At 43.3% G+C, this 116753-nt stretch overlaps 3 protein-coding genes across 3 annotated transcripts; 1 reads left to right on the top strand and 2 right to left on the bottom strand.

Annotated features, from left to right (window-relative positions):
• Positions 1-33039: 33039 nt before the first annotated feature.
• Positions 33040-55865, bottom strand: dipk2ab (divergent protein kinase domain 2Ab). The gene is made up of 4 exons (XM_068582290.1): positions 55420-55865; positions 48473-49353; positions 37312-37615; positions 33040-33859 (listed from the first exon to the last, which is right to left on the bottom strand). The coding sequence occupies exons 2-4, from the start codon at positions 49124-49126 to the stop codon at positions 33513-33515; spliced, it is 1305 nt and encodes a 434-aa protein (XP_068438391.1). The 5' UTR covers positions 49127-49353; positions 55420-55865; the 3' UTR covers positions 33040-33512.
• A 1497-nt stretch (positions 55866-57362) lies between these two features.
• On the top strand, positions 57363-109409 carry LOC137788812 (sodium/hydrogen exchanger 9-like). The gene is made up of 16 exons (XM_068581920.1): positions 57363-57510; positions 58138-58310; positions 62693-62770; positions 62960-63036; positions 67016-67131; positions 73360-73465; positions 75824-75962; positions 76956-77061; positions 80136-80224; positions 81447-81560; positions 84021-84132; positions 84757-84910; positions 102606-102651; positions 104180-104235; positions 109021-109126; positions 109209-109409. Exons 1-16 carry the CDS (start codon positions 57363-57365, stop codon positions 109407-109409), a joined length of 1821 nt encoding a protein of 606 aa, XP_068438021.1.
• A 2104-nt stretch (positions 109410-111513) lies between these two features.
• chst2b (carbohydrate (N-acetylglucosamine-6-O) sulfotransferase 2b) lies at positions 111514-114216 on the bottom strand. The gene has a single exon (XM_068581852.1). It carries the CDS (start codon positions 113684-113686, stop codon positions 112289-112291), a length of 1398 nt encoding a protein of 465 aa, XP_068437953.1. The 5' UTR covers positions 113687-114216; the 3' UTR covers positions 111514-112288.
• Between the last annotated feature and the right edge of the window lie 2537 nt (positions 114217-116753).

The raw sequence follows: 116753 nt of genomic DNA on the forward strand, positions 1-116753 counted from the left end.
AACATCTCCTCCAAACAACTGGATTTATTTATTTCATACCCAAACATTTTTTTTAAAGATGACAGGTGAACACACATAACGTTATAATGTACCTTTGTCAATACACATTTTCACTGAACAGAGCCTGAACGCATCATAATGTAAGTGAACAATGGTCTCCTCGTGTCAGTTTGATCATGTTTTATTAATTTACAATGTCACATTATCAGAAATCGGCGACTAGAAAAGCATACAGGCCGATGACCCGATCGCATATTTTATTAAACATTGGGGAATATCTGTTGACAACAGTAAAAATAGTGAATATGAATTGACTAGACTCAACCTTCAAAGCCCCAGTATGAACGTGTTGTATGCATCCACAGTCTCTACACCAAGGAGGGTACAGACTAATAAATAGCACTTTAACCAATAATGTCTTTGGGCTTTAATTCCCACTAAATGGTGACCAAAGTACCAGCAATAGATTTGTTTCTTGTGGTATTGGCAGCTGCACCCCGTTATAAATATCTCAGCAGAATTGTAGGTCGAGTGCAACAGAGGAATTAGTTACCTCTATTTAAGATGTGCTGCCTATGCTGCCCTGTTAAGCTTACACCCACAGATTTATAGGGGAAGGAAGGATGTACGGCTGTTGTGGTGCAATCTAGATTCTGCAACACTGAAACTGGAGCAGTGGCCTGTGAACTCAGCAGGAGTGCAGCATTTTATTGAACCTCATCAGTCATACAGTACCTGGCTGCACACACACACACACACACACACACACACAGACACACACACACCAACCGCTTCTCACCTACTGAGCATCATCTCACTGGGATAATAATCTGTTCCTATAAACTCACTGGAATGAAGATCTCTTTGTAGAACGGACCCATTAGCCAGTGCGTCTGCAGCAGCTGGGGACTAATCTCTCCAGATGAAACTAAAGATGCTGCGATAACCTTATGGACCGACACGTTTGTACAACAGGTTCAGTTTCTGTACATTCTGTATCGACCGGTCAAGCATTGTTACGATTGTTTTCCACACAGAAATGCTGGAGAGTCCGTCCTTGTTCTAGTAGAAAAAGATGTGAGTTATTTTTCCTCCCTCCACACATCATAAGATTTCGTGCTCAGCTGAATATTAAACATTACTGGGAAGTAGCGATGGGGATTGTTAGGATTTTATTGATACCATTATCAAAACTGGTTATTGAGTCAGTCCCTTATTGATACTCTGTGAGTCAATTAAATAAAAAAGAATCATTGCTTTATTATTTATATGTAAAGAAAACAGCTGAAATGTTTTAATAACTCACTAGTGTTGACTTTACTATTTCAATGCCAACAATAAATGTAAATGAGAACATTCCTACAGAGAGGAGTATATTTGGACATCGCCCGACAGTAAATAAACAATTCTTGTGAAAGTGCATTGGCTGAAGTGGCCGTGGGACCGGCAGCTTGAACATAACTTGGAACACAAACTTATAACAACACAGCTGCTCCCCTTATTAATAACAATGTATCAAAACAACTAAATTAAGCCAGACGGATTTATGAATCCCTTTGACTTCGCTGTTGAGAAGGGGTGCAGGCCTTCAACAATAAACTGTGTGACAGTGTGCAGTGCTGCAGCCCCGCTATCCACAACACGTCCACAAATCCTTATACTACATCTGCAGCTAAACAATTAGCTGAGCAATTAGCTTCCTTTTGTTGTTATCAAACTCTGCGTGGCATCGCTCACGTTACCCGCAGTAGACAAGGATGGATTAAAGCTCCGAGTAAAGCGCGACTTCTAAAGACCTCGGAAGTAATTATAGCAGAATTGTCGATACCCCGGGTATCGGGTATGACAAACTGATTGATTGAATCTCTTTGCATATTGTGTCTATTTCGCCGGAGTTCTGACTCATTTTTATTTCGAAATGTGCACCGTTTTTGGTCACCTGTGGTTCAATGCAGCGAACTATTGATTACAAATAATTTGGGGAGGTCAAAGGTCAAACTATGTTTATGCTTCTGAAGAATTTTACTTGGTAAATCTTTCACCAGAGAAATAGTACTGTATGCTACAGAAGAAACATTCAAAATGAGTGAGCCAAACTAGCACCCACACGAATATATTGACATTGATTGAGATTTGAAATGAGACACTTTACTATTCGTGCTTGTTCATCCAGATGCTAATGTGACGAGGCTTTTCCTCAGCTCGAAACCACATGGATAAACATTATGATTGTATTTTTTTTTGTATTGTCACTTGTGGTTTGAGTTTCTCTCTGGAGAGATGAAAAATAAGGCTATTCTGCTTTTACTGGACGTCACCTAAAGCTGCACTTTAAAAGGGCTTTTAGTCTAATTCGTTTTCCCACCTCCACAACAATTTCATCTTAAATTAATGGGCCCCTAAACGTCTATCAGCTGAACACATTTAGCTGTGCTTTACTGGGCCTCCATCACTGCCAAGGCTTTCAAGCATAATAATTTTGCTGCTTTGCATCAGTTAGAAACATTCGTTCTGTGCATTAACTACATTACAATTTCAGCCCGAGCCCAGAAGACTCGCAGGAAAAAAGGAGAATTGGCTCAGAACAGAGGCACTTACACAATCTTTATGATTATGTCTTTATCCAATTCCACGCTCTAACATAGGACGCTTAGAATAGCAATGAGAAATTGATGTCAATCATTACAAAAACCTTGTGCACCATCACTGTTACTGTAAATGTGCTCTGGAAAAGAGTTCTCAGCTACTGAATAATACTGTTTAATAAAAGTCTGTCTGAGGTTCTTCAGAATGGCAGTCAAAGGAGAGCCGCTCGAGCCACAGGCTCAGGCTCATTAACAACAAATTACAGCGCATCACAGCATATAATAACTTGTGTTTTTTAACAAGTTTTTAGAAGATCAGCTGGCGTCAAAGTCGAACTCTTTTCGTACGTGGGATTTTTGCTCATTTGTCTCGACTGTGCCACCGTCTCGAGCTCGCCGCTTTCCAACCTCAGCAATTACCTGGTAAACAGCTGGCTGAGAACAAAGACTCGCACTGAACAAAAGTGTTTTTTTTTTTGAGTCCAGCTGGCTCATCAAACATTATGCGACGCAACCACTGCTTTCACCTTCCAGATACACGCAGACTCGACTTGGGTCGGACCGAACTCCTTTTTGAAATAATTAAAGCAGTCATGGAGCTATAGAGGCTTGTCTCGCTGCCTCACGGGCAAATGCAATACAGCCAGCACGGCGGGGAGGGTGTGCGACTGGCTGTCGTCGAGGCCCACATGTGCTTTGTCTCGCCTTTTGTTTTGCTGTCATGTGAGGATGTTGCAGATCAGCGCCTGCTTGTTTATGCCAGCATCAAGCAATGAGAGCCCGGATGATCACTGTGGGGATACAGCTGGTCTGGGATCGCTGACACAAACGCACACGCGTACATAAATACAGCTGCTTTCCTGGGCTTGTTCCTCTTAAACACACGCACACCCATAACTCACACGGTGAGATAGCACACCTGCAGTGTCATATTGCAAACTTGGCCAACAACGTGGAGAGGGACCCGGAGACCAAAAGAGACCAGAAACACACACACACACACACACACAGGCGAACATACTAAATGTGTATGAAAGTCACGGAAAAAGGCCCCAGGGTCTCAGTATCCCAGAGACCGAGCGAGGCCAGAACCATTCTCTCTCCATCTCTGCCCTTTGTCTGTCCATCTCTGGCTGGTAAGGTGGCTTTTGACTCCGAGCACAGAGAGCAGGAAGCCTCTGCCAGGCTGGAAAAGGACACAAAGCAGCCGCCTTGACAACCACACAGACCTTCATTCCCTTTCAAACCCACTCCCATTCAGCCACCAGCCTGCCAAGAGCCAGGACAGGAGCAGAGGGGAAAAGTAATTGACCCCCCCCCTCCCGCCGCCCCAATTAGATTGATTAGACCATATTGAATATGATTAATTGAAAATACTAGAATAAGACAGACAAGAGAGAATCATCCATTCGCAATGCCCTGGAGTCACGCTACCTCTTAATCGTTCCCTGGGTGGAGTTAGAAATGTATCAAATAGATGAAGAAGTCAATGTTCATCTGGATAAGGGCCAATAAAACCGTCCTCCTGGCTGAACTCATATTTAGCATTCATTGCAGTTGACTTTTCACGAGCACTTTGATATCTGCTCAAGGCTGCATCAAAAGACGAGGTCAAATATGAACCGAGTGTAAATCCCACATTTGCTGCAAGACTGAACAGGTTTGTATTGATCTCCTCCCCCCCCAAAAAAACATGCAAACATTCAGATGATGAGTCTCGCATTCTGAATAGGAGTGGGAATCTCCAGGCAGCTCACGATTTTATTCGGATTCAGAGGGCTGCGATGCAATTATAAAACGATTATCAATTCATCTTAATACATCAACATTTGTATGTATACAAGTTAGTCTGTATCACTATGTTTATCTACTATTCCTACACATTTTAAATGATTCACGATTAAAAAATAGATGGATTCCATTGTCGCTTGTTTATTTAATATTCGTAACAAATAGAAGAGATGCATCAACTGCCTGTTGGCAAAGAGAACCAACAGGAAAATAAAATAAATTCACAGTTGACTGCTGTACTTGTTGACCAGCCCTCACTTCTATCTCTCGCTTCCATCCAGTTATCCGCCTTTTGTTTTTTTGTACATAGTGTTATTTAATTTACCGATGGTGTTGTTTTTAGCCATTATTTATTTTTGTATGTGTTTGTCTGTGCTGTTTGTGTCACTTGTGGACTGTGCTGCTGCCTCTTGTTCAGGTCATCATCGCAAGAATTGGTTCTCAATTGATTTTACCTGAAAAAAAAAAAAGGCAAAATACAATTTTTCTGTATGTTCTGAATCATTTGACGTGACATGTTGGCCTTGTTTACAAATAAACAATATAGACTAATGGTAAAACAAATCCCTTTTTATAGGCAATGACCGTTCAGCTCTCGTACTGAAATAACACTTTCTGGAACGTGTGGTAAAGACATGCAGTGAGACAAGGTTCTGAGGGAGCGGATTGCACATAAAACATTTGACTTCTATCCTCTCCGCTGTCCTCAGTCACTCCATGACTTGAGCTAGTTTTGTTGGAGAAAAAAAGTATATTAAATGAATATTAAAAAAAAAGATTAATGTTGTATTTTGGTTGTGCGAAAGTTCTGATTCTCAATGACTGAGTAGGGGTGTCCTTGGGAGAAAAAAACAAACGCAAAATGCGTCCACACATTAGCTTTTTAGCCAGTGGGTGCTGCGTTCAGGGACAACGGTTAAGAATTGACAGGCCGGTGTCACTGAATTGTTACAGGCGATCATAACCTTGAGAATGGAGTGGAAGAAAGTCTGGTTATTGAGTCTTCTGCATGGAGTCAGAAAGGTTGAACAGAATCTAAAAATCTTTTTTTTCCACCATCCCTCATTCTGAACTCTTCCAGGATCGTTAAGTCCGCTTCAAAATCAAAGTTTAAGGATCTGTGTTAGAGCCCTTATAGCTCAGCTCAAGCTACAGCCAAGTATAATTGTCTGCTTTTGTTTTGCAGTGTTGGCCATTTTATATGTAATTAGCTGTCAGGGATAGTGTAAAGGGGCTAATTCCCTTTCTATTTCTGCCTCCCTGAGTGGAGGCCATCCTCAAGTCTGACACTGACAATAATTAAAACTCTGCCTCAATGACTCTCGTGTGCAGTGATACATTTGTTTTCACCCGTGTAATGTGTAATATGGCTGGGCATCACCCTCCACATTTCGCTGAGGAATTTGTTCCCCCCTGAAGGGTTTGACCGCCTGACAACGCCGGGCCACGATACTTAACCGTGCTATCGCTCACAAGTCTAGTTAAGAAGTGTCTGAACCGGAGGCCTTTCAAAGTCAGCACAATGTGCGCCGCGTTCAGGGAGTTGGTGTCAGACCAACTTCATTATTCACGGTGACACAATTTTAAACTTGGGCAGCTTGGGAAGGTCATAGCATACGTTGTTTTCACCTAAACACTGAATGCCTAATTATTGTTTTAAAGTGAATTAAAGCTATATAGTTATGTTTGGACTGGCTGCTTGTAGAGTGCTTACTGGTGCTGAATTGTACATTCTACATTGCATCTTGAATTATCTAAGAACTTTAGCAATACCTCTCTATGTCAATTGGAATTTGTGATAAGCCTTTAACTAGAGGGATCTAAAAAAAAAAGACAAGGAACAAACACAACAATCAAATCTGAAATGAATTTCTTCTTTCCAGCCGTGGCACAAATGTGATTATAGTACACAGAATTGTGCATCTGGGAACTGACTGCTGTTATTAATAATTATCTTTCCCACAGTTATCAACACATTGTTGTCATCATCATCATCATCATCATCATCATCATCATCATATGTCCAGCAAGGAAGATATTCAATGCCAACATACCTGAGGAAACCACCCGGTGTGACAGTGACGTGATGGTATTCAGACGGCCAATGGCAATCACCTAATCCTATTAGGACCGTATCGTTGGCATGGTAACCGTTACAATGGAGCACCTATTTGATCAAGATGTCCTTCTTTTGCAATGGAAGTGCCCAGATGTTGAGTTAAATACAGCAGGCATATTGATTTTTGTACTCCATCTCAAAGCCACAGCACATTATGTAAATTCCAGCGCTGCTGTTTGCATATCTGAGTGCATTTGTGGTGAACATCATCCGGACTAGTTTACAGCTAACAGTGAGGTAAAAAGAGTCAAACAGTCTAAGTAAATGGAAAACACAACATAATTACTGTATTTACTGTTCCAGACTTTTAAGTGAAAAGTTTGCTATAGTTTTGTCCTTCGATAAAAAAGAACAATGCACACAAATCCCACTCATGACTAATAAGAGACACACCCGCTGCGTTTAGAGAAAATTAAGGTCTGAGACTAACAATCAAGCATGTCACACACACTATTTTTTATTTTTTCTAAGCCGTATTGTTTGGTAGCAATTCTCCAGGCAGGTGCAGCAGGCAGCTCTTTTTAATTTGCTACATTCTCAGTATTCAGCCGCATGGATCAAAGGGACACTTAATTTTCCTCCCCTCTCCCCATTATGTGCAGTGAGGAATGAGGCAGACCCTCGCGGGAGCAGATTTGATTACGGTTTATCATTACTGTCACTCTCCGTGGTGACAGGAGGGCTGATCCCAGGCCACCAAGACGCAGTCAAACAGATTAGTAAGAGGACCCTTATTTTCTGCTGTAATTTTATGCATCACTTGTACACCGAAGACTAGTTAGATTTTAATTGTTAAGTGATTGTAAGGCCCATTTCCCAGCAGCCACGACTACATTTTACAACTTTGTATGTATGCTTAATCAGCGGGCAATTATTCAGAAACCACTTTAAACATTAGCCTTAAATCTTTTTTTTTAAAAAACAACAACGCAATAATGTATTTAAACTGCTGTAAATCCGACCTGCGTGGTCGCCAACCGCATTGTGGCCGACTGAGTATGTTGATGTATGCGGATACATCTGCTGCTCGATACAGGGGCGAACCTTGGGGCTAATTATCTCCCATCCAAGTTTGCTGTTGTCTGTTTTTCATCTCCCTCCCTCTCGTCCTCTCCTCTCACTTTAAACCCGAACTCCGGCACAATTGTGAATAGTTCCTATCCATCTACACACTACAACAGTATTTCTTTACCAATTAGATTCACTATACACTACACATTACATCTCCCATGTGAAACTGGTAATTTCTCATCCGATTTGCTTCCCTCTCTACATTTTTTTTTCCCTCCTCGTCCTCTCCTTGTGTGATATTTCCCTGTGTCTACATTAGCATAAGTGCAGCGGTGATCTGCTTCAGGTTGACGGTTTTTAATGGGGCGGCATTTCCATTTCACAGAGGACACATGTGGAGGTGGGGTGGCGAGGAGGGCCGGGGGAAGGGGTGGGGTTGTGGGGAGGGTGGCGGGCGGAGGGGGAAGCAGTACAAAGAGAATGGTAGAGACACTCTGCAACGAGTCCTGTCACCCTTAATAATGCAGCAAGGATGGGGAAGGAGCAGTCATCTTCATCCCTAAACGGCAGACGCAGGTTGCATGCCCCTGTATGCCACAGAGCCTAATTATAAGACAGAGCCTCATCTCCCTGTGCACGGGCATGCGAGTGCCGAATCTGAACCACAGGAAAGTCGGTGCGGTCCCTCGGGTCCGCTCAAAAGGCCTCCGAGGAGCGCAGGTGACACATAGGTAAGTCACTGAGCCTGAGGGGACAGTGGCACAGCCCTCGTGGCAGGGACTTGTCACGGATGTCAGGAGGACTTGACCTAGTTGCTGGATTGAGTGCTGGCAGCCGCCGAGTCAACGGGGCATCTGTCAGTCTTGGCCGCAATAAAAAAAGGCACAGGAAAAAAAAAAAGGTTTAAAATTCCAGGACAAAATTCTGACTAACCTGAATTTCTCCGATAGTGTGAAGCGTGTGGGCTGTGTGTGTGTGTGTGTGTGTGTGTGTGTGTGTGTGTGTGTGCCCATGCTGTGAAAGTTTAGAATCATCGAGCGAGCATAAGCCGAAGGAATAAATAACACTCCAAAACGGTTTCATAAATGTGGAGTAATATTTTGTAAATCGCCAAGTGGACTGTGCTTTTTAAATCTCTGCCTTCAATGGAAGTTATCTGTGAAGAAACAATCTCCATATCGCAGACACAACACTCCTTTGCTTTTTTTATTTTTTTACTAAAATCCTCTTATAGTCAAAGCTTTTCACACTTTTATGTTTGAAAACAGTTCAGAGACAAATCAATTACACTCCCACCATCACCAAGAGATAAAAAAAAAAAGGGTCAGCTTGTCAAGAGGAGACGGTTCGGATGGATGATGTTAAACGGCACATGAGCTGGTCTGTTCTATATAAGACTATGCAATTAATAAAAGTAGCAAAGGTCCTATTATCACAGCAAACATATTTTAACGTATGAATCTTCACATCTAATCTTATTTTAGCTGCAGTGTTCACATTAATTCCATAATCCTCAGGGCTTTCCCTAAAGAATGAAAAAAAGAGGCTGCATAATTATACTCTATAGCGATAAGTGTGTCAATGTTTATTTTATTTTTACAATTGAAACACAATACTTTTTTGGATTGCGCAATCACAGGAGTTCTAGGAGGAGCCCCAACTATAATTTTTGTATCTCATATTCTTTTACGATATTAAAAAACACTCAGCACTACCTTGGTTTCCCCTCTTTTATTTAGCATTGAGCTATGTTAGTGATATGGCAAATATAAAGTGCATAGAGGAAAGATATTATACATTAATAGGCACGTTTGTGATGTGATGTGTCTTACACGAACTAGAAAACCAACCTCACTGCGCTCTAAAGAGATGCCGTCACAACGAAATAATCTGCAAGGAAACCATTTCCTCCATTTCCTGATAAAACAATACTGTCACAATATCCAATCACAACGGTCTCATGTGTTGCGTTCAGGTGCACACTGTTGGTGTTGAACTGTGAAAAGGTGTTTTGTGATGTTTTGTCATCTATGATTTTCCACTAAAGTTTAGAAGTTAGGGGGGTTTTTTTGTCCAGAAACAAATGAAAATCAAACTGATTCACTGATTAAATAGTAGGAGAGTTTAGGATCCTGCTCCTCCTTTTCCAACAACACTAAATATACCAAACAAAAACATGTTGTTTTCTTAAGTTCATCCCTTAAACTGCATATTGCTTCTGGTTATAAAAGTGCATTCCCAAACATTACAGTTTTAGTTCATTTTACTGCTGTTTGAACAATATTCAGACTAGAAAAAGGAACAAAACTGCAGGGCATTATGCCACCTTTATGGATGTTCAATTAACCATTTTCTTCAAGTAAAGGGCTTTGGTTAATGGACCTACCTCTCCCTAATGTCCTAACTAATCTACCAAATCCAAGGACTGATCATGATTTCCCCTTAGCTTTTTGATTTTCTTTGTACTAATGCCTTGTTATTTTGCTTTAAATTTCCCATTTAGTAAAGTAAAAAAAAGTGTTATTATATGATGCTGCATATTCTGAACCTGTACCGTTAACTCTTGTGCGTCCCTTTTACCCCTTTCTCTGTATTTCAGCCTGACATATTTGGTGTCTTTGGAAATGTTTTGTGTCGTGACCAGAATCGAAAAAAAAAACAAAAAAACTTCTGTGGGTTTGAGATGTGCTGGTCCCCGCTCCGTGCATTTTAATGATGACCCAAGGAAACCAAGCGGTGAAAGTCCACGAGCAACAAATATATTCAAATGTAAGTTACAACCTCTATTTATTTTCGACAAGGACACGTGAGGTGAGCGTTGTACATTTGCAAGTAAAGCGGCGAGAGGGACACGTTGAAAGGAGAGCTCAAGTTGTCGATGCAAATTTAAGCAGTCTGAAAGAACCGTCGACTAATGAACTGCCAGGTGTCTTTTTGATTGACATCTGATAAAACATCCCAGTCCCATATCCACCTGCTTCGACCACAGTCTGCCGATTCAAAAGAAACATCCCAGAAGACTAAATTAATCTTGCCCCCGTCAGTTTCCAGTTTCCAATAATTACAATACAAAGAAAGAAGGGAAGCCCCATGGCTTACTTCAGCCACCCCTGCACCAAGCCACGTATGGAGATAAAAGGCCATTATTAGTATATATATATATACATATATTAGTTTAGTGCAGGGGTTCAAAAACTTGTGTAACGAAGAGCCCAATTTGATTGTAAAAAATGGGAACTAAAAACAGAAGATCACCTTTCCAAATAAACAAGAAAAAACAACATGGAGATTAATGTGATTATGAATCTGGATTTAAGGGTCTTATTTTCTCAACACACGCTTTGGAGCTTCTAGTGCAGGGTTTGATTTACTAGGTTTGTATTTATGTGAATTCTTGAGCACATTTAGACATTAGGAAGCGAGGAAAAAATAGTACCCAAAGGTTGAGAACAGCTGGTTTGGACTCTCACTGGTTCTTCCTCAGGGCTTTACATTGCATGTCTTTAAGCATGTGAGTGTTGCTCAAGGTTGGAGAGGATGTCACAGTACTATGTTCCAAATTAAATTTAGAAATTAAATTAGACATGCATTCTTCACGTGCCACTGGAACATCAAATGTTGGGAGCGTCGCAAGTGGAACGGAGACTCGGCTCGTGCTGACCATATGGTCCGAGTTGCAGACTTGACTTAGGTACACTTTGGCAATCTGACACCTCTGAGTGCATGTGTGTGTGTCTGGAAACCCCAGTGGTGGTGTTATCATAAAAATTCTGCTTTTTGCACCTCTTCAACAAGACAGAATAATAATCCCTTTGGAATCAGCAAACACTTCTCATTTCTGTTTGTTTGGCCAAGCCTGGATATTTTGGCACCGTGGACATTGTTTCCAAATATCAGGTGGCTCTCATGCTTCTGCAGGATTCTAGTCCAGCGCAACCCCCCCCCACCCCCCCCCCAAAAAAAACACACACAATTGTGCATTTACGAGAGCAATATAAATGGGAAATGTGCGCTGTAAACTAAAAGATGCTGCAGGTGTATATGTGGAAATCACAAAAGGAGTTTTATATTGATGCACGATACAAAGACACCTCTGGCAGTGACGAGCCACTCCATCTTTCCTGTTGTTTGGTCTTTTACATTAACGGCCACAAGTAACTGCTCAAAATGAGGGCTAGACAACACACAGCTAAAGTGAGATGAGGTTAAGACAGCAGCTGGTAGGCACTGGCTGTTATAGATTTTAAAAAAAAAGCCTGATTTACACATAATAAACCTTGATTATTAATAATAGAGACTGTTGGAAGAGAATTGTGCATGTTCACATCCAACATTAAACTCTGTAAACCAAGGAGCATGCTGCTCAATACAAGGACTCCTGTCAAAAAACTTAACAGCATTGTGTTCAACTAAATTAATTATATTACTCTGTCCGACTACACAATACAGCAATGTGAATGTGAAATATCCCAGGTTTAGTGACAACGGGATTTGCAGTTTACAGCTCCACAGACAAAAGAGATCACAGCGTAGGTCTGGCTATGGCACGGCATCCAAAACAAAACAAACAGAGCCACATGACAGAGACGTAATACAGACAGTGACTCCCTCACTGTTTGGGGCTTCATGCCAACTGATGTGGAATTATGCAACACATATGGTTTTCGGTGCAACATGCCAAAACACAAATACATTTCGCCGAGGCCAAGGCAAAAGCATTCAAGCCTTGAAATGGCAGGGACATACATCCAAAGCCACAAGCAAGATCATAACATGAGCACAGTGGCCAATGCAACACAAACAGCACAACATAACAGACGCATAATGCCGAGTAACCTGCAATGAATGCACAACAATGGAACACAATGAATTGAACGTACCGTTTGGAGGTCTAATTGAGAGCTGAATCTATTATGCACCAATCAATTTTTGAGAGAAAAGTCCATTATGGTATTGTAGATGTTTTCATCTGTTTAAGAGCCACTAAGATCCTCTCCCGTCCGAAATGTCCCCCTGAACATTACTTTTATACGGCCCTATTGCTCTATGTTGGTGCTCAGAATATCTTTATTCTTCTGAAATTACTTTACACTCTACAATTTACTTCAAAGAAAAGCACCCGACGATCCATCCAAGGCGGCACATTAAGTGACCCTCTAACACTAAATGCACACAAGCCAACACAAGGGAATTGACTAGTATAGAACATATTATACAACCAACTTGCATTTGCAATTCCCCAAACAATATGCTTTGGTGTGTTGAACATGGTTTAATAAATTCTGAAGTCACAAGCATTTATAGGCTTAGTGGTGGCAACCACAACTATATATATATATTAAAAAAAAGGAACGCCTCATATATTGTGACACGGCGGCATATAGTCCAAAATTTATGCTAACATAAGCGTTAGCATGAATAGGTAATATTTTAAGGTCTCCTCTACTTGCTTTTGAATGACGTCCTTTTCATGCTCGATGTTTTCATCAGTTTTGAAGCTGAAAAGGTCGCCTGTTGTAAAATGAGTTTTACTGTAGAAAACATTGCTTCATGGCATTCGTTAATATCTGTCCCGGAGAGCTAGCTAGCTTAGTCATGAAGCAGCTGTTTCAGGCGTCCTCTGCTATAGCAAAGGTATTCATCAGATACCTATTCAAAATAGGAGTCTGTGAAAGGACAGTTGTGCGTCTGAGCAACAATTCCGCAAATTACACGTCGACGTCGGAGGTCAGTTCGGTAACAAAAAGGAGATTTACGTCATGACAGTGCAGGAAAACCCAAATTCAATCCCAAATTGAATTAAAAAATGGCGCAGCTGTGTTCTTCTTCTACAGACTGCCACTGCATTGTGCTTTGGATGGTCTGCATGATCAAGCAGAAGCAGAGCCTGTTTGGAAACATGACAACAATCAAACAGCATATTATACATAGCATATCATTAAAAATGTATTTTTATTTCATTTATGATATTAACTTCAAAGGAGGTTGTGTGTAGTTGAAGCACATTAATAGTAACATTACAATATAGTCTAATACAAGTGGTTACAAAAATGGCCACATACATTATAACCTGAGAGCTAAATGACAGGAAGCTGATTCTCTGAACTGAACTGTTGCTTTTTCTTCAGTACTTTCACATGTGCATGATGCTTCAACCCTGTTGCGGCTCCTTCTCAAGCTTTATTATTTACGAGAGAAACGATTATCAAAAACAAAGGGACTTTTATTGTGTACTTACAATACTTTCCCCTACTTTAATAAACAAGTTAACATTGGCGGATACTGTCGTTGTAAAAGTATTAATGCAGAAAGTATCCACGAGATGCAACACACATTTATTTCCGCTTTCTGGAGGCTGCAACTTCCCAGGTTGAGTTGACATAAATCACTGTAATTTGCAATAGCCTATAAATTCATACTGTAGGATGATAACTCAGATCTAAGTAGGTAGTTGGCAAAATTTTTGCTCCATCTCAGCTGCCACTGGTAGCCTAGCAGTATCGAGCAGATGGCGCTTTATGTATTTATAATTGTCCAAACATTGTAAGAACCTCTCAGTATTTGGATCCTGTGCACACTAATTAGCTTGATGGATATAAATAAAGTGCTTAAAATTTAGCACGTCGCAAAAACTGTGTCAGTGTCTGTGTGTGTGTGTGTGTGTGTGCAAGTGTTCCCGAGACATAATGTATGGACTCTGCTTGCAGATGAGCATTTTGCATCTGTGTGAGTGAGCCCGTATCACCATACAACATGGTACCATGAGGTGCACCCAGCGGTGGCAGAACATCGTCACAATATTTTCGATCTTTCCGAGCAATTCAATTCAATTCAGTTTATTTTGTATAGCCCAAAATCACAAATACAAGATTGGCCTCGGCGGGCTTTACAATCTGTACACATGACATCCCTGTGCCAGGACCTCACATCGGATCAGGAAACACTCCCCAAAATAAGAAAAAAAAAGGGAAGAACCCTGTGGGAGCGCAACAGAGGAGGATGGAGAGAAGCAATAGACGTCATGTGACCAAAATGAACAGAGTTACAGCACATTACGTGAATATGACAAAAGTGGTTCACATGATGAGTAGTAGGCATGGACCACCATCCAAATAAGCACAGTCCATGTCAGCGGAAGAGGTAGAGAGGAGCAGATGTTTAAAACTGCGTAAGACAACAACGCTGTACAAATTCGCTGCTTTTTCAATGCTTTGACATTACCGATGCAGCAGGTGTAAGCGGACCACCCTGAGAAGGATGTACATTTTAGAAATGTTATGATACATCGAACCAACAAATATGTCACAGAATACACACCATCATTTCATGTCCAGCATTTACACATTCGATGTGGCTGATTCAAATACAATAACATGTTCAAATGGATTAGTAAACCACCCTGATGGAAATTAATACTGCAAATTATGAATCAGATATTGTATCTGTCTACCTGCAGGTAATGATGCATGCCAACATTTTTCCCTCATGCTTTTTCTGCATTGCTTGTACTTTGGCTGATTTTCATAAAATTACCTCTCCTCCTGTCCCCTGAAAAAGCCTGAGGATTTACATCGCTAGCTTAAACGAAACACTGCATACATTAGTAATTTTAAGAATGACAGTAACATAATACCAGCTGTCGTTAGGTGAGAAGGAAATATCAGAAATAAAACAGATCAATGCCTGTAGCCTGACACCTCTGAAGTGGAATATCTTCTTGTGGAAAGATAAACGAAAGCAGCATAATGCTCATCTGCAGCACAGTAATTTCCAGAGACATAAACCGAACCTGCAAATGATTTCACCTTGGTGGTTATTACTTTAATAAGAAGTGCTCGACTGTGACTGACTGCTGATGTCACTGCACAAGATCTTCCAAAACCAGTATATGCCTTTGAGCATGACTTCCTCTCAAAAAGCTCCAGCTGTGCTCTGACATTGACACTGTGCTGCAACAAACTCCTTAAACTCGGATAAAAGGCTCAGAAACAGGCCCAGACGACAGATGTTGCAGACAGGAATTTTGAAAATACGAGATGACATATTGCACTATGTGACATAACCCAAGTTTGTCGTGGAATAAAAGAAAGCAAAGTGTCATAGGAGTGTTTAAAAAAAAACAAAAAAAACAATGTTCCCATACTCTACCGTAATCTTACAACGTCAAACTGTGGCTTCTCTAGTATACAGTGAGTTTAATGGGACAACGGTCCCATGTGTGTGATTGTCATAAGCCCACAACAAGCATATTGTCATCAGAGAGACTTGTACAACACCCTCTAAAATCCACCATAAAGGATAACTTTATACTTTCAAACTAAAGTAGTGAAGGATCCGAACTCATCAGCACATCCAGTTGTTTATGGAACACGGGTCCACAGTAATTATGCGCGAACAGCATTGTAATTTATGGGAAACGTGTCCTATTTTGATGTAGAAGGATTAAGAAGCCTCCAAGGCTTTTTGACACCAATTCACGCAAGAATGAATGCAAAACATTCTCTGCATGTCACCAACAGGCAGATCTGCATCAACAACATTGTGCTGGGGAAAAGATTACGCTCACGATGTGTGCGTTCAGTGAATGCAGCCATCCAAACAGTTAGTTACTTCTTTTTTATATATATATTGATGTAAAGCAGTGAGATGTCTGGCCTCATTTCTGATGTTCCCATTCCATCTGTCTGATTACAAGATTGTAAAAAAAATATGTATTTGTGTTTTCGAAAAATATGCGAGGGAAACACTTCAGGTGAGACATCCCATGAAGCTTATTAAACCCTCTATTTCCTTCCATTACCTGTCGTATAAAGCGTAGAGCCCGTCCATCCACCTGTCACGCTCTCCTCGTAGATGTAATTTGTATATTTTTTGGCGTAATAAGACGTGAGATCCAAGACAAGAGCTCACTGTACTTGACGACACTGAAATGAAACAGTTCAAAAGAAAGTCTTCATATCAAATAATTGCATAATAAATGGGAATATCCAACACAAGAGTGATATTAAATATTCAGCTATTTCATTTAAAACAGTTTATATATTTAAAAAAAACCACCACTTCAAATTAATATAGAAAGATGCCGGAGGGTGGGTGCGATTTATCTGGAATAAACAGACACACTGCTCTTTGGGCAATGAGTCTCTACTGTCATCCTTACGCAGGGACTAAAAATCCTTCTGCTGCCACTTGAAACATCAACAGCGTCATCCACGTGGGCAGGGTAAATAAAACGCTTTGTCAGAACGATACAGCTTTTCTCGCCTGACCCTCAACCCCAGCACGCTTGTTTTCCTTTCCTGCAAACTCGTGCGTAGGTTTGGGTTGCCGGCTTCCTGTTGCATGTGTGAGTTGTTGTTGTTTTTTTTTTCCAGAATTAGCATCAAACCGAAGCAAACAAATTAGTTTTTATGATATCCAGTTAAGCGGTGCACACAGACTCCCTTTTGAGAGACACCCCGAAAGAAAAAAGAAAAAAAACTGCTCGTATTTGGAATGACAATAATTGCATCAGAACTGTGGTGCCATTCACGTTCCTTTTTGAACCCTCTGGTGCTCATTCGGCCTCATGCTGACCGAGGCAGTGAGGTACTGAGGTGCTCAGGTGCGTCATGCTCCGCCCTGCGAGTGTCCCTCAGCAAAAAACTCCGTCCTCTTCTGAGAATTTCTCTGTGCCATATCACCGTGTAGAGACCTGTGGAGGCGTCTGCCCCGTCTATTTTTGGTCTGCCCTCCCAGGACAAAACCCTACCTTTAAATTAGTGACCTAAAGTAAAGCTCATAATAAGTCATTTCAAAAACACACACAGAGTGGGGTGTATTTGGTGACGTGCCACGCTGTAGAGTTATAGTAATGTTTCTTTCCGGATATAGGCTTATTTGCTTTTCTTGCTGAACAAAATCGATAACACTCAAATGTCTGTCGAATAAATACAGCTGCAGCCGGCTGCCGGTTAGCTTAGCTTAGCCTAAAGACTCTAACCGTCTAACGCGTGGGGGAAACAGCTGGCGTGGCTCCTTCAAGCACCTCTGAAGGTAGCAATTAAAGTTGTGGTTTGACAGTGGTTATGTGCAGAGCAGTTTATTGCCCATGCGCAGAGACTTCTTGGAGTCACGTCAGGTTGCCATGCAAGCGGAAAATACTAATTCAATGACAGTCAACCTCTGCGAGGTGGCACGTTAGCATGCTCCAGGCTAAACTCAGAGGGTACAGAGCACAAAGGTGCTCGCTTGACTGAAGATTCATGGTTTTGATTATCATTTGCTAAGCTAAGCCAAGCTAACCATCTGCTGATCACGATTGCTAGTTTTGCCTCACAATATTGAGTATATTATTGCTGCATTTATATTGCCTGTTTAGAGTAAAACACTCTTTATTACCTTAAAATGTACACTTTATTAATATTGTTTTGAAGCCAGGATTGTAAAGATTTCTTTACCAATCTATGGCGTCGACCCATAATTTATAGACTCCCTCTGCAATTGATTTGATGGCGACATAACGTGTCCTTTTAAAGTTTGTGGTATAGACTAGAGATGGACTGGAAGTGTGTCACGCGGTCTAATCCCAGTGATTGTGCTCTCTACCCAGGATGGTGGCATTGTTTCATGGATCTGTTGATGGCTGGTTTCCAGCACAATCTCCTTTGTCACATCTGCAGCTCATCATCCATCGCTGTCTTTTTTTCTTCCCTGGAAGTAGTCCTCTTAACTGGCTTTGCCTCTCCCCTTTCTTCCATTGCTCAAATGCATCTTGTCAGAATGAGTGTCTGCGAGTCACAGCTCTCTCATTTTTGGATTATAGAGCCCTCGAGGGTTTGTTGTTGTCTTTTCCCCCCTTTACGCAACCCCGCCTCCGCTCTTTTTCCTCTTCAACTTTCCTCTTCTTTATCCTCCCCTCATTCTCTCTCCCTCTTAAATAGTATTTCCAATAAGCCTCTTACTCCAAACTCTCACCTCCATCTTTCGATGTGTCCTCATGAAGCAGGAAGTTCATGATATCCAGGAGAAGCAGTCCGTCATGCCTCGGCCACAAGAGTTTCCTGTAACTGCCATGTCCAGTTATCAGCCGGCATTCAGTATTCAGCTGTTCCAAATGGATGCACATCTGTATTACAATATCTTCCTCTGCTGCATCAACAGCTTCACCAGTACATGTGAGGCCGGAGCAGTGAAATAAAGCAACAACTCAGCAGGAGTGGCCTACTTAAGCCGGCAGTTTGACGTGCTTCTGTTTGACTGACTTCACAACAGCAAGTTCCAGAAAGACTTGGCTTTTAAACCCCACTGAATGGTCTTAAGGGCCCGGACCTCACAAAAAGATCAACTTGATGTCTTTTTCCTCCTAAATATCTTTGGTTTCACTGTAACAAAGCATTTGAAATATTCATGAAGGGACTGAGAGCTACAGAGGACGTCCATGGTTCCGCATCAGTAGACACAAGGAATTTCCTCTTCATTTTCATCTCGAATAATGGATTTGTATCCTAATGTAACCGCACGATTCAAACTGCGATCACCATCAGGTTTTGTCTTTGTTTGTAATGACGTCGCGAATGAAATCACACACATAAGTCAGATGATTTTGCGGCGTTTCATCTTCGCGTTTGGTTGCTGATCTTCTCAGCGAGTTCAATGAACCGCCGTCATGTATTAGGGTTTTTTACTTCAACCTTTTTTTTTTTTTTTGCTTCCCATCAATGAACCGCCGTCATCTATTAGGGTTTTTTACTTCAACCTTCTTTTTTTTCTCTTCCCATCTCCGCAGGCGGTCGTGTTTGTTAATTTCTCACATCTCTGCACAGGATGGAGAGCGTTGCCGAAGATTAAAAAGAAAGCCATCTCCTTGTCTTGTCCCCCCGTTCTCCTCCTCACATACAGCTCAGCACCCCACGGCGCGGCAGAGCCAAGCAGACGGCTGTCCAGACTCCCCCGATCATTACACGGGAATCACACTGGGCGAGGTGTGTGGGAAGCGGCTGTGATTCAATGTGTACACCCGTTTCTACTGACATCCATCTCCATATGTCACGACCCCAGCTCCGGCTTTGGTTTTACGAGAGGAAGTGAACACATGCAGGTGCATGTGATAGCTGTATGTTAGACATGTATTTGCACGGGAGATAATATTGTATCTCCAAAAGACGGGGTGCATTTACATTCCCTATCAGATAAGTTTACATTTTGCCGGTTTTGCCCCATGCACAATGATAATACGAGCAGGGTAAAACATACTGTTTAGGCGATACAATTCACTCGGAAGAAAATCCCAAACCGAACCCCCTCAAATCTCAAATGAAAAACGACCAGCTCTTGTACCGAGTCCAATTACATTTTGGCATATCAGTATGAGAATACATACTCCAGAGCAAATTAAACCCCTTGCTTAACCAACCTCCCCCCAGCAATTCAATTCAATGCAGTGCTGAAATCGCTTCCCTGACTGCACTGCCAATCTCTCCATATGAGGGGAGAGATTCACTCCAGTCTATTTCTGAAAGTCTAATAAGATGAACCCTCACACTTGCCATGCTTAGATAAGGAGTCGCTTGAGTGTGTTGAAGTGTTTACCGTGGCTCAGGCTTGCCTTCCATACACAATTGGCAATAGATGTCTTAACCCTTTAATTTCCCTTTAGTGACGCTCGAACAAATTTTCAACAAAAGGGCATTAGAAATTCATGGCTTCAGTGCTTTTCACTAAATGAAAACTTTCCTTTAGTAACAGCTCTCATCTTTTATATAATAGATCGTGTTTAATTCCAGTCAGGGCCAGTATTAAGGTTGGTCATTCATGGGAACGGAGGGTTGCCGCAGTAACACTTGCGGGATGACCTAAGGGGAGATCGGCTGATGATGAAGAGGGAGAAGATAAAGAGGTTGTTGAATTGGTGTTCTTCGGCCTTGCGTCTTCTGATTAACCTTGTTAGCAGCCTCAAGGCATACAGTTCCACTGTGTTTATGCATCTCTACTATTATCAAGTGCCCATAGGCCATGCTGCCGTTTCAACACAGCCGGTTAAATTGCACAGTTGAAGGATTGCCCACCCCATCAGTGGGGCCGCTTGCGAATCGCTTTCGTGCATGATGCAAAGCAGGAAATGTCATCCGCGCTGCGATTTCCGTGTCCACCGAGAGGTCAGATCCACCTCCGATTTCAGATGGATCAACTGCTCCTGCTCTCAGACGCCCACGCCTGCACATAACTCTCCGTGAAATAGACGGCATTTAGTTGGTTTTGAGGTGGCCTTGAAAATTGAGCCTGTTAGTTATTCATTAATGAAATTACTTTGTGCAGGGTTTGCAAAGATGCCTGCACTTGGACATTTTTTCACACACTCCCACTCGTATCAGCTGAAAAGTTTAACAATATATCCTCTCTATATAACTCTCTGAGTGTGAGTGATTAGAGAAATAATAGAAAACGCATAAATAATATATTTTAAAACTATTTTCAACGTCTCATGTTTGCTACACGTACCATACTCATCTGCTCTTCTTGTCATGACTTTACCTCCCGAAAAATGTTCCATCAGTCCCATCTTTTGATGTATTGTGCATATTTTTAGAAATACATTCCAGCAATGACCAAAGTCTATTTATAACCATTGATTGCGTGATCGCGAGGCCACAATCGGGCCCTTTTTGACGTAGCAGAATTGCGTTGGGTGATTGTTCTCTTTGAGCTACTAGTTCTCTTTGATTACTGCTGGTGATTGCTACAGGGTGAGTGCAGTCTCACACACACACTCTCTCACACACACACACACACAGTCATCATACTCTTTCAAAGTGTGACCTTTGGTATCCAGTGTTTAGTTACCACTGTGCGTGTGGAGGAGACTGTGGTTGAAGGAATGAGTTTGAGCAGAGAACAGTAGAGCCAGTCGCTGTTTAATCTACTTGGCTCTTCGGTTGTAATCCTCTTTCTTATGCGCTGACCTCCAGGGCTTAGTACACAAGACTGAACACACCAATTTTATTCAGATGATACAATAATAATAATCATCGCTCCTCCTTCTGTCCCGTCCCCGTGCCTGCAACACATGCCTCCATGGATCTTTGTAATTATCCCTGCGCCGCAGATGGCAACATTTGATTAAAATCCTCTCCAAAAAACACGCTTCGTGCCCACTTCTCCGGACGGCCGCATGTTACACATCGCCTGAACATTCAAAGTTACAGTAGCTGCGAGGGTGCAGGCGTGGAAGTGGTTTATCAAAGTAATTGGTTCTTTTCACTTTGGCCCAGGGAGTGGAATGGAAGGTAACAGATGTCCGTCTGAAGGAGATGTAGGTCACCGAGTTTCCGGCGCTCCCACTGATCCCATCAGATAACGAGGAGGTTGTTTTTAAGGCCGCTTCCCGGCACGACGCCCTATCAGATCTGTAGCCCCATCTTGCTTCCTGTGTTTGAGGAAAATCCATGTCTTTTGAGACTGCTGGAGAGGCCATGTCAGAGTAATTACTGCACCACGATATCATCTACCCCAACTCATCCTCTAATGGGAATAAAAGCTAAATCCCAGTATGCTGGCCTCCTTTTATTTGCTTTATCTGAATGCGAGAGGATTTTATTTCTAGAATTTGGTACGATCGTTATGAATAATTCAGAAATAAACAAGTGATGAGAAGCACTGCTCACACCGCCTGTAATATAATCATTCTTCAGAAAGTACCAGGGAATTCGTAACATTAATCCCGCTAAGCATCTTCCATGACACTTAGGTCTGTTTCGTGCCATGGGGTTAACAAGGAGCTTAATGGTGTAATCCTCACCGGATGGCAGTCTGGTAGACTGTGCTCTTCAGCATTTATCCCCTTCCTAAAGGCACGGGTCAAAGGGCACGACCTGGGTAATGCTCCACCTTCCAGAAAACTCCATGACAATCTGAGGCGCAATAAGTGGCCATTTCTTAAAAAGTGCCATTCGCAAGTGTATGACAACCAATGATTCTTTGGTTTTGGTTTCTACTGCCCTGTGTTTCCCTGTATAACCCAACCAACCCTGACCCAAAACGGGACTCCACCGCTCACCCTCCCCTTTCCTTTCGCTCTTGCCGGCACGCGGCCCGCACAACCCTCACCCTCCGTGATGGATTATGGGAAGGCCTCGGGGCATTCTGACTGGCTGGTTTCACTATCGGCCGGGTGTGACCCACATCCCTCTCCCCGGCTAATCCTTTTGTTCTTGTGATCTCTGAATACCTCGGCACATCTAATCCTTTGTGCTGATTTATTTCAGCATTAGATTTCATCTCATCCGTGCATCTTCCTGACGCTACCTTTCATTCCCCTCATCAATTGGCTTTGGATGTGCATTGAATCTCTATTTGCCGTCGGTTCAAATGAAGGGAAAGGAGTTCTGGTCATATGAAGTGTTATAGGGCGATCGCTTCGGACCTCATCATCCAAAGCACATCAGATAAGTGAACAAGGAATTATTACCCTGCATGTAACACTAGAATGACTCACTCCATAGGGACTGTTCTTCCCCAGAAGACCAGTCTCAGACAGTGACTTCATATATCTTCCCCGTAATTCAACACATCATTACTTCACATATTCATGAGTTTCACAACGTGTTTTTTAAAGTTTGATTCCTACAAAACTCCAGACAGTGTGTCAGAATGAATCTGCGCCGCTACAATAACCGCCAACAATTGACTGATCAGTTCAATACAACCGTTAATACACTGTGAAACATCAATGTTGACATTTTTGTTTCCCCTTGTGAAAGGGCAAGCTGGGGGATGAAATATGGAAAAGACTTCTGGCTTCGTGTTTTGGCTCCGGTGACCTGACTGCCTTCCACGTCTCTGATGGTGTTTCAAATCATGGTGGTTTCCAGGTTTAATGTGTTTTTTTATTATAATGATACTACAAAGAGAATACGACATATTTATTCTCATCTCATTCTCATAAGATAACACAAACACACATGTTTACATGCGCCCACAAACACACTCCCAGCCACACACACACACACACACACACACACACACACACACACACACACAAGTTTAACTGGCCGGAGCCCCTTGAGCCATCTGGAGCCCCTCAACAGCTAACCCAGTATCTGCCTTAATATTAATAAAGCATCCAGCATCTATTATACATATAAATATACTATGTGGACATATGGAGGGGTATCAAGTATTAAACCAAGGCTCTACTGAAGGGTGAATTTCAGTGAAGAATCAGTTGCAGACTTTGTAGTTGAGTATAAAAACAATGATGCAACAGCAAAAGCAGAAAATAAATGTTTAAAGATCAGTAATTATGTGCACTATGCTGCACAGATCCATCCTTCTTCTTGACCAGAAATAGTTGTATATGTGTTAACTTCAAACTAAAGTACACCCTATGCCAACCGTATATTCCATAACCGTCTGAAATGATTAGCCTAAGGTATATCTTTCTCCTCTAGTTGTCTCTCGTATATCTGTCAGTAAAAATAGTCCTTCACTTTCTTTATCAGCTCATTTTTTTCAGTCTTTTATGAGCTTTTCATGGCCAGTGGAAGTGAAGGTACTTCCACTGACTTGATTAACATGTACCGTTTAAAGCTCAGAAGCCCCTTCAACTGTTAATGGTCTCGCAATTTAATGTGTCACCGTCACAGCATGTGAGAACAGCAGCAAGACTTTTCATGTAAGACACAAGGCCACTTGAGCCGTGTTGAATAAAGATTATAAAGACTTTAGAGCTTACTGAACCTCCGGCTAATGGATTCTGGTTCTGCATACACATATAAATGTACATGTGCAGTACAGAATAAACTTAGATTTAACACTCGCTATCGATGGATAATTAATTAAGACAGCGTTATCACCATGCGTCGGTTGAAAACACTGTCTCTGGCCAACTGCCGCATTTTAAAATGGGAGCCTTATCAAAAATATCTTGAGTGAACACTCGATGGGGTCGGACTGAAAGACTTAAAGCTGGAGTTGTATTTTGCAGGCAAAACATCAACATCAAAGTTTCTTGTTATTCTGTATTTTTTTGCATTTCCAAATCATTTTTCTTTCACATTTTATGACAAGAGAACAGGCTTTTATGATGAAGATAAACCATGGTGTGTGTTAGTAGTTCTTATGGTAGTATTATCTGGGGCCAAATATATTATAGGGAAGGAGACATTACGATTTAGTAAAATGTTAAATATCCTGTAATAATAATTGATATATAACTAATTAGCAAATGCTTCTTGGCTCAACGTTATAGGCTGAGTAAGGGTTAAATCAGACAGGCAGTGCAGTTGGCGCTTGTATTTCTGGTTTTGGAAAGGATAGAGGGAAAAAAAGACGTCCAAGTTCTCCAAAGCTTGATTGCTCTGCCAGGCGAGCTACAGAAGCTACGAGCTACGTTATGATTGGACAACTGTTGTTTGGGGGCGGGGTTACGCTGACAGTCAATTGCTAAACGAGTTTTGCGTGCTGGTTTCCACATCTTCCAACTCTCATGTTGAAACATTTGTCTCTGAGAAGAAAAGGTAAGATACACAGTATTTCATTGAAGGAAGCCATGGTGTGAATACTGACAATTACAATTTAACCTGGGTAACAGAACACAGTGTTCTCACAAGGTCAAAGGAGTCAAAACATTCCAAATAAAACAAAGTAAAGGCTGAACAGATGTAATAGCACATCCTGTATCATCCTGCGTGGCCCTACAGTCACCTCGGCAACGTCTGCAGTCACTCTCCACACTTTTGTCTTCTCCTCTTCCTCGCCGCAAACTCTCCGATTGGCCAGTCGAGATCCGATTCATGCACTCTCTCACTTTCAAGGTCAGACTTGTGCACGTCGCTGCACACGCTCAAATCTCCTTTCCTCTCGACTCACACCGTCTCGTTGCGTTTGACACCGAATTGCAAAAGATGGAAAATTAAACACCAATCCCATCATCTCCAGAACTCATATTTCACCAGCGATAACCAACAAATGTGAGTAGTGATGAGGATGCAGGCACATCAGAAGGTGTCCATTATCAAGTTGAAGAAGAAATAGTTTTTCATACTGAAGAGGATTTTTTTTTAAAGCCAAAAAGGCCCCTTAGATGACGAGGACGGTAAAAGTTTCGTCTCAACAAGTGGATACACTCCCATAACCGGTCTCTCTCGCTCACACACACTCTCTCTCTCTCTCTCACACATACACACACACCCCTTACGCGAAAGAGAAAACTTGGCAGTCAGACACCATAACTACTCAACAAATTGCTGTTCGGCCTGCTGTTGGCCTATGTGCATCATGTCTCAGCGTTGGAACGACAGCTTTGAATTGCTTATTATGCACTTTCTCTGGAGTGCTCCGCTTGCACATGCAAGCCGCAATCTCTGTGCAGCAGCAGCTGACTAGGGAAACTGTGGAAATAATTGTCTGTCGTTCCTTGTTGGCTGCTTTGACGTCTGGCGAATCCCTTTGTGGTGCACTAAGAGAGTTGTTTGAAGTCTCTGTCAGTGTGGTGGGAAGTCGCATGGCGAGCGCGCGCGACATGCAAGTTCACATCTGTGGTTCCTTCCGAGATCCACACAGCGGCGGAGCGGTTGGAGGGAAGAGCATGGCTGAGCATAAGAGCTGCAGGTTTGACCCCGGCAGATGGACAAGACAGCTTCTGAATAGAGATTTTTTTTTTCTTCTTCTTCTTCTTCTCCAAATATCATTTTGTCTCCTTTCCAAGACAGGCCAAACACCCGTACGACGGCAAGCTGTTGTGTCCACCCGAGCATTTGTTACCATTTAGAGTGTGAAACCTGCTGCTTGATGTTGGACATGGTGAGCATTGTGATGAATTGCTCCGTTTTGATTAATTGCGTATGTGCAAAAGGCTCCAATTGTGAGGATGTAATGACGATTTTGACACTTGTAGTCTGTTTTTTTTGGGAGTAAACATACCTGAAGCATGGATGAAAAAATAAAGGAAATGACTCAAATCGACCCCGACGATGGACGCGAGTGTGTAGAGTTCATTCAAGCCGTGTTTGTGAAATGTTGTACTTCATTAAATCAAAGAAGTAGCGAGCTAGGATTCTTTGAATAGCTGCAATGAACTTTTCATGTCAGCGGGGAACTACTGTTCCTGACACAAATGCACATTAGTAGAGAAACAAGGGAGCATATGCATGTTTTCTCATTGCGCCTGCTCCTCTTTCTCGGGTGGAAACAAATGCATTTGACAGCCAGTAACTTCCCTCATGGTGCTCGCAGAGCGGATGCGCGGTGAAAGAGCGCGTGGCGAAACGTGTGTCCGGGCCTTCCTCTTTCCCTGTGCGACGTCCGTTCCCTTTTTTTTTTTTTTTTAACAAGCCCACGTGGAAAATTGAGCAAAGAGGGCGGGACGGACTTCCGTGCAGAGCTCGCCACCGTGTTAACAGCTTTGGCCGCGTGTCACTCAACGAGGGCGACAGTCATCAGAGAAAATGTTCCGTGTTGTCCACTCGCGTGTCACTAAGTGACGGATGCCTCCGGAGAGAGCCGGGGCTGCGGCGTTGCAGCTGCCTGCCGAGCAAATGTGAAAAGCGCAGAGGATTTTAGCACCGCTTTTCACAGGCATAGTGGAGATGCCGCGCGAGGTCACGGAGGAGTAAATATAGCGATGAGAGTGTTAAAGACCTCAGTCGTGGTCCAGGCTCATGTCAAATGTGATGTCCTTTCCAGGCTCTGAGTGGCAGGAATACGAAGCGTAGCATGTGGGCGCTTTACCGAGGACAGGACAAGAGGACGAGCATCTGATGCTGCAGTGAGATATAGGATTTTCCGTCCATGTTTAGTTGTGTAAGTGCAGACGTATATGATTTGTCTCGTCTCCAGAGGAGTGACGTGGTGGTGGTGGTGGTGGTGGTGGCGTCCCGGCCTTCCAGCATTCTGTAGCCTCCCTCTGAAGTGGAAGCGTGAATACTTACCGCAATCAGTGCAAATGTCACCTAGTATCATCTCCAACTTGCTAAATGCTTATTACATCTCGTCTCAGACCATATGGCGAGTGCTAAGATTTAAGAAGAAAAAAACAAAACATATTGCGGCTTCGCTCTGCAAAAAAAAAAAAAAAAAAAACACGTCGAAAATAAAGCCTTGATTTTGAACAGATGTGCCCATCCGAATTTGATTCATGGAGCGAGGACGTGCGATTGGCATTCTCTGCTGTCTAGGCGGCTGGTGCTCGCGCTGATCTGCGTGCACGGTGGATAATATGTTGTCTTTAGCGGGGATGAATACAAGCCCGGATAAGTGAGTCTGCTCCAAAAAAAAAAAAAAAAAAAATGATGTTTATAATCATAGCCCTGGGTGCCAGCTAATGTGCCTGGGGAAACGAGGAGGTGGGTGGAGTGGGAGGGGGAGGAGGGCGGAAGGGTGGAGTTGCAATCATCTGTCCAAGCAAGCCCCTCCAAGGCAGATGATGATGTGGGTCTAAACTGCTGCGCGGGTGGGTAATGGGATTGTGTGCACGCCGGTCTCCTGCTGGATAAGCTCCCGCGATAGCGCCATTGACCTCTTCCCCCGATAGACGGGACAGGAAGTCACCGCACAGCTCCATTTGGTGCATGCATGCATGTATGTGTGTGTGTGTTGAGGTTGCACGTGTCATATATGAGATAAAAGGACAACGGTAGGTGTGTGGGTGTGGAGGTGAAGAGGTACACTGTGTGCACATTTCCATAGCGAGACAGAACAAATAATAATAAAAGGGGAGGACAGTTGGGGAATGGAGTCCCAGGAGGGAGACATGTTTGTTGTGCTTAAACTTGTGTGACAACCGTTCGGGCCTCACCGAGTCATCAAAGTTCAAAGAGGATTCTTGTCCTGGTGACTGCAGGAAGTAGATTTAATTAGAAGGATTCGAATTTTTGAGCGACTAAAAAAAAAAAAAAAGAGAGAGAGAATCACCATGTTAGGCTGCACGCCCTCCGGAGTAAGTGTGCGTCATTTCTCCGTCGGTTAGTTTTAACTTGTGACCGTCGTTCCTCTTTGTAAAAGCAGTTTGTCTCAGATGAACAATTTCGCAATGATTTTACAGACACACTGAGCAATCTTGCAGTTTTTTTTTCTGATTCGGACACAGATGATTTGTCCTGTTTGGAGCTGTTTGCTGCCTCGTGTTCCTTTGAGGAACCTGCGTATCAAACTGCTGATAGCCAGACTCCTTTAATGGCTGACATATGCAATTAATAGGCATTCCCACCAATATGGCGCACCTCGGCAAATGTGATTAATTCGGAGTTCGTCATTTTTTTCTTGAACTTTAAAAGGTCATAAAGTGAAGCGAATACTGCCGATGCGGCGCACATTGTATGCATATGAAGTTTTATTCATATCAGTGTCATCAAATTCAGCAGAAAGCTTTGATGATACCTGGCTGACTCGGTTCAGTGGAGATAATAAAGACGTTCCCGAGCTGCACTTTGAAGGGGAGGTGTTAAAGTGGTGTGGCCCGTCCTGAATGCCCTTGGCCTTCAGCGGCAAGCCGGTTTCCACACTCGGCTGTTTTTCAATTAATTATGTCTTCGACTACCTTTCAGCGCATGGACTCGGAGAAAAAAATAAAATAAAACCAGATTAACTCAAAAATTCAAAAAGATAAGTCAAGCGTACCGCCGCTGTATTTTCAAACAACGGATAACTTCCACCAAGGATTTCTATGTCGGGCTGAAGTGTGCGACAGCTTTTAAAAAAGGGAAGAAAGCTTCAGAAACAGAGCGCTATCTAAATGAGGCATAATAGATGTGAGAGTGACATAACCATGTTGAAGGGATGTAAGCAGCCTGACAGGAACATTGCTTCCAGCAACTCCTGTGTTGCATTAGTGATGATTTTCCAGGAGGCGCTCACAAAGAGTCTTCAGAGCGCTCTCCTGAGCTCCAGCCAAACCCGGAAAAGCCTCCAAACAACGGGCCATGTGCACGCAGGCGAGCTCTCCCTAACACAGCTTCACACGTTGTTATTCATAACCCCTCCCTCAACACTGGCCAAATCTATATCCCCCCCCCCCCTCCCCTCCCCACACACACTTCTAAAAAATATATAGGTCATTCCGGTTCTAAAAATGGCTGTCTCTCCCTGGGGCTTGCCAGAGCATGAAATAGACTTTACATCACGTTAGCCAAGCAACGGCAAACCAAGAAACTTTCCTTTTTTTTTTATTTTGGGAGGGGGAGGCGGGGGGGGGTCATTGTTCATTTTTCATCCCCTTTTTGTTGCTGTAATCTAACATATGGCGCTTCTCTATCTCCCCCTCCTCTCTTTCCCTTTATGACCTGAATAAGATATCAGCAGTTTGCCAGGTTTGGAATATGACAGGCGAGGCTAAAGTCATGTTGAGATTTAGATAATATGGTTGCGGAACATTTTACTATGCTTTTCCACCTCTGCCTTTCAGACTTCCTTTCCATGCTGATAAGCGGGAATTCAGGGGCGGATTTCAAAAAAACGCTTTGGATTTGCAAAGTGCCCGATATGCAAAGGCAGACGCATGACAGACAGCACAATTATCCCCTACCTGTTTATAAAGCTCCCCCCCCCCCCACCCCTCTCTCTACCAGTTGCAGATAAATTACTACAATATCCCCTCTTCCTTTTGGGTAGTGGCTGCAAAGCTGCACACAATACCCAGAAATAAGCTGCTCTCGCCACCATTGTAGCTTTGACAACTTCCACTGCAATTTATGGAGGCATGCTCACATGCAGCAAATTGGATAATGCAGGGGGAAAATTTCTGGGGTCCTATTCGCCGTAGTTCGGAGTTTACACACTTCCAGATGCTCTTCCTCCACCAGCATATTGTCTCATTTTAGTATTTAATTTTCCACCTCCTACATCTCCATTTCCCGTGCATAAACTCCCTGGTGGTTGTCCCTTGAAATGGCCTCATGTTTATTTAAACTTGGAGGGCGGCAGTGGAGCGCCTGGTGCCCCATTCGTTTTTTTCTGCGGTGTTTTCGTACAGCCAGCCAACCCCAGAGCCATTCATCAGCTGGGCTAAGTGTAGCTACAGCACAGAGGGCTAAACAGCACTTCACCACAATGAGTGTGACATCAACTATCCACACAAACCAGCGGGTGTGTCAAAGGGAAGCACAATTACAGAGGAGAAAGAGAAGAGGTGGATAAATGACCAGGGAGAGGAACAGAGGAAGAATAAAAAGAAGAACTAGAGAAAGAGAGGCAGTGAGTGTCAGTCATGTAGCTTCTAATTTTGGTTCTGGCTCGAGTACTACTTTGTTCCATCACAGGCTTTTATTCCACGAGCATGAGCTGGCTCAAGACAGAGAGAGGAACATAAGAGCTATTGAATTAGCAAACACCACACTCCACACACACACACCAAAACACAGCATGCACACGCACCAAATAATGAGTAGGAAAAGAGTTTAGAGCGGAGTAAAATAAAAAAATTCCATGTGGCTATGAGTATTTGTGTGTGCGTACAAATTCTGTTTGTCGGATTTTTTTCTTTAATTAAGGCTCCTCTGAATGTTGAGCCTTTAAAATGTAATCTAATTTCCTCGTGAAAATTTCACACGAAATTCACCACGGCCACAAGTAGACCGATGCAAAAAACGATCTCCCCAAATATGGATAAAAGATAAGGACTCGCATCCTTGTCGAGTGGAGAGCACAACAAAGGGAACTCGGGCTAGGATCCAAATTAGAGAAAAGATGAAGATATGAAAAGATCAAAACCGAGGAGAAGGAATGAGAAAAAGGGAATAGGAATTGGCAAAGCTTGACATCCAGCTGTGCCACACTGAATCAAATTTTAAAAGGCAACATGAACTGGAGCCAAATGGCCTGTAACTTAAATTGGAAATAATAAAAAGAGAGAAACAGAATCAAGAAGAGTCCACACAGCGTGTATGTGTATATATCTATATATATCTTCATTTATTTTAATATTTAAACCCACTAAAAGTTGTAAATACAACTTTTGAATGAAAGGCACAGGAAAAAAATCAGACAATGCTGATATACTCAAAAGAAAATTACAGTACAAAAGTGAACAGTTAGTTACGCACGTACAAATCCCTCCAGGTCCGACGCCCTCCATACAAGCGGGGAAACAGAAATATATTTGACACAACAAAGGAGAGGGGGTTGAAAACCAGAAATCCATAAGCCAAACTTCTCTTTATTGCTTTTCCTAAAACTTACAGGGATCTCGTCAGCGCCCCGGGTCTCGCAGAAGGCCAAAAAGCATCTGCTGTGCTTTCTAGATTGCCTGTACATGGAGTCGCTCACGTTTACCTTCCTATTGACCGTGCTACACAACACTCCACTGGGCATTTAGCGTCTGATTCACGACATCAAGACAGATGAAATACAAAACATATGGAGCCCGAGAGGGGATATTTTTTGTATGGTATTTCGAGTTAAGATCTCTTATAATCCATCCTCAAAAGAGGCTGCATTTGTGATTATGCTTTAATTCGTTGGTCCACCGAGTGTAGAAACCAACCCAACCCCCAAGTAGTGCCAAGTGATTAAATATTCAACAGAAATTTTCTGGGCTGCACAATTTTAAAGTCCAGGTCAAAAGCCGTTACTAGAGCAAGGAAGTAATTTAGAATATCTTCATTCCCCTTTTTAACATTTACTTGATCGAGCTTACTGCGCTCAGCACCAGTGGGAGAAGTTTGAGAAAAGGATTCATTTATCAATTAAGGACATTTAAAGAGAATTTGGCACTGGAGGCCACTACCACGCCGTTTTATTGTGTTTTCACGTCCTTTAAAGAATCACCTCTTTTTGCCCCCTTTCCTTTTAGTGACGCTGTCGTAAGAAAAGCATGTCGAGGTCAATCTGAACATCATTTATCAATCATATGGGAGGTTAACAAAGCAGAGGGGATTGTGTGACATCCTATGTCCAACCTTAGACTCATATACCTCTAGATTAGGGGCTTATTGAAAAAGATAAATCAGAATGCAGGCCTGCTCATATAGGATTGTGTGCACATTACGGCTCCTTTGGACAGCTCTATTGGGGAACAACTGGAGGGAAAGGTGCCGTCACTCTGTACTGCTCATGGTACTTAATATTACATATAGCCTCTTTGGTATAGGCACATCTGCATCAAGGGACCGCCACTGTCCAATTATTCCCTTCCTCTTCCTATGTGCAGCTGTCTCACTCCAATTGGAAAAAAAACACACACACACACACACACACACACACACACACACACACACACACAAAAAAAGATGATTGCCACAATCCTGGAACCTGGAAATCAAGTGATTGATTGGAGTAGCAGGAAATTAGACTTGTATAGCCGTCAAGGGTTTTCTTTGCCTCCTGCATGAAAACCAACCCCTCTCACCTCCACCTCGCCTTTCCTCTCTACCTGCTGTAGCTTGGCCTTCCCTGCCGCCTGACAGTAGGAGATTCATGCTACCTCCGCCTCCCCTGCAGCCATGCTACAGAGAGGGAAAAAAAAAAGCCATGGCACAGCAAAAATGTAAACGCACCAATGTACTTAAATTCAGCCCTGAATAAAATTAAACCAAAAAAAAAAAAGTACTCCTGGGGGCAAAATGAAACGGGGTGTTAAGGTTTAATGTTACAAAACACAACAGTTCTGATGGATTGAGGAGGCGGGATGGGGTAGGGGCTGTGCTGCTTGTTGCTTGGATGCTCTGGTTTGCGGTAGCCTGAGGCCAGTGCGGGGGGCGTTTACCAGAGCCCTTTCTCAGCCTCACCCCCAAGGACGGCAGCCCACCCGGGGGGGGAGGAGGAGAGGTTCCCTCTATCCCCTCTTCATCCTGGTCCTAACCAGAATCTCTTGGTGCCCCACCCCTCTTTCTCACATGAGCAAAGACAGGTTAAAAGCTAGAGCTGTAACAAATCTGCTTTCAAGTTTTGATTCTTACACTTCCTGATGCAAGACCTCAAACACCTTCCTGCTCCGGTGGGCAAAGAGGAACGAATGACATCATGTATAAGAACCAGGGTCTCAAGAGTTCAGGATCCAGTCTCTCAGTGCGTCCGGCTGACGCCGACTCCATTCATTACCTGGCCGTGACGGAGGAGGAAGCGGCAGCTAGCTGTGTGAGGTATTCACGCAGTTCCTTGGCCGCCTGGAAGCGGCCGTAGCGCTTTTGGGGTCTGGTGCACTCGTCCAACAGGGTCAAGAGTTGTCCATCTTTGGCTATATGAGCAGGGGGGTCATGGAGGAGGCCTCCAGTGGTGCCCCGCCATGTAGCGTACCGTGATAGCAGGTTCTGGCACACGGCATAGTAGTTGTGGTCCACTGTGACCCTGTTGCACAGCGAGTCTTTGGAGAAAGACAGGCAGGCCTCCCTGTCGCACTCCTCAAAGCGGCTCTCGTACCACACGTCGAAGCTCTCCGGCTTGTCTGCAGGGAGACAGAGAAGCAGTTAAATGACACGCACTGCAATAAAAACACAGTGGTCATAAAACAGTCAATAATATTAACGTGGTCCTTAGATGCCTAGCATTCATTTCAAATATATAAAAAGCCATTGATTGGATCATAAGCTTTTGTTCTTACAGCCTCCATCAGGTGAATATGTAATGAAGTTTGTCTGTGATTAAATATTTAGGCAATTTGATTTTCAGCAAAGCAATACGGACTTATCTATATATCTATCTATCTATCTATCTATCTATCTATCTATATATATATATATATATATATATATATATATATATATATATATATATACATATATATATATATACATAGAGCTTAGAAGTTCCAACCAGCCTGTAGTTTACATATCTGGCGTCTTAGATTGAACCGTTTGTATTAAACTTTGACTCTATAAGAAAATATATTGTGGAAATTATTTGTCACGAAATCACCAGAATCCCGACAGGGCTGAGTTACGATATTTGACAACCCACGGGCACAAACACGAAATTCGTTCTCAAAGCACACAGCCAAACAACTACAATCTAAAGTTTCATTTGACAGAAATGAAACACTTTCCAGATTTATTGAGCAAATAAAACCCTTTCTCCAGCTCATTTCACATTGCTTTTTTCTCCTTGGAGAATTGTGCTGGGAACAGAGGGAGCCCAGGAAATAACCTGGAATGATGAGAGAGCTATTGGTTTGCGCATTAAAAAGCAGATCAATAACGTTGTTGGGGAGGCAGTGGACCCAGAGGATGCAAACACGTAATCAGTGCATCAGCGTTGTAATGCACTTCTCCTCCGGCTCATCAGAACAACTCAATCAAACATCCAGCGCTGCCCTGTTAGCAAGGGGCCCCAGTGGCCCCGCGAAGATGAGGGGCACATCAACCTCAATCAGTGAGGGTGATGGAGATGGATCGCCACACGCACACACACTCGCACGCACACAAATATAAAGATGTACAAGCAGCAAGGTGCGCTGAAAGCAATTAATGTTTCTGAGCGAGCCATGCATCACACCTCAGCGCTGATTGACAGGTGGCATCGAGAGAGTGTCCCGTATTTGTACTGACGGACACGCTCACACACAGAAAGAACGGCTAAAGAGAACAAGCGGGGAGGAGAAAGTTCATACTCAAGGACAACGAGGTGCATGGCAAAAAAAACAAACACAATCATGGACTCTGCTAAAGGCTAAAAGAAGTCTACGGCCTTGTTATTTGCACCCCGATCCCTTCTGTTCTCCTCTTACAGCGGGCCGCAGCGCAACAAAGCTCAAACATTTCCAAAGCAAACGACATCATTTCCAATTCAAATAAGTGGGAGAGCGGCGGATGAGGCAGGCCGCCGAGCCTCTCCCATCTCCTGCACCGACCATGTTAAGGAGCTCCGGTCGGACTTGCATTCACCTCACTCCTCCGCCTTCCCAGGGCGACACAGAGATGGGACATCGGGTCTGAAATGCTTGTTAGCGTGGCCTTACTAGTGGCATTCAAGAGTTCGAGCCGGTTTTAACAATGCATGCCTGTGTTAAAGTGCATTATTGAATGTGAGGGCAAAATAATGTATGCGTGTATGTGTGTGTGCACGTGTGTGTGTGTGTGTGTGTGTGTGTGTGTCAGGAAGCGATTCTGTCGGAGAGAGAATAGACCGAGAGTGAGTGAAGTGGGTGTTACATTATACAGCATGAGTTTCCAAAAACCCACTAGGGGTGAAACTATCCTCAAACACTATAAACTCAATGATGGGGAATGGCTCCTTTCGCACCACCGGATTGTGCAAACACACACAACTTGAACACGGCACGCGCTTTATCTCGCGGAAAAAATCCACCGCATCAATATGGACGCCCCTAACGAGCGGGCGGGACGGCGTGCGTCTTTCTGCGTGTTCGACTCGTGAATCAATTGTCCCCCGTTTGGACCGATGAGAAGCGAAACGCACTCTTTCACTTGCTTTCAATCTCAGAATCTAATTGGAGGGATCGGATTCTCGGTTTGTGGCGCCTTTGGGGCAGGTTACCGCGCCTATTTCCGGCTGCTGTCCGACACACGGCTCCAACCTCGTAATGCTCATTACCGCCGTCATCCCTCTTCTTCATGCTTAGCGCTTGGCGCTCGCACACACACACACAGAAAGATCAGACACACAAACACGCGAGAAGCAAGTAAACACTCTTGAGGCTTACACTCTGAATGGCCTGGGTAAGCAGCTTGAGTCGTCAGGCTCTAAATGTGTCGGCCAGACAAAGGGAGTCTCAACCTGGATTGTGCTCCGGGGCTTGCAGAGGGCTACTGGGACAGGGTGGGAAATTGCAGCTATTGGCAATAAAAAGGTGAATATACACGCACGCAGCACAATAATTGGACAGGATATCGACTTCAAACTCAAGGGGGAAAAAAACTACAGGGCACGTTGGAGTACCTCGATGTGTTACACATCTATATGCGGTTTTCTGGTGTCAGAGCTTGCAATTTGGCAAAGCGGAACTTAATCTCAGGATAGATTCATCACAATACATGCCCTCCAACTAAAGAAAAAAGAAAATTACTACACACACACAGACACGCACACAATAGTTCATATCTGTCATAGAGTATAATGGTGGAATCTCAACACCTTGCGACACAACAGTTTATCACTTTAATAGGATTTCTGCGGGAAGGGATAAATCTAAGAGCCTGACTGGGTGGTCGTCTCTCTCTTTGAAGTAGCCCCAGGAAGGAGGACTGAGGGGTAGAAAACAGCCACACTGAGTGTGTGATGTATAGCGCTCTCTGTCCTTGTTATGAGTTTTATTCTGAGAGGCAAAAAAAAACAAAAAACTAGGGCAGCGGAGATGGCTTGTTATTTGAACTATCTTCGCTTTGATGGGGACGAGTGTGTCGGAGGAACAAGGGGTGCTAAAGAAGTGTAATGTAAGAAGAGAGGAAGCTCCGAGCGATTGCAAAGTTGCCCACAGCCAACTGTCCCTGGAGACCTTTTCCTCCAACCTTTGTCACTGCCTCGTGAACTCCATTTGGTTGTGTTGACACAGAGTGCAGCACTTTCTTCAGGCTGTGAGCAGTGTTTGAATCACACGTTGGCTTTTGAGGAGCTCTGTGACAAACGGTTGAATGGGAACCGCTGCTGCATGACTAGACATGTCACAAATACAATTAATAGCTAATTATCACTTCGAGTTTCAGAGAAGCACCGATCTTTACAAGTAAACAAACATCAATTACTGCACCACAATTTAAGGGCGACGTAGTCTTAAGTGTAACGATGAATACTGTTAAATTAGGTGCATTCATCTTATTATATAGCTCCAGGGGTAGTAATGGTTAAAGGTATGGGATAGTCATAGCAACAGGTGGAATTTGCCGTAGTGGGACATACACACTCACGTACAGAGAGCCCATGTGTTCGGGTAATGACACTTACTCTGCTTGATCAGCCTTTTGTCTGCCACAAGAACGTTCTCGGCATCAACGACGATGACCTTCCCGTCGCGTGGGCCAACTGCAAAGTTATCAAAGCTGACATCGAGCAGGTAGAGGGCAAACTCAAAGTCGTTGTTGGTGAGCTGCTCGGCAATGTCCATGAGCTGGCGGGCCAAGTCTACCCTCTTCTCCCAGGGCGCGTTGTAGAAGCTCCACAGCTCCTCGCCCACGTAGTTGACAGCTACCATGCGCCCACACGCTCCCAGGTACTTGGCGAACGGCCACCCTTCATCCGACGGAAAGCTCTGGAAGGGTGGGGGGGGGGGAAAACAAATGATTTTGTTTTTTTTTAAATAGATAAAAGACATCAGGCTGTGTAATGTAAGGTTAGCTGAAAGAAAAACAGAAATACCCCATTGGCTTTTTAAAAGCAGAGGCTAACACATAAATTTGCGAGAACCTTCCCGCTGTCAAAAAATATTTGTTTGACTTGCACAGAAACCAGTCTCTGAATAAAGAGAGACAAAAGAAAAAAAAATACCAGACATCAGAATACAAAGTTGCCATGTGCTGCACCTAAGTCATTTTTGATCCACAATTCTAAGCACAATAGTTGAAAATCTGCCAAAGGATCACGTGAAACGGAGCTCGCACTGGGTATAATGGATTAAATTTAATAAAAGAAAAGAGCCAGTTTGTGTTAGAGCCCTACAGCTATGAGCTAATGTACGCCGCAGTGCTTCCAGAGAAGTGATAGGAGGTGATTTGTGGTAGCAGCAGTTAGCAGGAAAGCCTCGTGTGTTGTGATGCAGCAGCGGGGCGATTTTAACTGCTGCATGATGTTGGCTAACCGCGATGATGCAGTTTGGGCATGCCGACAAGAAATGAAATGTATTGCAAGGTTAAAACTGATTAATAATAATAAAGGTAATACCGCAAGCACAAAGTTGTATCACTGCTGCGGCACATAACCCTAATCCCGCTTAGATTTACTTGCCTTTATCGAGGTCAAACAAAAAACAGGTATACACGCACCATCATCTGCAATCACTCAAAGTCAAGCGGCAACGTCTGCACGGGCAAACGCACACATATACCAGCAACTTAAATGAGTTGGGTGTGAAGCAGCTGCATTCGAGAAGCGTGCCCGGCTGCTGAGGGACTCGATTCTGTATGTTTACCACTTCCATCTCTCTTTATGAGCTCAGGTGTCTCACACTTTCCATACATCACTTTCTTCTCTCCTGGTCCATTTTATTGCTAGATGGGGAAAACGGGGAAGAGATAAAATCCCCCTTTTTTGCAGCGACACTGATTTCACTGTGAGAAGCTCCCATCTTTTACAATAAACCCCCTCTGCCATAGGCCTCTATCTTTTACAATAAACCCCCAGCCATATGTTAGCTTAATGATAGCCCACAATTCCTATGTAACAAATCTCTCCTAGGCTGCCGTTTCTGGCAGGCAGCAGCAACACAGACAGAATCACGAGTGCTCACATTTCACAGGAGCCTCAGTAACCCTCCCTCTCTGAAACCCGATTGCATGGGAGATATGGCAGGCAACGCACCGTGTCACTATAGGTGAGGTGTGAACGACTACGACCGCTGCGTCTCACTTTACACGGGTGGTAATTCAATACTTCACAAGCTTACGATCTATGTCCAGAGGAAGGAGGGGTTATATATGCATGGCTGCCCTAACTCCCTTTAAATTTTAATGAAATACAAATTATTTAAAAACATACATTTAATCTCCCCCCCTCCTCCACCGGCCATGCAGCTGCTGTATCTCATAGACAACAGCTGGACCTGTACCACATAGAACATGTGGCACAGAGGGGGTGACACAGAAACTGTGGCTCATTGAGCGATGCAGATATGTAGCAAATTGAAGGTTCACTTGTGCAGCATTGGCTAGGTTTGAGGTTCCTCAAACTGCGCTGTTCTTCACCTCCTTTATCACATCCCTCGGCTACGCTGTAATTTGCCAAGCGCATCGAAGGCCAAAGCTACGGATCCATTCCGCGCTACCGAACAAGTTGCAACAAGCTGAACGCATTGAAGGCCGAGGATGCCTTGTGAGGGGGTCCTTGACCAGATAAACAACTTTAAATAAAACTTGAAAGGGTGAAAGTGTAAGCTCTTGATGCAACTATGACTCGCAGCCTTTTTACACAGAGAGAGAAAGACCTTTACAGTGCGTGGTGTAAATCTATAGCATAGGCGTATCTCCTGTTCCCATCAGTCTTAAGAAAGATCCACCACCAAGAGGGGAGGACAATGATAAGTTGCAAACAATGCAGTCTTGGTCGGTGCCCGTTTCCCAGAGGTGACCCAATCAATTGTGGGCCAGACAAAAAGTCTGTCGAGGAAGCACTACTGGCTTCCAGCAGCCTGTCCGTCTGTCTGTGCCCATCATCCTTAGACTTGGCAATGACTCATCCCAACTTCCCCTCAAAAAAACTCTTCACTTAGTAGCATACTTCATTTTCTGATATAGCAAAACTGACAGGAAGGGGAATCTGAGGAAGACATGGTGAAGAAAATCCTGCAGATACGAAGAAACAAAAAGTAAAATAGCGAGTGCACTCTCAAACATGGCTGGAAGGGGAACAATCCCAGACTACTGGCATGTTGCAAGCCACTGGGCATTCCTACACGAGAGATTTTAGGATTAGAGAATTAACAGGCTAAATATCTAAAATGGCTTTCTAATTTCTGAAGTTGGTATATAAAAAGATTAGGTTGAAGCTGGATCAGTTGGTTGCACATCCCTATTAGTCCCGCATCCCTTTGACCCAGATTCAAACCTCAGATCGCTTTATACTGCTGCAAATCTAAGCGGCTCTGGGTCTTGTTGACAAAACTTAGCCTGTCCAATGTTACGGCTAAACCTGCTTTGTAAAACACCATCCTCCCTCTCACCCCTGCAGGGCGGATGGATAAATGTGGGGAAGAGGAGGAGGTGGTGGGGATAGACAGACAGAAAGAGGCGGAGAAAGGAGAGAATACGACGGAGACAGCAAACAGAAGAGACAAACAGAGTGTCTTTCACTGCTCCGCTCCAGTGGACAGGAGGAATAAACCAGCAAAGACCTGCCTGCTAAACACATCTCTCTCTTTGTTGTCAGGTTGCAGCCTGACTGGGAGCAAAAGTAGAGCGACGGCAGATGGGGGGAGGCGGGGGGGGCTGATGGGAGGGAGGAAAAGGATGAATGCCCTAAGGCTACTTTCAGCTACTGTCAACGGCTGTTATGAGAACGCCTTCATGTCTGTCCAGCCCTCGTCCGCGGGTCTTAACATAGATGTCGCTCATTCACTGCGATGACGGGCTCATTGCGCTCCGTCAATTACCGGGAACCCTGACAACTCATACCCATTTATATGAGCTTCCAAAGTTTCATATGCAATAAGTCTAAAGATGGAACGCACTGAGCAGTGTAGGCAGGCACATGGAAGTGGGCACCTGAGCTTCAGATTTAAACTCCTATTGCAAAGCTTGATAAATACTCTACGTGTCCAACCAATCATTCTCCCTTAGCGCTCTTTAAACGGTTACTCTGCAGAAGTCATTAACGTCTGCAATGAGGCGTTGAAGGGGGGGCGAAATAAATTGGAAAGCCCAGCCTAATGCTACACCCACTGCACTCTCCGAGCAGAATTTTGGGAGGTACTGTATGTGCATGTGCGCTTGTATGTGCGAGGACTGCACAGGTAGTGAATTTCGCCAGTCGCCTCTGATGATATTGGGCTATTGAAAAATGCTGAGGTTGCAGAACTGCCAATGTCACATCTCAGCAGCTTTTACTGCTTTAAAAAGGTCTTATCACTTCTTGTTCCTGTCGTTGGATAAAAAACCTTTTATCTCCTGCTTAGTAAAACCTTTAACTCTAAAACCTAGAGCCAAATGCTCTTTCTTATTTTTCCGTACACTAGAATCTCTCTGTGTTACAGAAATAATGAGCCTGACCCTGGAGACAATGAAAGCCGGGGTGGAAAACAGACCAAAACAGAATTGACTCATTACAGGCGACCTCCCAGTGACTTCTGAGCCTTCGTCTGGCTAATCTAATCTTAAAGGTTGTACCGGTGCACTCCAGTAGCATGGACTAGGAGGCGGGGAGGAAGAGTGTGGGGTGGGGGGGGTTATGCTTTCACCCCCCTCACTGTATTACAACAGACTCACTGGCATCCTCTTGGGGGGGGATTGGAGTGGGCTGGAATGAAACAGGGCCACAGACAAATGGGCAGCCTCTGGAGGAGAGGATGAAACGAATGGAGCGAGAGGCACAGGAACACACACCTGCGTCCTGACATCTGCTGACAAAGGCATGCCCTTCTACTGGGCCACTCGGGGGAGGGCGTGGGCGTGTGTGTGTGAGCGAGAGAGTTCGAAAGAGGCTCTTTGTGCGTGTATGCGTGTGCCTATGTGAAACTGTATCGAAGTGCATGTGAATGAGAACATGCAACGTGACCAGGGCTGATAACAACCTCTATTCAGGGCCCGAGTAAACACAAACGGCTCCCAAGATATTGCCTTGGCCGGTCTGCAAAGAACACTGGTCCGTCACATACACACATACACACACGATGGACGTAGAGTGGTGTTTAGAAATGCAAGATTTAAAGGAAACCAGTTGCCTTCATCTTGCCACCACAACTACTCACAGCAAAAAGGAAATGAGTAGTTTGCCACGGAGGTGTTTCATGTGTGCAGCTTGTTAAAGCCCTGAGCAGGGTGTGGTGTAAATTCTCAACATTTTCTGTCTCCAAAATTGCACTGCTTCATTGTAAACAAGTTTGGACAAGTTGGGAGAGACTGGGGATCAAACGCTAAAGCTGAGGAAGCATTGCGTACGGACGCATTAAGTGAGACACAACAGCCAAAAAAAAAAAAAAAACAACATCACGCCGCACACTTTCAACCCTGATGCTGCAAAATTTACATTATACAGCCCGTTTATCAAGAGGGGCTCAGCATTAAGAAGGGGTCACATCTGCTATGCAAGGCAAAGGCTGCCAAGCTGGACTTGAAACGTTGCTTTTCTGTGCAGCTCTCCTGTTAACCTCGTGTGTCTGGAGGATGTGTGGTGAACCCCGTCTGGCATTTCGCTGGCCATTTAAGTTTAAAATCCAGTTGGTTAGTTCGCAGCGAGAGCTCATGCCCCACAGGGGAGCCGGCGCTAACTCCTCATCCTGGCCCACATGGCGCTATCTCTTTCTTTGCCTCTGCTCTCGTCTCCTGCTGCTTCTCCACCTCACCCTGCTTCTTCCTGTCTCTCCCTCTCTCTCTCTTTGTTCCAACACCTGCAATACGGGGTAGCGATGCTGTCCGTTCCCAGATATAGTAGCCAGGAAATGTATCGTCAGAGAGGGGAAAATGTGTGTGTATGTCTGTGGAGGAGAAAGTAGAGTAGAGATAGAGACTGTATCTGAATTTAGAACAGGCCCTGCCCCTTTCTTTACCAGACATGCAGTTCAAAGAGTGCAAAGTCACAGTCTGTAGAGCTGGCAGCCGTCTTGGGAAACAGGAAAATCGTTAAGGGAAGAGGACTGAAACAAGAAAGGACTGCTGGGTGTGTGTATGTGTGCGCATGAACATCGAGCTCAGATGAGAAATCCAAACGAAGAGGTCAGGTAGATGGACCAAATAAGACCGTGTACAATCGGCCTGTGCAGCGTGAAGGAACATGCACATGATTCAGTAAGCTCTGCTGTTCAGTGATAAAAATGGGTTCGCTCAGTCTTTGACTTCTGCAAGCATTCTCTTTGTAGAGAGAGAGAGTAAGTGAGAGAATGAGAGCAGGAAGAGAAATGAGAGCACATGGCAGTGCTGCTCGGGGGTCGCTCGTATACACTCTGCCGCTCGCTGAAAACCCCTTGCTGACCTGAACCCGAGCCACTGCGCACAGAGCCACCTCATAAATCCCCCACCACTGGAAAACGAGGAATGTATTAAGTCATAGGCAGTAGTGTTGACTCAGTCTAGGTGGTATTGCCGCCCACGCGGCTGGAGAGGAACCCAAGTGAAGCTTGGCCTCAGACCTGAGGCTTGTGGGTTTGAGGCCTACATCAAGGGTTGTGTATTTCAGATCAGGCGCCAATTATCTCGGGGGCAGCAGGGTGGAGGGGGTCGTCGTGAGCAGGCAGCCTGCCGTCACTGACCCTGCATTCTGCATAACAGGGCAAACTCAGAGAAGTCCCCCTACAAAGTGCAATTAAGTCCCTAAATGCTAGGAAAGACTTAAATTTAGATAATAGGAAGTGACAGCCTCCAGCTTGCTCCAAAATAGCTACGCTAATAAAGTTATTCCCCGAATTGCAAGGGTGAAAAGGCTCGAGAGTTAAAGATACTTCAGTACAACCGAGACATCCTCATATTTTCTCTGACAGGAGCTAGGTGCCTGACGCTTTAATGCAGCGGAAGGTTTTATTACTGCAGACAAGCTGGTGTGCTAAAAAGCATAATCTCGCTTTACATTAAGCTCACGGCTCTCCAGGGGACACCGCACACAGTAAAGAACCACTTGTTCCCGATCCATATTGGCCATCTTAAGGGGCCCGGGGAGAATTGTGAATGTGGTTTGACTCTTCAGCGTTGCAGAACTGCGTCTTCAGGATCTGGGCAAGAGGTAGATTGGTGTTCATGATGTAACACTATAGGAAGTTTGGGATAGGGGGCTGGGGGTAAAGTCTAAAAAAGGAGGAGGTAGGTGGGGTGAGGGAAGGGGAGGTGTGTTCGGAGGGGGGGGGGGGGGGTTCAGCCACAGGTATTTAACTAACCAAACACAGCTGTCATGCCTGTGTGCATATATATATATATATATATATATATATATATATATATATATATATATATATATATATATATATATATATATATATATGCGCGTGTGTGTATGCGTGTTTGGAGAGTTGGAGAAAGAGAGAAAGGATTATGGTAACACAAGCAGTCTGGCTCATTCAAATGGAGGAAAACACCACAAGGCTCTGGTTTGTACAACACCCCCCCTACTCCTCTCCTCCTTCTCCCCTTTCCACCAGGGCCTCCATCCAGCAAGGGCAGCCAAGAGAGGGGAGTCGGGCCCAGATAACTCCCTGTCTTATCCTAACAGGATTCAGTCTGTACACAAAGGCCTATACGAATAATGAAAGGGGGCTTGGGAGCACTTGAAGCAGGGTTAAGCGGCGTACACAACCTCCTTCTCTTATGTTCTAAGAGCGTCACAATCCCCCAGACCCAAAAACAAAAAGGTTCTAATCACAGACTAGCAACTTAAATACTATTTACCGGTGGACCTCAGCCACTGAGCCGGCCTTAGAGACAGAAGCCTCTCACTTAAGCCGGGATAGCATGCAGTGTCTGTGATTAAATGAAAAGAAATAAATCAAACTAAAAACAAAACAGGCTTTGATCCCCTTTGTAAAAAGAGGCATGACCCAGAAAGCCAGACCATACAACTGCAGTTTTTCCTGCATAGACGAAAGAAAGGCTGAAATTTCGTGCAGGTGGGCAATAGGGAGATTTTTTATACATTATTCTAGACATGTTGTGATCCATCTAGTTTCCTTGCAAACATCTCATTTCACAGTTTTCTTATATTTCTCCAATATAGACCAAATTTGTGTTCCGCATTTTAATACAACACGACATGCATGGTCTCCGACGGAACAAAACTAATCTACATGAAAAGGTTCCTTGCTGAGCTGTTTTATTGCAAGGCTGTTTTGTTCACCTGCTTATGATCTGAATTTGTTTATCTTCTAAATAAATAAATAAGAATCAAGATTCAGCAGGTCAGTCGAGCTTACACCTTTTGCCTCACATTGTGCCAAGAAACGCCCTGAATTTATAACATTTACTTTGGCTTCATTTCCCAAAGTGGATGAGCATCGTAATAGATTATGCGGAGCCTCATTAAATCATAGCATACCAAAGAGGCATCACCCCCTCCCCCCCTTTTAGAAAATCCAAACAAGCTGCTAGTGTGTTGCTCAAAGCGCTGTGAATGTTTACTTCACATTTGCGTTATAATGCAGCTGTCAAAGATGTTTGCAGAAAGTGGCGATAAGGTCAACCATTTAATCTCTCTCTTTCGCATCTCCTCCGATTCAGTGTCAGTGTCAAGACGCCTGTGTTCTGAGGGGGGGAGAAAAGAAAAAAAAGACGGTTTTGCGCGAGAGGTTTGTGCCTTTTGACGAGCATGTCTTTGTGTCAGGTGAGGGCCTGTGTTGAACGAGGTGGTGGATTTGTGGGAGGCGGGGAGAGAGGGTTACAAAAAGAGGAAGCGGGCCGTCTGGGAGAGCACAGATTTGAGTCTGGAGGAGATGACTGAGTTAACCCCACAGGCCTGTCACATCCTATTCTCAGCTTCACTGAGCAAGACAGGGCTGAGGACCAAAAAAGAGTGGGAGCGCAGTCACATGCTCCTGGCTAACTCACCAAGCTTAATGATTTGGAAAGGAGGGCTAGGCTGAATCAAACTAATTTAAGGCAGGGCAAGATGTACTTCATCAAACACAACCATCACCTGACGAATCAGTGAATCACATAGCCGAAAGGGGAGAAGCCAAGGATGGCAAATAAGGTTCTAGTCGGGGAAATCGAGAAGAATTAATTGCTTAGTGTTCATGCAAACCAAGTTACTGTCCAATGAGGGGTGAAAATTAAACAGTGTCATGTAATTTCTCCGGCTGGCAAAGAGACAACCCCTTAATACAAATAGATTTATTTCTGCGACCAAAAAAAACCTCTCCGGGCAAAAGATAAAGATGCACAAGGTGCCACTCATTGGACAAGAATGTTCTTGTTTGGTTGATGTTATTTTGTCCCCGTCCCCCCTCCTCCCAAAGCGAAATTGTCTTTCAGGCAACACGGGAGTGGGGGTGGTGTGTGTGAGTGCAAGCTTGCGTACTGCGCATCACACAGAAAACGCATTGTTTGACAGACCCTAAACAACACAGCAGATTGTTTCCCACTGACAAAGAAGGTCTGGCTTCTAATAGTGAAACAGGGCCGATTTACTGCCTGTGGCTTCAAGACTGGAAACGGAAGAGAGTGCAGCTCACTGAGCAGACAGCAGAAGCGTTATTGACATTATCCAACTGTATTAAGCCAGAGGAGAAAGAGTTGGAAAAATAAATCCAAAGCCACAACATAACTCATGACAGTAGGAAACCATTTACACTAAATATAGAACACGTATTATACATCAAAGTGATACTGACCGCTGCAGCTTACTGAATATGTGTTTGACTAAAGCGAAGCAAAATGAAACGAAAGGAGGGAAACTGAGATCAGGTTTCATTAAATTACCGGTGCTAAAACCAACATTCCTCTACCTTTTGTTGGAACCAGTCCCCCACACAGTAGCGCTCACCTCATGGGCGAAAAGGAGAACATGGAAGTGTAGTAGCGCACGTCTCTTCAATCTCTATAGACGCCATTCATTCTTTATGGTCTACTGCTGCCCAACCTTGTGTGTAGAGGTCTCTGGGCAAATTCTTCTCCTCACCTTTTGAGTTCAGTGACGCTGACGAACAGTCAGGCGCTGTGATTCTCTGAGATGTCTGCCACATTTCTGTGTTTACTGTATTACCCATCCACATAATCCGCGCCCACAGCTGGTTACCCCTAGTCTACTGCGAACACGGAACATGCGCTTCTTCCTCTCTGATATACCTACAGGTCACAAGTTCATCACGGGATCAACAATTCATGAGTCCCTGTAAACATGCCAAGGCAACACGGTGCGGGGAGCTGGATGCGCGCGCATCATGTGTTGGTGTCTGCTGCTAAGTGCGAGATGAGGATGGGGGAGGCGGGGGTGATTCATCGAGCCTCTTAACTGGTACATAATACCGTTATAAACACTGATGGAATTATCTGGCCGCAGTTTGTGCCACAGATGGACGGGGAAAATATAGCAGAGAATGACACGGAGAAAGGAAAGGGGAAAATGAGAAAATAAAGAGTACAAAGGGGCAAGGGCAAGTGACCCCAAACGCTAATCAGATTTTATAGATCAACCGGAATAAAAGGCCGAACGCGCCTTTTGTCCTCGGAAATGCCCAGAGGTGCTTGGCCTGCATAAGTTATTGAACGTCTACACGGGCCTTGACCATTGTTGTTCAGACACGGCCAATGCCAAATTGAAATTGATTGGCCGATGGTAAATCAGTGAGCAAAAAGAATGTGGACATATATGATATACGGTATGGCCGCTCAGACATGCAGGACAGTATAGAGATGTCATAATTTTACTGTGTCAAAGCAAGACAATTATGTTTGTATCAGGCACCGTTTTTGTATAATTTACTGTCAACTTAAAGATTTCTAATCTTGCAGCGCATTATTTTTATTATTATTAGTCCAGCTGTGTGAAAAAGGAAATGTGCAATCTGTCACAGTCTCATCAAAACTAAACACCACAAGGCAACAATGTCTTGTTTTTTGTGGGTGGAAAATTTCAACTAAATCATGGTTAAAAGCCTTTATTTTGGAAGATTAATTGGTATTAATACCAGTCAGCAGGCCCGTAAAAGATTCCTCCACGTGCCGTCTCCCACAAATGAAGAGAGTCCAGTGGACGTATATTAAAATTAAAAACAACTTTGACCATTTAAAGGATGCATTCTTGAATAATTCAAAACTGCCCTACATAGTGTTAAATATGCAGTATTGCCGCCAGCAAAAAATCTCTCATCTTTTGGGAGGCCACAGCTCTTAAACCCTTCTCTATTCTAAGAAGAGGAATATGCGTGCTCCAGATAGCGGACGCGTAGTCTCGATGTAACCTAGAGTTTAGGGAGGGTTATAATGGCTTGTCTCAGATCTATGGGAGAGGAGGATTCCCACCCTGTAATTTACTGGGGGCTTTGTGGGCCAACACCCTGTCTTGCTTACTGATGCCCTTATCCTCTGTGTAGCGAAGGTAATCCAGGAGCCGTGCCTTATCAACAACTCTGAAAACACCTGGGGCCACAGATCAGCAGACGGATACCTCTTTGAAGAAAATATCGCATCATAATAAAGACAGTAATAGTCAAACATAGGAAAAACCCTGAAAAAGCATCAAATGGCACACGCGTCTCACACATGTTGCATTAAACGGCTTCTGTCCTGAAAACACAAGAGTGAAACAAAGATTCAAAACCGACCTGTAGTACGAGTGGCTCCGGGTTGAATGCCAAGGTCATGAGCAGCTGCATTCGCTCCGTGTCTTTAAGGTTCTTTAGCAGGAAACTGCCCGAGTCTTTGGTCTCAGCATACCTGCGGACCACGCGGTCCAGCAGCCTCTGAGAGGGGCAGTGCACCAGGTCCGACCAGCCCTCCACCACCTCTGGAGTGAGCAGGCGAACGTCGCCGTTGATCCGCGCAAACTCAGTCTTGTACATTGCCTGGATGAGGTCACAGCGTGGTCTGCCCGTGGCCCTCTTGCAGATTTTCTGGTCTATCTCCGCCAGTTCCTGGTTGGAGCCGAGCCTTTTGAGCACCACGCGACGGGTGCCCTCCCTTGGCTCGCCGTACTGAGCAAAGTAAACGTTCTTGACGTTGAACACGTCTAGGAATCGTAGGCGACCCCAGGTTTCAAAGGACACCTGGCCGTTCATGAACTTGCGGCACCAGCTGGTGCCAAAGCAGGCGGGACACTTGTTGAGGTTGATGAAGCGTCTGTCGGTGAGCTCATTCTTCTGGAAGGAGGCGAACAGGTTGTGGGTGTTCATCAATAAGATGACAAACAACCCCACGACGAATAAGAGCTTCAGACAGCGGTACAGGCGGCCAAGTTTGAGAGGCAGGAAGCGCAGCATGATGGGGACGAGGCGGGGGTTGTTGAGGGATTGGAGAGGAGGAGAGGTATTGAGATGATCGTCAGGGAGCAAACCTCAATGCCTCTCCGTCATGGTGTACCGGGGTAGCTTCTAAAGCGGCAGGCAGGGGCGAGGTTGGCACAGCTGCCCCGTGCCGGTCTCCGGTAGGGGCCAGTGAGTCATGTTCCTACTTCTTGGTGTTTGTGTGCAACCTCGAGCCAGCAGGCCTGAAATCAAGCAAAGAGAGGGAGAGAGGGGAACTCATTACAGCCGGGAAAATGAAAACGCTACATTTCACAAAAACGGAAAAACACAGACACCGGATGAAAACGGTTTATCAAATCTTTTTTTCTGCTGAACCTGCAACTTGAACACCAAAGTCCTCAGATGTGATAACCCTGATAAAACTAACAACAAAACACTTTCGCCGGCATGTGAAATATGCCTGTAGCTAACTGCCTGTGTCTGTTTGAGCTCTTTCTCTTTGGGAAATGATTTCTTGTATACTCCCACAATATAAAAAGATGATCAATAGAAAGTATGGGAAAGGTAAAAAAAAAAAATAAAGTGTCAATGATCAAATTAAGAGGGAATGTACAACATCCTCCCCTCGTATAAATAAAATGTGCTGCACTGCCAGGATGACTCCTCGGAGGACCTTCCTCTTCAGCGACAGACGTATCCATCACTTTTCCTTTCGATGCACAGCAAAACAACACTCTGCCTGCATACCGCAATAGTTACACTGAGCTCAGAAATCTTTAATTTTTTTTCCTCAAATGGAGAAATCTCACTTTGCATTGTAAAGACTCACGCTGCGCGTAGTTTAACCTTTGATCAGAGTTGCCCTGCTTCGTTTTAAATCAGGCTTTGAAGTTGGTTCTTTGAAAATGGCTGGTGTCACTAAAATAACGTCTGTGGTTGAGTGGGGTGAAAAAAAAAAATCTATGAATACTTCTATTAGGCATATCGATGTCAGCAGAAGAGGGAACGCTGAGCACTAAGCATGGGAGAAAAAGACACAACAATCTGGATTCACAGCACAAGAAGGATGCTCCAAGAAGCCTCTCAAGCCAGCCCACAATGCCGCCATGTTAGACCCCGCAATCAGCTTTTTAGCAATGAGTCTTGTAAGTCTTATAAGTCGCTTTAAGGAAGACAATGACTCGGGCCATGCAAATTAGCAATCCTCAATTAGAGCTCATTAGGACATGCCTATTAGGACAGCTGACTTGAGAGGGCATGGCGAACAAGCGCGCGCACACTAGTGCGATTAGTGTGCGTGTCGATGGGTTCCTCTTGCGGTTCGCTTTCAGATCGAAGCGGCTGAGATCCGGAAAGACACGAGGGCTCGAGGCGGCCGAGAGCGATGTGCGGCTGCCGAGTGTCAGATAAGAAGCTGAATACAAGAGTTCTTACTTCACACCTCTGTCTGAAAATACACCGAGCAGATAGGCCAACATCACTCATGTAAAAATATCCTAAAAAAAGGGAACTACAGAAAGCTGCACTACATACATTTTTAAGAAAAGAAAAATATGATTCATAGATTTTTTTTTTCCTTTTCTCACCACACGTCTAAAAGTCAAGCAATGTGACTCAAAGATGAGCATATGCTTTTCTTCGCTGTACCAAAAGTAAGGCAGGGATAATGAGTTACTTTACATCTTTTAACTCGAAGCTCTGAAATATTTTTTTAACTGCAGTAAATTGTTATGGTCACAATTTACCAAGAAATGGGTCGGCATTTATTTATTAATCATTATAAGGAAGAGCACAATGATGGTCATTTTAGAGTTTGGAAGTTAATCGATGAGAACACTTTTTGAATCTATATAATACTTCCATGCCCACATGGATCTGATTAATCTTAGAAGCGAGAGATGTACTAAAAGATAAATTGTTATTTATTTAGTCTGAAACAGCATTTCATTGGGCAAACTAAATGAAGAAACTCAACATCCACATCAAGCCGACTCCAACAAAATGCCTCCAGTGTGATAAATGAACAATAACCTCTCAGCCCCATCTATTCAGAAAGAGCTAGGAAGGCTGCCAACACACTAATTTATTAATGTGAAAAATTAATTCAAATTCTGCAAGATATTCATATTAGATTGGGAAAGGAAGATGGATTGGGAGATGGTAAATAAAGAAACAAAAGTCTGTATGAAGAACCCCCAAAAAACAACAACTTCAATAGGAGCCAAAAGGATGTGTGCCTCGTGCCTCTTACAACAGGGAGCGAGGGGAAGCTGATTGCTAGAGGGGAAAACCGAATATCCCGTTGCTATAAGATCTCGATTCAAGTGCCATTTAGCATCCAACGGAGGCAGTCGCAGCACAGACGGGGCTGCAAGATCTTGAGTGCAGATAGGAGATTTAACTAGGATCAGCATACGCCTCAAAGAGGACAAAACATAACCTCAGCCAGGCCTAGAAGATGATCACTCTCTTCATCCTAGATAGCGAAAGCAGCCGAGAGCCAGGGCGGGCAGGAACAGGCCCCCGAACAAGACCTGGACACGGCGGAGTAATGAGATGCACGAGCTGGTCAGCTGACACGGGGGAGGAGACATGGCTTCCTCTTCAGAGAAAGCTTTAGGCCACAATTACCTTTGGAACGTTACCTGGATTATGTCAATGATCGTACTAATTGCTGAAGTGTAAAGGATAAGCTGAACACTGCATTTCGGTTGTTAATGAGAGACAGCCACGCTGTGGAAATGCTTAAAATATTGACAACGAATTGCACGAAGGTGCCACCGATGGCTTAACTTTGATCCTGTACTTTTGTTTCACATGAGGCAGGCACGTATAAGAATTAAGATGCTACTAGATTATGCTTTTTATAGCTTGCTGCGTCTACACAGTAATAGAGTGAATAAGACCAAAACCGTCAGCTTTATTGAAGAGATGAATGGACATTTAGGACGAGAATATTTTTCCCTGGCGATTACCCGACGAGATGGCTTTTATTTTTTATTCATTTTACACCTGCGGAGCCATCACTATTTAACTACCTCACTGTCTATTGCTGCATGCCATTCCAAGGCTGATAGCTATCCAACAGGATAGGCAGAGAGGAAGGCAGAGCTTATGGTTGCCTATACAGGTATTTGACAAGGTCAAAGTTCACTTAAAGCTCTAAATTGAAGCCAGATGCTTTGTAGTCCAACACAGATGTTACCCACCGGAATAGAAGTGCAGTGAAATGTAAACCAGTGTTTGCTTCTGGACAAACCTCATTGTGCCCGCAGAAGAACTTGCGTTTTAAATTACCCCTCCTCCGCTCCCCCACCACAGTGCCTCTGCTTCTTCTGCACTCTGTGAGGAGCGATGCAACACACCAGGAGGAAAACCTTGTTTAGAGTAAGCACCAAAATTACCTCTCATCACAAACAGCCACTGCCAAAACTGGGGTAAGAAAGTTTTTTCAGCGTACTCAGTCTACAAAGTACTGCGGTGAGCGCTTCGTAAGAGTGGCAAAGAAAAGAGGGCAAATCAAAGGATGCCTGACTCCTCATGCATGGGAGATGAGTCTCGCATTCAAAATGTTCCAAGTTTGGCAGATGTTAAGAGCCGCAAAATGGCTCATTACTGAGACAGAGAAGGCACAAGATGAAGCAATAGGCCCCATGTTGGCTTAAAACAGAATGACAAAGGTCGCGACAGAAGATAAAGTCATAATATCCTAATATTTTAACTTTTATTCAAACTTAGATTTTGTCAGGAATAACCCAGAGAAGAAAGAAGGGATTGAAAAGGAAAATTTCCGCCATGAATAATCTTTTCCACAGCTCATTGTGTAAAGCTGGTTTCAGATAAAGGCGTACGAGGGCAAGGCTACTCTCAGGCTAACCCATTTCCTTCACTGCACCTGAGGCTAAACTTCATTAGGATATAATGAAGTCAAGCCACACACACACACGCTTGATTAATTCCACTGGATGTGCAAAAGACGAAGTGTTGAAAAAGGACTGGCATTCAGTGGATAGGGTTGGGGTAAAAAAAAAAAAAAAGAAAAGAAAGAGAAATAGAGCAAAAGATATCACTAATGCATAGCTAATGGACATCAAGGTGAGAGGAACTGAGTTATTGCTCTTGTGATGGAGATGAATGGAAAGAGACCACAAGAATACAGAGTAGCAGTTCTCGTCTCTGAATGGACAAAAACAAACACACAAACACGTCTACACCGAGTACGCCGGTGTTTTCACCAAACCCGACTCAAAGCTCGGCACTTCCATTGAAATGTGCGGCTAGAGCTGGATAGAGGAACTACTGTTGCCAAGGTTATCGACCGGGGGAGTCAATAATGTTTGATCCAACAAAAAAAAAAAAAAGAAAAGAAAAACACCCAGCCACCACCGGAATGCCTCAGTACAGCAAACACATGGACGGTGACGGATAGATAAACGACAGCCACATTCGCCCACCTGATGGAAAATTGAGTTCTCGGAACATAAGCGTCAATTAGCAGAATCCCCACATGAACATTAGTCGTTTCTTCTCTGGCCAAAACCAAACAGTAGAGGTTTTTATTAGGAATATCAATGGTATCTGCTTTGCGCCTGACTGACGCACTTGAAATGGGGAGACTTGCTCTGGATTCGTCCAACTGATGAACACGTTTGTTTTGGTTTACTTTAAACAGCTGCACAGTTTCACAAGATAGCATCATTCTGGAGGAGTTTGAAAAGTTGGCACACATTTAAATATCATGTTAATTCCATTGCAAAAACAAACGTGTCGTCTAATTGAAGAGACACTTGGATTGATTAAGACAAGCTGTCAAAACAAGCATTAGTTTTAAACAAATGGGAAATATGTTTGGAGAGAGGAGGGGGTAAAATTGATGACCTGACATATATTTATTATTTCATTTGAGGTCAGTCTTAATGTAGCTGTAGGATTTGGTGAGTTTGAAGGTCAAAAACTAGAATATACCACTCCCTGCAGAGCGCTGAGAAACATTCAAATCAACCACCAGCAGAAATCTGAAGTGTTTCAAATTACTCTATTTTCATACTTCTCTTGACCAACCTTGCAGAAAGGGTTCACAATTTGCTGCCCGTTATGACACACAAAAAAATTGTTCTAAGCAGCCCGCTCTATTCATTGGACAGTAAAGAGAAAATCTAAAAGGACTTATCACAGACTTTGTCTGAACCGAACAGTAGCACTGTTTGTAATCATGTATTTTTCTTGGGAGAAATCAGGGCAGAAGTTTGCAAAGAGCGTGCAACCGCAGAAATCTCACGGTCATGTCAATTGAGCCAGGACTGCAATTAACTCCATTATGTGTCAACGCCTTAGCCTTTCTACCTGACAAGCAAACGTCTCAACCTGCTGTTTGCTCTTGCAGACTGTGTGTGTGTGTGTGTGTATATATATATATATATATATATATATATATATATATATATATATATATATATATATATATATATATATATAAATAAATAAATAATCAGGGTGGCCAATGGGAGACATGTGGAGGTACATTCACTGGAGTATCCAGTCATTGCAGTGCTCAGTAAATCGTTAGAAATGCAGAGACAGGCTTTGTTGACGAAATACTTTCATTTTATATATATATATATATATATATATATATATATATATATATATATATATATATATATATATATATATATATATATATATATATGCACACACACACACGCTATGTTAATGGTGCTTCAAGCAAGCCAATATCATATCCTCTTATTGCATCCCTTATTGTTGATACATGTTCTCCACACACACGATCAAATGAGTATATGTTTAGAAGTATAAAGAAACATTACACTGTAGTCTTGTACATTATGTTGTTGTGTAGTCGGCATTAAGTTGCGTTTAGGTACCAGTGGTGGACACGCTGATGCGCTTAAAAGAAAAAAAAGCTGCAAAAAAAAAAAAGATTAGGCGACTAATTGCGTGGCAGGTAACGTGACGCCGAGATGCCAAAGATAGTTACTTTTGTCACCAAATCACATCACCATCATGTCGGGTCTCTGATAACATAGTTTGTTTCTGTCCTCTCTTGTGTTATCATCTCATCAGTCCTGGGGTAACGTTAGCAACAGTGACGCTCCGAGTGTCGAGCACGCGCTCACGTTTGAAGGCTACATGCTGAAAAAACTAACACAATAAATGAGAGTTTACGCTTTATTAGTCAATTACTCGAGTTCAGGTTGAACAAATTCACATTTGGACCAATTTACTCTATTAAAAAGGGGGCTTAGTCCAACGTGACCGCGGTTTGGAGAAGAAACAGTGAAACAAACCTGTGTGACTTTTCCCCTCTCTCCGGGTCCGTAGTAGTAGTGCAACGCTCAGTTGATACCAGTCTTTAAAGTTGCGGCTGCCCGCGGCGACGCATATTTAAAAAAAATCCCCACCGACGATGTGAGAGAGGCGCAAAACAGCTTCTTCAAAGCCCGACGAAGAGCGCTTTATCAGGCAAACTCTCAGACGGGCTCCCCGTGTCTAGCTCCTGGGTATCGAGCCAGCTAGCCTGCTAGCTGCTGGAATAAACAGTTGAGATGTCGAGTCTTAACTCTTCGTACACTGGATCTTTCCGACCGGACGACGCAGTCCTCCTCACAAAAAAAGACCCCGATATCTGCGTTGTGGGTGCACGTCCGTCCCCTTATCGCAAGTCCCTTTGTGGCCACGGAATTGCCTTCTTTTCTTGTCCTCTCGGGCAACGACTCTCTCCTCTCAACACCACAATGGGTTCTGTTTCGAGTCTTTTCAACACCAGCCTCTTTGCTCTTTACGACACCCGCCGTCTGTTTACGGCAGCGGTTGCTAAGCGAGTATTCTAATATTGGCTTGTCTGGAATACCGCCCCCAGAGCAAAGTTTGCCCAAATTGCTATTTATTTTGTTCTTTGTTCGTGCCGCTGTCAGTCTAAAAGCGACAGTTGGCGGAAGACAGTCATATAAGCTAATAATACACCTGAACAGCTCACGGTGCAAAACTAATGCATGTGATCAGAATAAAAATGCTAAACACAAAGTGATAGATACATTTAAAGAACAACATTCAATAGTGCAGTTCATAGAAAGAGATTATATGCGAAATAGTACAGGCATACTGCAGTCATTCTAGTACGAGTACTTTAGTGGAATTAAGTGAACCGGGATCAGACGTTTTAGTATTACACTACAAACCTGATTATGACGAGATCATCTAGCAAAAATAACGTAATCAAGGCAATGCGATAACTTGTCATTCATTTTTAATTGGATTGTGAAGCCAGCTTCATATAAATAGACAAACAGCCCTATTGTTTTTAGACAACATAATGGAAAGTTAGACTTGTCCACGCCATCAACTTGCATGTGTAATAGGACCACTGCGTCAACCATGTTACTTGATATGTTTGGTTGGACAGTCTCGAGTCAACACTGGTGACACATACAGTAGTCTATTTATTGGCATTAAAAAAAAACATTTTTGTATTTACATCATCATTACACTACTACCAAAAGACTATTCACGTAATTAAGTGCCAATTAAAGCTCACGCTTGATTCAATTCGAGCTGAGAGACAAAAAGTGGAGAGTCCACCCGGAAATCTCGCAGTGGACTCCTGCGAGCTCCGCGTGGATTAGTTTGAATTTACTGCCACCTGCTGGAAAAATCAGAGGCCAATATCCAATGTATGAGGCGTTGACGTGCTTTGGGAAATACAGAAATTGGTTGAAAGCGTAGTAGAGATTTAACGCCAGGAGGGTCCGTGTACATTTTGTTGTTTGCCAGCCGCTAATAACCATCAAAGAAGACGCCATGAGCCGTGTCAATCGGAAAATGAGATCTATCTCGTTTTTACATCGCTGACAGGCTTTAATTTGGCTCTCTAAGACAGTGGTAACTAGACAATGTTCAGATGTTATGTGCCAGTGCTCTTGCTTTTTATTTGCTCGCACGTCATACACATTTGTTGCATTGACACTTGAGCAAAACAGCGTTGTATCTCTGAATTTGTAAAGTGCACGGGAACATAAATATCTTTGCTTCGTAATACATTTAGTACTAGTTTTCCTTCAATTGGACAACACGTTAAAGGGCTATTTCACATCGTATATAAATGGAAATGTGAAATTACCAAGCAGCATTGAACGCAGCGCGAGCTCGAGCGCGTTGCTGATACGGATGTGGCTGCTGCTGAATTGAATCACAAGTGAAATAGTTTCCGAAAAGTTCGCCTTGGGCTTTGAAGATGTCGATCTCGACCATGCAAAAACAAGACAGTGCATTGTTGATACTCGTAGCTGTTATCTTGGCTCTTGTTACCATCCTCAGTGTGTGGAAGTTAAAACAGTTTAAATATAGACTCATAACTGAAACTGGAGGTGCAATGTTTTATGGTAAGTAGCCTGTGCTGATTTGCCAATTTAGAGGTGAGAGCACGGAAGCCGTTATTTATCAACACTTCCTGAACTCACAGTTTAAATTATAAATCAAAATGCTGATAATATAAAAGCAGTTTTGGGTACAATTTGTGCAATCTGGGCCTTAATATGAATGCATTGGTCACATTATCTAATTTGTCATTTTTAAATGATTTATCTTCACGATAAACAGTTTAATTAACACAACAACCACGATGATTGTGAGTGAGTTTACATGGTTCACAACCACATTAAGGATAAGGATATTGATAAAGTATATTATACTGCAATTTCCCCACTGCTGGACTAATACAGGTGTAGCTATATTATGTTATATCTTATCTTAAGATACACTTTTGACTGGTTATTTGACATTATGCCATTGGGCTCAATCTATTCTATTTACACCAAAATCATAATTTGCTCCTTACCATGAACTAGTAAAGGCTCACCATTTATTCATATTTCATTACAAAGTTCTGTTTCATATTATTTTACATTACAGTAACTGCATTATGATTTATTTGCTTTTGGAATAGTTTTTAGTACGTTATAGGTTTCATAGCTACAGCTTCGTCTTTCCTTTTGGTCTCTCTTCTGCAGGTATGCTCTTGGGGTTGGTTGTGAAATGCTTGCCATTGGACCGGGGAGACAATATGGAAACAGTTTGCACTTGTGCAGGTCTTAACAGCACGCCTCACCTCTTGACAATCAATGGCACGTCACACATTGGGACAGTCGACCAACGGTGCCCAGCAGTCTCGACCCCTCATACGGTAATATGGCAATTTCATTTGACTTGCACTTCCAATACATGTTAAAACAACTGAATTATTGATGTAGATAGGTGGTGCAGGTTGTGACACAACATAGCCTCTAATGGAAAGTGAAACAACCTGTTAATAAAACATTTATTTTAAAAAGGTGCCTCATTAATATTGCAGAGGGAACATGGGAAAACAAACTGCACCGTGCAGGAGGCTTTCTGTTCCTCTGATGTAGTTTCATATTTTGAAAAAATAGTAATCTTTTTTTATTCATTGCCTTTCCTTTGATTACATCTATATGTTGTCCCTTGTGTATAGAGGATACTCTAAAGGTTCTTAGTTTTTGGTTTTCTTTTAAATTACTTGCATAGCCTGTTTGTAATTAGGGGAGCAAGAGAGTGAATAGAGAGAAATAGGGCAAGAAAACAATGTTATTTTAGTGTCGGGAGCAAGAAAAGCTGCTGTCTTTTTCATGGCATTTGTGTGGTCATGTCTTCACTGATGAGGAACAGGAAGCTACTGACACTCTCCACCGTAGTCCTATTGATGGTCCTCTGTGTAGCCCATCAGTAGTCCACAACCAGCTCTTTAGTTTAGACATTGAGGTGGAGGTTGTTGTCGAGACACCACAATACGAGGGCTCTGACCTCCTCTCTGTGGGCTGTCTCTTTGCAGCTGGACACGATGGCGGTCGCGTCGTTAGCAAACTTAATGATGTCTTTGGAGCTGTGGACGGCGACACAGTCGTGCGTGAACAAGAAATACAGGGAAGGACTAAGCTTGCAGCCCTGAGGGGCTCCAGTGCTGAGAGTCAGGGTGGATGGAGGATGTGGTGGTGCCTGTACTTGCACCGCCTGGGGTTTGCCCATTAGAAGCTCAGGTTCCAGTCACAGAGGGTGGTGTTGAACCCCATGTCTCTGAGCTTGATGACATTTTTGGATTGCACAATGGTGTTAAATGCTGAGCTATTGCCGTCAATGAACATGAGTGTTTCTCTGGTCCAGGTGGAAGAGGGCAGTGAGGAAGGGTCTACTGAGGCGGGTGCTACTGCGCGTCAGTCGTTCAGGCAGAGGGGCTTTGGTCTTTTTGAAACAAGAGCAATGGTGGAAACATGTGGGGACTACAGACTGGAGCTGTGAGAGGTTGAAAATGTTTGTGAGGACATCTGCCAGTTGATCTGCACACACCTTGAAAGCTTGACCACGGATGCTGTCAGGTCCAGGTGCTTTCTGCGGGTTAATCCTTTTTAAATATTAACTCACATTTTGCCTGGATATTGCTTGTGGGCAGGGGTCCTGGGCCTTTTGTATTTCCTCAGCCAGAGTAGATGGAGCAACACAAAGTTGGATCAGTGAACAAAAAAAGGCTTTATACAAACACTTTCTTATGTTGTTTTTTTTCCAGCCAACAACTGCAAACATATCATGAATACAATTACAAAACCAAATTATTGTTATAAAAAAAGATGTGGGTTCCTCTGAAGACATTCTATGTGTTTAACTTGCAGAACTTATAACGAGAGCGACGTTTTATTGGTGCTGGATTGCTCTGCATTGCAGGAAAGATATGAGATATTCACAGGCAATGCTGCTTTTCCCTCCTAGATAGAGATGAAAAGCTCCACCTGTGACACGAACAGAACACAGTAATGGATGTGAATATCTACCATCTGTCTGAGTGTAGAGGGAATTATAATACCATGAATATTCCCAATCACAATCTGCCGAGCAAACTGTATATCAATGATGTTTTCTGAATGTAGTAGAGATGCTGTGCTGCTTAGGATTTGACGCTGAGAGTTTAATAAGCAGTTGTTCTTTGCTGACTCAAACCGAGGTTTGGTCTGGACAGTGTTTGAATTGTAAATCATTTTTCGCAATTAAGAGATCTATTTTGTTTCTGTCAATAGCATAAAATGAAACCTCTTTGCTATGTTATATTTTTGTTACCTAAAATATAAGACTAATATAGGACGTAGTGCAATATAGTGTGTTTTATACAGTATAATGGTTTGTTAACAATGTTAAAACCAACCTTAGTTTTTCAATATACTTGGTCTAAAATAATAAAGTCATAAATGTATTCTCAGCAGAATATTTCAGATACTGATTAACACTTTTAATCAGGAGGGAGCTTAATGGGTTTTTTTAATGCTGATAGTCTCATTTGAATTCTACATGCAAGGATTGTTAAACAGTTTTTTTTTCTCACTGGGATGCAACAGGAATAATACCACAAACTTCCTACATAAATTATTTGTGGGGAAGGAATTAGTCAGACACCCTAATATACCGGCTAAGTAGATGAGCCTAAGCTTTCGCAGACGCCTCTGGTTGTCATAAGTACTGTTTTCTGTCTTGCTTTCATATTGTGGCGGCGCTATCAGCGTGATCTCTCATATCAAAGAAACCACCCAGTGAGGCGGGATTCAGCCACATGATAGCGAACAGGCGTGAGTGAATGTGGAGTGAGTGTGTTTGAAAATGTATTTCCTAATCCCAGAGCGATATTTCAACCCGAGACAACGGGAGTAAGTGACCCATGAACCCTGCAAATCATCCGGAGCAAGTGTAACTCTTCACTAATGGCTTGGACTCTTTGGCCCCTTTGAATGCTGGGTCTCATTAGCAAACCAGCAGCGGCTACCACAAAGACCATTACTTCGGTCAGACCATTCTGTGTAGCCTTCACGCTATTAAGCCTGATACATATGGGGACCTACCAGAGAGAGATAAGAATTTCATTGCATTACTGAGTCCATTATGTGCCACTGGGGAGTAAAGCATTAAAGTTTGTGGTCTGATTAAATTTAGTGCTGCTCGGCTGAAGAGGCAATTAGTGTATACAACACACCTCCATCGCCTACTCCGTGGTGCAGGTGGTCCTTAGAATAAAACCACTAGCATATGCATAATTGATTTCAGTGTCTGTATTAGTCTCTGTTATGCCATTTTGTATTTGTCATGCACAGTCTGCAAAAAAATACATATATATTTGGCTGTGCGGGTAATTGCAGTCGCAAGAAAGTAATTTATTTTAAGCCGGGTGATGGTTGCAGAAAGATGGGAGCAATTTGTAGCGCTGGCAACCATTTCAAGTGTGAATTACTGCGAAAGCCTGGTCACTCCAAACTATAGAGGGCTTTGCGGCATCAGAAATTATGATTAAAAATGCAATCTTCCACACATGTGTAAATGGTCCCCAAAATGCAATGCTTCACTGAAATAGAGCATTTACAGAGACAGGCCTATTTTCATTTGTCCAAATATTCACGCTACTCCGACTGCTTCAATATTTTCTCAGCAAGCATCATCACCACATCTCAGAAATTTAATTGAACTGGAATTTCTTCATTTTGAGCAATGTAATGAGACCTTGTGGGATGTAGGGATCAGGAAAAAATAAAACATGTTTGATCTGAATTGAATATCACTGCCGTTTGATCCTCAGAAGGTATCCACAATAGACATAAAATGGATTCAAGGATGAAGGACATGAAAGGCTACCTTTCTGGGCGGCTTATATTGCATCATATTGGCTGGGATGAAAAACAGGCAAAGAACGTGCACAGTATGTTAAAAAGAAATGCATTGCACTACGGCACCAGTTTTGTTGAAGCTAATGTAGATTGTTGCGATCGACAGCTTGGATTTTGTTTGATGTTAAACCATCTATTGTCTCAACATGTGCGTCTTCACTAATGGTTCTTGCTTATTCCCTTTTTAAAGAACACTGGGAGGCTCCGTGGTGAACACTTACACAACCTGTTAGACTTCTCACTTTGTATTATGCTTCGCTTTAATCAGCGGAGGAAGTCTGAGTGAGTGCGCTTGAACAGAATGCTAATGCAGTACACAGTAATTATAGTAAAGGGCTGATGTAATAATGCACCATATAAGTAGTGGAGTAGTTGAGAAGAATTTGTAGCATTACCTAACATAGCAGTTAAACGCTCGGTAACATGGTTAATGTTTGTGATTTTTGTTTTAAACTGTAATGTGTTGATTTTTTTTACCTAACAGGTTAGAGCCTTCTTTATGGTAGCTGACTCTGTGTAGTGGTATCTACAATTCTTCCAACTGGGTGGAACAAGAACAATATAGAAGCTTGGAGTGTAATACTTTTTTTTTTTTTGTCTATTACCAATATGCATTCCCAATTTTTATTTTTTTAAAGAATGAAATGACATAAGGTTGTCGTGGTACCCAGAGACCATTGTGACATTGAGATTCAAAGAGAAAAAAAGAACTGCCGCTTGTCTGCAAAACAGAGCCGGCGGAGTGTACAACGTGTGTGTAGTATCTGTCAGTCAGTCACATTCAGTAAACGAAGTCCTCTCGCTCCCCACGGAGCCCCGTCAGTCACCAACACAACAGCTCTGTCTTTTACAGGAGACCTTTGATCCCGTGGTCCTTTTCAATCTGTTCCTGCCACCCATCATCTTCCATGGAGCTTACACCCTTAATCAGGTGAGACCGCTGTCCTGACACGCCTCAGTGTCGGGAGAAAAATACATCATCAAAGGACCGTTCCGTTTCTATGTGTGCCTCTCAGCGTGCGCTGCCGTTGGTGACGTGGGATTCAAGTCAATGTGTTGCATGCTGTTGACCTGCGTGTGTGATGTTACTGATCGGTGGCCGTTCAAATGTCTGTTCCAGAAACGATTCATTGGGAATCTTGGGTCCGTGTTGACCTTTGCGTTTTTGGGAACCACAATCAGCTGCGTGACTATAGGGTAAGCATTCCTTTTGTTCATTCACACATGAAACATACATGAACACACACAGAGTTAAGGTGCACAGAAAGAAGAGAATAGCTGAGATAATGGATGTCACAAAATGTCCTTTTTACAAAGCTCCACAGTAAATGATTATATTATTTAATTATATTAATCGGCTAGTGTGTAGCATTTCAAGGTCTCTATTAGAATAAATATAATATTGATAGCTTTGCCTTGATGTAGAATCACCTAAAACTACGAATCGTTGTGTTTTCGTTAGCTTAGAACGAACCCTTCATATCTACATGGGGAGTGGTTTCTCTTCACGGAGTCCACCATGTTGCACCGCCATGTTTTCTACAGAAACCCCAAAACGGACAAGGCAAACATGATTTTCACGAACCAATCCCGAGAGGCCAAGACATCCGCCTAAATTTCTCATTATTTTAAGTCAACCGGTGAAGTGTTGCCATGAGAAAAACAACGTTGTGCCGGTGTTTTAAGAATGGAGCCGAGTGTGTCAAAAGAGAAGAGAAGTAGCCTATGATATCAGGTGGTATTGAGTAGCATGTGTTAAAATGAATTAGTTAATTATAGGGGTCATAACAAGTTCAAAACTATTATTCAGTAGTATTGCTGAAAGAGAGGCCATAGAGTGATTCAGAGATGTCAAGGTTTTTGTCCCATATAGACCCAGCATCTATTATGTATTTCACAACGGCATTAGACCCGCCCCTGCCTGTGATTGGGTCATCATTACTCCTGCCTTTGCGCTTATCGGCCGACTTTTTTTTATGAAGAAACCTCTGTTTCATGTCACGATGCCAGACAGACCCAGGCAATGATACCGTTCTAATTTACTCATGCAAGACATAACATATGGGAACAATAGAGCAATGCAGTCCTGGATTAATGGGACACTGGAATTCGGTGTCTGACAGTAAAAGTACTATGAGATAGTAGAAAATAAAAGTCTAGAAAATGTAATCATATACTCATGAAGCTGTATTTCCTGCATGGAAGGTGCTGTCACCATCAGTGGGTGTAGACAGTGCAACAGTGTTGTACGCACTGCATTATCATATAAAGTATACATGCGTTCATGTTTTGCTCATGGTGATTATAACCAATAAATATATTGCACTTTTTTTTGTCAAATTATTTTATGTTTAAATCTTCCCTCTGTATTGTGGTATTTGTAAATTCATATGTTATGTACCAGTTCCTTACTGCATAATATGTTCATGTACTAAATACTATTTGTCACAATATGATTTCTCTGCAGTTGACACAGAATACACAGAAACAATGTCACTTGTTTTTTTTGTTTTTTTTACCAAGATTTAAACTGATTGTACAAAGCTGTCCTGAAGACCCTTTGGAAGCTGTGTCATCACATCTGCAATTAGCTCTGATTCTCTGCAGCTGTGAGCAGCTTCTCTACTCTGTGGGTGCGCTGCATTGAGGTACAACGGGCCTTTTGTAACAGCAGCAAAAGCACATGTGTAACCCAATATCATTAATTACTGCTGTGCTCAAATTTCCCAGTGAGCCATGATGGTGAGCTAGCAAGCACAATAGCAAGGGCCTGAAACATGAAATAGAGCCATCATTTAGCAAGGGCCTGAAACATGAAATAGAGCCATCATTAAAGTTATTAATCACAACGGTGCTTGTTCTTTTATAATCAGTCAAAATGTCTGCTGTGAACAGTTCTCTAGTGTGCACCAACTGCACACTGGAGATTATCAAATAATGGAAAACCCGCTTCGCATTAGTGTGTGGGATGGAACTGGGTTGCTATTCTGGCCTCACAACGCTAGATGGCGCTCTCAGACTTGGGTGGAAATCGAGATCTCTGCGCTCCACTCTGTCCGTTGCGTTCATCTGCTGAAAACCTCACAACTCCAGTTGTTGTTTTCTTGTTATAACTTCAGGATTCCCTTTGATCAGAAAAACATGTTTTTATTTTATGAAACCCTTTCAAAGGGTTGAAATGGTGTTGCCTTTTTTTCCCCTCTTCTGACATTTTAGAGATACGTGGTTTTCACTAAAAGCACACACAAAGTGCTCAATATTTTAGGCGCAACCGTACAATCTAATGAAATCCAATAACATTGTTCTGCCATGAGGTCAACTCGAGAGTAAGTGATGGTGAGGTACTAGCATCTTCTTGAGAGATGTTTCTAACAGTCTGGCCCCCTTCAAGAAAAGAAAAAAAAAAAAAGAGAAACCGTGCAGAACGGCTGTCGCATGCTGCACAGGGAAATATTTAATTTGTGACAGAGACTATATACATGAGTTGACTTAGTGTATTTCAGTAAAACACCTTTTTTACGATGACATCAATAATAAACATGATGGAATTCAAACATGTCTGACTGTCACCAGGGCCTATATTGTGTTGGACTTTATTAGATTGTACAGACACTAATGTGTTTAAGTTTCTTTTCCCCCTCTGAATATATAATAGATAACATGTAAATATGTTCTCATACTCTGATATGTTTAAAGCTGCTTTACTGGGTTGAAGAGTTACTTGGTGTGTGTGTGTGTGTGTGTGTGTGTGTGTGTGTGCGTGTTGTTTATTCATGCAATTTTTTTCTGTCGTCATGTCATAATTTGGTTGTAAACTGATTCATAATGTTTTGTATCCAAGGGAAAGGTTCATGCCCTCTAGATATTATGGCCTCTGGGCTTCTTCAGCCTGCAGAAACCCGGCGTAAAAGATGTTGTCTTTCCTCGCTTCCCTCCCTCTTTCTTCCATACATTAGTCCTTCCCCAGAAACGGCTTTTGACAAACTCTCCCCGATTCCCCCGGGAGTCAGGACACAGTTTGACATGTTGGGTCACGTGTACATTCTTCAATGCGAAGGCACCAGACCTGACCAATCCTGTTGCTTGTTAGTGAGTCTGCCATTTCCCATGGGGAGGAGAGAGTCTCATGGGAGTGAATGAACCTTAATGACTCAACTGTCAAAGTACATCCACTTCCTCTCTTTCTCCCTCTCTGTGTTCGCCTGTCTCGCTGTCTCTTACTGCCGCCGTATCTCTCTCCCACACACATAAACACACACACACACATACACACAATGTACTAACACAACTTCAAATCTCCCTTAGAGATAGATGAATAAGACAGCTTAGTTGCTTAACCTGAAGGCACTACTTTAAATGGCGGCCTTGGGGACAAGTCGTGTGCCATCACCATGGTAACCGAGTTATGCCCACGGACAGAAATGTTCCCCAGAGGACAAGCTGGCATACTGATTATTATGGGATGCTTCGCCAGAGACGGGTTTACACACACACACACACACATTGTCAGGAGCTGGACTGCCATGTTGAATGCAGAATGGACACGTTGGGCATGTTTTTGCTTTTAGCGTAGTATATTCATAAGGGGTGAGCATACAGTGATGCATTCTGGGACAGTTAGATTTGAGGTTTGTTTTATTGCCAGGCCCTAGAGGAGATACAATCACTGCTTCTGTTTTATTTCTGTCACAATGCCCTTCACAAACTCCCCACATGTTTTTTTTTTTTTGTCTTTTAGGTGGTTCTGTGGTGACACAAGGACGCACACTCATAATCCTGGTGATTTATTATGTCTGATGTCATCAAATGATGGTGGTGAAAATGAATAGATGCTGAGATGAGATGTCGAACAGGAGTAGTTGACGTGTGCGCCTGTGTGTGTGTGTTATGTAGTTGGGTGTAGATTAGAATGGAGGGGCATGTAAATCCATATGCACATATTGCAGCAAATGTGGTCATATGTAACGCTACCCTGCGTACACACCGCTTTGTGCGTCACCTGCACTAAGCAGCCGCTGCCTGGAAACGGGTCAGCTCACCTGCTGGCAGCATCTGGCCCCATTACCCACGCTACTCTGGGGGAAGCCCTGCTGCGGTTAGGGGGATGACTGATGGGACGACTCTGGCTGGTGCTCCCCGATGACCTCGCTGTGTGTCCTTCTGTCCTTCCTCCCAGGGCCTGCGTCTACGGCTTCACCAGGCTGATGGTGCTGCTGGGCCGAGCAGCAGACGGAGTCTTCTTCCTCACTGATTGCCTCCTGTTTGGTGCCATTATGTCGGCCACTGACCCAGGTAGCTGGCCTTATAAACAATTTCCTTGTGCAACTCTCATTACTTCCAGTGGAAACATTGATTTTTTTTTTTTTTTTTTTTTAAACACCATTGGCTTTTTGTACAGATATAAACGTATCGCACAGTTCTACTCACACTGTATTGCTGCACAACACAAACAATAAGTATTCTCAGGAATGTTTTGGCAAAATATAAAAGACGCGTAACGTGCTCTGTTCAAGCGACTGTCTTCTTCTGCTACTGTGGATTTATGCAGTTCTCCGTTGTATCAGAAAACATATGAGACTCAATCTGTAGTGAAATGCCCTTCTTGCTTCATGTGTAGCCGTCCTTTGTGTTGCCTACATAACTTTACATAGAGATGAAAAGCATTGATTGACGCATGAGTAAAGTCCCAATGCCCTCGCAGGCGATGCGACTGCTTTGAATTCGGTGCACCTTTTTCCTAAGTGGGACCACAAAATAATCTGTGTTCTTCAAGAGGAGTCAAGTCGGATGTCAGAAGGCATCCCGCGATGCTGCGGCAGTGGTAATGTTAATCTCCTCATTTGCCGATGAATTATTTATGCCGATAAGTGGTTGATCTGGTCGAGTGTCAAAGAGGAGCTGTCACTTTCGACGTGATTTTCCTCTGCCGCGCTGCGCTCATCCCTGTCGGCTCCGGCGCCCTCGTCACTTTGATTAGGATCGCGCCGCCGTGCATCGACGGCCTAAACACCAACACCCCTCGGCTTCCTCTACCTCGAGCTGTCCAAATATAGCATCGGCTTTCTGATTTTCTGAAAGGGGCCAAAGCAAATAAACACTCCAGAAATAGACACAGACTTATTTTTTACACACATACATACAAACAGTCACAGTGACTCAGCGATGGCAATTTAGTGTTCAGTAATAATTTAACTCAGTTTTTTTTTTTTTCTGATTGCGTGGATGACTCATTGCGTGAGTGAAACTGTCACGTGTTAACTGAAACGTTGTAGATCTTGAGAACACTGTGAAAGTCATCCGCAGCTTTGAGTGAAATGGAAGCCAAATGTATTTGTCACTTTGCTCGCACTGGACTATATATGATGGATGTTTCCATTGCTCTTGATATCATTTTGGTATTTTTTTTTTTTTTATCCTGACTTAGGCCTGCAGTCGCCATTGAAGATACCAATGTCATTTCCTCTCTGTTGTTTCTGGAGATTTGGAGATTTTAGTGACCGGAGGAGTTAACATTTTGCAATTAACGACAGATTACACAATGTGGGCTTTTCAAAGTTGATAAGGATGATGATATTTTTAGAATTAATTTCTTTAAATGTGACGAGTATTTCTTCCTCTATTTTATATTTTTGACAATGTGGAAGAAAGTTTTAAGCAGTATATAAACCATTACGTCGGGAGAATAGTGTATATATGTAAATATGTGCAGAGCGGCCTCTGTGGGGATTACAATTAATACTTTTTCTCAAATACTAGCGATGGCCCTTGTGGTTTGGAGACTCTCAGCTCTGTAGCCATGAAACTGTTCTTCTCAGCCTCAGAATAAGACACACGGTTCAGGCCCGACTCTAGACAGCCTGCTGCGCTGCATCCTCTAGCCTCAGGGATGGGTACAAAAGGTCAGCGAAACCCTCACTTAACTTCTTAAAGGAACGACTTTTTTTTGGCAGTGGGGTGGGAGTGTAGTTTTTCCCTTTCATCTTTGAGTTTCTATGTATTTCCTTCTTCAGAAGTTCTCTTGACATGGACACTGAACATACTTATTTCTCTTCGTGTGCCGGACCTGGAAATGATGCCAGAGCTGGAAATGACTTGTTTACTTCTTCTGTACCGGGCCAGATGTTAACAGTAAATACCAATATTCAAATGCAGTTTTACATAGTTTTACAAATACAGTTATAAATAGATGTAAACATGCATGTAACTCGACTTAGCAGGAATATTGCAACGTTATAAACAGAACTAAGGATTGGTACTGCAGCAGAGCAGTGGCAACAGAAATACAGAAATGACATCAGAAACAGGCCAAGATAACTTTATACATACAGTAGAATCAGATTGGGTTAGTAGTTGTTCTACTTTCTATAACCTAAACTTAATAAACTCTTAAGTGTCACAAAATATGATGGGCCACAGTTTCATGGTGCAAGGCTACCATCCCTGATAGACAAAGAGCCGCCTGTAAGGCTCCAATTAACTTTGTCCCCATTGCGATTAGAATGAATGGAGATTTAAAAAAAGACCTTGGGCTGACATTCCATGGAACTACTTGGAGATTCAGAGGAAGAAAAACTGGAAAACTTTGAATTATATAGTGCTGGTTTGACTTCAACTTGCTTTCAAACTGGAAGGAAGGCTTTTCCGGCTGCAGTCTTGTGACCCCTGCTTGTGCTCTTGTCAATGCCAACAAAATTGAGCGCTGCTTACTCAGAGCTGGGGAAATTATAGTAATTCCCTGTTGACTGTTATGGCTTCCCTAATGCATCACTTTCAGTATTACATCTGCCTAATTTGGTCAAATCAGTGAGCAAATCCCGTGCTCTCTGACTGAGATGGTCATGAGCTTTGCCTCCGCTAAACCTCTGCCGCGGGGTGATTTGACCTAATAAGGCTTCCGTTCAACCCTTTCAACTGTATTGTGTCTGAAATAATTGCCGGCTCGCTCTACCTTATGGTGTTGCTGTGGAAACTGATGAACACTTGACAGCTGTAGGACGGGGTTGCCATGACAACACAGCCAACCCGCACTTGCGCGCGTGTGTTTGAGGGTGGGCTTTTATTTCATTTTTTTTTCTTTTTTTCCCCCCCCGTCTCGCAGTGTGAGTAGTGCACGACAGACTGTCATCAGTTGGGCATTATGGGAGCAGGGAGATGGAACGAGCCTGACTCCAGGGCCTACCTCGTCCTCTCCAGATAAAGGATCCTCCCCAACCAGGAGCCTTAAACCTGTCAAAGACCAAAGAGCCAGATCTGTCAAAACGGGTCCTGAGGCTGCTCTCTGGCTACTGCTCCTTTTTATGAGTCTGGTCGTGTACTGGCCGTGATGCTCTCACTGGTCTGGTTTTCTCCGCGGAGGAGGAGGAGGGGGAGGGGGGGCAAACGCCGCCATCTAGGCGTCACTCATCAATCATATCACGAGTTTCTCTGAAACAACTTTAGAGGATTCTTTTAGCATCTTGGTTTCAACAGGTGGGATATGAATCTACTTGGAGCTGTTATTGTTTTGAATATGATATTGTCTGGCCTTCAGAATGGCACTGCGTGTGTGTGTGTGTATTTGTGAGTGTGCATCTGTGTTGTCTTTCTCCATATCTGTCATTGTTTCTGATATATTATCATACTTTTGTTTTGCTTGCTTGAAACTCAGCCTGGTTTCTCTCGTGGCTGTTTCAATAAGGATTTGTGCCATTATGTTTGTTTTTTTCTCCACCTAGTGTATATTTATGTCCATCTATGTATCCATCTATCTATCCAATGTGATTTATTGTTATCTTAATCAAATGTAATCGTACCTACCGTACCTGTAAGCAATGCCACAGCCAATATCTCGGCAGAGGGAGATACTTGAGGTGTCGCGAAGCGCTGAGCTGACAGGTGTGTCACCTCTTCGTCAACGTCGGTATTCTCCTTGTCACTCAGAGCCTTCACCGAGCCGTCCTGCAGCGCCGAGCATGTCGCTCATTTGTATGCTCAGCATCCTCCGTTTACCGCTGGTGAACTCACCGTGGCTCATCTTCCGAAGCAGAGGCTTTGTGTTGAGAGATTCAGCTGTATGAACTAGTGCGTAACAAGTTATTTGTGTTTTTCACCACAAAGTTTCATCATTAACGATCCAAGAAACATTTGGTCACGATGTCATGAGATGGAAGAGGAGGATTGTGAATTCATTAACAGTTTTTTTTTTCTTCCTTCTTTTAACGTATAATTATGAAATATCGATGTTGATTGTTGTAATGATGCGACGGTGATAGAGTAACGACACCATCGGCGGTTGGATTGGTTCCCTATAAGCCTCACTTTCACTACCCGATGCTGTCAGCCAGCCGGTACAATCTGTGCAGTCTCGTGGGGAAAATGAAGGCGCTATTTACAGCCCAAAATAAGTGCGTCAACCATTGTGCAACCAAAACAGGAATAGGATGGCGCTGTGATGTTGGTAGTTGCCTCTGGAAGTTTAAATCTTGTCTATGTCAACTTCAGAAGGAAGAAATAGCACAGAACACCTGATTAATACAGCATATGTATAGTTTTTTTTTTATTTTTATTGATAACTGCTTTAAAATTGCTACAGACTAAGTCACAACCTCCGTTAACATATAATACAAAACAATCAATGTACTGTAATATTTACTGCAAATTGCACAAATGCCTCCTTAGCTTCAGTTTATCAACTTTAGTTAAGGAGCTAAAAGTTAAAGGCAAAGGAAACGTTATCATGAGGGACACAGAGAAAGTGCACGATTAGGTGTGTTTCATTTACCCTGAACTTTAAACTTCTACAGCGATCATTTGAAATTGCCGTGCTTCAAAATCCTTGCTTGTCTGGGTTTGAACCAAAGGCCGGTGGACTTTTTTTGTGATGTAGTTTTACAATGTTCCGCCACTGATCAAAGAGGTTTCATCAGCTCGACTGATTGGTCGGGGGTTCCCGGTGTTTAACCCCTGTAGATGATTCGCACCATGTCGTTACATGAGAGTTGAATCATCTGGAGGTTACAGTAAATGCTGGAGACTCCTTCTCAAGCATCAGTGCTGCTGAAAGCATTACGACCCACCACAAGCCCAACCGCCCGTGACGTATTAGTAAGCATCCATTCTTCTCTTCCAACATGTTGTCAATGGAGGCTCGGATACACACGGTCCAACGTTGCAGCGCAACGCAGAGTATACCAGTTCCAGACTATTCAAAACCATTATTATAGTGGAGACTACAGCCGTGCATGACATCTGTGGTTAGAAATATGTAAAAATGTTTAGTTAACCATCTTTTTTTTTTTTTACAGGTTGTGTTTTTCATTTTCAATTCTTCCCCATTCCAAGTAATAGCTGTGTCTGTGCTGTGTGTGAGATTAGCTATAAACCTTGAACGGTATCATTTATTTGTGTTACACTCCACTCAATCTTATTCAATTCACTCACAGCTGCAGGATCTTTCTTTGTGTACATCCACATCCACTTAAAGTCATTTTGCGAGAAGCACCTGTGTAAGAAACTGAATCATGTGGGGGGAAATTTATTTGTGTTGCTGAGCAATATATGAATCTTACATTATTTAAAGCATGGAGCTCTTTGCCTGTTCCCCTACATTAAGCTGTAATTGGCTCCTTTTGGAAGTTTTAATCAGCTGCAGCATCTTCCCTCTAATCTTCCCTCTTCTCCAAGCAGCATCCTCTCATCATTCCCAGAATCCTGGTCCCTATCTCCCTCTATGGTGAACACTGCAGCAATGCTTGGAGCTAATAACCACACTCCCACATGCAGTACATTCATGCTCAGCGAACAGGAACACACGTGAAGCAGAAACACCTGCAGTGCTAACAATAAGTCATTTAATTTAGTCAGATGATTTGCATTGTATGCAGCTGCCACTGCCGCCAGCAAATCACAGACTGCTATGTTATGAATGTACAGGAAATGTAGCCTGTAAAATAAACGGTCACACATGCAGACTAAGATTTAGCTTGTTACATTTCTACGCAGTACACAGTGTTCATTCCTCCGGTGATAGTATACAAAGGCCAAACTATGGAGTTTCACTTTTGATATCTTGTGCAAAATCTAGTTAAAATGTTGTCATCATAAAAGGCAACATCACATTCCAGATGTCTTGATTTTGCTTCTACAGTATTAGATATGTAGATTATTCTTAATGAGTCACTAACACAGGACAATGATCATCGCGGCGTTTGGTTCTGCTCTGTTTCCTTTGCCGACATAAATATAGTCTCTTCCAAAGCATTCTGTATTTCCTTCAGCTTGAGCTGAACAAGTCTTTACTTGGTTTAGTTACTCTGGCTGTTCCAAGTGTCAAAATCCTTTTCTCCAGTGCTGTCAGTGTGCTGACATTTTCTGTCAGCTTGTAATGTTACACCGCAACACTAATTCCCCTGACTTCTCCTGTTATAGCAGAAGAGGTGATACTCCACACACTTTTTGCTGTGTGATTAGCAGAGCAGTTATTGCAGTTCTCTTCAATAGCAGTAACTGTTGGTTTTTTTTGTTTTGTTTGTTTTTTGCCAGTTGCAGTCCTCGGCCTGTTGTCGGACCTGCGCGTGGACCTGGATCTGCACGCCCTGCTGTTCGGCGAGAGTGTCCTGAATGACGCCGCGGCCATCGCCCTGACACAGTGAGCGTCTCGCTTTCGGACTCGTCTCTGCCTCTCGGAAATGCGATGCATGTCTGGGTTTGACTGTGGGAGCGCAGTCTTTCCCAGTTGGCATGACGGGGGTGGATGTGTAGGCGAGTGAAGGCTGGATGGACGCTGCCAGCTTTAAGGGAAGGGTGTGATTGGCAAAAGCGCATGAGCGCTCTCAGATGCTATGCAGTGGACTGCGTGAGCGAGTTGCCCCTGGCACTGTCAGCATCTCATTAAGGTGCTCAGTGGAGAGACTCACTGCCAGGGCAGAGACACACGCTCCCAGCTAACGAACTCGGCTAACACAGCTACTGTCAAATCCTGACAAAATACAGCATAAATAAAAAAAAAAACAACAGGAAGCTCGGTGAAGCAGCCATGATGCAGTCATGCCTTGTTCCTGCATTTGAATTGCTTTATTCATTTCCCTCTACTTTCTCCCCTTTCTCCAGCAGTGCACTTAAATATGCAAGTTTTGTCCCGCTCACACACACACACATTGCCGTCTTTGTCTGCTGTATTTACGCAGTGCTAGTGGACAAAGCTCTTTAAGTAGACGTGCAGATGGCAAGACGGGGAGCAGAGAGATGGAGACAGAGAGAAACGACAACTCGCACAGGTCGATGTCGATGGCCGAGCAGGCAGGTGAAAAGAAAATTGGACATAGAGGAAAGATGTCGGGAATGAGACATGTGTCCATCGTTGCATATTGTATTCACAGTGACTGAGGCATCTCATGTACAGTACTCGCACATTCCAACATCTCTTTCTGCGATCGCACAAATAGCCCAGACAGACGGGCAGATGGAGAGAAAAGGAAGGCGAGTGCGCAGATTGTTGTGTTCCCGCCGTGGCTGCTGTCTCTGTGTACATTGAAGTGCAGAGGAGGGGGAGCCTGCGTGTCTTTTCCCGGGCAAACAGTCAGATAGTGCCGTGTTTGTTCCTGGAGTGGCGTGACCGGCCTTCATGCCATCTCCTGTCACTTGACTGGCTCGCCGGCCTGCTGGTCGCACTGGCTCCACACACAAAGCTTGCCCTTATTAGTGAGCCACGCGGGGCCCTGGCACTGGAATTTTAACAAGCTCCCAGTGCAGCTCAACCTTACGCTGATGTGCCCGCTTACAGGCTCTAAACTTGCTGTTGCAGCAGCCCTGACCCAGCCACCATTCAACCAGGTCCTGTGTTGACATCTTGAGATTTCTGACTGGGAATCAACAGCCTGCGGACGCCTACAGTCGTAGAGGGCCACGCTGACCAAGAGACAAGTAACCAAATTGAATGTGTGAACACAACTGGAGTCTGTATTCTTATGGAAGGGATAATAAATTGCCCCTCTTTCAATTTGCTGAGCTCATCAGCTTGATTGATTCTTCCCTTTCCGCTATGGAGATTGAGGAATGTTGCGGCGTGTGCTCGCTCATTTCAACCTGACTGCATACAAAGTGGAGTTAAATTCCAGTTTCATTTGTCTTTTTTTTTTTTAAACCATAAGGATCCTTGACAAACCATTTTAATGGTAGCTTGTGTCTGTGAGTTTTACCCTGGCTATAAGAAGCTGTGTCCCACATTTAGCAAACAAAAACAACAACAACAACAACAACCACTTTCTCATTGTTCTGTTGACTCAACGGTTTAATATTCATTTAGTACAGTTTGAGTCTAAGGGGAGTTTATGGGATGGTCTGTGGTGGATTAAAAGATGTCATTCCACAAATACAGTCTGCTCCATCAGCCACTCGCATGGGTGCCTGTCTCTGCTTTCTGCTTGCTTCACCTCAGGCTTTCTGTCTCTCTCTTTCTCCCCCCACCCCCCTCCCTCCACCCTGTAAGGCCTCTTTTGCACTCGATGACTTCCATGTGGAAGTCTTTCCCCCTCCCCCGACAAAGTAAATATTTATAGCGGTGTAAATAGCACGACGCCGCTGTCTTTGTGAACAACAATAGTATTTCCCCTGTTTCCCACTAGCGACTGGGGGACGTCTCTAAGGCAAATAATTCAGAATGGATTGTTTTCAGGGAAGGATTTAACTTCTAAAGAAGGGCATGTGTTCTTAGGAGTGGCTCCAATAAATTTCCCTTAAAGGCTTAGCTCAGCATAATAAGCATGTGAATTTATGCTCACTGCTGCAGACTGGTTTACACCAAGAAGCAAGTGGGCCATATTTCTGACGACTGCATTTGTCTTTCTGAGCCATAAACCATGTTGACGCTTTAATGTTCCAGCATCAGAAAGACTCATATTCATATCTGGAGTAATTGTGCAATTGCTTTTTTTGTTCCTTAGGAATTTGTCTCTTTTTCATGTGTGTAAACCTTTTTTTTCTCTGTCTTTGTCAATTTGTCTTCCAGTGCCATCACCACCTACAGCCAGATGGGTGCAGGACATATCTTCAACCCCCCGGCCTTCTTCCTCTCTGTTGGTTATTTTCTCGGACTGCTTGCCAGCTCCTTCCTCCTGGGTTTCATATTCACAGTCATAACAGCCCTCATATCCTTTCATCCCCTTCCCATCTCTGCCTCTGCACCCCAAACTCAATTATCACCCCAGCATCCGCTGCAATCTATCCATTTCCTCGACTTGGTAATTGCTTCTCTAACAAACCCCTACTGTACCACCTGAACAAAAGCATCGCAGCTTAGTGCTTCTGCAACATTAACGGTGGCAGAGAGGTCTTCAATCAAGCCAATAGCCTCTGATGAAGTGTCGACTTGCCCTGTTGTCCAGCATTTCCCTCTGATCTTTTGGTTAGGAGACATTAGGGTGAAAAATGAGGAAGCGTCATGAGAGGTTTGGGACACGGCTCAGCCCTTATTCAAACTGACTAATCTATGGCTGTCGGCAAAGCACAAAGTGAGCATTTATTAGAGTTTGCCAACCATAGCAACGGTAGCTTCTTAAAGAGACTCAGTTTGGTTTACAGTTGTTCATAATTACCGTTGTACCTGTGCTTTTTAATTACAAAAACAATCAGTCTCTGTGTCATAGTTTGCATTATTGTACGGGGGTTGGGAATGCAGGGCAGCATACTGTAAACAGTTAGCGGTCCTAATATTCTACCATTCACAGTACCTGAACCCACACATCTCTCCTTTCTGTGACTATCACGAACACTGCACTTTCAACCTGTGTTGTTCTCTCTGGAACACTGTGGAAAGACATACTGTATGCTTTACAGTGAAGCTTTGCCAGAGGGGATGCGGGACAGTGAGGCAGGACAGTGAGAAAGGAGTGGGATGTGGACTGTTATCTATTGGGGGACGTGCAGAAAGGTTCTCCTAAAGACCCAGTGGGTTACTCTAAATGTCAGATTTCCTGAGTTAGCGAGCAGCTTTCGCAGATATATATTTTTTTTTTTCACAGAGGCTTCAGAAACATGCTGCACCCAAAAAAAAAACCGGTGTTGCATTTGCATTGGCCTGATGCAAGAATGTTAAGCGCTGTTTGATTACCTTCTCGTATGTCTTTAACTTTCTATTCCACCTCACCAAATTCACTCGGCTATGTGAGAATCCACTGCTGGAAACATCCGTCTTCTTCCTGCTGTCCTGGAGCAGCTTCCTCTCAGCTGAAGCCAGCGGACTTTCGGGTGAGCGCTAAGTGTGCGTGCGTGCGCGTGCGTGCGTGCGTGTGTGTGTGTGTGTGTGTGTGTGTGTGTGTGTGTGTGTGTGTGTGTGGCCGGCCGGCCATGTCAGTGCAGCGTGGAGTTCAGACAAATGGATATAATTATAAAATACAAATCCCATGAGTCAACTGCTGCCCTTTCCCCCCCCCCTCATGCAAACCTTCTCAGCTGCATGCACTGACTCGCTCACTCCCTCACAATATCAGTGGCACAAGCAGCTGTTTGATTGCCAAACTCTAATGTTTCAGTGCGTCTCCGGGGCCATCGACACTTCACAAACCTGGGAATGATACGTGCACTTGTCTGCTGTCTGGACTTGACCATCTGCACAATTCCTCGCTCAAGAAAAGATGAAAACCTACACCAGCATTAGATGAGGGCCTTTCCCTTTTCGTACTTTACCCTCTGCGAGTCCTTGGCATTATAGCGGGTCAACAACGTACAGATGAGAAAGTATTAAACCATCTCATCTCAACAGGGAACTGCAGGTACCAATCCCATTCGGGGCTCAACCCCCATAACTCATTTTGAAATGCTGGCGACTCCTACTCTGTCATAGCATGTTTGGACTTATAGTTTGGAGATGCCCACAGATAGGCAGCAAGCCATAACAGCACAATAGCATTCTTGCCCTCGCTGTTTGTACAGATATCCTGGAAAGTCAAGACGTGCCCAGGTCTTTTAAAAATGGATAAAACATGACCTTGCTTTTGTTTTCTTTATCCATCACCAAGGGGAGGCTGTGTTTCCATTACATTGTTTTAGTTTTCACCACTGTTTCCTAGTATCTGGAATCTTCGGTAACTTGAGTTCGGAAAAAACAACAAACAATTACTTGGCTCAGCTGCCTGGATTTGTCTTCATCTATTTCTTCACCAGCCGGTCGTAATGTAGTTCTGAAATATGAATGCAGTGTACATATGCACACATTAGTAGTGTTGTTCTTCCTGCCCCGATTGTGTCAGAGGGATTCCATTCATTCAGCTGAGGTTGTAGCGCTCCCTCTTTTTTTGGCAATCCTCCCTGTGGCCTGTGGAGGAGGAGAAGACGGTTTTAATGAAATAGCGCAACCCTTTTCTATTAGACCCAGGCGCCCTGTCTATAAAGTACACCACTGTGAATGCTGCCCAGTGTGGGAGGCACACCACAGCAAAACCAAGGGCAGGGATTCTACTCCAGTATCTGATACGCTGCCCACTAGTGAAGCTGCAACTGTTCTCTACTGTATTGATACTGTAATACCAGGGCTAATGATGACACACTTAATTTCACCTTCAAACCTGCAGTGTTAGAAAACTGGTCGTGATGCTGACATTTTGCCACAGTAATCTAAAAATGAGTCGGATTGCAATCTTCAATGTTCCAGGTACAAACCTAGACGCGAACAAAACTAATCTGATGAGTGCTGCTTCATTCAAAGGCCTTTAATGGTCTATTTAGGGTGAAGCGGCACCTCATACAGAGCGACCCAGTGAGCGATCGGACTCCTCTCTGGTGTCCTTTGGTAATCAAGGCGCTTTCTGTTAATTGCTGGAGTTTAGTGAGGGTGTGTCTAATGACCCCTCAGCCTCGGCAGGGAGTGATCATTAATCTTATGCCCCTCACGACTCCCCGTTATTATGGGATGCATCTCATCTGTTGCCAAGCGCCCCGAGTGGGGGGAGTCTCCATGTGCGCGGTGGATGGTGTGTTACCTCCGTCACCGTTATGTAAACCAAGGAGGATGTGTTGAAGCCCTCAACCCAATGGAACCAAAATGAGATCCGCCATGCTCGCATGCTCCGTTAGACTTTGTTGAACATTGCTGGAAAAGGACATTGTGGACAGGGATTACCAGAGGTAGCATAGTGCAGGTACAGGTCAACGTCCGAGTGTGACGGGCGGATGGGAAGAGAGAATAATGGACTAGCTTCACTGAGCAGCCTGAAACGCAGGTGCTGTCTTTTCTTTGCTGCCGTATTTATTTCTGCGAGCTCATTCCTCGAAGCCTTGCGCCTCATCGCAATAATTTCACATGTTTTCCATCTTCTGTGATTTTCTTTCAAAGTGGAAGGAGCAAAAATGGGAAATTGAATGTCTGCAACCATACAAGAATGTCCTGCGAGGCGGAAACTCACCTTAAATGGTTACACGTTTCAAATTCCAGCTCTCTGCTCCAGCCAGCCTCCTCTTTCCCAGCAGGGGCCCTAATCGCTCCCCCCCCTCTCCCACCCTTGTTTCCTCTGCCTTTCTTTCCCTTCTTTACTTTTGCTTTTCGTGTGTTTGCCTTTTGTTCATGTCTACTCCTCCACATCTGGCACAATCTACGCAAATGATGTCATTCTAGCATTCATCTTTGCCAGAGTTTCCTGTCTCTGGGGTAGAAATGGAAGTAGCGTCTTTAGCCAGAAACATGAGGATACTTAAATTGGGTTTGGACCGTACATTTAAGCTGTTTATACAGCTGGACTTCACTAGAACCGGGACACTGGGTGGACACAGGGTTTGGCCAATCTGACCTGGTGTCAAATACTTAGAAGTCAATTAGTAGCTGCACAGAGGAAGATTTAATTGGATTTTAGGACTGTGAATGCCTACATGCATTGTTCTGCTAATGCTTCAACATATTTGAAGCATCATTTGAAAACTAAACTAGAAGTCAGTTTATCTCTGGTCAGTTGCTTTGATTTAAGTAATGCTGGGCTGAATGACACATACAGCTCTAGACTCTTCACAAAACAATTTCCTATGATGGAAGGACCTCCTACTGCATATTCTCAACATGATATTCCCAAGGGTTGGGGTGTTAACCGGCACACAAGCGTTCACATACTCACACACCTGATTACATAATATGTGCACGTATCAGCAATTCCACCTACTCTCTACTAATTAGACACAGCACACTGTTGACCTCGCTTCTGTTTACAGAATAGTCCTCCGTGAGTTTTTCGCACGAAATGTCCACTGCTTTTACACTGAATTGAATATTTCCCCTTTTTAGATTTGCATAAATGTCCCCTGCATGTTTTATTTCTTTGAAATGTTTTATCTTTCAGGTATTGTGGCGGTGCTGTTTTGTGGCTTGAGCCAGGCAAGGTACACGATTCACAATTTATCCTCTGAGGGCAGGACCAGGACCAGGCAGGTGGGTTCACGGAGGAGGATTGAGGCCTATTGAGCAGTAGTTTTCAGACAGCGGATTTCAGTTTGCCCACTTTGTTCACATTGCTCTGAGCTGCCGTGTTTGTGTCTTGTGCGCTAGAAGCAATTATGAATTGCCATTAGTGCTCTGGTTGTCCAGTGTGTGTATGTGGGAGGCCAGTCTCCAGCGTTCTGCTTAAAAGGCTGAGCACAGATGGAAGCAGGCGCTCTGTCACACTGTACCGGCAAGCTTCACAGAGGAGCAGATAAATCAGAAGTACACATATATACTCATATATGTATTCATTATTCATTATCGGTGCCACAGTGGGGCTAACTGTTTATCACAGAAAAGCCTTTTAAAATGCTATGCGGGACAGATGAAGCTTTTGCCTATAAAGTGGATTGGCTCTATGCATGTGTATGGCGCAGTATGTTTACTTGGCAGGATGCCTTTGTCTACATTTTTGTGATTTAAATCTGCAGCTGCAGCTCAAATGACAAGACAAATGGATTTAGAGTATGCAGAAACTGGTGGAATAGCTAGTAGGAAGAATAAAAATATATATGTTATGTCGCGTCTCTTGTCCTTGTGATGTGAGACTGTTCAGGAAGAAGGTTCATTCATTCAATTACATAGCTTTTTACCCAAGCTGCTTTAACTGGTAAAAAAAAAAAAAAGGAAAATAATAAATCATTAATGGTCTCATAACATCTGCTCTAATTAAATACAAAGTAAGGACCTTAATTAATATTTTTATGCAGAAGTGCCCCATTAAGATAATTCAGATTCTATTTCCCACCAGAGTTAATTACATCTAAGCGTTGTGGTATGGCCTGGATTATTACAGGACATGTAGGACTGAGTTGTAATGTCAGAATGTGTCATATTTCCACAAATGCCATGTTCAAAATCTCTTAACAAGAGGATGATGACAAAAATATGTGTGGGTGTTGACATGCAGCCACCTCATCGCTCATCGACTTGGTTGCTCCCTCAAAGGATCAGGGAATCACATCTACACTGGATTTGACATGTTTGTGTAAATATAAGCCTGTTTACACATTTCAGATATGATCCGAGTCCTTCACTTTCACCCCACTAACACACTCACACACACACACACTCACTCACTCACACCCCCCCCCCCCCCCCCCCGAACCCCTCCCCATCTCCCGGTGACCTTCTCCCTCATGATCCTCTCAAACTCTTTTATAATTTGCAGCTCTTTGAAGTCTTCAACTTCCTGGGGGAGATTTTCATCTTCAGCTACATGGGATTTGTATTGTTGATGTTTCCCCACCATGTCTTTAAGGCTCTCTTCATTACCGGGGCATTTGTATCCTTTTCGTCTACGTGATGGAGCATCTTCACTCCCCGCTGTGCAGGCTGTGGCTCCTGCTCGGACCCCAGAAACGCTTGTTCTGTTTTGTTCTGTTTCTTCTTCCTTATGTGCACAGTCTTCTGCCACTTATTTCACCAAAGTAGTTTTTCTGTTTTACTTTCTCTCTGCTGCAGTGCAGTAATTTCCACAGTCCTTTATAAGAAATAAATTTTAAAAAAAACAGCACCTAAATTGCACAAGTTTGATCCGGTGAGCTCTGCAAATGCCATTCAGTCGGTCTCCCATGATCACCATCTCTGCAGATTAAGATGCTGCAGTGCAGAGCTTTTCACTGAGTAATACCTTAAAAACAGACATTTAAATAGGTCTTTAATTATTGTTGCTGCTGCTAGTTTGTGTTCTCTAGCAAAGCTCAGTGGAATAAAGATGTTTGCCTGTTTAAAATAAGCGGAGTACTTAAGTTTGTAGTGGATTAATCACCGTATCCCTGTTGAGGTTGAGGATTAAATTGTATTAGTTCTCGAAACTCCAGTGAAAGCGCTTTCTGCTGATCTGTTCTAGTATTCCCATGTCGTTCATGGAAAAATGCGATCTAAAATGCTCTTATCATGCTATTAATTAAGCATTGTATGTGTACATACTGGACAAATATAGAATAAAATAATCTTTGATAATCAGTCCTATATTGAGCCAACATGCCCACTCTTTACTGGTTCCAGCTTCTCCAATGTACGGATTATTACTTTTCTAAGTTCCATATCACTGTGAATATATCCTTCCTGATACTCATCACATGTTAAAGTTATACCATCATAACAGATGTTTCGCGTTCACAGCTGCTGTTCTATACGTCAGCGTTACTTCCTGAGGAGAGCAGTGGGATAGTAATGGACTGCTGGCTCCAGTCGTCCTTGCCTAAGAGCTGGCATGACCATTGCAAACGCCCGAGGAAAGAGACTAGTGGCCGCACTCCAAGGGGCTGCGCTTTCACAGTCCAGTGCCCAGATGGCCTACAATTATTATTACAATCCATCTTCCATCATAGGGTCAAAAGGCCAGAGAAAGAGTCGACAGAGCAGATTCTTTTCCCAATCCTCTTATGTTCAGTGCCAGGTAGAGAATGTTTGACTTGAGCCTGTTTAGCTTTGTCCGCAATTGTGCTTCAAGAACAAAAGTTTGGAGTAAAAGAAATCTGGCACCTGTTGGAAGCTGATGTACAAACAAGAATAAATGGAGGTCTACGTCCTCTTGTACAATGCTTAAAATGTCCTTAAAAATGAAATAAGCCCAGTGATTCAACCCTGTTAATCACTCTTTGGTTACGCAGTAGATTTTAATCACCATAGCCAGCCTTCACTACTGACAATGGGGCTGATATGAATGAAAGTGTTTAATTACCTCCATTCAAATAGCTTACAGGCCTTTGATAAAGATAAATTACTGCTTTTGGGAGAAGGATATTGCCTTTGAAAAGCCATAGTCAGATCTAATATTGACTGCAGGGTACCATGGAGTTTTAGTCATGTGTTTTAGTCAAAGACCTGTCAGACTAAAGTTCCCTGCCTAAAATATTGGTCCCTTTTTATTTTTCCAGGCGACATATTTGGAGTTACTTTCGAAAAGCTTAAATCACACTCTCCCCATGATGCTCAAGCAGGGGTACCTACGTCTGCAAAGATTATTTTTGCACCAAAATTCAAAGAGGATCTGACAAAGTGTGTTCTTCAAAAAGAGTAAAAAGCTTGCCTGATCTCCTGCAGCCCGGCGTCCTCCGGTTTATTGTCTCGGCACTAACAAGAACCTATCAGAGGATCTCAGGCACTCGGGCACATATTAGGTTTTAAGGGGCCGCAGTAACTTTTCCTAAAAGTATGATAAAAGATGTTAAGTGTATCCAGGACGGCAGCTACGTCCCCGATAATTGTACAGATATCCTCTCAGAAACTCCTGCCCAGGACACTTAGCATTCAGTCCCATCCTATGTGAAACATCAAAGTGTGTGTGTGGAGGGCAGAGACAGCTGGCAGAGCCTGATTGGCTTCATGCCTCGGCATGGTGCCACACTGCTGTGTTTGCATCCTAAACAGAACCTTTTCAGAGATTATTTTTTATGTGTGTGTGTGTGCATATACATTGATATTAGGGTGTACTTTTACTGCCTGGTCTCACATGGAATAGGTACTTTTGTTTTTACCATGGCATTATCTTGTGTATTTTGTCTGAATAAATAAAGCCAAACCTTATCTATCAAAAACTTAGTTGAACCGTTAACTAGTACTGCGGACTTCACACATGCATTACAGACAAAACCATGTCTCTTGTTCGTCCATGTTTTGTCATGGTTTCCATTGAGAAATAACCTAACCTTCCCATGCCAACAGGTTGACTCACAAGTGTACTTAGAGCTGTGAGTTTGTCTCAGTCATAAATATTCTCCTTAATCTGCACAAACAGCTCTCCATCTTTGTATCCAGAGCCTGTCACATCTATTCCTTGTCATTCCTCCTGAACCTGGGACGAACCACCAAGATACCTCGCCCCTTCCAGCACTTCATGACGTTTGCAGGTACAGTTCTTAAGAACACCGATTAACATTGTGTGTTTCTTGATGAAACAATTCACCCGCAGCCCTTTTTCTATTTTGGCGCCTGTATTTTGGAAAAGATTAAATAATCAGCCCCACTTAAGTGTCTAATGGCTGAAGCTGTGAACAGTGTGATGATGCAGGAGAAAAGAATATTCAATGTGAAGTGATGGGGGATAGTGCAGCGGCAGCATGTTTCGTTGCTCGCCTGACCCACTTTACCTCTTACGTAAGAAGGTTTCTTTGTATGAAAATAATGAAAAAAACCCTTGTCTTGCTATTTTTCTGGACTCTTCCCAGTGCCACTACCTCCCCAGTCTGTTCCTCAAGGCAGTAAAGGATTTGTTTTGGGAATTGTTTTGGCTTTGAGAATTACATCACCACCGTCCATCAATCTAGAAGTTTGTTCTGTGGCTGCTTGCTGATGAGCAGCTGGTCAATGCCAGGGATAGTCAGGGTGACGTCTGTTACCCGTGGACAGAGTTTCTAACTGGATAGCTCTCTCCTGCCCTTTTCAAATAAATGGTTGGTGGGTGGTTGTCTGGTGGTTTGATGGATGGCAGCAATACGGCTGTTTGCTCGAAAAAATGTCTTCTCCGCTCTCAGGATTCAGGGGCGCCGTAGCCTTTAGCCTGGCAATGAGAGACACGTCCACAGAAGTGGGGAAGACCATCTTCACCACCACTCTGCTGCTGGTCGGCTTCACCATCTGGGCGCTGGGCACCGCCGCTGATCCCGTGCTGCGCTGTCTGAACATCAGGTTAGTGTGACCGCCACGCCGAGTCACATAGTGAGGACGATGCAAGTCAAATCGTTCTGTCTGTCCGTCCGTCTGTCTCTTTTCCATCATTTGTGGTTCCTCTGGATCATTAACACACACACACACACACACGGACGCAGCTTAATTAGACTCACATTAAGTATTCCCCCATTTAATATGCGACAGCTCCTCATAAAGATATTCTTCGCCTGCTATAATGCCTCTGCTTCATCCTCTTGCTGCTCAGCCGAACATGGCTTCTCAGCTCAGTGTGCAGCTCTCCACGCTGTACACAGAAACGCGTGTTTACGCTGTTCTCGAGGTCTAAAAAGAGAACACATAGTCACACACAAGTCTGCGTACTATCTGTGATGGCGTGAAGGATGCAAGGCAGTAATTAGATACTTAAATTATTAATGTGTAATCTTAAAGCCCAGATTACAGCGGTATAATTGACAGCCACGGGCAGTGCTTGTGAATCTCCAGTGTTTTTTAATTGTGTGTGTGTGCGTGTGAGTGTGTATGACATAAATAAAATGTCTTACATTATGAATGAATACTAGAGAAAGTCAATAAAAGCAGCAGTGGAAAAACAAGAAGCTGGTTTTCAAATCGAATTCAGTGAAACAGTAAACTTTATTCAAAGTAAAAACATAAAAGAGAATTTACAGTTTATCCATAAGCTACAAAACACAGACAATGAAGCAGCGTGTGATGTGAGACAAAACCTGAAGGAAGGCAATTCAATCTAGCAAGTTGTTTTTTTTTTTGCGCTTTTACACCCAAGGAAAATCTTTATTTTATTGTTTATGACCAGCCAAAGAAATATGTTTCTCTCTTGTTTCTACAGGCTATCTATACCAAGACTGAACTCTGTAAGAATGGAGGGTCACAGATTACACACTGCTGCAATTTCCAAATGCTTCGTTAAATCTGCTTCGGGAAGATAAATTCCTTCGGCCTATTAGTGTTTTTTAAAACAGTAATGCATGCATGCCGTTACTGTTACACTCTCTCTTGCTCCTGATTTGATAGCAGAGGCAGTAAGTCCATACACTCTGTTATCACCACTGCACATTTACAGCCACACGAGCAATAACCACAAACGCGAAGAGCAGGATACAACTATTAGTCTGAGCTGGGCCGAGGAAAAATAATGATATTCAAAGTGAAAGGGCTTGAAGAGGACATGACTGGCCAACGTTCAAAGCATCGGGGCCTAAGGCTGCTCACCGTGACTGGGTCTCAGATCCCCCCAGGGGGTCCCCTGCCACCTCCAGCCCCCATCAAAGCCAAGGAGACTGAGAACCGGCAGTGTCACATTGTGTGCGTGAGTGCTCGTGATACTGCTTGGGCATTGAGTTACACGGCAGAAGAAAAGAAAAGACAGAAACAAACAGAACACTGTGACATGGTGGCTTATTTTCAGCTGAATAGTTCTGACCGAGATAACAGTCAGAGAGCCTTAAGGGGATCTCGTGTCGTAAATGTGTGAACTCTGTCATAATTGACCGATCGCAAAACAGTGGCCGTGAACACAAAAACAAACACGGCTGTTTTCCATGCGGGTGCAGACTGGCAGATTGCCAGTTTCATCGCGGCAAAAGACAGAGTTCTGCCCTCGTGGCTCTGTGCTCGTAATGAATGGCTCCAAAGCAACTTCACACACACACACACACACACACACACACACAAGCCGCTGGTGCATAAGGTTGTGAAGTGCACACACACACACACACACACCTACACACAACAACACCTACTCAATATAACATCAATCTCTTTTTACTGGGGGGGATACCCAATTATATTCAATCGTTAATTATTAATTAGCACCAGGTGTGGTGCACCAGATAGTATAGACAAATAAACGCAACCACAACTCAAGTACAATTCATCATTTAAAACCAAATCTCTTGAGTTTTCACACCGCTGCATTTACGTTCCAATAGTTAGACCTCACCTCCAATAACAGACATATTGCCACGTTTGGCATAGTTATCATTTCCCCAACATCCCTAAATATCAGGACACATCAGGCATGTATCCCTCAACATATGGAGCAAAATAACAAAGGCTGCTCTCCTTCTGCACTACAACGAGTTTGCACTTTCATCCTTTTTCTTTTTTTTCATTTTTTGTTTGTTTTTACATTACTATTTTACTATTTTTCTCCTTTTTTATATTAGACGTCTGTTTTTGCCGCCCCCCCCCCCCCCCCCCCTTCCCCCTCACCCCGCAGAGTCAAACCACTACTGGCTGACATGTTTGTGGGGTTGGTCTGACGCAGCGAGCGTGACAATGCAGATAAGAAGACGAGAACCAGAGAAAAGGAAAATGAACATTACACAGTTTCAGGGTAAATTGGGACGAGATATATCAGTAATTACTATCAAAGAAAATAACATTTGCATGACTATATGCAGTTTAGTGTAAATAATGACTTTTCTTTTGCAGCGGCATGATGAAACTCAAGTGTGGGCAATAATGTACCTTGAAATTGAGACTGAAATGGAGTGTAAAAGAGAGGAGAGACAGACTCGGCTTTTAAAGCCTTTGTTTGCGTTCAAAGTCTGATGTCTGCAGTGAGCCGACTGAAAACGGAGGCCGTGTGTTTTTAGTTTTATTTTTACGATGTAGTCCTCTTCTAGTTTGAGCTTTAACCATCTATCTAAACACGAGCCACATGAATTTCACATTACAGCCTGACAGACAGCTCACCCAGCTCAGCTCAGATTACCCTTGTATGTCGTGCATTTCTGAGTGAGTGTTTGCATAAATGTGTTTGTGTATGTGTGTAAGTGGCCAGCATGAGATGACACAGTAGTGGAACAAACAGTGACATCTTATATTGATATGATATGGGGTTGTTTTTTTTGTCACTGAAAAACTTACTCAGCAGGCCTGATGGTGATGAAACCAGTGTACAGTATGAATGGCATCAGTAGTTTTTTTTAGTGCAACTGTTAAACCACATGTGTCAGACTGAAAGAGAGAGAGAGACTCATGACCATTTCTTGTCTGAGGAAATACAAACCGCCCTGCTTTATGACACATACACACCCAGCACGTGTATTACCTGTGATGGATAAGCTTTCTTCAAAAAATTTGAAAAGATATTTTACTTCCTTTTTTTCTTTTATTTGATGCCTGCTGTGGAAGGCAGGTCTTTTAGAGTATCAATAGGGGTAAAAAAAAAAAAAAAAAATTAGAAGGAAAGAAAAGAAGAAAAAACTGACCGGAGTAATTTCACACAAGGTACAGCACGACTCCTCCACAAAGCCATTTCCGTGATTGAATGGAAGTTAAATTTGCTCCAGGTGAAGAGATGTAATGTATTATTCACTGAAATGGAGTCTTTTAAAGTTGTTACTTGTCACTTCATGCAATCCGATGAAGACATGAGACTTTGGGATGGGAAGTAAGGAAAACAGCTATTCTCTGAAACATGACAGCGCTGAAGGCTTGACGCAGTGTGATGGGCTCCATAGATAGAAAGACTACTCATGAAGACAGCAGTGTCATGGGGGAGAGAAGTATGCAGTTAATGAAGAGATGTGGTATTCATGAAAGATATCCACAGGTCCACATGTATCCGCACACACACATGCAAACGGGATGGGCACGAGGTAAAACAATTTTAAGTTTACCATTGAGAAGATTTTATACAGTAAGACGGGGGCTGCTAAATGTTTAAAAAAAAATTGAATTAAACCAATAAATATATTTTAATAAAACACTTGTCACATTATGCATTTTTCATTATGGTTTCAGCTGGACAATCAGCCACTGTGTGACAATTGTAAGGCCCTAGAAACCAATTCACTCAATAAGCTATTACTTAAACAATGGATACAATAACGTTTTTGCTTATTTTCTCTCTCTCTCTCTCTCTCTCTCTCTCTCTCTCTCTCTCTCTCTCTCTCTATATATATATATATATATATATATATATATATATATATATATATATATATATATATATATATATATATATATATATATATATACACACACACACTGACTTGTATGAAGCAGATGTCCTTGTTGGCAGCAGATACATTAGATATAACTAGAATATAGCAGCAAACAACTGCTTGCCGTATAAAGATGGAGTGAAGCAATGGCGTCTCGAGCAGAGAAGTCGAACTCCGTCTGTCTGTTGTAATCTGAGCCTCTCTGTTCTTTGTTTTGGGAGCCAGGCGTGTTAGTGCATGTGGGTCCCTCCCATCATGTAACACCACCCAGTCCACATTGGCAATCCCACTATATATATATATATATATATATATATATATATATATATATATATATATATATATATTAGTGGCATGGCTTGGTCCAGACAACTTATATCACCTGATGATGGTGACCCTTAGTCAATATTCCCTTCCTAATATCAGCATGTTAGCGTCGCTACTGGGTTCTTTTTGCCGTGCTGATTTCAGCATCCATCTGAACGCACCACTGTGCTGCAGTGAAGCCTCGCCGAGCCGCATGACTGTGGACGTTTAGTCGTGTTAATTTGCATACTCCAACGAGCGCGAGTGATTTTGACAAGATGAGCAGACAGCTCTCAGGCAAGCCATTTCCTCTTTGCGGTTCTGCGAGATGATGTCATGGTGGCTGCGTAGGACAGACAGGAGGCCTTGACTGTGTGTGTGTACACACATGTATATATGAACAGTGTCGAGAACTTGGAGATGTAACAGCTGGAGCCCGGCTAATGACTGGCCTTTTTGTTTTGAGTGGACAGATGGATGGGTGGAAAACCATGTCTCTGATGTCACTCACTCTCCTTCATGCCCCACTGACCTCTTATCACTATCTCTCTCGCTCGCTCACTCAGTCGCTCCCTCCCTCTTTTTGACATCCATCTGCCTGTACAGCGTTGGTAACATTATTTCCTATTTTGAGGACTGTGTAATACAAGAATGAGGCCACATGTACACACACATTTACACACCTCCTCTCCCCTAGTATTTAGGCATAGCAGACTGAAGGGGAACATCCACATATCTTCATGTATACAAGCAAATACACACCGCCCATAATAAGATGATGTCAACCTGATTCGATTCTTCAGAGGACTCCAAAGATGAACGGCTCGTTCATGGGTTTGCCCCCAACTGATAAGAAAAGGAGGCAATAAGACAGTGGAAGAGAGAGCTAGAGGAAAGCTTTAATCCTGACTTTTTCTCTTTCACTATATTCTTTAGTCTGCACAGTCAAAGTGATTGCTTTATAACAAATGAAGATGGATGTGAATTAGAAGACCAATCTATAACAAGGCACGACTGTGGGACTTCAACAGGAAGGCTTTTCTTTCTTTAAAAATGTAACATATTCCTTCAAAGGGATTTTCAAAGCAATCTTAATCGTACAATAGCTTTCTGAATATGGAAAACGATCCATCCTTTTTTGTCCTCTCGGAGATGGATCAAGAGGGTCAGGTGACTTTTAATCGGAAAAGCAAAAGGCATCAGTCTGATTTGTACACAGACCTTTTGATGTCTACAAAACACATTAATTATTAATGTAGTCTGATGATCTGGTGATGGATTGGAGCTAAAATACTGTTCCCAGAGCACTTTGACGCTGTTATTTATCAAAACAACCTTCAGTCCTTTCTCTCTCTCGCTCTCTCTCTCTCTCTCTCTATTTCTTTTCTTCCTCAATTTTCTTCTTCCTCTGTTCCTCCTTGGGAGATTTCCCCAACCTCTCATTTCTCATCACATTGAGCTCAGCTCCAGTTGGGGCGACAGGGTTTAGATGTGCAGCACTAAGTCACAGTGGAGCCCTGCAAGTTCAGCCAGCCGCACCAACCATTGATTATGTCTCCTGAGTGTTGAAGAACCAAGCTTCATTTTAACATTTCAGACGGTTCTTTCAGGGTAAAAGGCTCTGTCATCCAAACTCAGCTTGTCCTCGTTCGACGGTGGCTCTCAGCTTTTAAATTGACATGACCCCGAGCCGTCGTTTGACATTTCTGTCTCCGCCAGGCGTTGTCGCTACTCGAGTCGCGGTGACTCTGTTTTGCTAAGACTGAAGTTGCCGATGTACTTCACACTCATTCTATATTCATGAAGGGGAAAAGAGTCGTTTACTTCTAGGGTAGCATGGCGTCGCTGAGACCTAAGTGCTATATTCAAGGCCCGAAAACCGGATTGTTCCTGGGGTAAGTGGGACCCTGATTGGAGATGTTGCTGTTGAAAACATTATGAGAGGGTTGCAGGCTGGAGGAGGCCAGTGAATTATGATTCTGATGCTGATCACACGTGAAACGTTATCTCTTCACATTAGACTGCCGGATACAGATAGTCCTTTCTCAGCTCAACCCTATGCGTGTTGATAGTTGAGCTGTGTGCGTATGTGTGTGTTTGTGTGTGTGCAGGCAATAAGCAGGTGAGGGCTCACAGAGTGCATGCGCTGCTGTTAACACACGGCTCCCCCCTATGGCACACAGTTCAGTGGGTTTCCTCGCACGGTGGATTGATAGTCATGGCAGTGTGCGGAGAGACTGAACAGATTGCCGTGGTAACTGTGTCTGTCAGATCAGCCAATACGGCGAGTTTATCAGGTGGAGATTGACTCCTGACGGGGGTCTCGTATTGGAGTCCTGTGCTCCAGCATCCGCTAAAAAGGCCCAGAGGCACGGCCTAATGGACGTGACGTCAATACTGAGAGGGAGGAGGAGGGCCATTAAAAAGAGCATCAGGGCTATAAAAGTGCCCACATGTGTGTGTGTGTGTCTGTGTGTGTGTGTGTGTGTGTACTTGTATGGGTGTATGAGGGCAGATTGATGCTCTCGCTGTAAAAGCAAGCAATTTGCATGAACACATAATGCACATTGGACACACACAGGTATAACAGGGTCAGAGTAGTATTGTGGAGTTTATTGTTTCAAGAAAGTCTCAGTTAAGCACCCCAAAGGGGAAGTGACGGCAGAGAAAACATAGTGAGGGACATCAGTGTGTGCTGTGTGTATCTCTGGCAGGTGTCTGTGGGCTGAAAGAGGATCCACACATGAGTATGAATAATAAAACAGACACAGGGTGCCTCTCTCACACATGCATAAATGCAAACGCACACAAACGCGCACGCACACATATTTTTCCACTCCGCTGCTGGATAAACAATGCTTTACGAATGTGGTCTGGATGGAGTCCTCCGAGAGCACGGGGAAGTGGTAATGAGGGTTGATGGATGGTACTGATGGGGCTAAATTTGCAACACTGCAGAGAGCTAGGTAGAGATAGAGAGTGTGTTTGGAACACTCAACAGCCAATGCTGTGTGTGTGTGTGTCTGTGTGTGTGTATCATGAGGAAACTGTGCCGTGTGTTTGTGTAGGAGGATTGTGGGGGCCACTCTTTGGAAGCCGAGAGCACTAATGAATCCAACTTACCCAGCATCCCCAGCTGCCTAGCGACCTCGCCTCTCAATCACTCTCAATGGGCACCTCTTATTTATAGAGCCATTATTTTTAGCCCTCCATAATTTCAGCCCTCAGTTTCTGGAACAATTACAGAACGAAAATTGGGGAGAGAGAGAGAGAGAGAGAGAGCAAGAGAGAGAGAGAGAGAGATTTCTCACTAAGGTACTTGATGTGACCTTGAGATGTAGCCCAAGAAAGAGTGGAGGAAGAGACAAGAAAGGTCAGTGTTGCTGTACTATCTAAAAGCTTGTTTGGGTATATGAGCATCACTGCATTAAATAAGATTCGGGCCGAATCCCAATTTCCACAGACTCCGACTTTGAGGCGCGTTCAGGCAGAGTTCATTACGGCTAACATGCTGATGTTTAGAAGATATTGCTTTTTCAGGTTCGCCATCTTAACTTAGCATGTTAGCATGTTAATATGTGCTAATTAGCTCTGTATTCAACCAGTCGTACACTGTTGTAAAAGTGAAAGAGAAATTTGGTCTGCAAAATGTTTTGAACATCTGCAACACATGTTGTAATAATGTTGAATTATTTGGACTTCCTGTTTTGTTTCAACCGGTCTGATTGTCTCATGGCTAGTATTACTTCCCCTGTATGACTTTATCCTAGCAATAAGTCAGGATTCTCAGTTTGTGAAACCTTTGTCAGGTCCACAGCTTGAGAGGATGCGGCGGTCTCTTGAGACACTGATCTGTTATTTCTTTTGTTTGCCGTCTTCCACCACTTCCTGTTCTTGTGAAGGCGCATGCATACTGAGGTACCCGTCGAGATGACACTACGCAATCTTTGTGAGCCGTTTATGATTTCCTTCTGTCTCGCGAACGACGACCTGCTCTGCCCTGCAACCACAAGGTTGAAACCTGTCCATTTCTCTTTGATTGCTGCTGTGAAATGTAAGCTCCCTGAGGTGGTTCTTGTTCGGTCCCAACTGCTTGTTCTTGAGGCAGAAAATCCTTTGCCAAAGAGAGAACAACAGCGTCGGCCAAACACAGACTCCCAATACACAGATGAGAAAAGAAAGGCGGAATTAATGATTCAGGCGAATGAGCACACACAGAGCGAAAAGAGGGAGGGGGACTGAGAGAAAAATGGACATAAACTAACTCTCTATAAAACAATCAAGTGAAACGAGAGAGTGAGTGCTGAATGATGGTCATTTATTCAGCCGAGAAAGCCTCCGAGCATCGGCATTGCACAAATCATGCCCATGAAATCAAATCTGCATCGAAGGCTACTATAAGAAACGGTTATAGCTAAGGGTCAGACTTCACCCACAGATATGTTGGCGTGTAGTGTGTGTGTGTGTGTGTATGTGTGTGCATGCTCTACATCTGTGTGTGTGTGTGTGTGTGTGTGTGTGTGTGTGTGTGTGTGTGTGTGGCCCTCTGACTTGGACTGTGGGCCCAGAGGAAAAGAAGAATAGACTTGGCAGGCTTTGAGTTGGCCATCTGTTCTTGTAGATGTGGTCAGTCTGAATTAGGCCCTTCTGTCAGCCACACATGCAAAGACACACACAGATGCACAATCCCATCCTCTTTCTAAACTGGCTTTCTCTTGTACTGTATTTCATCAAGCCTCTTGCACGCACTGGCACAGTGCATCTGGCTGTCCAGTCTGCTGTATCCCGTGGCCATGTGTCTGGACTTCTGTTCAGAGGGTCTGTTTCAGGGACCAAAAAAAAAAGGAGGGGGGGGGACGATGGGAGGGGGCTCATATCGATTCATACCCACTAGCAACGCGCCAAGAAGCTGCTTTTATAATCCTCCCTCTTAAATAATTCAACACTCGCGCTCAAAATTTCATCAGCACCTACATATAGAGAACAATATCCCCCACAGCAGCAGAGTTGTGAAGACTGTGTTAGTATGGGAGGGAGAGTGATGATGCAGCAGATGAGTGAGCAGGTGGAAGAAGGTCGGCTGATTATATCCTTGTCCAAATCAACTGTTTCTGATCACTTAAGTAACTGCAACAAATGCATGTGTGGATGGACAGACACATGACATTTTACCAGCATCAAGCCCTGGGGGTCGTGAGACAGTGGCTTGACATTAATTCATCTGGCAGATTCGACTAATAGTCATCCTGAACAGCGAGCGGCTGCAGCAGCAGACACTCAGAAATACAATTTCCTCATATTTTCTAACCCATCCTGTCATCTCTCGCCATCTTACTGTGTCAGTTCCACTTGAAAAATGTTACAGTGGTCTCGGTTTCCCCTTTCTCAAGGCTCGATTTAGAGCAGCTTTAATTTACTTGTCTCTTTTAAGCTTGAGGAGATGTACAAAAAAAAAACAAAAGCAGGCCATTTTCCTGTAGGAAAAAAAGACAAGGACATCCCTCCAGTGAGCTATGCAGCAGGAAACAGTGCGCCATTAGCCCAGTGCCATATATAACACACAAGAAAAGGCAACCGTTGTTGCAACTGCATCATCATGTTAATAATCCATTATTTGAGATTCTCCTGACACCAGCACATACCATCCTTGATTCTCTACAACAAAGATGTAACACTGTCCAAAAATGAAACTCGGCATCAAGACCTCAGAGCCAACCATGAAAGAGTTTCACCAGCGTTATCAAAAGGAGACAATTGTACTTATATCAAATAACAGGATGGAGAAATAAAGCCATTAAAAAAGGGATTTATTCTGTGGGAGCTACAATAGACCTGCAGGCAACTGCTATCAGTCGAGTCCAGCTATTGGAAACTTCATCAACAATCTTGTTTTTGAAATTGGTTGGTTTTCCACTGACCACAACCACCTTGTCATTATGATTTCCCAGTGCGCCGTGCACATTACTCACATCAGTGAGCAGTAATGTAACAAGCTATTATTGTATTTTCAGTTGAAACACTTTGCTCGTCATTAAAAATCATTAAACAGCTTGAGGTTTTAGAGCAATTCAACAAGGGCTGGACTGGGGCTGAGAGACTTTGGCATCGGCGTCCATGTTTGTGCACGGCTTAGACTTTTACACAGTCATTAATAGTTCTGGCAAACTTCACACAATTAAAGGGAAAGATTGGAATTCTTGAAGTGGAGCTGTACGAGGTACTCCTTTATAGTCGGTGTATTTCTTACGGTAGCAGTCAGCACAGCCACAGACAGGAGTACCGGCACAGTTATGGACAACAGCAAAACATAAAAGAAAGACCCACCTAAATAAATGAATGTCAAGTTAAGTGTATTATGTGAATGTATCAAATCCTATCTTGAATCCTTGTTTCTCCATTGCAATGTATGTCATTTAAAGAGATATTGTACGTTTGTATTGCATGGCTTTGATTGCATGCCAATGGTCAAATGTTTTTTATTTGAGCTTTTGAGCTGGCAATATAGCTAATTAGTAATATATTTGTCAAAAGTAATATTCTTTCTTAAAGGCAGTAAATCTGCACCGTCAAAACTGGTGGGCTGGTGGCTGTAGCTCTTTTCTTCAAAAGTAATATCTCATAGTCCATCGCTGCAAGTAATCAGACTAAGTAGTACCAACTTCTTTAGATAATGAACATTTTTCACATTCTTTCATTTAAAAAAAATCGTGCACAGTCTGAAAACATTGCAAAATGAACAAAATAATGTAATAAAATCAAGGGCTGTTTGTGGTTTGTCACTCAAATCAAATTGTAACTCAACACTTAGTTGCCTGTTTGAAGACGATGTAATACTAGTTTGATAAATGTTATCATCTGGTGCTATCTAGCCAATACTTACTCCATGTCCCGCTGACTCCACCAGGCTAAATTTAGGCCATTTCCCTGTGTCGTGCTGAGCCATCCAGGTGATCGTCGTGAGAAGGGAAATGAATTCTGTGTGATGAAAATATCTTTGGCTCCCGCAGCCTCCACAGCCTCCCAACTGTCCCCGTCTGTCCACAGGGATCCAGCTGGCTGAAATGCTAAAAGACTCCCCTCCTGATAAAGTGACACCGTTTGAAACACTGATGGCTGCCAGCTTCCATGGTGGAGGGGTGTCTTCTTCCCCAGCTGTTGACACAGTGAGACAATATACTAGAGTCTCAAACTGAGATCTGTTACCGTGTTATTACAGTTTTTTGCGTTGTTTCTCACCTTAAATCTCATACATGTAGCACAGTATGATCCCTACAGCAAAGACATGATACAAGGAAAGAAAGTTGCAAAGTATACTTAGTATCTTTGATCTAAAGTGCTGTACCTTCAACACTAAAGCAGAAAAGTAGTAAATTACTGATAAGTTAAAATTTCTTTTTGTTTCTATACCCCACGTCGCCATAAGAAATGCACTTTTTTCATACATTCATGTATGCTGTATGCATGATGGCTGTAGTTGCACGTGCAAAATGAAAAAATATAAGTCAATATCTGCTTATAGACAACAGCAATAAACAAATAGTTGGTCATTTTGGCAAGTACGTTCATCCTCTTTATTGCCGGGAGTTAGATGAGAAGATTAATTTTGCTCATACCTGTCAATTAAATATGAAGCTGCAGCCAGTTGGCTGAGCGTAGCACAAAGAAATGAAAGGAAACAGCGAGCCTAGCTCTCCTTACACTTTGTTTCTTGTATGGTTTAACATACGAACATACTGATAACATTGAGCTTTACGAGTTCTCACTGCATACTGTAAATACAATGGCACATGAATAATGTATCACTTAATAGATCAAATTGTCAGAATAAATATGGCTCACTCTGGTTTATTTACAGCCTTTCTGTCAGTCATGATAAATAAATTGTAAAAATACATTTAAATTACTGGAAGTTGTAATATCGCTCAAGTCAATTTCAAAACAGTGTCAATGTCAAAAGTAATGACTGTTTTTAGTTCTGTAAGTAGTTGCGATGTCTAAGACGGCGTTACATAATTATCCTTCATACCTCAGATTAAACAACAGGCATGATAACATGATTTTTGGACCGCTGTTGAGTGGGTGATCATTCATCAGTGTGGAATGTGGCAGGTTAGACGTCTGCTTCAATGAGATATCTGCCAAAAGACATTATCTCTGAGACAATGAAGCGTGTAAATGCGTTGCAGCCCACTGCAACGAGCACAGATGGAAGTTTGACTAATATCACTTTTGCACGTGCACGTGAGAGCACACGCACACACTCACTTGTACACACACAGACACACACAGGCATGTGCCAATTGTATTTTTATACCAGCTCTAGTGATATGAAATTTAGGTTAAAGCTGCAGAGAGAGTGGGACTCTCACTCTAGGTTTCAGTAGATTGACCTAAATACTGCAGTCAGAGACTTGGCCATATATGGATTGTTCTTTTGTAACACTGCAGTAAAAGGAAGGAAAGCTTATGAGATATTGCTCTTTGTTTTATTTCCATATCCAGTGCTGAGTTGTAACACTCAGTACCTCATGCAGTACACATCTTTTGCAAAGCTTTGCATTATGACCTAAAATTGTAAAATGTTCTTCATATATTTACAAAAGAATGTGATTGAAATGCAGTTAGATGCTGGGATATTAATTCTTATTTGTCTGGAGTTGAGGGCATTAACTATTAAAATTCTTGTTACTTGTTACTTGGGGTTGTAGAGACAGTGTTTCATACATGGTGGAAGTTAAGAGCTTAGCTCACTACACAGCTGACACTGTATTTGTGTGCGTGTGTGTGTGTGTGTGTGTGTGTGTGTGTGTGTGTGTGTGTGTGTGTGTGTGTGTGTGTGTGTGTGTGTGTGTGATCCACATTTTCCCAACATCTACAGTGCAACATCAGGATTTTGTTTTGGGTGAAATGTTTGTGGTTTAGATATCACAGATTCAATGTCTTCTTCGTGTCGCAACCACAATTTGATTGACAGTTCTTTTCATAAATAGTATACAAAAGAGTACACTCTTACAATACGGTTATACATACTAATACAATGGTTATACCGATACTACGGTTATAAATAATACACTGTAGACAACAGCTATAAATATTTCCTGATGCTCTCTAAGGTTTGTCTTATAGGAAATTATAAGCAATCAAAGAAACGTGTCATTACGGCAAACTGTTCAATTACATATTCAAATGTACTTCAATGCTCCTTGGAAGTCGTCTATCTCAACAGTTTGGGCCCTGACTTTGCATTAATGCACAGTTCTACCTTTTATAAAGTCCTTGCACTGATGCTTTTTCTTATCACTCACTCTCATCACTTCAGTCAATACGGGGAGATCTTGCAGTCAGGGTCTGATTCACTGCAGGCACTGATGTCAGCATTGTGGACTCTTTCTTCTTTTCTACACGACTGCTCGAGCGACTTGTTCCCGGAGCATATTCAGCACAGTCACCGACATGTCGCCTTTTTGAGGAGATAAAAGATGTCGCTTGTATTGCCATATATTGCGACAACTATTGCCCTGCGTACAGCGTCTGCAGATAAATGTGTTCTTATTGATTGCGCTTGAAATGCACCTTAATTCAATGTGGCCATTTAAATCCATGTTGCGTGGGAAACAGTTCAGCCAGATTCGCATTATTTCACTGATATGCCAGTCATAACAGTTATACCACTCTCCCTTGTCCCTTTTTGATATATATATATATATATATATATATATATATATATATATATATATATATATATATATATATATATATATATCCACATATGCTGTTGAAAAGGAAATCCACGTAAATCTCTGGTGAGAAGCACAACCAAAAAGGATTCGCTAACAGGAAACTGGGATGATGACTTCCAGCTTTCCTCTTGTCCAAACTCTCAGTATTGCGCAAACACGTTCCCTGTGAGACTCTCACTGTCTTTGTCCCCCGTTTCCATCTCTCTGTGCTCCGCCGTCTAGTTCTCTCTCATCCTCTCTCTCTCTCTCTCTCTCTCTCAGAGTGAGCACAGCAGAGCAGAGCGTCGCAACTTGATTCAGCCCGCCTGAGTGTACGCTACTTGAGTACTTGAACTCATCTGAACGTGTATTAACTAGTACTGCTAATCACATCCAGAGGAGGTGTTCTCCTCCTGAGGAAACAATTGCGAGGGAACTGTTTCGCCTCCATGTTAACTACTACCCGTGGACTGCCTCCAAGGTGCGATGTTTTCTAAATGAGCCGTATGTGCAAAGTAGTTAACATGTCTCTGATGTTGTGATGTCTTCTCTTGAGGCCCTGTGTAGTGCGCCTATAGAGCACAGCTTTACCAGCCCACTACTGTCTGTGATGACAATTCTACAGAGACACAGGCAAACATGTATGTGCGCGCACACACACACACACACACACACACACACCTACACACAAGCTGCATCGCTGCTCATGGCCAAGTTATTTTTCTCTTCGTCTATTCTGTGAGGTAGAGTAATTTAAATGTGCTCGTAAGGAGGTGTTTATGGGTGACCCTGAGTGCTTTCTCCATCCATCTTGGAGTGCAATTTCATCCTTTTTTTGGCACTAAATGCACTAGACAATATAAATGTAGTGAAAAGATATCCATCTTTTAAAAAAAAAAAAGCCCAAACATAGAAAACTTCAACTGTGTTTGTATTAATAGCAACATTCCCCAAAAGCCTGGATGAGTCATGAGTGGAGGCCCTGTGCAGAGCGCTTTGTCATCCTGGAACGTGACCAGACATTTTAGTCCCAGCGAAGCTCAGCACAAGGAGATTGTATCAGCACATAAAGAGCCCATTAACTGAAAAGGAAGTATCGACGTTGCTTCTGGAAGCTGCAGATACTGGCAGGACAGCAGCCACAACTTAAACGCACAATGTTGCCAGATTGCGGAAGATTGAGTTCCTGTATTGTGCATTTCTCTTCCAACTGTGCTTTATTGCAGCCAGCGGTTTGATTTCCCTGCAGAATAGTGGACTCCACCTCATTTTGGGAGGTAACTAGGCCATGGGAGGACCGCATACTTCTGTGGAGGCTCATCACAAAAGTAATTGTGACTCAGCTGTTGTCTGGCACCCAGCAGTTACTATAAATGTATGCAAAGATACAGACTTTCCTCTTCCGTTGCGCTGTCTTTCCTCTCCCAGCGTGTGCCTCAGGCTGTTCACTTTCACTGAGTTGCAGATTTAGTTTTCTGTGAACTCACCAGCGTTCAGAGTTGCGAGATAACATTGCACTTGATTTTTTTTTTCTTTATTGAGTGTCAGTGTGTGCAGAATCCGCGTAACAGCTCACAGGGGTCGTATCAATCTTAAAACGTGAGCGCCGGCTGGGCTGACTGCAACACATTCTCCCCAAGACACGATACACAAAACTGTCGTCCCACGCGCAAACACGCCCTGCCTCTTTTTTTTCTCCTTGTTCCTCTCTGGCTTCGATGCTTTTGAGAGAAAGCTCTTTTATATTCTCTTTCATGTCTCTTTCGCTGTCTCTCTCTCTGGCTGTCTTGTCCTGCCTCCGCGAGTCAATCGTTCACTCACAAAGTCACCAAAATCACCATCTTCTCTCCCTCTGGAACACGCTCACCAGCAGCACCAACTCATTCTGTCACTCTCATGTCACTGCAGACTATCTCACTCACCATCATGTTCAGGAAACTGGAACTCATTCTCTTATTTGTGCTCTCCTCCACCCCTATTCTTTTTTTTTTTTTTTTGCACTACCCTCAGCTCGTGTTCCTTTTTCCGACTCACACCTTATCTGCCCTTTCCTTTTTCTATCTGCTTATCTCAGTGACAGAGCCTGTCTGTCGCGCTGGAATGTATCCCACCAGCTGAAGGCGATGTGCTGTGCATAGTGCCGGCCGTTTGAGCCTGTCACAGCCTGTTCCCGAACCCGAGAGGGTTTGCCAAAACACTTTGCACCCAAACAACTTGCTCCAGTGCAGATCTGGAATAACTTTGCATTCTAAAAAAAAAAAAAAAAGATCTCAAATCTTTTTTCTTTTTTTTCCTCACCTTTATCCCATTGCAGTTTCAGCACTATTTCAACATTGGTGCATCTCTTTCTCTCTCTCTGCTGTTCTGCCAAGAAGAATAGATACATGTGGTGGGCAGAAAATAAAGACAATGGCAGGGAGCTGGTGGTAGGAGGAGACACAGAAACAGTCATAAGAGGAGGAGGTGATGAAGGGAGGAAGAGTGATCTGATGTTGAGTAGAGGAAAGTGGAGGACAATGAAAGCGAAGAACCGACAGAGAGATTTTTCGAAATCTCTTTGGTACAAAAGAAGAAGAAAAAGGGACAAAGATGGATGTGATTCAGATAAAGATGGTGCAGAGAGGAACTTAAAGGGGGAAAAAACAGGAAGAGACAGAAGCTGGGTGGAGTGAATATAGAGTAGGAGACCGGGACAGATGATGGAAAACAAATAAAGGGAAATTACTCAATGATGAAGGGTTTGATGGGCTAAGTATTACAATGTACAGGATGTTTTTATATCTTATATATGAACGGACCTCCTCAGAGGCGCAGTGCAAACCAAATACCCTCAATTTATACTCTGCGGTCGAAAACAAAGACGAAACCTGAAATGTGAGAACCGATAACAACAAGAGGAATGATCCGAGATGGAGAAATAAACACCGGAGTGTGGAGGGAATGCAGCCAAGTCACAAATCTGCACGTTGAAGTTGTCGCGGCATCTCCTCTGTTGTGTTGATGCAGGAGCTTCCCAGTGAAAGGCTTGCGTGTCAGCACATTCACACCGCACTCTGCACTGTGATAGTGGTCGGCTATCTCGAAATGTCCTGAGCCTTACGGCGGTAATGCTAGGCTATTAGAGGTAACTGCTGACCTGTTGAAACGAACATTGACAGCATCCCACTAAGCTATGTGGGAGATTTTACACTTTCAGTGTTCTGAATGGAGCTTTTTACTTGTGTGGCTGTTGTGTAATGACACATGATAGATTGCGGGTGTCAAGCGGGGAAAACTGTATCATAAATTACCATCATGCAATCTTCAGAACATGCAACAAAGTGGTCCTGACCCCCTTTTGATTTCGGATTCAGGGTTATATATGGCGTTGCTCCAGCCGGCCCGCAGCAGCAGAGTGCGTGGCGCACGCCTCGACAGGAATATCGGGCATTATTGCGACGTCGTTTGTCCATAATCAGAGGTTTACTCGGCTGACATTTTCCAGGTATCATGTTGAAGACGAGGCGGGTTTCGATGAAACTGTTTGAAAGGTCATGTTCAAACTGTCTCCACGCTGACTTTCACTTTCATTGCATCGCTCGACTGACTTTTAAGGATGTGGTGGAGAATCAACCCCCTGGGATGTGTCTGTGTCTCCTCTTCATTGTGTGGTATTGAGACAGGGTTTGACTGTGCTGTTTTCATTTCCTACAGAGTGGATGTGGATGCAAATGGAAATCCAGAGGATCTTTCTCTTGAGGTAAAAACACCTTATTGTCACGGTTCAGTAATCCGTGTTTTATCCACTCTGTTTATTGCTGCCGTCTTCGTCCTCCCTGGCATTGAAATGTATTTGAATCTGCAGCGCCACAACTATTCTACAAGGTGTATCTTCTATAATTACATTTGTTATAAGAAAACAAAGGATCTGCCAGTATACATTAAAGTTAAAAAAAAAATGATTAGCTGATTCCCAAAATATGAAGAGAGAAATTACAGATACTAGTAGAAAACGAGCAGGGTCGATGCCCTGACATCGTTTATCACGTCAAAATATGGATAAATGAAACGGCAGGAGAAAATGTGTATATTTTCAAAGTTTTCCAACATCGGCCAGCTGGTTTGTCTGTAAGAATACAGTCTCCCTGATTCATTTCTTTACCGGAATATGATGTTTCCCGGAGCCATATGCAATCCTGAATATTGTCACAATAGTGGAAGTGTACATAGTCGTCGTCATTGCTGTTTACAGAAGGGATTATATGTATACAGGATCGAGTACAGTAAAATGTGCTTTCTGCTTAGTTGCCAGCTTTACAGCTCTCCCCACTGGAGGGAACTGAACTAAGTGAGAGAGGCGCGGTCACATTAAAACCCACTGAAACTTCATTTGGTTAAGAGCTATTTTTAATTACCATTAAAGTGCTGCAGGCTCTACTGCGTCACATGCTGAATCTGTACGGGCTTGACTACTGCTACAGAGTGTTTTAAAATGTCTTGTTTTTCTCACACTGTACATCACAGGGGCAACAATATGCAGCATTTCTACACGTACCGTGCACTGCAAGGATTTACAGTACATTCTGCCACTCTTCCACTCACACATAAAGCTTCTACCCTTTAATCTCAGCCCTGTTGTTTATTTTAAGACTGCATGACATCAAAGTGAGAAAGGTTCAAGAGGAGGAATGCACTCCTCGCTTCCTGCTAAATGACACACACTTGCCAGCACACAGGCACTCCTGAGTGTGCATTTTTGTCGTGTGGGTACGTCCACCCACCCACACACTCCCCCGTCCCACTTTTCCATCAGTGCTTCCCAGCAGCTCTCTTTCATCTTCTTATTTGCCCTGGCTTATCAGCAAGCTGTGAATGGGTCGTGGTCTGGGCAGCTCGCTGGCATCACGAGGCCAGAGGGATAGACCGAATAGGCAGCATGGCAGGTCAGGGCTGGAAGGGGATCTCAGGGGAGAGGTGAGGCCAACTCTCTGGCTCTTTCTTATGGTAATCCATAATGTAACCTTGCCCACTGCCGGGGGGCGTGTTCACACTGTAGCGAGGGGGGGGGACCTCTTGGGACGCTGATGTTTTTTTTTTTTCGAACAAGATTTTCCTATCGAAGCACAGGGCCCCTGGTCCCACTTGTAAAAGCTGAGGTCATCGGATACGGCCCCGCTGACTATCCAGGGGTGCAGGCTTTCAGCCTCTCCATCAGGCAGCATGTATAGCCACCCCAGAGGGTCTTAATGTATCAATGAGTAACAGTGGTTCTCTCATGGTCTCTACAGGTTGCTACAGGGAGCCCAGACGCATCAGGAGGCCTGTGGCACCGTCTGGACTACAAGTATCCTTTCACTGCTTTCTTCTCAAAAGCACTCTCACATCTGCTCAATCGCACAATGGTTAATGCACTGGTCTGTGGAGAAGTACCATGCAGTGAGTACAAGGGAAAAGAGCAGAGCGATTCATTTCAGGGGGATGTGAAGAAAGCCCCTTATGTACTGTGATGGCAGAACAAACAGGAAGTTCATGAACTAGTTCAGATGCGTGGTGGGTCTATTTACGCATATGTGAGGGATGTTTTTGAAACAGTTTAGTGCGCAGCATAAAGGAAACCGCAATCATGGCTATAACCACAAGTCGTGTCGTTCAATATCAAAAGTGCGTTAAAAAAAAAACACACAAGGTTTTACAGGGGGTAAAACCACAACCTGGTTTTGTTAGTTTTGGACGGAGCCGTCATGGCGACAGACATGCAAGTAATATTTATATTTTCGTATAACAAGTAAGGGTATTCCCCAAAGTAATGTACTCTAATTTACTTGCTGTTGGCTACACGCTGGAATCCTGTAAGCAGAAAGGGAAGTTAAATCATTTTGGCATTAAGCATACAGTCTTGGCCTCATGCGGACTTCATTAAGTTTAAGGTAATCTAATTTGACCACTTAACGGCCTTGTGACCTGGCCGGGTGCTCGGTGGGAGCACATCATTTTATTTTATGGACTCTATCACTACAAAACAATGAATGTCCGTCTGCAGTCGAATCATGCATGACTGTGTTAATATTTGATCGTAGATTATTTGTTTTTGAGAAGTGAATTTAAAGTGAATTGCTATTAGGGGATATGCAGTATAGGATTATTATTATAATTAAATCAATAAGCACTCAGTGTGTTTTGGAAAATTTGCAAGAGAGCAGGTTTAGCACTGGAGGTTTTGGCGAAATGGAGCTGTTTATGGAAATAATTATCTTGTGTGACGTCAAGTCAGTCTTGAGTCAACAAGTTAAATATCTAAATCTTTTGCAGACAGTTTTCTCTGATTATAATAACAGTGTGACACTAATTAGAAAGAGCAGAGCTTGTGAGGTAATGGCACTAGTCTTTACAGAGTCTTTAGACGGTATTTAACTCCTCTGAAGTTGTTTGTTGACAGGATACATGAAATACAATGAAATTACTGTCAAAACATTCTATATTGAAAAATGCATATCAGTTTTTAATTTAGTTTCTCAGAACAATTTCAGCAGCCTCAGGTTTTTTTTTAGGTCTGTGTCCGTATCAACGTGGCCTCACTAGATCCTTTTCACGTCATCTCACACGCAGTCAACAGCATGATCTGGTAATATTACCTTTAAGTGATTCATAGCTATTGGAAAGGATAATTTCGTACGGTATATTCTTTCTCGGCTCTAATGTCTAACATTCTGAAGTGCCTCTTCATTGTTCCTTTGTGTTCTCACAAGTCTCCATGGCCATGCTGCTGAAAGGCTTCATCACAACACGATGCTGCCACCACCATGTTTCACAGGATGTGTTAGATGAGTGATAAACTCTGTCACGCATCCACCAAATGTTGTGCTTCACATTACAACTGAATACATTGAGACTCACCAAGGAAAATCCTTGGAATTGTGTTCATATTTTGTGCTTTTCATTTTTTTGCCTCACCTTTTTTAATTTATTATTTTCACAAAAACACTCATGGATTGCTTTATAGATTGTTGTTTAGGGATTAGTGGCAATGGTCCTTATTCAACACAATTCAAGTTCCCAATAAATGCAAAAAAAAAAAGGTGAATGCGATTGAAGAAGTTGTGACATTTTTCTTCGAACCGACTAAAAGTTGTCACGAAGAAACTCAAAGTCTTTGCAGAAATGTACTGAATGAAATGTTTCTGGTGGAGTTTTTAGGTCAATGCTTGACATAATTTCAAAATGATGGTCATCTGACTTCTACACAGTTTCTGACAATACACACTGAACGACAGTCAGCAGATTCAACACCACAGCTTAGCATAAAGGCTAACATGTTGCATCTTGTTTGTTTAATCTGCCAGAGCCAGGCTAACTCTCGAGTGTCAGATAGACAGCCAGATAATGATAAATGTGCTAAACCCCACATATAATATTATGACACATTGCAAGCGTTCACGTTATGATCCTTTCATAGATCCATCCACTCATTGCTTGCCATCCAACCTTGCAGAGTGGGTTGCCATATGCACTACAGACACACACTCTTTGGCTTTAGTTAGATGTCGACATAGTCTGTTGGTTCGTGCATTTAACATCATGTGTGCAGTGTTTTTTTTTTTAATTTAAATCTGCATGTAAATGTGTAAAAGAGAGAGAGAGAAGCTGCGAGCAGGATGAAAGGCACAAACCTGGCCATAGTTTCTAATTGTTGGGGGGGGAAAAGCCTATTATAGAGATGCTTTGATGTGGACCAGGTGAGAGCGACCTGGAACCGGCTGCCAGGTAATTGAACCTCAGCTCGGCGCCTCGTCCTAAAGGCACACCGCCGCTTCCTTAAACGTGTCCCTGTCAGCGTGGCTTTAAGGCTCATTAGGACAAACATTTTACTCTTAAGCAGTGATTTTGACGGACATCAAAGCCCGTCTGATCTTTCCTGCTGAAGCGGTTTGCAGGCTGTGGTTTCAGGCGCTGGCAACCGCTGTTTTTGTTTTGACTCTGGCTTCCCAGAGGCCACCCGGGGCGTCTGCATTATGCAGTTGGCTTGGTCTCTGGATGGGTCTGCGACGTGACTCGGGAGTTAAATCTCTCATGTTACCTATATTCGTGGTATTATATAATACCGTCACAGTGTCTATAAATGTCCATAGTATTGATCAAATGGTGACGAGTCATATGTCAAATCTGAATCTACAAAGTCCAAAGTAGCTGCAGCTGTCAGATGAATAGAGTGAGAAATAAAGTACAATATTTGTCTCTTTTGAAATGTAGAAATATGAAAGCCTATTTCCTCCAGTAAAATAAAAAAAAAATGATGTGTTAGAAAGTCATAATTATGAGATAGTCGAAATTGCAACATAATTATGACTTTTTTTTAACCCATGTTTTTCTTCTACTGACAGAAGTATAAAGTCGTGTAAAAAGATGAAACTAGATCCTTCTTTTCTTTTTTTATACAGCCACTAACAAGTTCTAAAGGAAAATAACAAGAAAGGAAATGATAAATAAATGTCAAACTATTTGTTTAACATGGAAATACGGTCACAGCCAATAAATTATATCCTTGGATTAGAATCTTATGATAAAATATGATTAAACATATGGCATATGATTCGCCAATTACAATCTATAACTATCAATCTATGTCTCTCTCATCCTGGTTGAGGTCAGGAAAAGGTGACGTGTGCTACATTTAGGGAGGGAGTGATGCTTGCTGCGATGATGCTGAGGCGGCAGTTGGGTTTCTACCCCCACACAACTCCTCAGCACCGTTACACACTCCTACACATACACACACACACACACACACACAACCTGACACCATTGAGGAGCAGAAAGCAGCTCTAGCAGTTATAATTACCAACACTGACTGGTGTTATGCCAGCGTGGAACAGGAGGACACCACGCCGACATGAAGACAACTCATTCCTGCAGGTCCCCAGGAAGTCATTATTCCCTCTTGTTACCTCTTCATCCATCAGCCCTCTGCTTGTTCTCTGTCCCTCATTTTAGATATGTATAAATAAATCCTGTTAGCTGGCAGAATAGGGCCCATCACTCCCACCTCGTGCATATTGCTGATAAAAAAAAAAACAACAGGGTATAGAAATTGGTGCCAAATAACATATTAGATAATTTGCCTCTGCTCTTTGTTTTATGTGCTCATGCCAGAGCATTGTGTACTTGTGTGCTGCCTAAGTACCACATTATTCCTGATATGCACTGAGGTATAAAGGTTGCCTTTTTGTAGAGAAATCATAGCAGTGATGAAACATTGTTTTGTCTTTTTTTTCCACGAGGCGCAAGGAGAGCAAAGTGCGAATGCCCGCAGAGGGGCAATTATTATCAGAACCTTTTTTTTTTTCAGTTGAAAGCTGGTTTGTGTGCCGTTATTTTTAAGGGTCTGTAATGGAAAGGATACAGAATCAGGTGTATTACAAGATCGGCTATCACCAAGCTATTGTGTGCAGCAATCTGGCTTGAAAAGAGGATAATATAATAGAAGACAATATGTCTTTGTTATTATGATGTTGCTACCTACTGTTAGAGCACATGACATCTGAAAACAGCCCTTTCAACACTGATTAGAAACACTGAACCAATACTTAAATTCATCATCACTTACCTCAAAGTGCAAGTGCAAGAGTGACCCCTATTGCATTGATGCCTATTTTTCTACAAGTAAATCATATATTATATCTGTCAATCTCTCTGCAGTTCTGCCCCCACTCCTGGAAAGTCTTACTTTATTGCATATTTTATTGTTGGCTTTTATTTCTTAAATACAGCTACCCGGGAGAAAATAATGACTCACTCTAGCCAATCTTTTCAAGTCTAATGAATACTGTCCTGATTTTCCTTCCCACATCTGTGGCTAAACAATAAACCCCCTCTCCCTCACCCAAATAAAAAAAAAAAACCATATGATTCTTTATGAACTCTAAAACACATCAGTGGAAAGACAACAACTGTCACATACCTCACTAAATGCGTCCCTCGATGGATGTACTTTGGTTCTGCTAAAATGATTGCTATTAAAACTGTGTGGCCTGAAGCCAGATTTGGAAAAGGCCAAACAGGAACAATGTTCCTCGCAGTTGTTTTGTCATTGACACGTCCACACCTTTGCCACTATGACTTAACAAGGTCACAGATACCTGAAGCCGGTGCTGACGCATTGCGGCCCTCCCCTCGCCGACTCCCTGCCACAGTGTTGCGGGGTATTTGCCCGACTCTTCGGCAGCCCCCATGTCCAGGAGGTGAGACCTCCCTCGTGTTAACGCGCACTGTAAATGTCTTCAGAGAAGAGAAGGATATCAAAGCTACTACTTTGTCGTTCAGGACGAAGAGCATCTGGGTGAGACTGAACCAGACGGCTCCACCTTAGAGCTGGCGAAAACGGAGAGCCAGCTCGGATCTCTGGGAGGTGACTCTGGATCAGCACATCAGGAAGACCTGCTGGAGGGAGACCTGCTGGAGGGAGACCTGCTGGAGGGAGACCTGGGACTCGGCACTGCTCCCGCTCTCGCCAGGGAGGCCTGATGCTCCAGGAGTGCTCTCCTCTCCGAGCTCGTCAGACCCTGCTGCCCTGAGGCGAAGGCCCTGCCTCCCACAGTGAATGGGGGGGGTCACTGGCCCCGGGGCATCTGAGAGAGGCCGACCGGGAGTCTGCGTTACAGCGGTTCCCGAAAGGTCACGCTCTCCCCTTGTGCTGACTCGCACGCTTCGACACACTCGCAGAAGGACAAATTACAAAGGCCAATGCTCTTCCTGAAGCTCTGCTGCTGATTTTCTTGGCTTGTTTTGCTCCAGTTTCAAGGAATTTAATAACTTGAAATGGAAAGACTAATCCTGCCTTTAAGTGGAGCCTCATGTTTAACACAACAGGAGGCGGAAACTGACCTGTGTGTGCTCAGTGTACTTTTCACACAGCATGCGATATTATAATTCAACAGTTCTGGTTACAATACAACTTGTTAAGTCACACATGGTTGCCCGTGAAGCAGCTTTCTAGTGGTTGAATGCGGTCTCGGTTCACGCTTCAGGAAGAATTGCTCCAGAATTGAAGGCTATAAAATTCCCCTTCATCAGCTAAAATTATATTTTCCTGCCAACTTTTCTTGGCTCTTCCCCAACTCCTTATTAAACTTTGAATGCATTGTTTTCTGGTTGAAATAATTCAAAAATGCTAAATCATATTAACAGCATTTCCTCTGAATTCTTTATAGGTTGGACTTTGCTGCTTTCTGAGTAAATCATTGTAAATCTCTGGGTCCCATTCGCCTTGTGTGAAACAGTTGTGTACTGCACACACTTGATCGGTGAAGGTTAGGCCTCGCGACTATGCAGACTGTTAATACAGTCGTTGTCCTTGAAGTGAGGGCTTTCCATTTTATGTTGTGAATGCATGAATGTATTAATATAACGCTCCTGTTTCAGTCCTCAATTGATGCAGAGACATACAATGCATTCTCCTTTGTTTGCAAAGATGTTTGTATTCAGTTTTGTTCTGAGACTGAAAGACAGCAACTCGGCATCATGAGTCCTCAGACGGAGACACTCAAGCTTTCGTTCAATCCATAAAGAAACAGTTACCCCAACAAACACAGGTATCTTTTGTCTTATTTCTTATTGTCGGTCTAATTCCGAGTACAATCAAGTAACAAGTTGTTGGTGTGATTTGCTGATTGGAAGACGTCACCTGTAGGCGTCACAATGCATCTTTTGGTCAGTGATGCTCAAAGTATCAAACCTCAATGTCTCATTCTACATATGAGTTACTTCTGGTGAAGAGAAAAAAAATATATATTTTCATTGAGAAGTACTCGTTGAAGAACGCCCACCAGCTCCAGCGTTTATCTCTGAGGGAACCAAGCTGCTCACAAGGGCTTACGCCGTGTCTGTGGAACCTTTTTGAGAAAAAAAAAAAGCCTATTGAGCTTTTCAAGTGTCATTTTTGAGCATCACAAACCACATTTTTCTGCACTGTTTCAGTGAAGTGCGATCACATCTCTAAACCTCAGCCAATCTTGTCAAAATCTAGATGGAGTTGAAGTGGAAATTCAGCTTTGTTGTAGTTTTAATGAAGTGTCTCTAACTTTAATCTCTCTACTCAAGTGATTTGATATTATATACTATATATATAGTATTTCCTCTTTTGTGCCAATTCTCTGACATCCTGTGGATAATAATGACCCCTGCCAACTAATGAATAGTATTTCTGACTATAATGAATAACACTTTTTATGACATACTTAAAAGGTACCCTGTGGAGAGTTTCACCACGAATAACATTACAGAGCAATGCTTTTATATGATCTACCGGCAACGAGGAATCACCAGGTAGAAGAGGTAACTATGATTGATGGTTTCATTCTTTGCAATTATTTTATAAGGAAGAAAATGCACTGAACTTCTCGGCCCTGGAGGATACACATGGTGTGTTCGGGTGAGAAACACTGAATGCAAACAGAAACTCCACAGGGCAACTTTAAGTTGTAGGAAGAAGCAACATGTGTGATGCTCTTCCAGCACAATGCACTAAACCGAGAGATGCCTTGAAACGCCTCATATCTATGAAGAGCAAAATGATTACAAACCTAATATGTGATAAAAAAAAAAATGTTAATAACATAACTTTACTCAATGCAATATTCCCAGATCATGTGTTTTTATAAGAGCAAGCAATTGTAAACATTTGAAATGGTAGAACAGACTGCTTACACTGAGAGAGACTCTCCAGCTCCACAGTTATGACATTGTCCACAGTGCATGATATCATCCTACGAGGATTTGGTGACAAGAAATAAAAACAAACATCCTCTTTTTTTTTTAAATCTAGAAAGAGCACTACTGCTGTTCTGATGTAGCCTAGTCATCACACCTCTACCTATGGCACATCAACAAACCAATGTATTGATTGTCTCTGACTTTAACCAGATCATACAAATAAACATTAGCAATGAGCTTCTTCTTTTTTTTTGAATCAGTTCTTTGTTTTTCTGTCATCAACTATTTTCACTTTTACAGACAGTATGGAGACTGGAAGAAAAAAAAAAACATTTTTTTTTTGTAAGGTTTTGAACATTCAAAAATAACCTCAAAATATTCACTTTGAAGTGTCATCATAACAAGATACATGAATTATACAGTTGTTGTTTTTTTTTCTCCATTGTTGCAGCTTCACTAATTAAGTCATTGTTCACAGGCCGTACATCGTCGCACACATCCAATATTCCAGTATAAAAGACGTGGTCCCTTCAAATACCACAACAGAGAGAAACATGATACATTCCAAACGTGGCCAGCGCAGCTCCTCCAACACTGAGTTAAAGTAAAGCTTTAATTCCACAATAAGAGGAAACGGCACTCGATGCAAAAATGAACATTAAATTAAAAGGTCTTTGGTGGAGAGTCGGGTTTCACAGTTTGGAGTAAGTCAGTAGCGATTTGCTCAAGTCCTTGGCCTCCCCGGCTGTTCTGACTCTTTCGTACCCTAAAACAGACATGGCATGGTGACAGTAGTCCTCCACTTGTTTGATCTGTTGAATGCTGAGCACTGTCCTCCATGCACTGGCGGCCTGTGTGGCGTTCCTGGACGACACTATGAATGGCTTCGAGGAGGAGCTGGAGCCGTTGGTCATGTTCAGTGCAAACGACTCGATGTCGTGGTTGGTGGTGAGGTTGGCGAAGCGGTAGATGTTCCTCAGGGTCTTAACTGGGTTCTCCACCAGGTCCTCGTACCGCACCGCCATGTACTTTCCCTTCAGCCAGCTGGGTGGGTTTAAGGCAGTCCTCAAAGTCCTGGAGGTGCGGTCACAGATCACCTCCATGGCTCCTATGGAGTGGTAGTCGGCGCCATCCTTCTTGTTGGCTTTGTGACCGGGATCCACAAAAGGGATCCGGCGCAGTTTCGGATCCCTGCTGCGGACCACCTGTAAATTCTCCCTTATCAGGCCGTGTCTGGATTTGATCCTGGAGTTGGCCACTGCCCGCGGGTCTCTTACCAGGTGGATCACCTTCAAATCCAAGGATGGATCCTCCATGAGTGGGGCCAACACGTTAACGTCCAAAATGCGTACCCCTTTAATGACTATGGTGCTGTATTTGAGGCACTCCTCCTCCAACAGTCTAAGGCTTTGAGGGGGGCACTTTTTACACACCTTATCATCCACCATCCCCACCACCTCTTTCCTGTAGGCGGAGCAGAGGGGATAGGAGCACACCACTTTATTGAGGGTGGCCCCAAATAGTCCCAAGGAAGTAAAATTCTTGCCCCCGGGGCTGTTGTAAAGTTGAAAAACAGACAGATCACAGCGGTATAAGGAGCTCAGCATGTCCCTGGCTGCCCCTTGTAAAGACACGGCATCGCCCGGGTACAGTTTCTGCCAGATGTGCCACATCGGCTCATACAAGAAGAACACTTCAGGGTTTTGGTTAAAAAGCTCCCCGAAAAAGGACGAGCCCGACCTCCAGGTGGTCAGAACATAGATGAGCTGTCTCTTTTTGGCCAAAGAGGGCCTGTAGAGGAAGCGAATGTCAGATCTGCTCTGATAAGTGGTGCTCCTCATCTGATGATTACACTGCTGAGGCTCTTTAGTCCATTTATAATTAGCCAAGTTGAGCATGGTGAGGACCAGCAGCAAGAAGTAGGCCATGAATAACACAATCCTCTTCCTGCGGAGGACTTTCATCACGATCCCAGGCTGCGCTATTATCTTGGTATGATTCCTGTAGGTTTTAAGCTTCCTCCCAAAGCCAGCATCCTTCTCCCAAGGCGCTGTCAACTTCAGTGGCTGATGGTATTGTTTGCCTCTCATCTGTACCCTCGGAGAGTGGCTCTCTCACCACTGGACAAAGCTCCTTACATCGACTGTGTACCGACACTCTGCAGGATGTATACAGTCTACGCTGGGACTTGATGCCCAGTTGAATAGCCGCTCATTAGGTAATATACTCACCAGCAATTCAAAATCCACAACACGATATCCCGTTTTCACTGCACTGCGCAATGTTCTTCAGAGGAAGGGATGAGACGAGCGTGGAAGTTGACCATGGCGAGCGTTGCAGTGATTCTGCGGGTGGCCCGTGTTCACAACAAAAAGGAAGAAGCCTTCATCATTGTAACAGACGCCCTTTTTGTCCACGTTCAGCGAAGGCATCCCTGCGCAGTTGCCATCTGATGCATCCTGGTAAATGCCGCCTGCGAAGACTCCTCCGGCATCGCGGACAATGGAACCGTCACGAGTTGGCGCGCCTTTCCGGAGCTCGCATCGTTCCGCGCCTGCCCGAGCGGATCAGTGGACGGCCAGTGTTTCGCGGCAGGCTCCCCTCGCTCTTCGTGCTGCTCCGCTCGTCCAACTAATACAAACTAGACCGATTCAATCAGAATACGAGGACAAGGCCCCGCCCACAGAGGGACGCGATTGGCCCGAGTGGCGGGCGTCGTGCGTCAGCGAGCTGCGCCATTGGATCCGCCGCGCGTCCGTCTCGCTGCAGACTCGACCCTGGCTCCCACAGATCGCAGCAATGGTAGACTGTGGGGAATGATGCTGTTGTTGTGTTTCACAGAGGCCTACCTCACTATCTGCCTCCTTGTGACCATGCTCCACCCTTCCTTTTAAGACGTGCAGCTGCACACTATACCAGGTGCCAGTGCTGAATGGGGGCTTAATGGCTACTTAGCTGTAACGTCACAACCTCATCCATCCCTATTGTCTTCAAGATTCTCTCTTTTTTTTTATGTTTCAATGTATTTGTTTTAAGTCGTTATTCTGTGAAGAGCCCTGTATTTACATTCTTCACCATGTATGTCCTCTTTATAGTATAGAGAAGAATCAGTATTTCAAATGAAACGTATTTGTTTTTCCCCACTACAGCCTCAAGAGGGTAGCCCAGATCTACATGAGACGAAAACCAAAACGGATCCAAACCCCGAAGGGAGAAGCCGTTGATTAATTAAAAGCATACTATAAACACTTCACAGTAAAGGGGATTCCTATAAGTGTACCACATGAAATAATACAACAGCAGATCTAATATTGCAGTGTTTCTTTGACATGAATGTATTGGGGGGGGGGGGGGGGAACAGTCAGCATCAGTGACTGACACTCCTCTCGAGAGGAATCAGCTGAGTTGTGACATCTGACAGCTGTTCCCGAGGAACTGAGGAGTCCGGGGAAGCTGTAAGGCCATGTGTTTGAACAGAGGAAACCACATGCTCTGCAGATTGAACATCATCTTTCCTAAGAGGCTTGCCAGTTTGGGATTACAGTGCCGCACAATTGAACAGCACAACAGACAAAGTGAAAGGGGTCAGGCCCTTTGACCCCTGATGAGGAGTCCACGGTCCTATGACCTCCAGATCGGGATTTAATGATTTTATAGTAATGTTTGGTAATATTGTGACCCCTGAGTGTATTTGTTTATACATATCTTGTCACACCATAATCTTCTTTTGCTAGTTGGCTATACTACATGTTTCTATCATACAAAACAGTACAGCCATGTTGTTTTCCTGAGAAGAGATCTGCTCCAGATCAATTGAAGCTGTGAGTGCTTTTTGAAAAGAGCTTATAGATATAGGTTGGATTATGGACCTATGCAGTGAATAATTACTCTGTATGCTCTGTTAAGTGTAGCCTGATGTTTCTATCCCATATGTACTCGTTTGGTGCTACTCATCCCACACAGAGAAGAAACCCCTTTGTGCAGACTGCCCTCTGCTGGAGCATAATGTTTACAATCAAGAGAAAAGAAAGAGATGTTTCTGTCTTTTGACCTAAACATTACTGACAAAACAGCAGCTTTTTACATTGCCCAAACCTTTATAATATATGTAAATGATCAACATTCAGGCCGATAAAAAAACTGATGTAACAACTGTGGTTTTGCAATCTATATAACCATTGAGTTTTAGAAAACTGTTAATTGTTCAGCCTTTCTGTCACATTTTGAAAAGAGTATAAGTGTTTTCTAGCTTCCCTTCCTCAATTTATAATTGCTTCCTGAAAATCTGATAATGTGACTGTAATTCCATCGCACTAAATCACTATCTCGATGTGTCCCTCCTACATTGTATATGCGGTTCTTTGTGTTTGTTCCTCATGAAGTTCAGTCTGATTCACCAAAAACCATTGTAGGAGGCTGTTGTTAGATAATAAAGTGCAAGTGCAGGACTTATTTCCCCACTTGCAGATGTTGTTGCTTATAAATAGAGTGGACTGTAAAAAGCTTGACATAAAATGTTAACTTATTATAACAACTGATATGCATTTTAATTACAAAAGACTATATGTTTGACTGCACAAGGAATTTGTTTTGGGCTTTTATCTGAACTCTTTCACAAGATTTCTAACGCTCTGTATGTTTTATTCAGGTGATGAGAAGTCGACCCCTCATTTCCTCACATAGTGATACAGATAACGTATAAATAAATGTTTGTTTCTATTACATTGCAAAAATCTTTCCCCCTTGTTGTTTATACTCACACTGTATTGTAGCCTATATGTAGGATTTGGTATTGCAACCTATAAAACATATCAAACAATTCTAATAAAACGAGACCATGAACACCTGTTTCCCTGCTATGACGTCCCAAAAAGGCTGCTGATAAAATAGCTTGTATTCCTTTTCCACAGAAAACATTTGGACATGTCCGAGTAGGAAGACAAGACTGTAAATGTTACGATTAACGCTGGCTTCAGTGTCCCGGTGTTGTACAAGCTGGCTCACTGTCACACTGCCATTATTGGGACACTTGAGCCTTTGTTCATAGTAACACTTGTGTCATTTTACAAGTCCAAATATGTAATCGGTGAAAAAGGCCTCTTACACTCTGCTGATAACACATCTTTTTCATTTTTGAACAATTAAATGAACACACCT

The sequence above is a fragment of the Clinocottus analis genome, unplaced genomic scaffold (assembly GCF_023055335.1).
Source record: "Clinocottus analis isolate CAN_PGR_092001 unplaced genomic scaffold, fCliAna1.0.p SCAF_18, whole genome shotgun sequence".
Lineage (NCBI taxonomy): Eukaryota > Metazoa > Chordata > Actinopteri > Perciformes > Cottidae > Clinocottus > Clinocottus analis.

Coding starts and splice junctions, on each gene's coding strand:
- dipk2ab (XM_068582290.1), bottom strand. CDS start 49,126: ATGCTGCGCTTCCTGCCTCTCAAACTTGGCCGCCTGTACCGCTGTCTG. Junction 37,616..48,472: donor CGGAGCCACTCGTACTACAG/GTCGGTTTTGAA, acceptor CCACCCTTCCAG/AGCTTTCCGTCGGATGAAGG. Junction 33,860..37,311: donor CAAAAGGCTGATCAAGCAGA/GTAAGTGTCATT, acceptor GTCTCCCTGCAG/ACAAGCCGGAGAGCTTCGAC.
- LOC137788812 (XM_068581920.1), top strand. CDS start 57,363: ATGTCGATCTCGACCATGCAAAAACAAGACAGTGCATTGTTGATACTC. Junction 58,311..62,692: donor CAGTCTCGACCCCTCATACG/GTAATATGGCAA, acceptor TGTCTTTTACAG/GAGACCTTTGATCCCGTGGT. Junction 77,062..80,135: donor TGAAGCCAGCGGACTTTCGG/GTGAGCGCTAAG, acceptor TTTATCTTTCAG/GTATTGTGGCGGTGCTGTTT.
- chst2b (XM_068581852.1), bottom strand. CDS start 113,686: ATGAGAGGCAAACAATACCATCAGCCACTGAAGTTGACAGCGCCTTGG.